Consider the following 144,179-nt stretch of genomic DNA (forward strand, 5'->3'; position numbering starts at 1 on the left):
GCACTGGCGACTTCACCGCATACTTTAACGTGGTGCAAACCAGCGCGATGCTTGAACCTATTAAACCACCTGTTTCTTGCGACGAATTTGGCTTGGGGTTCGCCGTACTTATCCTTAAAATCTTCATAAATACTTGTTGCTTTTGCTTAAATGGTCATTAGACTCAGGGGCACTCGCTTCGAATATGATGTTCCATCTGTTATTAACAGCTGTTCCATCTTCGATATGCCGACCGGGCTAGCCGGGTGGGTAAAGTACTTGCATAGCAACCCAAAGGTCGCGGGTTCGAATCCCGCCTCGGGCCAAAGTACTGCAAAAACCTTGGGAGGTGCATTATGGCCACAGAAGCCGATGCGCCAACAACTACCAAAGAAAAAAATCTTCAATATAGCACCTGAATGCTGTTTTGTGATCACTGTTGATCTTAAGTGCGTTGATCCTTTGACGTGTTCTTTTATACGCGCACTGTCCTTTAAAATAGCATTCACTGTTCAAGCAGCGGGACTTAATTCCCTTGCAATAGATGACAAACTTTGTCCTGCTTCGTACTTCTTAATCATTTTCATCTTAATTCCTAAATCGATTTTGTATCGTTTCTTGGCACTTCAAGCACTTGCACTTTCCGTTGCCCCTTTTCCTTCACCATTGTAATAAGTAAATAGGAATGAAGAGAAGTTTCTGAAAATTTGTGTTTTATATGATTGAAGGTTTCGGTGAAGGGGAACACATTTCATCATAACGCCGTAACGTAAAAACCCACAGAATTCCAGATATCGAGATTATCGCAAATGCAATAAGATCGAGTTTGCTACCAGTTTATAATATGTATGTATGTATTTAACTGTCGAAGGGTGGCACCCGGACATACATCCATCTCCACCAATTTATCATATAACATATCTCATAATGGCCTGTTAGTGTAAGTGTGTGTGCACGTGTCTGTAATGTGTTATAAGTCAAACAGGCTACTCTGCCACCAGGTGATAGTCCATTGGGCAATTACCACCTGGTGCCCATCCCTGGCACGAGGAGCTATGCCTGGATCTATTAGCTCTGGCTGCGCATATTGCACCTAAATCCCGCACCCACCAGTAAGGGTGCAAGACTGGTGGGTGCCAGCAGTCCCGCTCCTGGGGTGGCCACACCCAAGAGCCAGCAAAAAAAAAAAAAAAAACCAGTTTATAATAGATTGCTGCGCCCGTCACTATGTGACGATCCCCGTCACATAGTGACGGGCACGCAAATAGGCCGATCGCGGCACCCTCACCACCCGCCACGTAGTGGCTGGTGCGTTTAGATGTTGGGGGAATGCACACAACCCTTTTTGTGTTGTCACTATTGCTTTTGAAAGACAGCAAAACAGTTTCCAAAAGCATCTTTTTCAGAGTGAAATTCTCGCAACTTTTTATTTTTTTAAAAAGGGGACAATGCATCGTTTTCTGGAGACGTCACCTTCTATCTTTACCATTGTCTACATTGAAATTCCTTACCATACAAATGATATGTGGTGTTCATTTCGTATCATGTGTAGTTTATAAAGGGGAGGAGGATGTTTTGGGGTAGAAAGTTTCTAGCGAAAATTCTACTACACGTTCCCACAATGGTGATATCTTGGTTGAACGGGTCGACGTCGGAGCTTTCGATTAGGAGAGATCTGCACTTATTACAGCGGTCACGTAATACTCGTACATCGTCGAGTGTATAGGCAATGAGCTCTGCCTTTAAGTTGTATGATTGGTCTTTCTTCTCACCGTACCATGCTTGGAACTCTACATGGTCTTCCTTCAACATAAATTGAGGTTTGAAATGTTTTTCGTCGGGAATAGAGACAATAGCGTCGTCTTGTTTGGCTGAAATAGCTGTTACTATTGCACGTCCCAGGCATATTATCATTATTCCTAATTTTGACAACTCACTTCTTTTCTAAGAAGTTGTTTAGATGCACAATAGTTCTTTTTTTATATTTTGGGAATGACCTTTATTTGATTTGTTTATCAGTACGATATCGATTGTGAGTGAGTGTGTTATTAGAAAGCCACTTCGCGATTGATCTACGCTGAAAAATGCATCCATAATTCGATCTAATGTCAGTTCTGATATTTTCATAAATGGAAGATTAATCGGTGTTTTTAAGGAGTCGGCGGATACACATAAACGAACATGGCTAAATTCTCCTCTCTTGTTTACATGCCTGATAATTTGCTTAAACGTTTGAAAAATTGTTCCCCTGCAAACAAATGCAGGTCTCGGTATTTGCTCGTGTAAGCTTTATACTTAGTTTTATATTTAGAGAAAAGCTTCTCTGACCCCTAACTGATTTCGTAGAATCGTTCGTATGTTTCTTCACCCCCCACCAATTTGAATGTGAAACGAAATGAAAAAAAAAATACTTAACGTTTGGAATTCGGATTGTAATTCCATGTATGAAATTCTGAATAAGACTTACAGGCCCTTCGTTTCTCTTCTTAATTCTCTTCTTTTGGTCATGAATTGGATTTGAACATGAGTCAGTGCAACTCGCTAGTGATCACTTGTTATGCTTCAATTTGTTAAGTCTGAAAATTGCTCATATGGCTTTTCTTACCACTTCTAACCTGTTCTTTAAATAAACCTGAGAAAGGTTGCCACTGTTCTATCATTCTTGCTACCCACTTAACTAAAGACAGCCAATGAGTACACACACACACGTTTCAAAATCTTTTTTACTTCAATGGCATGCATCAGTTGAAGTTGTTTAAATCTACCTTTCCTTTTAGTACTGCTTTTAAATAGTAAATGTCCACAAAATATTCATCCACTTTCAGAGAAGGCATACAGACAATTTTCAGCACACAAATTAATAAGATGACAAGAACAACCAATTATCACCAAGAGCCAATAATATTATTGCTACTCCAGTTTTTAGGACTGCCATAGCAGGTGCACTAATAGCAATAAGTTCTAGGCAGTTTTTGGAGCAATCCCACAGGTTTTCAGGTTGTTCAGAAGATGTCTAATGGTGTAAACTGTATGGCCACCTTCCAGTGCAGGCATTGTGAGCAAGCTGTTTTCAAATTGAGAAATGGTCACCACAATGGAAAAAAATAATTGGAAATGGTCAATTTTTCAGAGCCATTATTACAACATATGGAAAAATGGGCCTTGTGTTTTGAAATTTTACATCCTGTTTTTTTTTTTTTTTTGACAAGGCTGAAAATACTGTTAATTAGCTTTGCACTTAAAACACAGAAAGTATCAAATCGAATAAAGAAGACGGACCCCCTGGAACAAATTCATAGTTGACAGCTATGCACATATATATATCAAAAAACACTGAGTTTTGGTTTCCTTCTTTTTTTTTTTTTTTGGCTGCTTGTGGCCTTGATTTTTGGCTGTAAGGTTAATTAGGATTTTTTTTTTGGATAACAAGGTTATCATTTCTAATGATGTTTTTAAAGTTTCTCGCTTTAAACTATTCCCCCCCTCCAAAAAAACTCATTGATGAAGTAAAGTCATCACACACTGCTGTTATGATTTTTTGCATGTTCATTAGAGTTAAATAAGCCCAGTATGCATCCATTTAACTTACTTTTAGCTATACATATTTTTTTTTTTACAACTGCTGAGTGGTATGCTTGAAATTAAGATTCACAGTGGCAAGGGAATGTTGCAGCCATTCCTTCATCACTTTTTAATCTCTTCATCGGCTTTGTAAGGATATGACACTTTTTTATATAAAATATCTGAGATACTTTGGTCTTGAGCATATCAGAAGAGTAACTGATGATCACAAAGGGTGACTTGCTCTTCCTGCAGTTTGTATTACTTCTTTCCAATCGTTTGGCAATTCTGAACAAGTTAGGGTGGCATCTAATGTTTACATAAATAATGGACTCTGGCTCTATTTGCTCTTCAGAGCATGAGCTATGACTGTTCTTGGGCAGCTCACTATTTCTTAGGCATTTTCATTCCTGACTGTTACCAGTGTTTCTATTTTATTAGCTGTCTGATACCTTTCTTGATGTGCAACTGGAGCTATTACTTTAATATTGGACTGTTATTGTTCTTTCTCTCTGTGATCTTCATTTGTGTTTCCGATAACTTTGTTTAATTTTTATATATGCGCTTTCTTAAAGTATCTCAATTGTCTCTGTACTGTTTTATAAAGTTAATGATTCAAAAATTTCTGTACCATTAGACAGAGAAAGAATAAAATGTTTAGAGAATTAACAGTCTTTTTTAGTTTTTAGTCTATTCACAAATGGAAGATAGGTCAATGCCTTGGCAAACGGACCAAACCATTTTGCAAAACGGTAAGGTAAAGAGGCACCTGACTGAGCAGTACATATTATGTGTACTAGTATGTACTCCCAGACACCTGCATAAGTGACAAAAATGTCTGTACGGCAGGGATGAAAAGCTCTTCACAGTGAAGGGAAAAATAATATAGTGAATAATATGCTTAAGTTTTTTGAAGATGAAGCAAGATGTTCTAGTTTAACTGTACCTAAAAGTCAACCTACAAGACGGGCTCAAACGGACCAAACCATTTTGCAAAACGGTAAGGTAAAGAGGCACCTGACTGAGCAGTACATATTATGTGTACTAGTATGTACTCCCAGACACCTGCATAAGTGACAAAAATGTCTGTACGGCAGGGATGAAAAGCTCTTCACAGTGAAGGGAAAAATAATATAGTGAATAATATGCTTAAGTTTTTTGAAGATGAAGCAAGATGTTCTAGTTTAACTGTACCTAAAAGTCAACCTACAAGACGGGCTGCTCTAGCTACAGGTTTATCAGAAATAACAATTAAAATGATTAGAAAAGAATGTTCTTTGCTGATGCACCCGGAAGATAAATTAAAATCTCCACATAAGAAAAAAAAGTAGGAAAACATTTGATCAGGTATATGATTTTGATAGATGCACTATTCAAGAATTTTATAATGTCAATAGAAAAGCATCCACTTTAAATAATTATTTGTTAACAAATAATTTAGGCAGAAATTTAATTTTCCATTCGAGAAAACAGCTCTACATGCAATTTTGAAATAAATGGGGTTTAAATGGAAGAAACAGAAGTCAAATGGAAAGGGACAACATTGTTCTATGGAAGCAAAATATTTACGAGCAATTGTACATTACTGAAATTCTGGGAAGACGCTAGGTTTTTAAGATGAAACCTGGGTGGACAGTAATTTAACTTTTCTGAAGTTGTTGTAGAATCGATGGATTATCTGAAGTCATGGATTGTGGTCATGCTAAGAAAAGAATCATAAGTACAGGAAATATAAATGGCTTTATTCCAAACTCTACACTTATATATAAAGCTGAAAACCCAACTGGTGATTACCATGGCCAAAAAATGAATCGACATAATTTTGAAACTTGGCCAAAGCAGCAACTACTGCCAAATATTCAGGCAGGTTCTGTTATAGTTTTTGATAATGCACTGTATCAAAGCATTCAACAAGACTTTGTCGCAGAAGTAAGATGTTATAGTGGTTGGTGAGACATAATGGATCATTTCAGCCTATTATGTATAAATGTGAATTATTAGAAATTATCCATTTAAACACTCCAAAAAACATACACAGTGGACAGAATACAGCAATTCTGTTATAACGAGCATTTTAACAAAATGAATTTCCTGCAATTCAATTGATGTATTAGGGAACAATGCTAGTATAACGCAATTTTCGCATTGGCTCATGCACGATTTCGCCTGCGAGTAATACCAAGTGAAAGTAGTGATCTGCGCAGTAATACATACAAGGTTACGAAGCTTAAAAAAATGTCAAACGTCAAATGTGTGACAGTTATATTTTCCATTTACTATAGCTGTATCGATCGGAGATACACAGTTGTCATTCACTGTATTCAGAAGATTACAGGTGATATTGTAGGCTGACTCATGTTTTCAGGAGCTCACATTTTTCTGTTCAAACAGAACAGAAAAGGCGGGACAGCGTAAGCAGAGGAGCACATTTTTGGAGGTCACTACCATAAAACAGTAAAAACAATTTGCAGTTCCCAGTTTGAGCTTTTCTGTTAGTTAAATCTAATTATAAATGGATAGTAAACTTGATATTACTGCATTTGTGATAATACTGATAGCTGGAAATCTGTGGGTTTTTACGTTACTTTGGTGAAACGGGTTCCCCTTCCATGAAATCTTCAATCATATAAAGAGCATAAATAAATTTTCAGAATCTTCTCTTCATTCCTATTTTTTAAGCTTCGTAAACTTGTTACTCCGTATCTCACTTGTGCAATTTGTGCTTGCCATGTTCGTCAATATTGATTGCTTATCTTTTTCATTGTTCTAAATTTTAGTCCAAAAAAAAAAAATCAAACAGAAATATTAATTAGTATGCATATATTACAATATTAATTAAGCTATGTACATAAGTGTACAGTCTCCGATCAATATACAAGGATATACAAGGTATCTTGTCAAGATAAAGTGCTATATTTACTGTAATATTTATTTATTAGAAATTTAAGTTTAAACCTGTGTTAGCAATTTTATTGGGTTTATAATCTTTTTTACTGTTTTACTTACCAAACTTCCAACGTTTTTTTTTTTTTTTTGAGTGCTCTGCCCCTACCCCAATTTTTTCCATAAGTCCTGTTGTTTTTAATACACGAAATACCATAACGCAGATATTTTTAGGAATACATGTACTGCGTTAAAGCAGAACTGACTGTATTCCATGGGCACCGACACACTGCCTTAAGATTACCACTATATCATTGCGATTTAAACCTTATTGAATTAATATAGACTGAACTAAAAAATTTTATTTGAAATAAAAACATTCAAGATCTGAATATGACACATCTGATGGAATACATGAAACAAGGAATAGCTAGCATAACTCATGAAAGATGGAAAAGTTGCTGTGATCATGTTTTCAAGATAGATCAGAAGTACTGGGAAAGCTATTGCATTATTGAAAAATTTACTAACTCTTTAGTGTTTAATACAAATGAAAGTGATAGTGAAACTGAAACAGCAACAGAAACGGATCAAGCAAATGATTAATGTAAGGTTTTAATTATGTTATTAATATTTATTAAATATTAATTATTTCTGAATATTATGATTGTATTTCGGTAATCCAGTATTACAATATAGCTATAAAAATAAATAATTAAACCAGGTGCATGCTCTCTTTACTTCTGATCCCTATTTGAGAGAATAGAAGTGCCTACATAGCTACACCCTCAAGTATCTTCCAGTCATGAACAGATAGTCCTTACTTTCTATGTTTAGGGATAAACAATTTAAAGCAGGAGTGTCATTATATTGACTGTTATTTCTTTTCACCACCAATACCTTCCTTTTTTAGGGAAGAATGATAGTGAAAAGTTTGAGAAGCACTGTACTAATGGATAATTATTTAAAAATTGCTGTTGTAAATATTACAAAATTAATTTAAGCTGTTTTTATTACTTTTAAATACCAGCTTAGTGCCTTAAATAAAGGTACACAGAAAATATAAAACAAATAATTTGCCTACAATTTATTACAAGTAACATATACTGTATCTATTATTGTTTCTTGTTCTTTATAAAGATGAATCCAAAAATATATATTAGTTATTTACATTAAAATTATAAATTATTATAAATTATATATAGGGCAATCAAGTTCGGAATTCAATTCAACATACACTGTTTTCAGTTGGGTAAAGTCATTAATAGCAGCCATCCCATTTTCTCTGCCAAATCCTGACATTTTGTATCCACCAAATGGTATTTCAGGTGGGAATACATTATAATTATTTATCCAAATGATTCCTGCTTGAAGTTTTGAAGCCACACGATGTGCTCGCTGAATATCTCTTAACATGTAAAGAAAAGAAACTTGTGTAATAGATAAAAAAAAAAAAAAAAAAACAAGAAAACTTTGCATAATACAACTAATCTGTAAGAATCAAAGTACTTGTAATACACTGTAATATACAGTATTTTACTTTAAATTATTAGATATAAGAAATATCGGGTTCTTAAGTTTTTAAAATTAAATCTTTTGTGAACAGAAAAATAAAGAAACTGAAACAAAAAAAATATGAAAATTGATTGCCCATAGACAGTTATATAATCTTTTGAAAAGCTTAGATCTCTAATGTGTCTCTTGCCAAGAACAGTGTTTTAAAAGTTAAATTGGTAGTTTCATACACTCAAGATGAAACTCGATATGAACAAGTTATTAGTAACATCACTTCTCAACAGAGAAATCAAATACACCATACTGTAGGCATATCACACTATGCATACGTGTGATATGCCTACATTTTGTATACAGTCTGACCATAGGCATCTGGACATCATTTATGGTATATGGGAAAGCTACATGGCCTAACTGATTATGGGTGGTGGGGGAAGAGAGTCCTTGCTCAGAAAAAAACTGATTGTTTAAGGATAGTGGAGTCGGGTCAGGGTGACATGTGCCAAAACATTAGATCAATATGTAATAAGCCCCTGATTTTATATAATGTGGTATTCTGACATTTTGAAACAAATACTATGACTAGCAGAAACTAGGTTAGAGCCATACCACCACCTGCTCTTCTGTCCCATCCCTGCAGAACTGCATGCACTCAACTGCACAAGACTGCAGAGGTGTTGTGGCAACGATCTGACTCTACTCTATTCTCTTTCTTACATTCTTCTTCATCCTCACACAATCAGCTGATGCTATCACTATGCCCTTGAAATATTTTTAGCACCACTCTGATTGATATTGCAGCTATCGACCTTCTGCCAATAACATCCATCAAATCAACAGATACACCATTAACTGGCTCATCAGTAATCTTCATCCTAACACAAAACCCACATGTCCATGATAATTTAAAACAAGTGAGCAATACGCCTGTAAAGAGGATAATACCTCCTTGATTCTTTCTTCATCACCCTCTAGCTATGTGTGTCATAATATTCCTAACAAAACAATGAAAAAGCTAATCAAAGCACTCCATCTAGAGAGAATATCAACTGTGAGGTGAAAGTCAGTCAGTGCTGCTATCCCCCAATGGAATTGGGAGTATGGCCCTTCAATTGCCCAGCTTACACACAAAGAAAGTTACAATTAAAAACTGATTTGGATTTTGGTGGACTCCACAGCTTAACTCAGTGGTTTTCAACCAGAGTGCCGCAAAAACATTCCAAGAGTGCCACGTAATTTGGGTTTAAGTTACTTAAACTTATTTTTTTTAAAAATTATATATTTATTCATTATAAAAAAGGCGTACAGTATCTTTTTAATTTTGTGTGATTGATGTTTATTTAATACCTCTATAAAGAATAAAATTATATATATATATATATAATTTGTATTATGAATTGTAATTTTGTTTATAGTTATATTATTGTAATAACTATCATATAACATATTTTTTTAATATTATATATATATATACATACACAGAGAGAGAGAGATCGGGTATAACAGGTAGAAAATTGAGTAGGGGTGCCGCAAAATAAAATAAATTACTTAGGGGTAGCGTTATTAAAAAAAAGGTTGAAAACCACTGGCTTAACCAATGCTTCAGATATTTCCTACAGGATTGCTTTCTCCCAAATTCAAGCAATCTATGATCAAAATGAGTCTGCTGCAATTAAACTATGCTTAGATGAGATGCCACATTGGCAGACCACTTCATAACACGAACAGAACTGTCCAGTGCCCAAACCTACATGAATGATACACACAACCAGTTTCTCTAATCATAAACCTAAAGTCATTAATGCTTGATTACTGCAATCAAGCTGATGTGTTGGCAACAATTTACACCACTAAAGACCAACTTACCTAGTTATTGAAAGGCAACTCTCAATCACAATTGGAAGAGCATTCTAATTTTGTTTTATCAGAGCTGCAGAATTGGTGTGATTTGTGCAGACTTCAAGTTTCAAAAACAAAGAGTAAAACCTTATTACCCATTTATCAGTGACAAGGAATCCAAAGGTCAGCCAGTCATCAATCATTTAAAACTCTATAATATTTGGGAGTAATAATTGACAGGCAGATGTGCTTTATAACCCATATCACATACATTGTGGAAAAATTCAAAAAAGCAATCATGCCCACACCACGAAAGTTTGTGGGCATGATTGCTCGAATTACAAGGAAAGAATGGGGCACCAGGGGTAAAGCATTGGCCTTATTTTATGACTGCATTTTCCTGCTAAATGTGGGATATGCATTATATATCTGCTGAGCTCCGCTTTGTAGAAATTCAATGTGCGAAAGATCTTTTCAATTCGGCGATTTATTCTATTGAAGATGTGTATGGCCTGTCAAACTGTCTGCTGATGCATTACAAGTTTTGACAGATCACCTACCACTGGATTTACACTTGGTGTTTCTATCAATGAGTTATTATCTAAGAAAGGAGCTGCTATATAACTGTTTGTCACTTGAAATAGATTGTGAAGTGAGTTACAGAAGAAAGGAAGCATCTATGGACAGAATTTGTAAAACGGTGGCAAGAACGACATTGGAGCAATTGTATGAAAGGAGCAGTAACAAAAACATTTTTTCCGATAGTAAATGATAAACAGTGGACAACTTGGTTTAATTGCAATCTCCAAACTTATCTTTTGACTGGACATGGTTCCTTTTTTGCAAAGTTAAGGGAATTTGGAATCACCGAGTGTACTCTATGTACTTATGGATTCCTGGAAGACTGGAATCATCTTTTCTATGAATGTGTTGAGTATTTTGACTTGAGGGAACAATTAATTGAATAAACCTCCTAATCTCCACTCCCTTACTCCTGCATGTGAACAACTGTTAGTTAGTACAAAAGAAGATTTTTATGCACTTCAAAATTTTTCACTCAAACAATTCAGAAGATCTTGCTGCAATTGGAGGAGCATGAGCCAGATACTGAATGACAGTTAAAAAGGGCTTGAATAAGTCATGACATGCTACATTAGAATGGAATATAACACTAGTGTGCAAAATTTAAGACCAGTTTTAACTGTAGCTTCTCATAGGAGTGGCCTGGATATGGGAAAAGCATATCAAAGGAACCTCGTGAGGTACAGAAATGATGAAGGAAACAACACTGACACAACAAAGGAAACAAAACAGTACAGAGGGACTTTATTCAAAAATGGCAACATAGCACTGGCTGCCATGATACAGATGCATCACTGCCAAAGATGGAACAAAGGGAAGAGGTGGTCCTCAGTAGGAGATATGGCCACCCCTAATGTCGATGCAGGCTTTGCACTGCCTGTCCATACTTAGAACAATGTTGTTGATAAGTTCTTGCAGTAGCATCATTGATTCCTCTGTCAGTGCCATCTTCAGCTGGTAAACATTTTCTGGTGGGTGTGGACGTGCCGCTAGGTGTCTCCCCAGAGCATTCCATAAGTGTTCGATGGGATTTAGATCGGTGGAACGGGCAAGCCAATCCATACGAACAATGCCCTCACTTTCCAAAAGCATATCAACAGCTGCAGCACGATGGGGTGTGGCGTTATCCATAAACACGAACTTGGGGCCAATGGCATCTCGGAACAGACGCATACGGGGGGGAAGGATTACCTCAGTACAGTTGCGTGCACTGGTTACAGTACTGTCTTCCAGTATCTGGAGTTGTGTACGTCCATCCAAGATAATGCCTCCCGCGACGAGAACACCTCGAATGCCATATTGATCCCTTTCAGAGATGTTTGTGGGGTGATACCATGTGCCAACCTCTCGCTAGATTAGCTGATGTCCAGAATCGCTGCTGAGACTGAATCTACTCTCATCAGCAAAGAGTACCTTAAGTAATGATTTTGTGGTTGTTACTTTAGAAATAGTGCTAGTCCTTAAGTTTTTCACGCCAGTGTATTATGATAGACAGGGTGGTTGTTGTTATTTTTGTTGTTATTTGGTTTTTAGGAGCATTAGCAACTAAGGCCATATTGCTCCGGGATATGCGGTGGTCATTCCCTGAATGACCTTTCCGCATCCTCCGTATTTGGTGGTGACGGGCTCGAACCCCGGTCTAATCAAGAAGCGTGTGCTACGCACTGCTGCTCCTTCCCACCTGGCTACGGAGGCGCCCATAGACAGGGTGGATGCAGGGATGAGTGGTACCATTCTGATTATAGGTGGGAGTCTATCCTCTGTACCCATATGCTCACTATGGGTACAGCTTCTAAGGAAGCTCATGATACATCTTCCAGATGCCTCTTTCACTAATAGGTGATTCAGAGCAGTTGTTGAGGAGATCGTTGACACTTTCAGCAGGCTTATATCAGAGAAATTGGAGCTCCAGGAGAGGGTTAGACCACTACAATAAGCCTGTTGGATGGCATTGTGGTTACTTCCTCGATGGATGACCTGTGATGCTTTTGTGATTCCAAGGACTGTATGTGGAGACTGTTTAAGGTATTCCCCTTTACTGTTAACTGCTGTGCTGTTGGGACTGTTCAGTTTTGAAGAAAAGTTGAATTCTTTATTGTGACCATAATTCCTGGTTTAGACATATGCTTCCTGGATTGGACTTCTCCTCATTTTGGATCTTCATAGTGGACCTACAAGCATCAATTGGATCCTCAGAGATCATCACAACCTCATGTTGGGACTCTATTAGTGTCAGATACCCTCATGGTATTGCACTGCATTGTGATATGAACATTACATTGAGATTGAATTGACTCTCTATGAGGGAATCGGAGATAATTGTACATCAACACTGTTAGTGGTACAATAATGTAAATAGATTGCAGGGTTGCTGGGACTGCATAGTCAAAAAAAAAAAAAAAAAAAAATTTTGGTGTCCACAGTTTCATTCAACTGGAAATAGGCCTTATCCCACCAAAAGATTCCACTCAGAGTCTGCTTCCATCTGTGATAAGCAGTTGAGAGAAAATGTCAGTTGAGAGTTTCAGCATCATCCGCTGCAATTCTTGCTTGGAGTGGAGTTTATGAATATGGCCACAACACCTCATATTTTCCATACTGTTGTAAATGAGATATCAAGCCATCTTGCTTCTGCACTGGTTCTACCTTCTGGTGCCAATACCAGTCTGCCACCATCCATGGATCTTTCCACAACTGCAGCAGCAATTACCTCAACATGTTCTTGGTTAATGGGTTTATGTTTTCTTCCAAGCTTCATTCTCACACTTCCTGTTTCCTTGAGAATCATGCAATAATTTTTCTGACACCAGATGACATCAATGGATCACTTCATTGGTGCTTGCAATGCCCGTAACCCCAAATTGCTGCTGCACTTCTATTCTGGTAGCAGAGTTTTGCAGTCAAAACATGCTCACTATGGGTAAGGCAAGGGGCCCTGTGCTCCTAAAACTATGGTATCCACATCTACAGTATTTTGCACCTTCCATTCTGGATTTATGTGCAAGTGGATGCACATAAAGTAGTTCACAACACAACTTTTTACCCTGGTGCCTGATCATTTTTGGAACTATTTTTTTTATTTTTTTTGTGGATAATTCTCTTCCATATCCTCTGAAGAATATAATATAATTAACAAATGCTTCATTTCCTTCATTGGAACATTCTCTAGACAGCTGTAAATAGGGATACTTCAATCATGGCCACCCGATATATATAAAATAAAAAAAAATAGAAAAAAAAAAAAAAAAACCACAAAAAATCAAGATAGAAATTGAATCTTAGCCTATATAATAAAAATAAGTAGTGTTACGATTTCTTTTGCTTGAAAGAGTTCCTCATGAATATATGGAAGCATGATAATACATCAGAATATGAACACTGATATATGACAGCAAAGATAAGTTATTTAGCTTCTCGAAAGGAAACAGTATAATAACACCACCTAGAATGATTTCAGTATATCATGTTTTATTATTTTCTATGCCATTCAATTCTTAATTACTACTCTAATACAGGTTTTATAGCTAATCTCAGCTGAAATGAAGGGCATTAGAAGTAGAGAGATACTTCCTTTAATTAATGCTTGATAATGTCAAGATATCATTATATACATTATTCTGATATTAAATAATACAAAAATAAATGCAACAAAATGGATGCTCTTAATTACACCATTATTGAAATTATTTCATGCTACAGTGCAATAATGTGTGCCTCAACCCATTTCTTTGTTAAGATTTGATAATGTTAACTGATGAAGTTGTTAAGAAAATAAAATACAGCGGATCACATTAATATGTATAGTTTAGCTTTCAAATGTAATTTCTGACATTTGAGAAGTGAGCCATTTTACCAGTTCTAAAATATTACTAGATTACTAGTAATCTGGTAATATTTATTAGGTTATTATTAATATTAGTTCTAAGCAGAATTTAATATCTTTAGAATCTTAAAATACTTAAAGTAAAAATAAAATAAAATAATTTAAGTATCTTAAGAATGCTAAAATAAGTGCTGTGATACTTATGTTTATTGCTGTTTCATAGTCTATGATTGTACAATAATTAAAAAATTCACTTTCTTAGAGTAATTTTTAAAAATCATTTTATACTTTGTATTAATTATATTTAATTATAATTGTTCAATCCAACTGAATGTTAATATGCAGAAGTGTGTAGAGGAAAACTATAAATCTGAAATTCAGAGAAAGGAAGGGTATATGTGTTTCGATGGGAACTCAAGGAGTACACTTTTAAAACAATCCATTAGATGGAATTATCATTAAAGTTCTCAGATATGTCACATTTTTAAATTCAGCTTATTAAATATGCTCATATTTACTAAATTAAGGCCAATAGAAATTCTTTTCAATAATTTTTTTTTTGTTTAACTAATATTAATTTACATTTCATGAAAGCAATAAATATAACTTGCTTTTCTAATTTTGATTACATAAAATCTGTATGTTAAGATAAATAATTCAAACCATCCTCCCAACTTTTGTTTTAAATAAACCAATAATTATTTTAAAAATTTTAAAAAATAATAACTGATATCAATCAAGTAGAAGTTTACTGTACTGAGCAATAAAGCAAAAACCAGTAATCGGTTTCATTTGTTATAAAAAAAAAAAAAAACAGTTTAGTCAAGTATTATTTAAAAAATATTTTTTTTTAGAAAAACAAGTGAAATGTTATTTAAAGAATATTAATAATTCACTGTATATATAAGGCATAAAAAAAAAAAAAAAATCATAAAACTTACTTGGTCATAATACCACCTGCAAGTCCATAAGGACTACTATTAGCTCTTATAATTGCTTCTTCTTCTTCATCAAAAGTTAATATTGACACCACAGGACCAAATATTTCTTCCTTCACAACAGTCATATCATCTGTACATTCTGCTAATATACAAGGAGAAATATAAAATCCTCCAGCGAGCGAAAGATCATTCATAACTATTCTTTCTCCGCCACATATTACTTCAGCACCCTAAATATATCAAATTATTTTGTAATCATATAATTTAATCATTTTTAAATTGTCAGTTATACATAACTTATCATAACTTAGTTAAGGATGTGATACAGGTCCATCATCAGGACAGGCATCACAGCACGGTTTTGTTAAGAGGTGATAATGTTTGATGAATTTAATTAGCTGCATGGTTGTCACTAAAAAATGAATGCAGAGAATAATTTTGATACACAGAGTCAGATGAACAAGTGTTATTTAAACTAGGCCACTGCTTTTCTTGGGCTAATGTTAACAGTGGGATCCAACAAGGTTAGATGCTGGACTCCTTACTGTAATATTTATTAATGATATTGACATAGGAATAAAAGTTCACTGTTTAAGTCTGCTGATGACAGTTAATGATTTGGTTTGGTTTAAAATTTTAGTGGCACATTAGCAGCAGTGGCTATTATGCACCAAGAAAAACAGTTACTGAGAAGTAGTTATTGATAATTTGGGTTGGTCCTTGAGACTGTCACAGACATTCTCTCAGATATGCCAGACAAGCTGTACTTGCTACCTGGGAGTCTAAAATGCTGATGGAACCGATATTCAAGTGACACTCAAGTCAAGTGGACCCAATTTCAGCAAAATCCGGACGGTCTGTGACAGCAAATCCTCTGCTTGCACATTCGCGATCGTGGGACTGTTAGTAATCCTGGGTATAACCCCCATTCACAATCACATTGTCGGTGACCACCCAGGTGTGAACCAAAGTAACCACACCACATGGAGAAATGCTGCCCCTCTGTGTTACCAGGCGATACTAAGTGGTAGATGACTCTCATCAACCGGTGCAATACCATCACTTTGCTTATTGGAGGCTTGAAGTGGTGGAACCCCATGTTCAGACTTCAGAGCTAATTTCCAGTCAACCTTTCCCCATCTCTTCCATCATGCAGTGACTGATGAATTTGGAGGCTATGATGGACATCATGGCAAGATCCAATCTTACTTACACCTTTAAAAACGGTGTGCACAGGCTGGCCACTAGTTAGTACACCAGACTGAACCTATTGGTAACTCTTTAGGAGGCTTATGGATCAGATGGTGTATAATCTTGCTACCTCTACTCTGCCAGATAGTGACTGGAGGGAGTCCGAGTAGTGTGTATACGGGGAGCATTGTCGAGGCCACGTTATGTCAAGGATCTGCGTATATTCTTACCCTGTGTACGCCATATCCAAAAATTTCATTACATCATACAGCAAGTCCCCCCCCTCCACACTTTTTCTTACTATTGAATACACCATGAATTGTAAAACTAATAGAGTAAGCTTATCTGCGAAAAGATCTAAACCTCCCAAACACTTCCTAGTTCATTTCACAAGGTCTCAATTCTAATCTCAATGATGTCCATTTCCACTTGCAGCCTGCCAAACCCCATATACTTTTTCTGAAAGAATCTCAGTTATCGGTTGATTCAACTACTGCTCACTTCAGTTGCCCAAATTATTCGCTGTATGATTCCTTTCACCTCAAAGGTGGTACTTGTGCATATGTTCAGTGCGATATTCCCTGTCAGAGATTTGGTAATTTGGAATCTCCTCTTTTCGATCTTCTCTGGCTTAAAATCTCTCTTACCTCATTCTGTCAAATTCATCTGTTGTCTCTACTGTTCTCCCAACTCCACTAATCACTTGGAGCTCTTCCACTTCCTCTCTTTGCAACTTGATTTCCTCCAGTCCAACTTTCCTAACAGTGAGGTAATTTTCCTTGGTGATTTTAATGTTCACAACTCCAGCTGGCTTCCGTTTTCTAGTCACACCGACCCAGCTGGTCAAGATGCTGAGGCTTTTGCAATTACTAATGACCTTGCACAGATTGTTTATTTACTTACAAGAATACCAGACAATCCTAACCATACAGCCAGCACACTTGATCTTTTTCTCACAAACAACCCTTCTAAGTACACGGTCGAAGTGAGAGGTCCTTTAGGCACCTCAGATCAACTTGGTGATTGTCTCTTCTCCAATGGAACCTTTATCTCATGGCATTTCCCAACCTCGTGTTGTTTGGCATTACAAGAATGCAAAATGGGATGACCTGTGAGATTTCTTTTCTTCTTTTCCTTGGTCGGACTACTGTTTCAAAACTTCTGATGTCAATGTCTGCTCAGATCGTGTCAGTGAAATTATTCTTTAGGAATGGAATCCTTTGTCCCACACTCCACTTTAAAATCTTGTCCTTTATCTAAACCTATATAAAGACTTATATAAATTATTTCATATAGGTCTTTATATAGACCTAAAAAGACCTATATAAATTATTTGGATGAGCTAACAAATGGCAGTTGAGGTATATTAATGAAAAATGCAATATCTTGCATCTGGGTGAGCAGTAACCTTAGAGTTTATCATTGTCACTGTTGGGAGTTTTATGGTGCAATGGCAGGTAAAGGCCATTATGCACCAAACAACGGTAGAAATAACAAGGGCCATTAAAAGTTAGATATGTGCATTATATAGAAATTAGCATCAAATTTGGTCATAGCATTGAATCTTTTTCAGGAAAGTGAAAATTGCATCAAATCAGATCTGTCATCTAAAATTTGTTTCAAAGTAGGAGTGTTTTGGGCTGAAAGAACATGGTTTTCATACTCGATAATTATGATATGTGTGAATGTGAGTTGAGCATGAAAGTTCAGACAGAAAGGTGGATCTGAGGCAGAAAGAAGATAAAAGTGAATAAGGTATGTGTGACATATCCATAGTCTTGCAAGCATGGCTTCTTCTTTACAGTCCGAACAGAAACTGGATGGCCAAGACTGGAGATTCAGTTTGATCTGAAAGGAGTTTTACTTAACTTCTTGATTTTGCTAGATGGTTTGACAGTGATTTATACTTCGACTTATTACAAGATTTTTGGGCCAATTAAAAGAATTTTGAAAGAGGTGTCAACTGGTTTCACAGTGAATTTCGCTGCATGGTCAGCACTCTCAGCCAGCTTTGCCAACATGGCTAGGGACTCAACTTTACTAATCTCACCTCCTTAGCTAGATCAGCCAGCAAGTTCTGAACACGATCAAGTAGGTAGTATTTTGTAGGTAGGATCGTGTAGTAGTACCTACTACACGATCAAGTAGGTAGGAAATATTGTGATATTTCCTTCTTGGCTATAAAGTGAGAATGGCACCAAGAGAGTCAGTGAATATGACACTATTAGTAAACTGATGCAATATTGTGGATTCCAAGGCCATTTGTATTGTATGCAGTCAGCAGTAAAGATACTACAACATTTTGGAGTCATCTGTGCATATGATTCACATTTTGCAATTAGTGATTTATGAAGCTGTTTTATATTCTCTTGAGAAAGAGTAGTTTTCCACCATTCTTGAAGGGGAAAAACCACTCTTTCTAAATCACATGCTGGGGGGGGGGAACAGAAAGCCCATGGAGGAGCAGCGGAAACAGTGATAGTTATTCAAGAAAGATCAAGCTGTTAATTATCAAGCAATGAGCAAAGATGTATGCCAGTTGATTCATTAATGGATAAACAGCATATAAGTTCTCCCAAATCTATATAGATACTTCTAAACTGGATGCAAAGGTTCACTTTTGATTTTGATGGCGTAATTTAGTAGTAAACTTTGTCAGTGTACAGAGAGTGAAGAGTTGTGAGCTTCAGCGTAAAGACTTTGGATAGGAGATGTGTGGTAGGTTACAAGAGCAATGCTTAGGCCACTGTGATGAATAGGGTCTAACTACATTGAGTTTCTTATGTAAGATCTGAAGGATATGGTTGTTGATGCAGGAGTTATTACTATAACAAATAAGCATATACAGCCAGGCCTCGCACAACGCGAGTTCGATTAATGTGTTTTTCAGTTACCGCTATTTGAAAAAATTATAGCATTTTTCACTGTACATGATACAAATTTCCAGTTAACACGATCTTTTTTTTTATGTGATAGTTGAAAAAGATTTGAATCTCGCATTAAACTTACTGCACGTCAGACGGGCAATAAACAAACGCTTGCCTGCTGCCCGCCTCAGTGTGTTCCATCCACATCGGAAGAAGATGTGTTACTTGTTTGTCTCCCACTAATAAAGTCAAATCAGACTTGAATTTAAAAATTCTAATTTTTAAATGAGTTAAATGAAAATGTTACCACGAAAGAGAGAATGGTAAAAGAACTAGATGAAATCTTTCGTATCACAGACAACCTCAAACCTTTTACCGCTGTGTTTCCCTCAAAAATTTAAAATATTCTGCGGCATATACTTTGGGAACTGCTGTTTTATGCAATAAACATTCAATTCCATAACTATTTTCATTATCTTTTACATGGTATACAGTTAAAAAGTTATTTTTAAAATTATTTATGGATTCCTGACGGTCAAGGACCAATTATAATTTTTCCTATTCATTTTTATATTCGATTAACGAGTTTCTTTAGGCAATGGGGTCACAGGATGAATTAATCGCTTTAATTGAGGTCAGCCTGTACTGTATGTTGAATAAACCAGTTGAGAACCACTGCCTTAACTGTATGTTAGGGCAGTGGTTCTCAACTGGTGTGCCACAGCACACTAGTGTACTGCAAAATTGTTCTAAGTGTGCCATGAGATAAATTAAAAAACTAAAAGGAAAATTTTTTAATTAAAAAAATAATAATAATAACAAAAATGTACTACTATGCACTATCACCTATTTGTTAGGAGTTAGTGCCAGCCATGTATAATAGAAAAATTATTATATGGAGACAGAATTCACCTTCTGTGCATGGTCCCAACATGACTCTGGGTAATTCCCTGCTAGAATGCCCCTTTGGTGGTACAGTTATGATTTGTTTATAACCTCTTTCAAGCTGTCACCTTGCTTTTCAATAATGCTTCAGCATTTCTAACCTCAAGAGACCAGCATTACAAGGAAATAGTGATTTTTTTCCATAGAGAGAGAGAGAGAGAGAGAGAGAGAGAGAGAGAGAGAGAGAGAGAGAGAGAGAGAGAGAGAGAGAGAGAGAGAGAGAGGTTCCCACGATAGGAACACCCATACTAAATCTATGCAGCCCAATGCTGCCTCCACATGATTATTACATTGAGCATACAATGTAGTACATTGTAATACCTTCTCTCTATGGTGCCAGCTGTCTGAGCACAAGTGCTATTTAGCAACTTATGCCCAATGGCCAGTTTACTTAAGATAAATAAAAAAATTCTCACAATTTTGCTCGGTGATTTGTAGATCTATAATCAATGTGTTACATTGTATAATTACATTATGGTGAGTACATTTGCATAATTACATAAAGCCTTTCAGCAGTCTATTTTTTATCATTTGATTTAATCGTTATTTTTCATGCTTAATTAGCCACCCTAAAAGTAAAAAGGAAAATTTCGCCTGAAGATGAAGGAGAATGCAGCAACAAGGATTATATTGGAAGACCCAGTAGTAAAAGCCAACCTGATTTGAGCAGGAACATGCAACTGAAGAGGTGCAAAGTTATCTGAAAGTATATGGACAGTTATTTAAATTTCAGATTTTCTTTGTGTGAAGAGGTCTGTCCTCTACCTGTGTGTTGTTTGTGGTGAAAAAGTTTACAACGATGCCATGGTTCCTAGCAAATTGAAGAGACATTTAATCACTAACTATGTGAATCTTGTGGATAAAGATTTGAGCTGGATATCATTATTCTTCTCTTTCTTTATGATTCCTTTGTACTTCTGACTCTCTCTCAGGGTAACTCAGGAATTTTTTTTGGCTGGTGCAGCATAAGTCTCAGGTTTCCTTGCACCATGTGGCTAATAACAATAATAACGGATAGGACAATCCCGCACAACAGACCGGACATAACCCTTGTGGACAAGAAGGAAAAGGCTACCTATCTGATTGACATAGCAGTACCCAACATTGGCAACCTGCAGAAAACCCATGGGGAAAAAATCAGGAAGTACACGAACTTAAGACAGGAGATCAAAGAGATGTGGCATATACAGCAAGTAACGACCATCCCGATCATTGTGTCAACCACAGATATGACCCTACAAAGACCTTACATAACAGCCTAGCAGCAATAGGTCTCCCAGCAAACACCTACAAGGAACTCCAGAGTGTCACAATCCTGAACACCTGTAGGATAGTCAGAGAGTTCCTCGACCAACAGTAACACCAGACATGACAACAACCACCCTGTGTACTTGGTAGCAATACCTGTCATGAGGTGGAACCCCCAATCAGGGAGAAATAATATAACAGCAATAATAATAATAATAATAATTACTTGTAGAACAAAAAAAAAAAAAAAAACGACAGACTATTCTGAGAAAAAGAATACAAATTTCTGAAAAAGTTCAGATTGCTTCTTACCAAGTAGAAAAAATCATTGCATTCCAAAAGAAATTGCACAGCACAGCTGAGTCCCTTATTTTGCCAAATTGCTAAAATACCCCTATTGGATGATACTATTCGAAGGAGAATAATTGAAATATCTTAGAACATCAAGGAATAAGTATCTACAAGGGGGAAAAAAATCAAATTTCATGTTACAAGTCTACTGACATCATATTTTAATTCTTATGCTGCAAAGAACTTAAGAGGTATTTTGATACTTTGACTGGCTACTTAGAAAAATTAGAACTTTCATGGAAGTCATGCGTGGGTGTCTGTACCAATGTTGCTCCATCAAGGTTTTATTTATAGATAGATAGAGATAGAGAGAGAGAGAGAGAGAGAGCCCAAATGAAATGTTTACTCATTGCTTTCTGCACAGAGATGCTCTTGTTGGAAGAACACCAGACAATGAGTTGAAATCAGTGTTAGATAAGGGTGTATTAATGGTCGATTACATTAAATAAAAACCACTAAAAACACATCTCTTTAATCAGCTTTGTAGTGCCATGGATGCCACGAGAAGTGGCAACTGAAGTTCAACATTAACAAATGCGAAGTACTGCATATGGGGTAGAAGTAACCCCAGAGAAATGTACCAATTGTGTGGTACTACACTTAGGGTAGTAGAAAATGAAAAAGACCTGGGAGTAATTGTGCAGACAGGTATGAAGTTTTCTGAGCATTTCAGACAAGCTGCCTGTCTGAAAGAGCAGTCAATGATATAGAGGAATTTTGCTAGTAGGGAAAAGGAGGTGAATATCCCTTTGTATATGGCAATGATCAGGCCATGCCTTGAGTACTGCGTACAGGTCTGGAGGTCTCTTTTAGGAAGGATTGTAGAATTGCTTGAGTGAGTACAGAGAAGGGCAACAAGATTGATGAGGGGAACAAAGGGTCCTTGCCAAGAAAGGCTTAAATTCTGCAAATTGCAGTGTCTGGAGACTAGGCACCTGCGAGGTGATCTGTCTGAGGTGTATAAAGTCTTGAATGGGTTGAGCAGGCTCGATTCTGATGGGATTCTTCCACTTGCTCTGATTATGAACCCGAGGGTGCATAAATTCAAATTATGCATAAATTCAGTTGCAGAATAGATGTGCGGAAATTTGCCTTTAGCCAGCAGATAGCTGATTGCTGGAACAAACTTCCATCTGTTGTTGTGAAAGTTGATAGCTTAAATAAATTCAAGGAGGAAGTGGAACAAACGTTTAGAGGGAATGGATGTGTGAAATTGTTTTTTTGTTTTTTTGACTGATGCTACATAAGCTCATATGCTTGCTTTCTTATATCACATGCCTCTACTACTATTATGAATATTTAATTTTGCATACAGAAGTAAGATGGCTGTCAAAGGGAAAGGTATTGTTTAGCATCTATGAACCAAAATACAAAATTAAAGTTTTCTTTCAATCCGAAGAAAATAATTTTTACAAATACCTAAACAATGAGCTGTAGTAAGGCTAGCTTATTTAGCAGAAATATTTATCCATTTAAACAGCTTGAATACCAGTATGCATGGATATAGTGATAGCATCCTTACTTCTACGGACAAGCTATTAGCATTTAAGGAAAAACTGTTAATTTGGCTGAACAGAGCAAGAAAGGGGAAATCTTGATATGGTTCCACTAATATCTGAAACCAATAAAAAGGATATTGCTGCTCTTGTAACTGACCACTTAGAAGTATAAGAAAACAACATTGAAAAATACTTTCCATTGGTAAATATAGTTTGACCGGATATGAAACCCTTTTATGTCTGTTTCATCTGGATTAGGGATTGGAGAAGAACAATTTGTACCAATCTCAGGTGATCAAAGTCTTAAAATGAAACATGAAGTCCCCCTTGATATGTTCTGGATTTCAAACAAAGATGAGTATCCTGAAATTTCAAATTGTGCCTTGAGAATTTTATTGCAGTTCTCCACTTCTTATTGCTGTGAGTTGGGATCCTTGCCATTAATAATCATTAAATCCAATAAAAGGGAAAAACTAATGTGCATTGAAGAAACATGAGAGTAAGTTTATTTGAAATATGCCCTAACGTACAGGAAATTGCTCAAAAGCATCAAGCTCAAGTGTCTCATTAAAATATTTAAATTAGATGATATTAGCCCTGATTATGATTAATTCTCAGGGGATCCATTTAAAGGTGGTATAAAGGATGCTTCTTGAGATTGTAAAATGTTTTCTGAGTATCCTATTTAGCCACCATAGGATCCAATACTTGATACCAAGGAAACTTGAGTCAAGTAGACAATGTACAAGACCAAATGACACACAAGTAGAGTGCAACCAGGGAGATGCATCTCATGACATAGTAAATTAAGTGGCTTGGATGATAAACACGGCTAAGTTCTTGTTTTAATCTCCAGAGAGCTGTAAGGGACTTTTTCTCAGTGTTTGAAAAGTGCTGTCAAGAAAGTGAGTTGTTTGTTCCAGGCGACTCTGGAATCTGTGTAATTCACAACTCTGCTAACAGGAAGGCCATCTAGTAGGACTGTGATGTTAATTTTTTTCCTTTTCTTTTTTCTTTTTTTTTTTTTTTTGTGAAAAAAATGATGTGGGTGGACTTGCCGGGATTTAACTCTAAGCCTGAGGTGAGTTCTGAGGTAAATTACAAGGTCTGACATCTGGAATTTTATAGCTAGTGAGATGTGCACAGCATCTTGATATTCTTGTAAGTTGAGGGCTGCTACAAAAAGGGATGCTGACAGAATGCCTCACTGTGGTATACTCTGCTTATGGTAAATATTAAGCAATTGTTATTATGCATTGCAAGGGATTTGTCTTCAAGTCAGTAGCTGTCTAAGAAGCTGGAGTATTGGGGCCTGTAATTCCAAAGTGGTTCTCAAGGATAATAATTAGGGAATTGATGGAGTGTCATATTCTGCTTGATATCCAGGAAAAGTATTTATATTTGTCCTTATGTTTAAGGAATGTTAGATTCTACAGAAGGTCTGAAGGAGGTTTGAGATTGTTAATCTGTTCTTTATAATAATGGAATATAGGTAGTAGCCAGGTCTATGACCAAAGCAATGCTCATTTATGTGTTTGAGGATAGTTCTCGCAAAGATTTTTTGAATATTGCAACCTATGAAGATTGGTTTGTATTCTTTATTGGATTTTTGTCCGTTGTTATTTGGCATGGGCTTTGCAATATACTGTTTCCAGATTGAAGGTATAATTGTAGATAAATTCACCTGTAATGCTACTAAATAACACTGACTCGAATGTGTAAAACGTCTTTATTATGGTAAAATAAAATAAAACACATGTGTACTGATTGTATAACTATATGTTAAAATATTAAAACAAAATAAAATAAATGTTATATAACAAGAATAAAATTCAATAAATAGCTTTATCGCTTTTAATTTTATATATTTTATGGAATTTTATTCTTGTTATACAACATTTATTTTATTTTGATTTAATATTTTAACACATAGTTATACAATTAGTAAGCATGTGTTTTATTTTATTTTATCATAATAAAGACGTTTTACAGATTCGAGTCAGTGTTATTTAGTATTACAGATGAATTATAGAGTTCCTGACTCCAGAGGCCTTTTCAATGAATTGTAGAGAAAGTTGAGAATCCTGTTGAAGAGGAGCTGGAGAGGATTGTTATGAATGAACTGCAGATTTTTAGCACGAATAAAAGAAATCTATCATGTATGACAATTCATTTGCTTTGCAAGTTGTTCATTGCATAGACAAGATCCACTTGGTCAAGCTAATGGAGGAAAGTGGAGTTTTATTAATTTCAGGGATAAAGTTGCCATCATAGTGGCAGCAGTGGATCACACTGTTCTTCAACAGTGTGATCTGCCCAATCAAGGAGCTTTCTCAGTACAGACAGAAGTTATGATCTGAGTTAGATAAAATTCTCTTTGAGATGCGAGCCTCCCCATAAACCTCCCCTTGTCTACTGGTATGCATGAAGACTGTTTTACATCAAATATTTTTATATTTGATGAAAAACATCAAATATAAAAAGCAAGCATGAAGACTTGCTTTTTATATTTGATGGAGTTATTCAGAGTCAGTGACTTCCATAAGATCCTGGAGGCCTGTTGCTTGGCTGTAAAAAAAAGATCTAAAGTTTTCTGTGAACCAAGGTTTTGTTGATATAGTATGAGAGGTTTTGATCTTGTTTGAAGATCAACCAACAAATTGTTCTGAGATGTTTTGAAAATGTTTGTCAATTCTTGTTTGTTCTTTTCTAAGCATCTGTCTGATTTATGACTCTCAAACTCCATCAATTGATGGGTGTTGTATATTGGCTGAACCATAGTGTTGTGGGAAGCACTTCATCAGATAGCTGTTTAAAAAAATTACAAACAAGCACTGATGATCGCCATGTTACTAAAGTGGCCTAGCCACTTGGCACTTATATGGAAAGATCTGGGTTTGAGTTCTGTCTTAGATTAGAGAAAATTTTTGACAGCCATTTTACTCTCCATTTCAGACCAACTTTGAGTTAGTTGGTCTCAAAGAGGGGTTTAGCTCACATCAAATCCCCCCCCCCACAAGCCCTGAACACACGTGGTTACATGCACACAGTTGTAAAAGGCAATGGGAAACCACAGTTTCTCGTAGTATGATTTGTATATCATATTAGTCTATATAATATATCTGTATATTGTATATCTTTATAACAATCACATTAATATACTATTGTCTGGTTTCTTTGAAAATGTTATCTTGCTTGTGAGTTACTGCATTCAGTTCATTTGGTGACTCCAACCTAATGCTCATGTCAACTTGAAACTTGTGAGATTTTTACAAGGACTTGTGGGAGCCCTAGAGTGCCTTACGTCAGTGTTTCTCAATCTTTTTACTCTCGGGGCACATTTTCCAAAGAAGAAAAATCTCGCGGCACACCCTTTGAGAAACACTGCCTTACGTGTTCCTTATCCCTTGCTTACACTGGCAAGGTGAAAATGTATGTGAATGTTCGGGAGAATTATGAATTGTCTTGTGTCCTATTACAGAGATTGCTTGATTTCTTACATTTTTCATACCATATAATTTCTGTTGGGTGACTCTGCTTATGGCTCATAATAGATTGTGAGGTATATTAACATCAGTAAAGACATGATACAAAAAAGCAAGCTTATACAGCATCAGCCAAAAAAAAAAAAAAAAAACCCCTTCTCATTTCACCCATCCACTCGCTCCAAATGTTTATCTAGAATTGCCTTGAATCTATTTAAGCTATCAACTTCTATGACAAATGGAAGTTTGTTCCAGCAATCAACCACCCACTGGCCAAAGGCAAACTTCCATACATCTATCCTACAACTGTCTTTCCCAAAATTTAAATTTATGCCCTCTCAGGCGATTATTCTGAGCAAGAGGAAGAATCCCATTAGCAATGAGCATGCTCAAACCATTCAAGGCCTTATACACCTCATTCAGATCACCTTGCAGGTGCCTAGTCTCCAGACACTGTAATTTGGAAAACTTAAGCCTTTCTTCGTAAGAGCAACCCTTTGTTCCATTCACTAATCTTGTTGCCCTTCTCTGTACTCGTTCCAGCAGCTTTACATCTTTCCGAAAAGGAGGCCTACAGACCTGTATACAGTACTCAAGGTGTGGCCTTATACAAGGAGATAATCACCTCCTTATCCCTGATAGAAAAATTCCTGTATATCATTGACAAGACACCATGAGCTACTCTTGCAGACCATCTACACTGCTAAGAAAACTCTTCACATCTGACTGCACGATTACCCCCAGGTCCTTTTCATTCTCTACCACTGTCAGTGTATACCACACAGTTGATACGTTACTCTGTAGTTACTGCTCCCCAGATGCAGCACTTTACATTTGTCAATGTTAAACTTCAATTCCACCTCTCAGCCCATCTGCTCAACTTTTATAGATCCTGTTGCAGCAGTACTGTCATTAGTGTCATTCAACCCTGATGACCTCCATATCGTCTGCAAATTTAGACATTAAGCCTGATATACCATCATCAATATCAATAAATACAGAAAACAACAATGACCCAACACTGAACCCTGGGGGGGGGTTTCCACTAATAACATTAGTTCACAAAGAGCAGTATCCATTGATTACCACTCGTGGTTTTCTCCCACTCAACCATTCCTTTATCCATAGCAGCAATATGCTTCCAATGACACACTGCTCCAATTTGTGCAGCAGTCTTCCATGTGCAACAGTATCAAAAGCATTTCTAAGATCCAAATATATGATATCAAAATTATTCTTTGCATCCAGTTCCTTTGTGACCACATCATAGTATCCGATCAAACTGGTCAGACAAGACTTGCCCATTAAAAAAAAACCCATGCTCTGTCCGAGCTATAACTGAAGTCTTGTCTAGATGATCCTGCAGTGCCTCCATTAATTTCCCTGGAACAGAATTTAAACTAACAGGTCTGTAATTACTTGTATAATTACAGACCTGTTAGTTTAAATTTGTGAATTGGGGTCACATTTGCATATCTCCAGTCCATGGATATCTCCCCTGAGTCCAAAGTAGCTCTCATAATTATGGCTAAGGGTTTGCTTACTTCTGTTGCTGACTTCTTTAATATAACTGGATAGATCCCATCCACCCCAGTGGCCTTTCTTATGTTTACTTCAAGAATTTCTCCTCCACTTTGCTCTCAGTTATTACAAAATCATCTAGCTCACTGCCAGAGTTTACTTCACCTCTGGCATTCCTTTCCCCAAATAACTCTGTGTGAATATATATGCAAAATATTCATTTAGTTTGTTAGCTACCTGAGCAGGATCATCAACAGTTGAACCATCGATATCAAGTGGACCAATCTGATTCATCCCCTTCCTTCTAGAGTTTACATAAGTAAAGAACTCTTTGCTGTTTTTCTTTGTATTATTTGCCTGCCTAACTTCCTTTGTGACTTGGTTACAGACCAGTTTATATCTATCATAGGCTTCTGTGTCACCTGTTAATTTATATATTTATCTCATGCATTTTTCTTCTCTGACACATTTCTCATTTGTTCATCTGACATCCATTTAGGCCTAAACCTTGAACAATATTTCTTAGTTGGTATGACAAGCATAGTAGCTTCCAAGATTAATTCTTTGAATGCTTACCATTATGAATTTGCTGTTGCACCCACCGTATGGAATTTAAATACTATTTCAAACACTGTAGTCACCTTTACAAAAGCAAAACCCCTTCCCTTTACCCCTGATGGTAGTTACCTCTTTGAGTAAATCCCACTTCAGCACATTTTAATCTGTACCACTTAGTGGTTCCTTTGTCTGCAGATTCTCAATGCATGAAGAATCACTACTGATAATCAGATCAAGGGTATTACTCCCTCTAGTTGCCTCCCGAACATGCTGCTGTAGAAAACAATCATCCAATAAATCCACAAAACTCTTGCTAGTGTGTGAGTGACCAACACACAAATTCCAGTCAATATCTGGGATATTAAAATGCCCTGTTATAAGACACTGATTTACTGGCCTACTCTATTTCTCTGTACAGTTGTTTATTTTATTCATCAGGCTTATAACACACTCCTACTCTCAATTTTGCTTTCCCAGTGCTTATGTCACACTAAACTGACTTGCCACTGCTCTGTCCACCCATGTCGACTGGCTGTACTTCCTTGGATTTTGTGTTTCTTAACTAATAGCATAATGCTTCCTGTCCTGTCTATCCTTCCTGTACACATTGTACTCCCCAAATTCCATTTCTGCATTCCTTATATCTGAGTGACACCATGTCTATGATATCCCAAAAATATCTGCCTTTGATGTCTTGACCAAACCCTCAAATTCATCAAATTTATTTATCAAACTCCTAGCATTGGTGTACAGGCAAGTACTAGCAGAGGCATATGATGTAAGAAAGCAAGCTTATGCAGCATCAGTCAAAAGAAAAAAAAAACAAAAAAACTTCCACTTCACCCCTCCGTTCGTTCGGAATACCTGTCAAGCTGAGCCTTAAATTTATTTAGGCTATCAACTTCTACAACAAGGGATGGAAGTCTGTTCCACCAACGAACTACCCGCTGGCTAAAGGCAAATTTCTACACACCTGTCTTTCCTCAATTTGAATTTATGCTCTCTCAGGTGATTATTCTGAGCAAGAGGAAGAATCCCATCAGCATTGAGCATGCTAAAACCATTCAAGGCTTTATACACCTCATTCAGATCACCTCGTCGGTGCCTAGTCTCCAGACACTGTAATTTGCAAAATTTAAGCCTTTATTCGTAAGAGCAACCCTTTGTTCCAATCACTTATCTTGTTGCCCTTATCTGTACTTGTTCCAGCAGCTCTACATCCTTCTTGAAATGAGGCCTCCAGACCTGTATACAGTACTCAAGGTGTGGCCTGACCATTTCCTTATAAAAGGGAATAATCACCTCCTTATCCTTGCTAGAAAAATTCCTGAATTATATCATTGACAAGACACCATGAGCTACTCTTGCAGACCGTCTGCACTGCTCAGAGAACTTCATATCTGCTTGCACAATTACCCCCAGGTCCTTTTCATTCTCTAACACTGTCAGTGTGAGCACCTCCGTAGCCAGGTGGGAAGGAGCAGCAGTGCGCAGCACACGCTTCTTGATTAGACCGGGGTTCAAGCCCGTCACCACCAAATACGGAGGATGAGGAAAGGTCAGGGAATGACCACCGCATATTCCCGGAGCAATATGGCCTTAGTTGCTAATGCTCCTTAAAAAAAAAAAAAAAAAAAAAAAAAAACTGTCAGTGTAGTACTACAGATTTGATATGTTGCTCTGGGGTTGCTGTTTCCCATATGCCATATGTAGTACTTTACATTTCTCAATATTAAACTTCATTTGCCACCTCTCAGCCCATCTGCTCAACCTTTCCAGATCCTGTTTCAGCAGCATAGCGTCAGTAGTGTCCTTAACAGCCCTGCCAACCTTTGTATTGTCTGTAAACTTGGACATTAAGCTTGATATACCATCATCAATATTATTTATAAATACAGAAAACAATAATGGACCCAACACTGAACCCTGAGGGACTCCGCTAATAACATTAGTCCACGATGAGCAGTGTTCATTGATTACCACTCTGTCTTCTCCTCAACCACCCCTTTATCCATAGCAGCAATTTGCCTCCAATGCCACACTGCTCCAATTTGTGCAGCAGTCTTCCATGTGCAACAGTATCAAAAACCTTTCTAAGATCCAAGTATATAATATCAAAGTAATTCCCTGCATCCAGTTCTTTTGTGACTGCATCATAGTATCCAATCAAATTGGTCAGACAAGACTTCCAATTAACAAAACCATGCTTTGTCCGAGCTATAACTGAAGTCTTGTCTAGATGATCCTGCAGTGCTTCTTTAACCAGTGCCTCCATTAATTTTCCTGGAACAGAAATTAAACTCAAGGGTCTATAATTACTTGTGTCAGCCTTTGATCCTCCTTTGTGAATTGGGATCACATTTGCACATCTCCAGTCTATGGGTTCCTCCCCTAAGTCTAAGGAAGCTCTCATAATTATGGCTAAGGGTTGCTTACTTCCTTTGCTGCCTCCTTTAAAAGAACTGGATAGATCCCATCCACCCCAGGTGCCTTTTTTATGTTTATCCTTAACAATTTCTCCTCCACTTTCCTCTCAGTTATTACAAAATCATCTAGCTCACTGCCAGAGTTTACTTCACCTCTGGCATTCCCCTTCCTGAATAACTCCTCATGCGTGAATATAGATGCAAAATACTCGTTTAGTTTGTTAGCTACCTGAGCAGGACAATCAACAGTTGAACCATCGATATCAAGTGGACCAATCTGATTCATCCCTTTCCTTCTAGAGTTTACATAAATAAAGAACTCTTTGCTGTTTTTCTTTGCATCCCTTGCCAAACATTTCTCGTAATCTGCCTTCGCCTGCCTAACCTCCTTTGTAACTTCATTACAGATCAACTTATATCTATTATAGGCTTCTGTGTCATGTGTTAATTTATATGTATCCCATGCATTTTACTTCTATGCCATATGTCTCATTAGTTCATCTGACATCCATTTAGGCCTAAACCTTGAACAATATTTCTTAGTTGGTATGTAAAGCCTAGTAGCTTCCAAGATAAGTTCTTTGAATGCTTCCCATTTTGAATTTGCTGTTGGTAACATTATCAGTTGATCCTACTGTATAGAATTTAAACACTGTCTCAGACAATCGTAGTCGCCTTTACGAAAGCAATAACCTTTCCCTTTACCTCTGATGGTAGTTACCTCTTTGAGTAAATCCCACTACAGCACACTGTGATCAATGCCACCTAGTGGTTCCTTTATCTGCAGATTCTTAATGCATGAAGAATCACTACTGATAATCAAATCAGTAGTGATTCTTCAGTAGGGAGTATTACTCCCTCTAGTTGCCTCCCGAACATGCTGATGTAGAAAACAATCATCCAATAAATCCACAAAAGCCTTGCTAATGTGTGAGTGACCAACCCACAAATTCCAGTCAATATCTGGGAAATTAAAATCTCCCATTATAAGACTCTCTGATTTACTGGCTCACTCTATTTCCCTGTACAGTTTCTTATTATACTCATCAGAGTCATTAGGCCTATAGCACACTCCTACTCTCAATTTTGATCTCCCAGTGCTTATGTCCCACCAAACTGACTCGACACTGCACTGTCCAGCGATGTCGACTGGCTTCACTTTCTTGGATTTTGTGTGTTTCTTAACTAATAGCATAACCCCTCCTTCCTTTCTATCCTTTCTGTAGACGTTGTACTCCCCAAATTCCAGTTCTGCGTTCCTTATATCTGTGTGACACCATGTCTCTGAAATCCTAACAATATCTGCCTTTGATGTTTTGAGCAATACCTCAAATTCATCAAATTTATTTACTAAACTCCTAGCATTGGTGTACACGCAAGTATACATGCACCTGTTCCTATTCTTAGGTACCCTAACACAACCCAAGTGTTTACTTGTACCGCAATGACTCCCACAGTCTCTGAAATATCCTGCATCTTGTTTTCTAGGCATCTGCTCATTCCAATAAAAGCAGTGCAAGACTCACTTTCACCTCTGCCAGTGGCTACTGTTAATCTATTAGTCCTTGTATCCCCCCCCCCAAGCTAGCAGTTTTCCAACCCACCTAACACTGCCTCGATAGCATCTGCAAATATTCTTGCACCCTTTCTATTTAAGTGTATCCCATCCTTGTAGAACCAGTCTCTCCTGTTAACAAGTACAGACCAGGATGAAAAAAATTCTACCCCTTGAGCCTTGCACAATCTTTCCAGGGCCGAATTTATCGACAAGGCTCTCATCATATACTCCCTCCTATCGTGTCTGGGCAGAATTGCAGACCTTTTCAAATTCAACCCTAATTTACGGCTTTTTTTCAACAGTGACCTGTACTTGTTAAGTAATTCTGTCTCCTACTCTTAATATCATTAGTGCCAACGTATACAACTATGTGCCTGTACCTATTCTTTTCTACACAACCATGTATTTACTTGTTCTGCAATGACTCCGTTTAGTCTCTGAAATCCTTGCACCTTTTTTTCCAGGCTGCTGCTCATTCCAATGGAAGCAGTATAAGAATCAATTTCACCTCTGCCAGCAGCTGCTCCTTAAAGTATTATTCCATGTATCTGCCAAACTAGCAGTTTTCCGATCCACCTAACACTGCCTTGATAGCATCAGCAAATATTCTTGCACCCTTTCCATTTAAGCGTATCCCATCCCTGTAGAAGCAGTCTCTCCTGTTAGCAAGCATAGACCACATTGAAAAAAATTCTACCCCATGATCCTTGCACAATCTTTCCAGGGCCAAATTGATCGCAAGCCCCTCATCATGTACTCTCTCCTATTGTGTCTGGGCAGAATTGCAGACACTTTCAAATTCAACCCTAACTCAGCTTTTTTTCAACATTGACCTGTACTTGTTAAGTAATTCCGCCAGTCTCTTACTCTTAATATCATTAGTGCCAACGTTTAAAACCATATCACCTTTTGTGTCCATAAAAGATGGTATCTGCTGTACTGCTTTTTTTGCTCTTTTTCAACATTGACCTGTACTTGTTAAGTAATTCCGCCAGTCTCTTACTCTTAATATCATTAGTGCCAACGTTTAAAACCATATCACCTTTTGTGTCCATAAAAGATGGTATCTGCTGTACTGCTTTTTTTGCTCTTTTTCAACATTGACCTGTACTTGTTAAGTAATTCCGCCAGTCTCCTACTCTTAATATCATTAGTGCCAACGTGTAAAACTATATCACCTTTTGTGCCCTTAAAAGATGATATCTGCTCTACAACATCATCATCAACCTTTGTCCCATGGCAGACATACCCTGGCTGTGTTCCACCTATCCTTTTTTGCACAATATATTCCCCGTTTCCATGACAATAGAGCCACTGACAACAACAACTAGTTCTGTGGGACCAGTGCATTCTGCCTTGGGGATTGCCGCTGTGTTGTGCTACGTTCAAGTGCAAACTCTGGCATTGATGTGGGCAGCTGAGAGCTTGATGGGCCCTTAATTTATCTAATGAAATTAGATATATCTAATCCTAATATACGTTAATATCTAATGAAATCTCTCCACTTTTTTTCATTCCACTTCTGCATTAAGCCAATTATCAATTACAAAAAAAGCTCTGCTATTAATGATTTATGGTATTTCCATATTACAGATGATACTGGCATACTTTGCTATTGTTTGTCTTTTTTTTTTTTTCCCTTAAATAGATGGCTAAAAAATTCTGGCAGTTGATCTTGTAAATAACATTACTCTTCCTGAGTTTTTTTAGTGGCAATCTACAGAATTATCTGCAATGACTGTTGATCCATACTTATTCTGTCCCTCTACTTCAATAACAGGAATACAACAAGTATCCTACAAATAAAATATATTCAAAATATCAACACTTATTTGGAGGGGGGGGGGTTAATTTAGTTTATTCTTTTTTCTATCTATCCTTAAAAAACAGCCCATGTATGGTGTGAGGATGGGTTCTGGCAAGTTTCTCAAAACGTTACCTTAACGAATAGGGATTTAGTTAGTAACTAAATTGGAAACCTTGTGTGTGTAACAGCCTCATCAAAACTTTTGGGTAAGCCAAGAAACACTTGAATGTTCTTGGTATTGCATGTTTTGCTGCTTATGCAAGTTTCTATACGACATATTTCAGTATGGAATTTATTAATTCCACATAAATAAATAACCATTTATTATAAGTGAAAAATACAAAGGGCACTTACAATTTTATATGCCTAGATGGCACAAAGGACAGAGAGGATAACAGTCAAGAATTATAACAACATATAATTTGGTATACATGGCTCAACCATACCTTTGAGTAAACAGTAGAGAATATAATATAATATAATATAATATAATATAATATAATATAAATAAATTACATTAAACAAAAAGAGACAAAGTTTTGCTAATACATAGAACATATACAAATGTAAAGCAGTTATATCATAAAGATAGTAAGTACTCTGAAAAAGTTCCAGTTACAATCATATAAAATTAAATAAACAATTTTCTTTCTATAAGCTGTAACCCATAGCAGTTGACAATTGATTAGAAACCATGTATAAATAAGTCATTGATGGCACCTCTTGCTGGAATGCACAGTATAAATTGAGACATTCGGCAAGCAGGAGACCGGCAACATGTAAGAAATTCTGGTTAACTTTAATTTAATCTATTTTGTTTTATTTACCCTTGTACTTATATTACTCAAACTGTATAGAACAGGTAAAACTAATAATATAATATGTATTAAACAAAGTATAAATTGTAATTATCAACTAGAAGTTTTGTATATGTTATATTAATATTAACATCATAGTAATTTGGTTTATTCTTTTTTCTTTCTATCCTTATAAAAACAGCCCATGTATGGTGTGAGGATGGGTTCTGGCAAGTTTCTCAAAATGTTACCTTAATGAATAGGGATTCAGTTAGTAACTAAATAATTAACATCCCAACTAAATAAAGTAACTATGTCCCATATGTATACATGAGGTTTCCAACTAAATTGGAAACCTCATGTATAAATAAGTCATTGATGGCACCTCTTGCTGGAATGCACAGTATGAATTGAGACATTCAGAATTCAGGAGACTGGCACAGGTAAGAAATTCTGGTTAACTTTAATTTACTTTAATTAAAATAGATTAATTTAATCTATTTTGTTTTATTTACCTTTGTACAGTAGGGCATCAGTTATCCGGAATAATTGATGACTTTAATAGTAAGGTAAGATTAAATAAATTTAACCTTACCTTACTATTAAATTAAATAAGATTAATTAAATAAAAGAAATATATAAACCATTCTTGGAAAACAGAAATATCCATCCAGGCATTGTAATGATTTTTATACAAAACAGGAAAATTAGAAAGATTTTTAAATGCCCTTGTTGAGGACAATCTGTGCATCCCAATCACATTTGCACACACAGCAATTGTAACTCACACTTTTCGTATCTTAAAACTTGGTGCAGGCATTTCTCTTTTAGTGGCAAGGGTTTTTCTCAGTAATGCTTTCCATAATAAGCCCATTTCATTAACATTATAAATGTTTTCTTTTTAATAATTTGCTATAACTGAAGCAAACTGATTTTTCAAAGGACACTGCTGCCGATTCATTTGCAGAAAGTTTCTCGCGTTGAATACGTAGTTCATGTATACCGTGTCTCAGTTTAAAGTTTTTCAGCCAACCTGTGCTTGCCTTAAAATCTTCATTACCTATTAATTTTCGATTAAAATCCAATGCTTTTTTTCACACAACATTGGGCCAGACACTGGTTCACCTAAATTTCGCTCTGAAGAAAACAAAAAAATAAAGTGAGTGCCCTCTCTAAAGCAGCATTTTCAAGCTTCGACATAGTCGAAGCATTAAAAATTGGAGAGATTTCCTAAATTTTCACCTTTTCTAATTCTATTAATAATTTCCATTTTTTGTTGCAATGTTAAAACTACGTGTTTTCTTTTCGTTCACACTTTACCATTAAAAATTGAGAAAAATAATAAATTACACAGTTTCGGGCTGATATTATTCTTACCGAATCTGGAGCTAAAATAATCTGAAATTCACTCAGTTTCCGAGAAAATGCAGCAGTCGTTGTGATATTTTTCTAAAGCACATTACTGAAAGTCACACAGAATTCTAGAGGTCACAATCATAAAACAATAAAAACAATTTGCAGTTTTTGGTATATTGGGATTTTTGTTTGTACAATCTCTTATAAACAAGTAGTAAACTCGATCTTTCACCTATTATAATCAAAATTCAATTTGCAAACGCGACTACAATAACTGGATCTTACTGTATGACTGTTAAAAAAAAAAATAAATAAATAATGATCAGCCTTTCAAATCAAAAAGAAAAAATTATTTTTCCTTTTTACTTTTCATGCTTTTAAAATGTTTTAATAGTAAGTTTTACAAGGTAAGTTTAGATATTTCAAATCAGTAATATTATGTAATAAAACTGCCTAAGGAATAATTAGTAATATCATTTAAACTGGTGCTTCCCTGCACAAACTTTAATATTAATGTGATTTTATTGGTAATAATTCTGGTAACTTTCGTTGTGCCCAAATTTGAATAAAGAAAGAACAAAATAATACAGTTAATAAAAGTAATAAAAAATAAGTTAATCACGTAGAGAAATTGGCAAAAAGTAGGCAACCACAATGGTAACATGTCCTTCATTTACCTGAGCTCAGAATTAACACTTTATGCTGGGTTAGTTTTATCATCCAAAAACTAGCAACCTCCAATCTTGTGGTTGCCAATTTTTGGACATTGCACTGTATATAAAAAATATTATAAAAAAAATTATAATTTTTATATCTTACCTCTTTTTTGGATGTTTCAATATACTGCAGTATTTTCTGTCCATGCTTTTCATTTATCAAAGCTCCTACAGTTGTTGTATCAGCCATAGGATCCCCAACAATCATCTTTTTTGTTGCTTCTCTTAACTTTTCTAAAAATAACGGCAGAATAGGCCTCTCCACAAACACACGGGTACAATTTGAACAGACCTAACAAAATACATGCCTGTTTAAATAAAGAATGGTTTGGAAAAGGACTTATTTCACTGTATAATTATTATTACTACTTAAATGTGATGCTTACATATCTTTTATATGTAATACATAATGAATGATAAACTAATGTTTGCACTAATTATATCACATGAAATATTTTCTAGTTATTTCACTGATATGGTATCATTTTGCCTTAGTATAGCATTGCTTTATCATATTGCAAGGCTATTTTACACATTACTTTGATGGTTCACCTCATATAAACATTATTTCCCACAATGAGAAATATAGGGTAGTCATAAAGTAACAAAAGGTAAAAATATGTAAACTGTCTGATCCAGCCATATTTATCTACGTATAGCTAAGTTTTATTACAGGGCTTTAAGGGAAAAAATAAAATAGGCAAATGAGGACCACAGTAATAACAGTTATGGAAATTAGCTAGTATGTAAATTAATAAAAGCACTTCAAAGATAAATACCATATGCTCTGATTTTCACATAAGCAATGTAAAGTTAAAGCAGTGGAATTCATAGTTGGCAAAGTAATGTGCACTTTGGAACAATGCATTTCTCCTGTCTATTGTTATTATTTTCTACAGGATTTGAGGGCTCCAAGCCCTCAAATCCTGCAGAAGAGAAAAAAGAATGAAAAAAGAAAAGGTCTGTGTTCAATTCAATCCTTGAATGCATTAATATTGAAGTTTGAACATACTGGATGTGTAAAATTGGACTCATAAAAAATGAAAAGTTCATTCCACAATTCAGATGGAAACCACTGATAAGATTAGCCAAACTGTAAATGAATTATCCCGACGTTATCCTTAGGAGAATCAGTGTGAGAAACGTTCCCAGACATTTATAAATACTCAAAACATCTGTGCTCAAACAAATAGTCAAGATCCAGAAACCACCACCTTTTTAAGTTAACAGTTCAAGAACAGTTGCCCTCCAACCCACAATTCTGCCTGAATTTCACACACATATTGCACAACTCGAATATGACTAAAAATAGCTAGATTGATGTTATGAAATTTGCTTTCTTCTTCATGTACGTGTTTATTTTATTCTGTTATTGAGTTTGATATTGTTATCCTGTCTCTTATTTTACTTATTAAATTCCAGATATAGCTCTTCAAATTGCCACTATCTTTGACTGCAAAAGTCTTTAAAACAAAAAAACATAAATCAAGAGATTCAACAATTTGTCTGCAGAGAAGAGTTTAACTGTTACATTCTACAGAGCTAACTTGGGCTGCTACGATCAATAAGATACACTATATGTTAAACTCGCAATGCTGTAACTAGGTTTGAAGTTTTTTAAACTTAGAGCTGATGGTAGCATAAGAAGAGAAAACTACTTTTATATTAGTTCGTTTGAGGATTTTTTTAATTCTGTGAGCCAAGGAGCTGAGAAAGGACAACAATGCCATGGTTTCCTAGAAGGTTAAACTTGTGTGGTGTGGAGGACAGATCGATGGCACACATGAAATTATGTTATTTATTACTGGGGGGGGGGTACTCCTATAGGTCAGCCTCATTTCTACTCTGCACAGTGGAGCAGAAAATGAGTCAAGAGATATTAGCATTATCATTAGTAGAGGCATTTGATGCAAGAAAGCAAGCTTATGCAGCATCAGCCAAAAAAAAAAAAAAAAAAAAAAACCCACTTCCACTTCACCCCTCTGTTTGTTCGAAATACCTGTCCAGCTGAGCCTTAACCTTATTTAGGCTATCAACTTCCACGACAAGGGATGGAAGTCTGTTCCACCAACCAACCAACCACCCGCTGGCTAAAGGCAAATTTCCGCACGTCTATCCTACATCTGTCTTTCCTCAATTTGAATTTATGCCCTCTCAGGTGATTATTCTGAGCGAGAGGAAGAATCCCATCAGCATTGAGCATGCTCAAACCATTCAAGGCTTTATACACCTCTATCAGATCACCTCGCTGGTGCCTAGTCTCCAGACACTGTATTTTGCAAAACTTAAGCCTTTCTTCATAAGAGCACCCCTTTGTTCCATTCACTAATCTTGTTGCCCTTCTCTGTACTCATTTCAGCAGCTCTACATCCTTCTTGAAATGAGGCCTCCAGACCTGTATACAGTACTCTAGGTGTGGCCTGACCATTCCCTTATACAAGGGAATAATCACCTCCTTATCTCTGCTAGAAAAATTCCTATATATCATTGACAATACACCATGAGCTACTCTTGCAGCCCATCTGCACTGCTCAGAGAACTTCATATCTGCCTGCACAACCACCCCCAGGTCCCTTTCATTCTCTACCACTGTCAGTGTAGTATCACAGAGTTGATACGTTGCTCTGGGGTTGCTGTTTCCCATGTGTAGTACTTTACATTTGTCAATGTTAAACTTCATTTGCCACCTCTCAGCCCATCTGCTCAACCTTTCCAGATCCTGTTGCAGCAGCATAGTGTCAGTAGTGTCCTTGACAACCCTGCCTACCTTTGTATCGTTTGCAAACTTCGACATTAAGCTTGATATACCATCATCAATATTATTTATAAATACAGAAAACAATAATGGACCCAACACTGAGCCCTGAGGGACTCCACTAATAACATTAGTCCACGACGAGCAGTGTCCATTGATTACCATTCTGTCTTCTCCCCCTCAGCCACCCCTTTATCCACAGCAGCAATTTGCCTCCAATGTCACACTGCTCCAATTTGTGCAGCAGTCTTCCATGTGCAACAGTATCAAAAGCCTTTCTAAGATCCAAGTATATAATATATAGCACTGCTCCATCATGCACGAAGATTATACTTCAAAGGCATTAGCACTCTTGTCAATGTGGTATAATCACTACTTCTAACAGGATTTTATATTTGTTTATTTTGAAAATCCTGATTTTATATATAGGATTTTATACATAGTTTTGTTCTGTTATGGTTGTGTTTCAATTCTGTCAAAAGCGGTTCTTTTGCAAAATAATGGCTGAGGGTAAATAAAGTGGTAAAACCATACTGCATAATGACCTTTAGGGAATAGAGAGGAGCTTCCTGAAATAGATGTGGGTGATATGAGAGCCAAGTTGACAATTATGAGTGTTCACTAAGCTATTCAACAAAAAATCTGCTTTGTCATTCCAAGCCATGTTTGTATACCAAGATGCCTCCATTTCCATTTTATTCAGTACCCACTGGGCAAAGGCCACACATTTAGGCTTATCTGCAAATAATATACGACGTACCTTTGTGATTTTATAGGAATATCAGTGCATGAAAACACAAAATAATTTCCCGAGTGCCACAAGGAACATACACAGTTCGAGAAACCACATGTGAGCTAGAAGGAAGGGCTGTGAGAACTGGAAGTAAGCATGTTCACTGATAAATTCTGCTATCTGTGTGATATCTGGTTGAGCTTGAGGACAGCTAGTTTGTGGTCTGTTATGGAGATTTCCTGTTTCTTCAGATCTTGTATTCATTTTAATGAGAGTTTGTCTTTAACATGGAGATTGTGTTACACACTTGAGAAATTTGAAAAATAACATTATGGTTATTTTCATAAAAAAGGCAAAATATTAAAGCTTTGTCTTGTAGCATTATCAGCTGGGCTTACCCTTTTTCACACAGTAAAAATAGTAATGTAAAAAGCAACATCTCCTTTTTTATATATATTAAGAGTGCTCAAAAAAAAAAAAAAAAAAACCTGTTAAATATGCCTGAATTTTAAAAAGTTTTTTTTTTCTCCCCTTCTATGATGCTTCATATTCCAGTTTTTATTTATTTTTATTTTTCAAAATAAAATTAATCTTTGAATGTGGTTTATTATTCTGAGATTACTGCTGCCCATATGTATTACTTTGTATTTACCAATGTTAAACATCAACTGCCATCTCTCAGCCCATCTGTCTAATTTTTCTGTAGTAGATCTGATTCCTGTCGTTAACTACATATGCGTGATATGCCTTCATTGGTATTAATAAATATTGTAAACAGTAATGGACTCAGAACTGAACCCTGAAGGGCTCCACTAATAACATTAGTCCAAGAAGAGCAATGCCCATATAACCAACATCTGCCACTCAACCATCCCTTTATTCATAGCAGTACCATGTCCCTAAATACCATGCTGCTGTAATTTGCACAGCAGTCTTTTCTGTGGAACAGTGTTAAAAGCTTTACTGAAATCAAATTACTGTTTGCATCAAATTCCTTTGTTACATAGTAGTTAATTAGATTGGTCAGAAAGGATCCTCCCTACCGTTCACAGACCCATGCTGTGATTTCCATATAATTACAGTCCTCTTAAGATGATCCTGCAAATACTTCTTACAGGTCTAATAATTGTTCATATTGCATTTTGATCTCCCCTTTGTGAATAAGAGACATTTGTACCTCTAATCTATAGGAACCTCCCCTAAATTCAAGGATGCTGTCATAATTATGGCCAAAAGTTTGCTTGCCTCTTTTAATATGAGTGGATGGATCCCATCAGTCCCTGGTACTGTATTTACTTTTAGCTTCAGCAATTTCTCTTCCACTTCCTTCTCAGTTACAAAAAAAAAAAATAATAATTTAGCTTGCAGTTGAAACTTAATGCACTTCTAGTGTTCCCATTCCTAAAATCTTCTTTGCAAGTGAATGTAGATGCAAAATATTTATTTAGATTGTGAGCAACCTGTTCAGGGTCATCAATAGTTAAGCAATTCATATATAGAGGGCCACTATTGTTCATCCATTTCCTTCTAACGTTAGCAGAATGACATTTCCCCTCTCAAGTTGAAATATCATTTCATAGTTGCCAAGCTTTCATATCTAATATTTTAAACATGGAAAGATTATACAGCTTCTACGTTAAAAATTACATTGCCTTGCACATGTGATTTTTCATTACAAATTTCAACCAGTTATTTAAAAAAAAGAGCTGGTTGAAATTTGTAATTGTGATTCAATATTTCTAAAAACAATTGTCAGTATTAGCCCCAATATGGCATCACAGCAACAGAAGAAATCATGGCATGGTGTTATCATTATGGCCTGAAAACGAAACATCAGTTGTATGAATTGAAGTCTAGTCTCCTGTATTGCTCAGAAAAAAAAAAAAAAATTCATATTAACAGGTCAAAAGATAGTGCTATGATTCAATTATTTTTGACCACAAAGGCATTTATTATGATTATACCAGGAGTTTATACCATCAATAAGACTATGTACTTATTAAATGTTAAGCACTTGAGAGATGCAATCTGAAGAAATAGACCTGATCTGTGGGGAAGGAAATTACTCCATGCCAATGCTCCAGATAACTGCAGGGTTGTCTTTTCCGTTAGGCATTTTAGGCACTGTGCCTAGCACATAACAGAAAACAGGGACCTGAAAAAACATAATTCAACAGAATTCAGTGGTTTTATTTCAACAATAAAATTCTACAAACTGATTATCAAACACAGATTTCTAAGATAAATTTTTTCTTCAGCTTTTTTTGTTGTCTTGTGTTGTGGAAATAATTTCAAAACCAAATTTATAGAAGTTCTTTAAAAAGAAAAAATTTCATTTAACACTAGAGAACTGTAATATGTTTAATATAATGTAGCGAGGACTCGGAGCAAAGAGTGCTTAGTGCCTATAAACTCCAAAAGACAGCCCTGGCTAACTGCACGACAAGAAAAAGAATTTCTGAAATTTTTTCTAATACTCTATAAATCTTGTATGACATTCAACTTATACAACTGGTATTGCACCACATGATCCCCCCCCCCCCCAAATTGAAAAATTTGTTAAAGGAGTGAAAATGTTATTTAAATAAATATAATATTTACTGATAATCACACACTGAATTTTTCAAAATAACAACTTAGCTATTTATACATTTTTTTTTTATAAGTGAAACAGAAGTCATGGCAGAAGTTCAATCTACTCAATGAAAGTTACAAAGATCCTCCAAATATTGATAGCAAAGGCTATCTGAATATTAAGCTGTAGCTTTCCAAATACTTATCTAAATACAGAAATAAATGGAAATGAGCATCATTGAGATTGGAACTGAGATCCTGTATATTTGTAAAATGAACGAGAAGTGTTTGGGAGGTTTAAACATTTTCACAGATAAGTTTTTCCTATTAGTTTGACAATATATGATGTATTCAGTAGCCTACTACTTTTTCTGTTGTCTTTTGCTGTGGAAATAATTTCAAAACCAAATTTATAGAAGTCTGTATGACTTCCTTGTCTCTCCTCATTTTCCCTTTCCCATCACTTATGTCACACCAAACAGAATCAATAATATCACAACAGTTCTCATGTACTGAACATGCTCTTCTTGAATCGATATGCGTCATAAGTAAATGTCATATCCGTCTTTCCTGTACACACCATACTCGTCACATTTATATCCTGCATAAAATATATCAGAATGACTGACACCATGTTTCTGATATTCCTATTATGTCAGCATTGTTCATTTATATTCATCAAATTTATAAATACTACTGGTATTAGTAGCATTACAGGAAATAATTTATATAACATGTGAAAGTTTGTCTTTTCATATTAAAGTTACATGACATTTCCAACCTTAACACTTCCCATGTTTGAGATATAGGGATGATTAGGTTCATGGAGAAGAACAGCACCTTGTCTTACCTATAATACTATTAATGTTACTAATTAATTTGCTATATTTCTTGGTTGTGTTTCTTAAAATTAATTTAATATAAAATGATATAACCAAATTTTCATTTTCCATAAATTTCCAAGTTTTCTGATAATCTGAAGGCTGGGTTGGATAAGATGATCTGAACCTGGCCTGGTTTTGTTAATTACCAGAACCAGACTATGTTGCTTCATTTATAAAAGAACCTTTTATAAATATGGTCTGAATGATTGGAGTGGGTGGTGGTGGGGTGGGAAGAGGCAACTAAGGTTTAATCTTTCTAAATGTAAGATTAAACCTTAGTATTTTTGCACCGAAGTCTTACACTTGGGTGCAAAAATAATACACCTGGGGAACAGAAACTCTGGAGTAACTTATAGAAGAGTTAAAGGCAGTGTTGATGGTTGTATAAAAATATTGTATGATATAATGAAATATGAAGTTAGTGCACAGTGTAAATATTTGGCCAGGAAGGCAAACGATATCCCATCAATGATTTATTGTATTGTTGAAAGTAGGCGGGCATGCACACGTGTGTGTGTGTGCGCGCGCACACACACGCTGTGGAGCTTCAATTGGTGCATAAGCTATTTTAGCTGTAATGTACCTGAGAAGTACGGAGGAAGATGTCATTATTCCTCTATATAAGACTATGATGGGGTTGCATTTGGAATACAGTATTCAGGTCTGGAAGCTGCACTTAAAGGAACAAATAGAACTTCTAGAGAGGGTTCAACAAAGGGCAACCAGATTGGTAAGGAATGCTAATCATTATTCTTTTGACGAACAGCTAAGAAGGTGCAGAAAAAGGATTTCCACAAATACAAAATCTTAAAAAGCAAAAAGGATTTAGGCTGATGACTGTTTTTTTTTAATTTTTTTTTTAATGTTCAGATATAGAAAAAGTCCACTTTTTTTGCATCATTTGGCCATTCTAATACTAAATGGCATGATGCATAAATAAAACCTTTAAACCTGAAAATAAAGCACTTAGACCTATGTGTAGGATCAACATTTATTACTTCTGGTTACAGAAAAGAAAAATTTATCATGCAGCTACAGATGTTTTGTGAATACAATTTTTATTCTACTTCATCAGTGTGCAGGGAATAGCTTGATGTGTTGACTACACTAGCACAACAAACTAGTTTTGGTACAGTCAACAGATCAACATGAAAATGTACCTGAGAAATATCTGTATAATAAATTTGTTTCTTTTCTGTAACCAAAAAAGTAATAAACACTGATCCTACACTGCACACAGGTCCAAGCACTTTCTTTTCAAGTTTATTCCATTTACTTACTAAAAGTAAAATTCAAGACTTAAAAAAAAGATACAAAAAAACTATGTTAAACATCTTTACATTAATATCAATATGTAGCTTTCAAATAAAACTTAATTATAATAATGCAAAAACATTCTCACCTCACCCTGTGTCAGAAAATTTCCTAGTAATGTTGCTTTTACAGCATTGGTCAAATCACAATCAGCAAATACTAACAAAGCCGATTTTCCTCCAAGTTCCATAGTTACTCGTTTCATTCCATCAGCACAAGCTTTCATTATCTTCTGTCCTGTAGGTACGCTGCCAGTAAAAGTAACTTTAGCTATTTTTGGATGATGACAAAGACTAGCTCCAGTTGTACCTTCACCCTGTAAGAAAAATACACAAGGATAGACTCTAACTTAAGTAATAAGTAACAAGAAAAAAAAAAAAAAAAAAAAAGAAAGAAAGAAAGAAAGGAAAAAGGATGAAATGAAATATGTTAATTGGAAACAAAACTGAATATTAATTAATTTCTTTCATCAGAGAAAATTTGTGTTTATACTTTTATAAATTTATATAATGGAATAATTCCAACAATGGGACTATTAAAACTAATCCTAGACCATTGGTGTCCAACCTTTCCCCATACAGGGGAAAGGTTGGACATCTTTCAAAGTTAGATTTATTTCATGGGCCGCACTGAGTGATTTTAAAAAAATTAGTGTTACATTTTCCATATCTTGTTACATATAAAAGAAAGTTTCTATTTTCATGTTACCGTTTTTTGTTTTCAGGTTTTAAATAAAAAATGCAAATTCCCAAAACTTTTATGTGCAACAAATCTATGTGTGATTTACTTCTTAGATTTTATTAAAATTATAAAAATATGACTTACTTTTGTTTTTCAAAAAAAAAAAATACCTTACTTTTGCTTTTAAATGCTCACTTTAGAAAATTTACAACCTGAAAAGGATTACTGCTTTTCAATATTATTGTGATTGCTCTTGTTTATACTCTGGCACAACCACCAGGTCAAAGGAGTTTACAATAAATTATCAATGCGAACATTAACCGTATTTAGCAGTCATGGGCTTGAACTCTGGTTCACTCAAAGAGTGCATGCTACTGCATTTTCACTCCTGACCACTTGGCTATGACACAATAACATTTATTGAGCCAAACTTAACATTTAATGAGATGACTGAGGCTGGATATTTTTAGATAGTTGTTCAAAACGTGGTTGAAAATTTGCGACACCAATTCTCAACACGTAACGAAGATGCTTATCTGTTATTCCGTTTTGTTTTTAAATATTTATTTGATTTCATGTGTGAAAAAATTTGCTCACAAACATATGTTGATTCAAACAAAGTAGCCATTTTCATGGCATTTTATTTTATTAGTGGAAAATCTTCAGATGGGAAAGCCTTGTAGAATTCAAGTAGTTTATTTTTGTAGGCCATATCAAATCAATAATTTCAAGTTGCAAGATGGAATTGTGGTCTTCAGCCATAAGAAGTAAATGGATTTTCAAACAAGCTTACGTCTTTTTCACGGGATGTTATATCAGAAAATTGACTTTATAACTCATCAAAAACTGATTGCAATAATGAGAATCAATGATTCTTTGTAAACGTGTTTCTCTTTTAGCTCGATACAACATACAAAGTGAACTAAATTGTCTCACTCAATTTGGAATTTAAATAATAACAAGTTATTCTGAAATGATTTAATGTCACCATACAAACCTCATCTTCATCACTATTCCAACCTAAGGTTGGGTCAGGGGAGTCAAAGTCTTCCATTTCTTTCCATCTTCTCAGATCTTGTCTTCTATCATTTTCTCTCACTCAATTCCCTGTTTCCATATCTTCTCTAGTCTGATCTCTCCACCTCTTCCTGGGTCTTACTCTCCAATTCTTGTTTTCCATATTCATCTCAAACATTCTTCTTGGTAATCTGTCCAAGTTCATTCTCTTCATGTGTCCAATCCATCACAACCGTGATGTAATCATCTTCTCGCTCAGGCTTTCTATTCCCAAATTCATTCTTATATCAGTATTTCTTATTTTATCTCCTAGTTTTAGCTAGCATAGTCCTTAGCACCTTCATTTTCATTGCTTGGACTCTGCTAGGATCCTTTTTATTCATGCTCCATGTCTCAGCAGCATAAGTCAATATAGCCATATTTTGCCATATTTATTAGCTTTTTACACTTCATTGGAACTTCCTTAGCCCATAACAGGCTATTAACATTACAGAACAAACTCTAGCTAGCTGCTATTCTCGTAGTTATTTCCATATCTAGCTTGCCATCCTTTGTTAATAAACACTCTAGGTACTTAAAATTATCCACCACTTTGAACATTTTCTTCTCTAATTTCATGCCTTGTACACTCACCTCTCCCCTCTCTATCCATCACCAATTCTTTGCTTTTCTGGACACTTATCTTTAAACCATACTCACTAACTACTCTTTCCCAATATGCTAGTTTCTCTTGAAGTTCTTCCTCCTTGTTTGCCCAAATGACAACTTCATCTGCAAACACCGCTGTTCCACCTATTTTATCATCCACCGCTGCAAGGACCGCTGCAAATCAAAGACCAATTTTCCTTCCCCTTGTAGATTTAAATTACTAGAAATGTCTGTAAGAATTGCAAGATCAAACAGCTATTCTATATTTGCTAGTTGCTTTATTGGTTTCCCTTTCTCTCATAGAGATATCAATTCTATGATGCAGTTTATAGAAACGATTTTTTTTTTTTTTTTTTGGCTGATGCTGCATAAGCTCATACACTTGCTTTCTTGCATCACATGCCACTACTACTATAACACTTTGCCACAGTATGCCATCTCACTGCACTATGTAAAATTACATCTTCATATTCAGCTTCAATTTCTAAAATAAACTGTTGAAACATATGGTAGGTGATTAAGGCCATGTGACATTATAAAATTTACAGTTGAAATAACTATATTCATAACGTGTTGGAGATCCAATACTTTCCCACAGAGAGCTTCTTGATGCACAATGCAGTGAATTCCAATCTGAGGTTCAGCTCTAATATCTATCATTTTCTTGGTTATTCTACCCATAAGTCCAATGTTTTTACCAATCATATTTTCTGCACAATCAGTTGTGACTCCTACCAGGTTTTTAATATTTAATCCAAACTTTTCAATAGATTGGAAAACATTTTCAAAAAGATTTTCACCTGTAGTTGTTCACTGCATACTCTGTGGATCAGGTAAATCTTCAACTGGTACAAAATTATCATTAATTCCACGTATGAAGATAACGAGTTGCCATGTCATTTACATAAATACTGTCATCCAGTGCGATATTAAAATATTTCATTTGTTTTATGTTTTCCAAAAGTTCTTCGAACAAATTCTTTCCAATATCGTCTACTCTTTGCGAAATTGTTTGTTGAGACAAACTAATGTCTTGTATCATTGTTCATTTCTCTGGACAAATTTCTTCCACAACTTTTAACAAACATTTAACAAATTCACCATCACTGAACGATTTACTTTTAAAAGCAATCAAATGTGCAACTTGATAACTGGCATTTACAGCAGATAAATTTCTTGACTGATACATTTTCAGTATGTTTTGTCGTTTTCTTAATTTGTTTTGTAAATTGAACACTTTTCTTTTTGCAACACTCCTTTATATTGATCATAAGATTTATGCTTGGAATCATTAGTGTCGTTTTAAATTACATTCCTTAAATACCAAACACACTACTTTTTTGTGTTACTCAATGAAGAAATTGTCTTCAGCCCATCTTTGATTACAAACACGACACTCCAAATTGACTTTCCTCTTTTGGAACATTTTTTAAGGATAATTTTTTAACTCAATAGAAATGAAATAATAATTAAATACAATGAAAGTTATATCAAAATAGTAAAATTTCACATATGAAAAGATTGATATGTACATAACTGTATTTAGCGTACATACGATTGCACTGGACTACATGTACACATTTGATATAGTCGAGTTCAACACTTGGATGCCTGTGGCGCAACTTTCTAAAATCCTGTTTTAGTTCACACGGGCTGTATAAAAATTATTCACGGGCCATAGGTTGGACACCGCTGTCCTATACCAATGATGGGTGAGGTAATCACTAAATGAAAATGTCATAGTGCTATTGCAACCGGGAAACGTTCGAGTGGATAACAACAGAAATTGATAAACATTCAGAATGCAGTTAGCAAGTTAGTACAGGGATAATACAAGGGAAACTGCACAGCACTGGATTTTACAGGACTTCAATGTACAAACCATGCATCACAGCATGAAATGGTCAGGGTCAACTCAACTGGTGCACAACCCATCATGATTGGCTCCTTTCAAAGTCAAAAAGCTGTGTTATGGAGTGACAAATTATGCTACATAGTTTTTCAATCTGATGACTATGTTTGGACTTGGTAGATGTCATATTTGCCATAGTGTATCATTTCAACTGTGAAATTTTGAGGAGGTGTTTACCACCTGGGTTGTTTCTCATGTTTCTTGCTTGGATCATTTGCTGTTGTTCCTGGAACAACAAATGCCATGTGGTATGTTCACATACTGGAAAATTCCTCCCTTCCAAAATTTGGCAGTAGTGTAGAAGAGTGGAATTTTCTTGTTTCGGCACAATAATGCATAATGTCATTTTGCACTTGTAGTAGTGATTTATTTTGAAGACATGGGTATGCAAAAGCTTTGTTGGCATGACTCTGACCTTAACCTCACTAAACACCTTTGGGATGAAATGGAACATAAGCTTTGCACCATGTGAAAACACTTACTGACACTGAAAGAGGAACAAACTATATAGAAACAGAAATTACCACCTTCCTGTTATCAAAATTTATTTCAAAGCCTACCAACGAGGATATGGTGTGCAACCAAGGCCAAAGGTGGGTTGACATGTTATTATATACTGTATCAATAAAAGGTTCTTTAAAACTTGCAGGTGCCTTTGCTACTTATGGCAATATGTAACTTGATTTAATGATTGATTGTAACTTTATAACTTGATTTATATATATATTATTTTAATTCTAAGTTGTATTGAAGAAACTAAGGGCAACAATATTGACTACTGAAGGGGGTTTACTTATGCATGGATAATGCACACACACACATCATTTCTACTACCAAGGTAGTTTTAATACATTGTTTTAATTATATCTCATATTGTGAATACCTTCACAATGAGTTGCCATGGTATTGCACTACCTCGAATATGTAACTCTTCACCCATGGAGAAGAATAATGTTACTTATTCTCGGCAGATACCACCACCCAGACGGCATCGTTTCAAAGCTTATTGGCTTCTCAATGGTGGGTGGGTAGGTACTGTTGTTGCAATAGTGACAACCCAGTTATGAAGTATAACTCCACAATATGAGAGATGCCTAATGGTGTACGTGGTTTAATCTAAAAGATATTTCTTGGCTAAATGCCTAAGAGTGTGAAGGGTTGTATTCCGTGAATAATTTATGCTTGGGTAATGCACACACATGATTTCTGCTACTAAGGTAGTTTTAATGCATCATTTTAATTATATCTCATATTGTGAATACCTTCACAAGCTGACATGGTATTGCACTACCTCGAATAAGTAATGCTTCACCTATGGAGAAGACTAATGTTTTATTGCCACCCAGTGGGTATTTTACCTGCAGATTCTTAATGAATCACTGCTAATAACCAGATCAAGAGTATTCTCTCCTTTTGTTGCCACTCTAATATGCTGTTGTAGAAAACAATCATCAAAGAAATCCACAAAAGTCTTGCTAGTGTGTGAGTGACCAACCTACAAATTCCAGTCAACGCATGGAAAGTTTAAATCCCCATTATGAGACATTGATTTGCTGACCCACTCTATTTCCTTGTATAGCTCTTTGGTATACTCATCAGGGTCATTAGGCCTATAACACACTCCTCTCAATCTTGCTCCCAGTGCTTATATCACACCAAACTGACTCAACATTGCACTTGTCACCCAAGTCAACTAGAGCACTGCCTTAGATTTAATATTCTTCTTAACTAAGGGCTCTCCACTTCTCTTGCCGTGTCTGTTCTTCCTGTATACCTTGTACTTCCCATATTCAAATTCAGCATCGCTTATGTCTGAGTGACACCACATCTCGTTTTTTTTTTTTTTTTGTTTTATTTGGTTTTTAGGAGCATTAGCAACTAAGGCCATATTGCTCTGGGAAATGTGGTGGTCATTCCTTGACCTTTCCGCATCCTCCGTATTTGGTGGTGACGGGCTCGAACCTCGGTCTAATCAAGAAGCGTGTGCTACGCACTGCTGCTCCTTCCCCCGTGGCTACGGAGGTGCCTACACCACATCTCTGCTATTCCTATGTCTGCACTACTTTAAAAATCAAAGTAAACTACATGAATTGTGTGTAGCATGCATAAAGGTAAGGTGAAAAAAAGGATAGATTAATATGAAACAATTTCTAAATAAAGATAAAATTCTTACCTGTATTACATTTACAACACCAGGTTGTATTCCTACATCTGTTAGTATCTCTGCCAACATGATGGACGTTAGTGGAGTAAACTGGGAAGGTTTGTACACAAATGTATTGCCACACGCAAGAGCAGGAGCCACTTTCCATGTCATAACTTGAAATGGATAATTCCAAGCACCGATTCCAGCTATTACACCAAGTGGTTCTCTCTGAACTGTAGCAAAGTTTCCCATTGATAAATTATGATGATATCCTTAGAGAAGAGAAAGAGCATTTATAAATAGCCCATTAATAAGTAAGAAAACACAAATAGAATGCATTGTAATCGATGTACTGCAGGTGTGATTACTTCACATATGACAATGATAGATGCCAGTCCTCTAATTTATTACTGTTGGAAGCTCTTGAAGATCCTCAAATATCTTTTAAATGATAACTGGAATTAGCTCTGATGGTCCTGTTCCCTCTTCTTATTCTTCATTTCTATTTTGTCCCTCACCTCCATTTGCTTCTCTCTTGGAAGATACAGCCAAAGTAACATACTAGGTAGCCTTTGTTAAAGCTCTACAGTCCAGTACTCTCTCAGGATGACATGACAGCTGAGTCATACATTGCAATTTCAAAATTCAAATTATTTTAATGGCACTAGAGACTGTTACTCACATTCCTATGTGTATACTAGTTGGGTGTATTGACGGGCCAGGAGGAACAACTTGCGGAGGAAAATCCTACTCCCTCTGCATGAGATTAGCTAACCACAGCCTCAACTTGAAGACAGGGCTTTAAAAATTCCTCCAGTTATTAATGGGAAATGAACCCAAAACACTCTAAATGAGAAAAAGATGGAAACATATGCCAACTTGTGGCTAACAGTGGCTGTGGCCATTGTTAGCCTTATGGCCTTCCAAAGAGGGGGAATAATGGTGGGTCCATTGTTCCCCATATCTTTGTTTATTTATTTTTATTTCACTAACAGTCATGTTATGATTGTTTTTTTCTCATTTATAGTGATATTTCACACAATTTGGACCTGGTGCCATCAAGGTGGCACTGCTAAACTTCTCTTAATTGGCAATTCTTCTAAATTATCTTTGGAATGTTTCTACAACACCCTTCCTACCTTAATTTATTTTCACTCACTGCTTTTGTTGCTATAGTTATATACTGGTTTATTTTATTCTGATTACAGTTGAACCGCTATATTCATCATTAATCTGTTCCTGAGGGACAGACGAATACTGAATCGGACGAATATAGAATCAATTTTTTCCATAGGAATCAACTAAAATTGGAATAATCCATTCCCAGCCCCGAATCTGATACATAAATAAATAAAAATTTAACCAGAACCTTACCTTTACTGAGGAGCGATGATGGCAGAAGCTGAGGAGGAGGAAAGAAATTATGTATTGTTTAGAAGGGGAGTTGCTTTCCATTAAAACATCAGGTACTGTAACTCCAATTCTGGTGATCGATGTCTTTTTTGTCCCTTTCCCGACGATTCACTAGCACTCAGTTCAGCAAAGAACTTGTCCAATGTTGTATGTTTCTGTCTGTTTTTTTTTAATTTTCCGAAAGTAGCCAATCAACTTATCATTGAATGAATTTATATTTCGATTAACTAAGGCAATGTTTGAGTGCCACTTCTCGACCATACTCTGCGTTTTGGCCCAATTGGACAGCATTTCCTTAACGTCAGCAGGTGGTTGGCCCTTCATAAAGAACAGGAAGCTGTTCTTTATGAAGGCCCAACAGTTTTGTGGTGAGCTCCCTTCTATGGTCCTCCACCAATTCCTTTACATCCTCACTATCAACCTCCAACCCCACGGTTCTGGTGATCTAGGTGAAGCCTAGAAACCTTTGAAACAGGGCTTTCCGTGTTATCGAGTTTTTGATTATCCGAGGTTCCCTTGGTCCACGTTACCTCAGATAATCGGGACTCTACTGTACTTATATATATCAAACAGGCTCTGACCCAAACCCTTCAAAGTCTCTTTCTGACACACTCTGGCCACAATTTCCTCCAGGCCGAGTTCATTGTCTTGGAAGACACTTCCCCCATGTCTTATCAATTATCCTCAAACAATGGAGGATATTGAAGTGATTTTTCCAAAATTCTCTCAATGTAAGTTCTGTCTCCAATGTCACTTCAAAACAGCTTTGAAACAGGGCTTTTGTATAAAGTTTTTAAAAACAGACAATGACCTGCTGATCCATGGGTTGGATTAGAGGAGTTGTGTTTGGTGGTAGATATTTAATGCGAATAAAGCTGTATTCCTCTGCCAAATTGTCTTCCAAGCCAGGGGGATGAGCAGGAGCATTGTCCAAAACCAAGAGGGCCTTTACAGGTAAATTATAACTTTCTAGATAAGCTTTCACACTTGGGGTAAACACTTTGTGAATCCACTCTAGGATTCCACTCGGGGTAAACACTTTGTGAATCCACTCTAGGATTCACAAAGTGTTAACCCCAAGCCTTACTGTTAGCACTCTACATCACATTTAGTTTACCTTTTATATTATTCTTCTTAAAAACTCTTGGTTTAATTTTGCAGCCCCCACTAGCGTTCATCATCATCATCATCATCATCAGCCATTTTCAATCCACTGCAGGATGAAGGCCTCTCCAGCAACTTTCCAGTTCCTTCTGGTTTGAGCACTGGCCATCCATTTACTACCCAAAAACTCACGAATTTCATCTATCCATCTCCGCCTTTGTCTTCCAGGTTTTCTTCTAGCTCCTCTTGGGTACCATTCTGTTATTTTATTAGTCCATCTGTCATCATGTCTTCGAGCTATGTGTCCTGCCCACGACCATTTTAGTTCTTTAGTTTTGATAAGAATGTCCTTTACTTGAGTTTGCTGCGTAATCCATGTGTTTCTCTTCTTATCTAACAGTCTGATTCCCAATATAATTCGTTCCATTCTTCGCTGTGTAGTTCTCAGCTTCTCTTCCATTATTTTGGTGAGTGCCCAAGTTTCACTTCCATAAGTCATGGTGGGGAGTATACATTGATTCATTATTTTACGTTTCAGACAAACTGGGATATTGCTCTTCAGTATGTGACTATATTTCCTGAATGCTATCCATCCAAAATTTATTCTTCTCTTGACTTCCAGCCATTTATCATTATTACAGCTAATAACTTGTCCCAGATAAGTATATGACTCCATATTTTCAATTACTGTTCCTTCAATCATTATTTCCCTTTCTGTGGCATACTTGTTCATAGCGTTACCACACAGCAAGAGTGTTAATCTGTCTTTTATTGGTTTGTGTCTGGGCAATGCTTTTCCTCTTTTGTGACGTAGGTTCTTCTCGGCATTTTTTTCCAGAATAAGACCATCTCATCACAATTAAAAACTTGTTGAGAGATAAATCCCTCAGTGTCTACATAGTTTTTGAAATCTTCAAACTTTTTAGCATCTTCTGCATTCGAGCTTGAAGCTTCTCCCTTCCTAACTACACTATGAATGCCCATTCACCTTTTAAATTTTTCAAACCAGCCCCTACTTGTCATGAAATTACCACTGATTCCTGGGTTCTTTTGCTGTAGGTCATCATATAACTGCCTTGCTTTTTCGCCGATGATAGATTCTGAAATACTATCACCAGCCATTTGCTTTTCAGTAATCCATAGGAATCCAAATTTTTAAGTTTTGTAATAAAACAGTAGTAAATAAAATTAAAACTCTTTTATTGTATAATTTAAGTCATTATGTTCAATAAGTAGGTCTAACCTGAAAATAGAGTGTACATCATCACGTTAATGTATTCAAATCCAGTTTGTTTAATAATAATTTACCAAACTTTCCGTGTTATCGAGTTTTTGATTATCCGAGGTTCCCTTGGTCCACATTACCTCAGATAATCAGGACTCTACTGTACTTATATATATCATATATTCAAAGCATAAACGAGGTGTGGCAATAAAGTTAATGGACTGGTATTACTGCAGTTATGTTTGATGAGTGAAAATAAATGGACGTACAGTAGAGCGTAGATAATCCGAACTAATTGGGATCAGACTTCCGATTTGTTCAAATTTTTTGAATTTATCAAAAATACTGTTCTGGAGACTTAAAAAAAAAAAAAAAAAAAAAAAGTTTAGTAAGTTTAGAAATTAAAAACACTGGATTTGAATACATTAATGTGATGATGTATCATTTAATTTTGTTAACTGGTGGGGGGGAAGGCATAAATTTGCACTTTATATCTTCATTTTTATAGCCTGTGGATAATATTCCTCTGATTTTCGCTTATTAGAATTGCCCTATAATAGAATCAAAATTCAATTTGTAAACATGATCACAATAACTGGCACTTACTGTAATACTGTAATTATTTTATTGCATCATCATAAAAAAAAAAAAAAAAAAGTTCGTTCAGCTTATTGACATTCAGATTTCCAATGCTCTACTTAGTCTGTAATTCAAACTTCCTCCAACAGATGGTGGTATAGAGCTTGTACAGCAAGCTGATGGGTTCCAAGTAACAACCAGTTTTCTTAGCAATGTTAATGTCCTGTGTCACAATTTTGCAATTCAAAAATTTATCCTTATAATGTAACCTGAATGACCGCAGAATTCCTTGATCAAGAACACACTAGTTAGGCGGCAAATACACAGTAACTATATTATATTTGACAAGGAGTTGTGCATCAGGGTGATCCACGCAGTTCTCTAAAAACAAAATTTTTCATCATTATGAACAAAATGGTTTGGTATGTAACGCTAGCTGGAATAAAGAAGACTACTAGTATTTGGAGTGTTTTGAATAGAGTGATTTCAGATAAAGGTCCCATATTGTAGATAAATTTTCTGGACATGCTGAGAAATAGCAAATGAGGAGTATTATTGGAAAATGCAAGGTAGGACTCGCACCTAAGTAGTAATAGCTATAGAGTAATGTACCAATGAGCAGTACCAAACTCAAATTTGGTACTGTCCACGTTGATAATGAAAAGGAGTCAAGATTAACTATACAATCTGAAACGAAGTTCACTGAACAATTTAGACATGCTGCTGTATCATCAGATGATATACAGGAATATTGTTGGCAGAAATAAAGAAGTAATTTATAAAACAGCAATGCCATAACCTTAATTATTGCATACTGGCTAGGAAACCACATTTAATGAAAAATGTAGGCCTACTGGAGGGAGCACAGCAAAGATAACAAGACTGGTTAAAGGTAATCTCATTAAGAGAAACTTGAATAAGTAAAAATGTCAGGAAACTAGCATCTGTGGGGTGACCAGATTGAGGTGTTTAAGCATTTAAAAGGGTTGAGTAGACTAAACAATGAGGGGAATTTTTACACTTGGTCATGCAACATACATAATTGGTCAAATTTAAACAGAAATGAGATAATTATAGGACAGATATTTGAAAATTTTCCTTTGACCGCTGGAATAAATTCTTTCAGGGGTTGGAAGCTTATCTAAATTTAAAGAGTAGTTACACAAATATTTGAAAAATAGGCAAAGGAAGCAAGAGGAGGGCGATTTTTTTTCCTGCCAATACTAATACTATCATTTTGCCAATACTAATACTAAATATGTCCAATTCAACTGCCATCCAGTTATCATTTTACACTTTCTAAAATAAATGAGAAATTCATTAACTTCCAACTCATACCATCTCAAAGTGTTCACACTGATTAACAATGGCAACACATATTTCATCAGTATCAATCACCAGAGGATCATTTGGTTCGCATCACTCATCTTTGGACAAAAAGGTTATGGAAAATTTGCAAGAAACTCAAACTGTTGCACTAGTTATTTCAAAAGTATCTGATTATTTCTAGCATAAAAATTTTTTATGCAACCTCTCATCAAATGTACCATCCTTTGCTTAGCATGTAATGGCAGATGCTTTCTACAGACAAACTTTTTAACCAGTACTGGAATACATCAACGTTCTGTTGTTTAACTATTCTTTTTCTTTTATATGATATTAATGACTTTTCTACCACTAAATAAAAATAGTACCCACAGTTTTGGTGAAGATAGTATACTGTATTCCAGTTTGACAAACCTTACTCAGCATAAATATTAAAAAAGTACTCTAATATCTACCACCAGTTACTGAAATACTAAGCCACAGCCAAAATCTACTGTTTATAATACACCTCCAAAAACATTTTTTTTTGTGTGTGTGTGTGTGGGGGGGGGGGAAGTCATCCAAAACACAGCTCTCACATTAATCAATAGTCACTCAGTAACTCAATCTATTCCCTGTCATTCACCAACATTCCATTCTGGGTTCCCGTTATGTCTTACAGTAGAACAGAAATTGGCATAGATAATGGCCATTCTTCTGAAACACACCTGTGATTACTCTTATCTTTGAAACCGATTCAAACATTTACGTCGACCAGTCACAATCCACTAGCTGTTTACTTTTTCTTTTATTTATTTCTTTTACTTCTGTTATATGAAGTTGAAGTACAGTTTCAAAAGTTTCTAGTGGCTTCCCAGCCTTTTACCCATTTTAACTTTGGACTCATCATCAAAATAGGGGGGGGGGGGGAACTTACTGTATTATTGTACTTGGTACATTAATGCAAAACAAAATAAAATCAAAATTTTTTTTAAGTCTATATTATATTTTTTATAAATAACAAATGTATGATAGTTATTTTGGTTTTTAGGAGTATTAGCAACTAAGGCCATATTGCTCCGGGAATATGCGGTGGTCATTCCCTGACCTTTCCGCATCCTCCGTATTTGGTGGTGACGGGCTCGAACCCTGGTCTAATCAAGAAGCGTGTGCTACGCACTGCTGCTCCTTCCCACCTGGCTACAGAGGCACCACAAACAAATGTATGATGGCTGATAAAATCTTGCAATCCTCTGAGAACTATTAAATAACTTTTTCCAAAGTGGAACACGACACAAAAAAAGGAGAAAAATCTGAGGGAAAAAAGACACCTAATTTTTACCTGCAATAGATGGTGCTATACCACCATAATACTCCAAAACATCAGCACATCCAGCAATATCCATTCTCGCTTCCCATATTGGCTTACCAGTGTCCATCACTTCTACTTCAGATATTTCATCTAATCTTTCCTAAAAAATAATGAAAATTAGATGATAAGTTTCATAAGAAATAAATACAGTGGAGTCTTGATAAATCAAAGCTGAATGAAGACAGAAATAAATTTTTGAGTTTGGTAAAATAATTTAACTGCAAAGCAGTTAATGCTGAAATAACATTGTGAGCTGTGCAATTATCAATATGAAAAATGATTTTTCTTTATCTACTGTGATGCAATCTCTCACTCTCTTTTCAGCAAACGTTTAGGGGAAAAAAAAAAATTGTTATCATCCACACCTTATAGTTTGTAACGTATTGCATAAGAAGGGTTTATACACTACAAAAACACTTCAAAGATTTTTCCAGTCACCACAGATGCAAATTTCTCTGTTCCACTCATACTGCTACCCAAAATGAGAGTTAGACAGTTTACTCTGCTTACTGCCATGATAAGAGTGATCCTTCAAAGTTGTTTTTTCCAAGAAAAATTCTTGTGAAACAAACCAGTCTGAACTGTGTTGACTAACTTTTACAATTTCAAATTAATTTTTTTCCATTCATTAGAAACCTCATCAATAACATTTGAACTTTCTCCACAAATGCTTCCTTCTTAAAATGATATCGTGTCTTTCTTTTTGGGAAATTTAGCAGCTGATCACTACTTTCCTTAAACCCTTCAAAATTACAAAAGATCTTTCCAAAAATGGATTATCTGGATATGAATTATCAGAAATATGGGTTATCTGGATATGAATTATCAGAAATATGGATTATCTGGATAATCCATATTTCTCATTCATTTCGTAATGCTAAGGGATTGGGTGAAAACATTCTTGTTTTCACTAAATAAGTTCAGAGCAAGTTAGGAGAATCCCAAATGTGGCAGAAATTATAGGCTGCTTCTTGCTGCAGTACCATATTGCTATTAGTACCATATTGTGCAGTGCTGAAACTTTCCATTAAAGTGTACATACACACATGCACTCCAAAAACAAATCTGTAACACAAACAGAAAACAGGCCAGCAAGCTCGAGGCACAATTTTTTCATGACAAAATCATATGACCTGCTGTGTGTTATATTCTAACTCTGATCTTTACACAACACTCAAAAACTGCCAACAAAGTACAGTCAGTCCTCGTATAGCACGATAGTTGTGTTCCTAGAAATCCTCGTGCAATGCAAAATCGTGTGATATAAATAACAGGCCCTATGGGAAAAATGGGGTTAGGTGCCGACCACCCAAGATTGAAACACCTTTGTAACCAAAACATTATCAAACACAATAAATAATCGTAATAAAATACTTAGGCATTTTATTACGACTATTACGTAATAAATTATTGCTAATGCTTTTACTTCTATCGTAAGCAAATTGTTTTTTGTTTGATTTTCTATCCAAACAGATGACAGGCGTTCCATCTCTTCCAATTCTTTGTGTCTTAATCTAATGGATTTTAATTACACTTTTGAGTTGTTCCTACCAAGAAAGTTGTTTTTATTTTCTCTGCATTCTTCTAATTCTCAGCGTTACCTCATTTAGGTCTGTAGCATGTGCAATATCACATGGTCTTTTCACAATTTTTGTTTCACAATTTCATATTTTTTCTCTATCGACAGAGGCGGACTGGCCATAAATAAGCCTTACCGGTGAAACCCCGGTGGGCCGGAGACCGGTGTGATTTTGGCCATAAACGCTAGTATGAGGCCACTATAAATTTTCCCAGGTAAGAATTTTTGACCCAGTTCACCTCTGTTTATTGATATTGTTTTTCTTTTTCTCTCTGAATCTGCAGTATCTTCACCAGGACACTTCCTTTTCACACCTTTTAAGTATTTTACTCATTTTTAGGGAACAAAGCACAATTACAAAATGAGGAGGCATGCTTGATACACATAAACAAAGCTGTGCACATGTAGCAACTGAATAAACAACACTGTAAAGGATGAGATAAACTATTCTAGGGGTTACTACCATAAAACAATAAAAACATTTTCCAGTTGCGTTTCTGATAGCGGAATCTGTTATAAACTGGTAGTAAACTCGATCCAATTGCATTTGCGATTATACCGACAGCTGGAATTGTGTTGGTTTTTACGTTATTATGGTGAAATGCGTTTCCCCTTCACTGATATAAAACACATAAATACATTTTCAGAATCTTCTCTTCATTCCTATCATGTTGTGTTCAGTTGGGGTAATTCCGCGTTCGACTGCCATTTCTTGTAAACACAAAGGCGAATCGTGCATAAGTGAATTCGGTTCGTGTTATAAAAGATATCGTTCCCCTATTTATGAATCGTGTATGATTGAATTCGTGTAGTGTAAACATGTGTTATATGAGGACTGACTGTATACTCTAAACAAGCAGAATTATTACAGCTGAAGCATATTTCACTTCTAACTGTCCACTTCCATTTAATTTAGATATAAAACATTTTATGTTATTTGTTTCTGTTCGATATAGCACAGATAAAAAGGTCTGAATGATATCAGCCTTGTTTGAATCTCAAGTGCTTCAGTGGCACTGTGAGTTATGGATCCGATCAAAAATTTTCTTTTTAACAATTTTGCAGCACACAAAATATATGAAAGCAAAAAAAAAAAAAAAAAAAAAAACAGAAAGAAACATTTCTTCCAATAAACACAATAAGCATCTTACAACCTATAGATCAAGATGTTACACAAAATTTTCAAATCTCATTCTTGAAAATTTATTTTGCTTCTAATCATTGCTTGTCTAGAGAGAAAAGCTGCACAATAACATTACTGGGTTCACAACAAAATATAGAAAAGGATAGAACAACATAGAGAACACCAGTAATACTGTACAGATTTAGAACAGGAGGAACTGATTCTATTAAACTGGCAAGAAAAACTTGTCTTATCGGAAAGGATTTATTAAAAAAAAAAAAAAAAAAAATATACTGATTTAAATCAATGTGATTTAGATGCTTATGTTAGGGTTGAGGACTACATAATCACATAAATTTACCAGAAAACATTTGCTGAAAAATTTATGATGCAAGTAAGCAAGCTTATGCAGCATCAGCCAAAAAAAAAAAAAAAAAAACCCCTCCATTTGTTCCAAATGCCTGTCGAGCTCAGCCTTAAATTTATTTAGGTTATCAACTTCGGCTTGTGGATAAGTGGAATTGATGAAGCAAAGAATCAAACCCCGAGAAAGATGAAGGAGAAGAAACTGACGATGTTGCAGACTCTGAGTTCTGACTATTAGTGAAGCACTCCAATCAGCTAAACTTTTGGATCGTTAAAAAAAAAAAAAAAAAGCAGAAGACAATTGTAACTCTTGCCCCAGGCAGACATACCCTGGATAAGTGAAATAGGACCAGGTATATCTGCCTGCAGCAAAAATTAATGACACTAATGAGAAGCCATTATATTTTAAGGGCACAAAATGATACCATTGCACACGTTGGCACTAATGATATTAAGATTAGGTGAGCTCAGGAATTACTAACATCGGGCAATAATGAGAAAAGGTCACAGGTTACGATTAAATTTGAGTGTTTAAAATGTCTTAAATTTGAAAGTTTGGCCTTGGAGAGATTATGCAAGGCTTGTTGGGTAGAATTTTTGTCAACATCGTCTGTGCTTGTTAACAGGAGAGACTGTTTTACAGGGATGGAATACACTTATACCTATTCAATTTGTCCACAACCTAAGCAACGGTCATCAACCGTTAACCTATAGACTTCAAGTGGCCCAATATGATTCAACCCATTCCATCTACTGTTAATATAAGCATAGAAGTCTGCTGTTTTTTTTTTTTGCATTCTTCGCAAGAGATTTCTCTTAATCTGCTTTAGCTTTCCTAACCTTCTTTGTGACTTGATTACAGACTAATCTATATCTAGCATAGGTTTCTGTATCACCTGATAATTCATATGCATCCCATGCACTTTTTCTTCTCTGCCACGTCTTAATAGTTCATCTGATATCCATTTAGGTCTAAGCCTCGAACAGTATTTCTTCGTGGTACAAAAAGTCTAGTAGCTTCACTGATTATTTCCCATTTAGAATTTGCTGTTGGTAACATTATCAGTTGATCCCACTGCACAGAATTTAAAAACTGTTTGAGATCTCTGTAGTCACACTTACAAAAGCAAAAGCCTTTACCCTTGACAGTAGTTTTGTCTAATTAAATTCCACATTAGTACACTGTGATCGCAGCAACCACCCAGTGGGTCATTTACCTGCAGATTCTTAATGCATGAAGAATCACTGCTGATAACCACATCAACGGTACTGCTTCCTCTTGTTGTCTCTCTCTAACATGCTGCTGTAAAACACAGGGTTTCCAGGAATATAATGGAATCAATGGTGAAAGAAGTAATGGAGAATCATCTGGACAGGCATGCAATTATGCTGCAATCAGAGAATACATTTTTTAAAGGAAAGTCATGTGTGACCAATCTGATAGGTTACTATGATGCAGTGAGCAAGGAACTGGATGCAAAATAATTTTGATATCATATACTTCAGGAAGGCTTTTGATACTGTTGCACATAAAAGACTGCTGTATAAACTGGAGGAATTAGCATTAGCAGAGGCATACGACGCAAGAAAGCAAGCTTATGCAGCATCAGCCAAAAAAAAAAAAAAACCTCCCATTTTGCCCCTCCATTTGTTCCAACAAATGACTGTCCAGCTCAGCCTTAAATTTATTTAGGCTATCAACTTCAGCTTGCTCAACTCGTTCAAGGCCTTATACACCTCAAACAGATCACCTCGCAGGTATCTAATCTCCAGGCGCTGCAATTTGCAGAACTTTCTTCGTAAGAGAACCCTTTTGTTCCCTTCACCAATCTTGCTGCCCTTTTTTGTACTTGTTCTAGCTACTCTACATCCTTCCTAAAATGAGGCCTCCAGACCTGTACACAGTACTCTAGGTGTGGCCTGACCATTCCCTTGTATAACGGGATAATCACATCCCTGTCCCTGCTAGCAAAATTCCTATATATCATTGACAAGACTCTGTGACCTGCCCTGGCAGCCCCTCTGCACTGCTCAGCGAACTTCATATTTGACTGCACAATTACCTACAGGTCCTTTTCACTTCTGTGAGTGTAGTACCACACAGCTGGTAGGTTTCTCTTTGGTTAATGCTAACCATATGCAGTACTTTGCATTTGTCAATGTTAAACTGCAGTTTCCACTTCTCAGCCCATTTGCTCAACTTATCTAGATCCAGTTGGAGTAGCATACTGTCTTTACTGTTGTTAAGAACCCTGCCAACCTTTATATCATCTGTAAACTTGGACATTAAACCTGATATACCTTCATCAATATCATTGATAAATATACAAAACAACAATGGGCCCAAAACTGAACCCTGGGGAACTTGACTAATAACATTTGTCCACGAAGAGCACTGTCCACTGATTACCACTCTCTGTCATTTCCCACTCAACCATCCCTTTATCCATTGTTGTCCACTGAATACCATTCTCTGTCATCTCCCACTCAACCATCCCTTTATCCATTGTAGCAATGTACCCTTAATGCCATACCTCTCCAAACTGTATAGCAGCCTTCCATGTGCAACAGTATCAAAAGCATTCCTGAAATCCAAGACCACGATATCAAAATTATTTTCGGCATTCAGTTCCTTTGTGACCACATCATATTATTCAATCAAAGTGGTCAGACAAGACCTCCCTTTAACAAACCCATGCTGTGTCTTAACTATTACTGCAGTCTTGTCTAGATGATCTTACAATGCTTCTTTAACCAGTGATTGCATTATTTTCCCTGGAACACAATTTAAACTAACAGGTCTATAGTTACTTTGTCACCTTTTGAATCCCCCCCCTTTGTGAATTGGTGATACATTTGCAAAACTCCAGTCCATGGCAATCTCCCCTGAGTCCAAGGAAGCTCTTATAATTATGGCTAGGTTTTGCTTACTTCCTTTGCTGCCTCCTTTAATATAACTGGATAGATCCCATCCACCCCAGGTGCCTTTTTTATGTTTAACTTCAGCAATTTCTCCTCCACTTTGCTCTCAGTTATTACAAAATCACTTAGCTCCCTGTTAGAGTTTGATAAAGTTCTAGAACTCCCCTCATTGAATAACTCCTCATGTGTGAATGTAGATGCAAAATACTCATTCAGTTTATCAGCTACCTGAGCATGTTCATCAATAGTCCACCCATCTATGTTAAGTGGTCCTATCTGATTCATCCCTTTCCTTCTAGAGTTTACATAAGAAAAGAACTCTTTCCTGTTTTTCTTTGCATCCTTTGCCAAGGATTTCTCGTGATCTGTCTTCACCTGCCTAACCTCCTTTGTGACTTGATTACAGACTAGTTTATATCTATCATAGGCTTCTGTGTCACCTGATACTTTATATGCATCCCATACATTTTTCTTCTCTGCCACAAGTCTCATTAGTTCATCTGACATCCATTTAGGCCTAAACTTTGAACAGTATTTCTTAGTTGGAATGAAAAGTCTAGTAGTCTCCAAAATTAAGTCCCTGAAGGCTTCACATTTAGAATTCAACATTGGTAACATCATCAGTTCATCCCACTGTACAGAATTTAAAAACTGTCTGAGATCCCTGTAGTCACCTTTATGAAAGCAATAGCCCTTCCATTTAGCCTTTATGGTAGTTATATCTTTAAGTAGTTCTCACATCAGTACATTGTGATCACTGTCACCCAGTGGTTCCTTTATATGCAAATTCTTAATGCAAGAATAATCACTGTTGATAATCAGATCAAGAGTATTACTTCCTCTGGTTGCCTCTCGAACATGTTGCTGTAGAAAACAGTCATCCAATAAATCCATAAAAGTATTGTTAGTGTGCGAGTGACCAACCTATAAGTTCCAGTAAATATCTGGAAAGTTAAAATCCCCCATTATAAGACATTCTGATTTACTGGCCCACTCTATTTCTCTGCACAATTGCTCATTATACTCATCAGATCCGTTAGGCCTATAACAGACACCTTCTTTCATTTTTCCTTTCCCAGTGCTTATGTCACACCAAACAGACTCAACATTGCATTGTCCACCAACATCAATTGGATGCACTTCCGTATTTTTATCTGTTTCTTAACTAATAGCATAATCCCTCCTCCCTTCTTGTCCTGTCTATCCTTACTGTACACATTGCATTGTCCACCAACATCAATTGGATGCACTTCCGTATTTTTATCTGTTTCTTAACTAATAGCATAATCCCTCCTCCCTTCCTGTCCTGTCTATCCTTACTGTACACATTGTACTCCCCAACTTCCAATTCTGCACTGCTTATGTCTGTGTGACACCACGTCTTTGATATCCCAAAAATATCTGCCTTTGATGTCTTGACTAGAACTTCAAGCTCATCAAATTTATTAACTATACTCTAAGCATTGGTGTACATGCAAGTATACATGCACCTGTTTCTACTCTTAGCTACCATAACACAACCCATGTATTTATTTGTTTCACTATGACTCCCAGCAGCCCTGGAAATCTCCATTGCCTTGCTTTCCAGGCTGTTGCTCATTCTAATTTGTTATTTGTTTTTTTTTTTAGGAGCATTAGCAACTAAGGCCATATTGCTCCGGGATATGCGGTGATCATTCCTTGACCTTTCCGCATCCTCCGTATTTGGTGGTGACAGGCTCGAACGCCAGTCTAATCAAGAAGCACGCACTGCTGCTCCTTCCCACCTGGCTAAGGAGGCGGGCTCATTCTAATAGAAGCAGTGCAAGAATCACTTTTACCTCTGCCTGTGGCCACTGTTAACCTTTTATTCTGTGTATCTCCCCCAAGCTAGCAGTTTTCCGACCAACCTAACACTGCCTCAATAGCATCAGAAAATATTCTTGCACCCTTTCTATTTAAGTGTATCCCGTCCCTGTAGAAGCAGTCTCTCCTGTCAACAAGCACAGACCAGGCTGGAAAAAAATTCTACCCTTTGAACCTTGCACAATCTCTTCAATGCCGAATTGATCAACAAGGCTCTCATCATATACTCCCTCCTATCGTGTCTGGGCAGAATTGCAGACACTTTCACATTCAACCCTAACTTTGCGACTTTTTTTCGACATTGATCTGTACTTGTTGAGTAAATCTGCAGAGCTCTTACTCTTAATGTCATTAGTTCCAATGTGTACAACAATATCACCTTCTGTGCCCTTAAAAGATGATATCTGCTCTACAACATCATCAACTTTAGCATCTGGCAGACATACCCTGGTCCTGTTCTACCCATCCTTCTTGCATAGTATATTCCCCTCTCCCTGACAATAGAGTCCTCAACAATAACTAGTTCCTTTGGGACCAGCGCATTTTGCCTTGGAGATTGCTTCTGTGTTTCCTGATGCACAGGAACGAGCTCTGCTCTTGAGCTGGGCAGCTGAGAGCTTGATGGGCTTCGAGGGAATTTACCCTATACCTCAATCTCTCATAGATGCCCACCAGAATGCTGAGTTGGCGCCTAATTTCATGACACTCTAGACACCTAGCACACACAAAGGCATCCTTCTTGGCTAGATCATGTCCTGTTTTAGAAAGGTCGGCAAACATTTCACATTTCGCACATTTTTTTGAGACTGTGATGCGTTGGAGAATTGCCCCTTCATTTCTCCCCCGATTCACAGCACTCTCGCTAGTCTGTGATCTTTGTTTTGCAGCTCTAGTCTGGGTTATGATTTCCATTTAAATAAAATTTAATTAACAATGAAATTTAATAAGATTAATAATATTTTTGATTAATTGATAATACTATAATAAGATAACAGATTCCTAATTGAGTGTTTTGTATTATGCTATCTAGTTTTACTTTATACCTTATGCTATCAGTTCGAGATATATATACGTTACGCAATTTCTTATTGACTACAATATGGTGGCTAGTTCAACAATATTGGTGCCAACACTGGGAGTCATAACTTTCAAAAATCGCTAGTTAAATTTAAAATAAGAAACTAACGAACGCTACTAAACCTATTTAATATCTCTGTAAAGCACAATGTAGTACATTAATTAACAAAGAATACGGTAACAATAAAAAAACTTATTCCTTTACAGCAGCCAAAAATCCAACGACTGTTCTCTTCTGTGACTAGAATGTTGCATTAAGGGCAAGTTACTGTTATGGATAAAGGGATGGTTAAGTGGAAGATGACAGAGAGTAGTTATTAATGAGCACTGCTTACTGTGGACTAATGTTATTAGTGGAGTTCCCCAGGCTTCAGTACCAGGCCCATTGTTGTTTTCAATATTTATTAATGATATTGATGAAGGTATAACAGGCTTAATGCCAAAGTTTGCAGATGATACAAAGGTTGGCAGGGTGGTTAATGACATTCATCAGGGTGAGCTACTGCAACAAGATCTAGGAAAACTGGGTTGATGGGCTGAGAAACGGCAATTGAAGTTTAATAGTGACAAATGCAAAGTACAGTCAGTCCTCGTATAACACGTGCTTACACTACACGAATTCGATCATACACGATTTATAAATAGGGGAACGATGTCGTATACAACACGAGCCGAATTCGCTTATGCACGATTCGCCTTTGTGTTGTCAAGAAATGGCAGTCGAACGCGGAATCACCCCAACCGAACGCAACACGATAGGAATGAAGAGAAGATTCTGAAAATGTATTTATGTTTTTTATATCAGTGAAGGGGAAACACATTTCACCATAATAAAATAAAAACCCACACAATTCCAGCTATCGGTATAATCGCAAATGCCATTAGATCGAGTTTACTACCAGTTTATAACAGATTCCACTAGCAGAAACGCAACCAGAAATTGTTTTTATTGTTTTATGGTAGTAACCCCAGAAATGTGCTTTAGTAAAATGTGAGGTGTTAATAGTGTATCTCTGCCTTTACGGTGTTGTTTATTCAGCTGCTACACGCACGCAGCTTTGTTTATGTGTATCAAGCGTGCCTCCTCATTTTGTAATTGTGCTTTATTCCCTAAAAATGAGTTAAATACTTAAAAGGTGTGAAAAGGAAGCATCCTGGTGAAGACACTACAGATTCAGAGAGAAAAAGAAAAGCAATATCGATAAACAGAGGCGGACTGGATCAAAAATTCTTACCTGGGAAAATTTGAAGTGGCCTCATACTATGGTTTATGGCCAAAAAAAAAAAAACACCGGCCTCTGGCCCACTGGGGTTTCTCCGGTAAGGCTTATGGCCAGTCCGCCACTGTTGATAGAGAAAAAATATGAAATTGTCAAATGCTTTGAGCGAAATGAAAGACCATGTGATATTGCAGGTGCTACAGGCCTAAATGAGGCAACGCCGAGAATTAGAAAGAATGCAGAGAAAATAAAAAAAAACTTTCATAGCAGGAACAACTCAAGTGTAATTAAAACCCATTAGATCAAGACACAAAGAGTTTTTTTTTTTTTTTTTTTTTTGGTAGTTGTTGGCGCATCGGCTTCTGTGGCCATAATGCACCTCCCAAGGTTTTTGCAGTACTTTGATCCAAGCCCGAGGCGGGATTCGAACCCGCGACCTTTGGGTTGCCAGGCAGGCACTTTACCCACCCGGCTAGCCCGGTCGGCCACAAAGAGTTGGAAGGGATGGAACGGCTGTCATCTGTTTGGATAGAAAATCAAACAAAAAACAAGTTTGCTTACGATAGAAGCAAAAGCATTAGCAATATTTTATTATGTAATAGTCGTAATAAAATACATAAGTATTTTATTACGATTATTTATTGTGTTTGGTAATGTTTTAGTTACAAATGTGTGTTCAACCTTGGGTGGTCGGCACCTAACCCTACTTTTCCCAAAGGACCTGTTGTTTATATTGCACGAGGGTTTCTAGGAACACATCTATCGTGTTATACGAGGACTGACTGTACTGCAAATGGGCAGCTGTAACCCCAGAGTAACTTATAAACTGTGTGGTACTACACTCAGGGTAGTGGAGAATGAAAAAGATCTAGGGATAATTGTGCAGTCAGACATGAAATTCTCTGGGCAGTACAGGTTTGTTGCCAGAACTTCTCATGGGGTTTTGTCAATGATATACAGAAACTTTGCTAGCAAGGATAAGGAGGTGATTATTACCTTTGTATAAGGCCATGGTTAGGCTGCATCTTGAGGGTGTAAATCTTCTGGAATAGGTGCAGAGAAGGGAACCAGACTGGTGAAGGAAACAATAGGGTACTCTTACGTAGAAAGATTTCAGTTCTGCAAACTGCAGCATCTCGAGAGTAAGCACCAGCAGGGAGATCTGATTGAGCCTTGAATGAATTGAGTAAGCTGAATGTTAATGGCATTCTTTCCTTTGACTACACACATATGCATGAGGATGCATAAATTCAAGTTCAGGAAGGATGGTTGCAGGATAGATGTGCAGAAGTTTATCTTCAGTCAGCAGTTGGTTAATTGTTGGAACAGGCTTCCATCCGTTGTTGTGGAAGTGGATGGGTTGAATAAATTCATGAAAGAACTAGACAAATTCTTGGAGGGTATAGATTGGTGAACTCTGTAGGTTTTTTTCCTCTTTTTTGGCTGATGCTATATAAGCTTGCTTTCTTGCATCATTTTTCCGTTACTACTTCTACTAGTATGTCAGGTTGTTGTTGAAGTGGGATTTATTGGCATAAGGGCTGCTATGGCCAAAATGCGCCTATAACTTAAGATTGTTGGTCAATATATGAAAGGAATTGTTCTAGAAGTGACTGTATGCATTTATCATTTTTAAATATTTAAACAGTTCTGATAGATTGGCATCATCTCCAAGTATATGAGCTAGTTGCAAGGGTTTTTGTGAGTTGATTAAAGATTTGAAACATTCAATTCTAGCTGAATCATAGTGTGCACATTCAATAATAATATGTTTCGCTGTAAGAATGGAACTACAATGCGAGCAGAGAGGAGGCTCTTCTCCTAGCAGTAAACAAAGGTGCGTATGACCAATTCGTGCTCTTGCAAGCACGACCTCTTCGTGCCTGGTTAATCGGGAACTAGATCTCCATAGCTGTGGGTTTTGTTTTATTTCAAGAAGTTTGTTTGATATCTGATTATGCCACTTTTCAGATCATATCTCTGTACATATCCTCCGTATGATTGGCTTGTAATCAGAAAAAGGAACTGGGATGGGATCGAAGCAAGCAGGGTGTTTTGCTGCTTCATCTGCACACTCATTTCCTGGAACTCCAACGTGGCTGGGTATCCAGCAGAATGTGACAGTCAGCTTATTTTTATTGAGGTGACATAACAATGCTCCATACATTTCTTCTAAGCACAGAAATAATTCTGGAAGTCATCTTCTGTAAGTCCTTTTAACACTTCAGTCATTTTTTTCCTGAATGTCTTCAACAGATTGAAAATGGGTTCCCTTAAATATGCTTTTCAGTTTAGGGAAGAGAAAAAAGTCACAAGGGAGTAAGTCTGGCAAGTAGTGTACACATTCTCACACAGGGATTTGTTTCTTGGCAAGAAACTGGTGAACAGAGAGTGCATTGTGTGCTGGAGCATTGTCTTTATGGAGCATCCAACATCCTTCCACAATTCCATTAATATAGAAGAAAACAAGAAGCACAGTTTTCATTTTTTTTGGTCTGGGGGACTCTTTTCTTCAATTGCATTGACTGTCTTTTAGTTTCTGGGTAGTAACGAAACAGTCAACTTTCATTGCAAGTAATTACAGTACACGGGTAGTATGGATCTTCAATTTTTTTACAAAACATCTTCACAAACTTGGAGCCTTCTCATTCTTTGATCTTCATTCAAAATTTTTGGCACCATCTTGACACACTTTTCTCATGCCTAAATTTTCAGTTAAAATTTGTCTAACTGTGTCTTTGACCATATTGAATTCTGATGCAACCATTCTAATGCTTAAACGATGACTACTTCTAATCAATGTCTTTACCCAGTCCACATTTTCATCAGTTTTCATGGATACCAGACAGCCTGGTCATTCATCATCTTCCATATTCTCTCTTCCTTGCCGACCGGGCTAGCCGAGTGGGTCAAGTACCTGCCCGGCAACCCAAAGGTCGCGGGTTCGATTCCCGCCTTGGGCTTGGATCAAAGTACTGCAAAAACCTTGGGAGGTGCAATATGGCCACAGAAGCCGATGCACCAACAACTACCAAATCAAAAAAAAAAAAAAAAAAAAATCAATCTCTCTTCCTTCTAAAATCTTTATGCCATTCAAACATGCAGGCTCTTGATATAGTATCCTCCCCATAAATTTAAACTTGACATAACAACTCAATTTTCTGCAGGTCTTTTCTTAAAATATCAATTGAAAGTCAGTGTTTAAAGAAAATCAACCTCAAATTTTGATTCATTGTTCAATTCTTTTGTCTCAATTTTCTGGAAACTTTTTGGAAACTGTTTCTTTTCAAAAACACCAGGTAATGAAACCTATCTTACTGCAAACATGATTTGGAACATGATTCGGCAGACAACTAGGGAAAGGCTCTGTGCCTTTGTTTCACAGGTCAAAATTGGGGTGTAGTGCTGTGCACACAGTCTTGTTATTCAATAGAACCTATATAATCTATCAAACCCTGATAGAACCTATATAATATACAATAATTTTGAAGAAGGAATATGTACTATGTGCACACACACACTTTTCAAAATATTCACAAATATTTTAAAATTTTTTATGATAATTTTGTGACAATAGTTGACATGCATGCTACTTTTCTCTAAGGTAAACGTTCATACACTTACTCTAACTTTTGAAGCTGCAGCAATTAATAAGCGGCCTCTTTCTTGATATCCTAGTTGAGACCAATCGCTAAATGCATTATATGCTGATTGCACAGCTCGGTAAACTTCTTGTGGTCCAGAGCTGGGAACTTTGCAAAGTAGTTTTCCTAAAATAATGAATAAGATATATTTTTAATATTCCAACTCTGAAAATCTGTGTTCAGATATTACAAACAACAAAAGAGGTAAAAAAATTTAGTAAAGTATACATATCCAGTGTAATTACTCAAGAAAATGCCAAAGATTAACAAATGAAACAGTTTATTGATATACCAAATATAAATTTGTAATTATATCATTTGTAAATAAATGGGTTTAAATCCAAGATTCTGAAGGAAAAATCTGAGCAGAACCTTGTTGAAATACCCAGATCGTGCCACTGAACATCATTTCACTTGGAATTTCACTACTTTCTTCAGAATGTTCTTTATACAATTCCGTACATGCTATAATACCTTCTTCACAAAAATTGTGGCTTAGCAAGGCCTTTGTATGAAACTCCCAGATAGACAAACCATCAATGAATAGGGATTGTGTCCTCTTTTCTTCTTTGCCAATTATCTGAGTTTCCTGAGAGCTCTGGGCATTAAACTCACTCATTTTGCTTAACCCTTTCAGAAGTACATATGTAGATTATTTGTGCATGTGTGGCGTGCGTGCATGCAGTGAGGAATACACACGTAGAGCTATTTTTTTGAAGTCACCTCAAACACATCTGTTGATGTATGAATTGTTTTTAAATTTTTCCAGTGCATGCTGCTATCTCTTATCTGTATTTCCACCTAATTGTAAACAGTTTATAGCAGCATGAAAAAAAAGCTTTGAAAATTCAAGGTCATACTTGTTAATTTTAATTATCCAATTTAGGTTTATGAATGCAGAAATGGAAAAGATTTTCTTGAATTCAGATCCACAAATTGATAAAATCAAATCAGGTGATAAATACACAAATAGGTGTACAGGATTTTGTACATTACTGCATAAAAAAAAAAAATTTAATTAAGAATTTTTATTTATGAATTGTTTTTAAATTCTGATTTGATTTTTGGCAATAATTTCAATTTCATTCAAATGTTAGACATTTGAATCAAAACAAGAATATATATCCTTGTTATATTTCATGAAAAATCTCACTACACAGAGCCTACCACTATTGGAAATAAATTAACCAGCACCCGCAGTTTTCCAGTTCAGGAAATTTCTATTTATATGTTGGAACAGGCGTGGACAGAAGAGTGTTACAATACAGGAAAAACATTACTGTATTTAGCAGTTAGACAGGCTTAAACCACAGTCAACTCAAATGCATGCACTCTTCTACTCCTACTTTTAACTGCTCAGCAACATCAGGCCTTTAACTCTGAAAGGGTAAAATTCTTCAAATTTTTATTGTGGTGCTGGTTACCTATAAATTTAACATTATATGCTCCTGTCACATTGACCTTGATCATATAGTATGTTCGAATTAATATCGATTGAGATCAGTGAACAGTACTGTACGGTACTGCGAAAATTGCTTAAATTTTAGCTGGGCGGTCAGTTAAATTCATCAGGCAGTATGCCCATTTGATAGGTCCTGGGGAGAACACTGCATGAATCAGATGACATTAAACCATGCTACAAAGCACACATATATTGAACCATCAGTAATAAAATCGATTAATTACTCTTAAGGAATCTGTAAATTGTACATAAGTGCTGTATTTCTGTATAATTTTCATTATTGCTTTGGGAAATGACATACAGTGAGTTCTCTATATATGTGAATTTGAACTTAGATGACCCAATATTTAGACATTTTCATTTTATTTGCACACCACACTTGAAATTACGCAACCCAGTATTTAGATATTTTTGTTTTATTTGTGTTTCTAATTCATAGTCATGCTGAGCGAGAGCAAACTGAGCAGATTACATCATCCACCACGTGATATCTCTGCGTAGATTACTGGAGTCTCCGCTTCCAGAATCTTCATGTTGTTAGTCATGCTGAATAGACATAAAATAAGCACTTTTTTCATTTATTGTGACTTTAGTTTGATATTGCAAGTTTAATAAATTAATAATGGTTTCTACGCATGCAGCAAGTGATAATACTACTGGCAGTGCAGAAAAACAAGCCAGAAATTCCATAACATTGGATAAAAACCTGGATGTAATAAAGCACTACGAAAGCACCTTATGCACCATTAGAGGTAACAAGAAAAAAAATCAAGGATAGCATTAAATTAGGCATATCATTATGTGCTGATAATTCCACACACACACATATGGTGTAACATAATGGAAAAGATGGAAAAGTTGCTGGCAACGTGACATCACCAGAACAGATAAAACATACTGATCAGCTTCAGGTTGGTGTTAGCAAGGCCAAAAGCCTCTATGAAAATTTAAGAACAGAAGATGGTGAAGTAAAAGAATTTACTGTGAGTTTTGGATGGTTTACCAAGTTCAGGGTTCGATATTGCTTTCAGGAGAGGTTGCATTTGCGGACAAAGAAGCTGCAGGCAAATGTTAAGAAAAACTAAAAGCAATAATTGAAGAAGGTGGTTACACAGTCAAACAAATCTTCAATCTGGGTGAAACCAGTCTCTTCTGGAGACAAATGCCAAAGCACATCTACACTGCATGAGAAGAAATGAGCATGTCAGGTTTCAAAGCCTTTAAAGATTATCTGACTGCTTTCGGGTGGCAACAAAAAGGATGATTGCAAATTGAAGTCTCTGATGATCTACCACAGCAAAAATTCATGGGAGCTCAAGGGCTATAACAAACGTTCCTTGCCAGTCAACTGGTATGCCAATAAAAAAAGGGTGGATGACAAGTGGCATCTTCAGCAATTACTCTAGTACTCTAGTCCTTGAGGTTGTCACAGACATTCTCTCAGATATGCCAGACAAGCTGTTCTTGATGATGGAACTGATATTCGGGTGACACTCAAGTCAAGTGGACCCAATTTCGGTGAAGTCCGGACGGTCTATGACAGCCAAATCCTCTGCTTGCACCTTCACGATGGTGGGACTGTTAGTAATCCTGGGTATAACCTCCATGCACAAGTACATGGTGGGTGACCACCCAGGTGTGAACCAACGTAAGCAGGGGTCGAGGTGTGGCGGTCACACCACATGGAGGAATGCCGCCCCTCTATGTCACCAGGCAGTACTAGGTGGTAGATGACTCTCATCAACCAGTGAAATACCACCACTTTGCTTATTGGAGGCTTGAAGTGGTGGAACCCATGTTTAGTCTCTCGAGCTAAGTTCCGGCCAACCCTTCCCTATCTCTTCCATCATGCAGTATGATTGATGATTTTTGAGGTTATGATGAATGTCGTGGCGAGATCCAATATTCCTTACATTTCAAGGGTACAGCTCTAAAACGGTGTTCGCAGGCCGGCCGCTAGTTAGTACACCGGACTGAATCTATTGGTAACTCTCGAGGAAGCTTCCGGATCAGCTAGTGTATAATCTTGCTACCTCTACTCTGCCAGGCAGTGACTGGAGGGAGTCCGAGTAGTGTGTATACGGGGAGCATTGTCGAGGCCACGTTATGTCAGGATCTGGGTATATTCTTACCACATGTACGCCATATCCAAAAATTTCATTACTTCATACAGCATGTCCCACCCACTTTTTCTTACTATTGAATACACCATGAATTGTCAAAATAATAGAGCAAGCTTATCTGCGAAAAGATCTAAACCTCCCAAAGACTTCCTAATTCATTTCACAAATATACGTGGTCTCAATTCTAATCTCAACGATGTCCATTTCCACTTGCAGTCTTCAAACTCCATGTACTTTTTCTGACTGAATCTCAGTTATCAGTTGATTCAACTACTGCTCATCTCAGATGTCCAAATTATTTGCTGTATGATTCCTTTCGCCTCAAAGGTGGTACTTGTGCATGTGTCCGTTCTGATATTCCCTGTCAGAGACTTGGCAATTTCGAATCTCCTCTCTTTGATCTTCTCTGGCTTAAAATCTCTCTATCTCATTGTGACAAATTCATCTGTTGTCTCTACCGTTCTCCCAACTCCACTAATCACTTGGAGCTCTTTGACTTCCTCTCTTTGCAACTTGACTTTCTCCAGTCCAACTTTCCTAACAGGGAGGTAATTTTCCTTGGTGATTTTAACGTTCACAACTCCAGCTGGCTTCCGTTTTCTAGTCACACCGACCCAGCAGGTCAAGATGCTGAGGCTTTTGCAATTACTAATGACCTAGCACAGATTGTTCATTTACCTACAAGAATACCGGACAATCCTAATCATACAGCCAATACACTTGATCTTTTTCTCACAAACAATCCTTCTAAGTACGCGGTTGAAGTGAGAGGTCCATTAGGCACTTCAGATCACAACTTGGTGATTGTCTCTTTTCCAATGGAACCTTTATCTCATGGGTATTCCCAACCTCGTATTGTTTGGCATTACAAGAATGCAAAATGGGATGACCTGCGAGACTTCTTTTCCTTGGTCTGATTACTGTTTCAAAACTTCTGATGTCAACGTTTGCTCAGATCGTGTCAGTGAAATTATTCTTGCAGGAATGGAATCCTTTATCCCACACTCCACTTTAAAATCTCGTCCCTTATCTAAACTTTGGTTTTCCAATAAATGTGCTAAGGCTGTACAAGAGAAGAATGTTGCATATCGTAATTGGCTTGTTTCTAATTCTTCAGTTTCATTTTGTGCCTACACCAAAGCTCGCAACAATTGTAAAGCAGTTATTAATCAGTCCAAACTAGAGTTTGAACAGGCTAAGAGTAGAAAACTTGCTTCTTGCCCTAATGGTAGCAGAGCATTCTGGTTTCTTGCCAAAGCTATTGGCTGCAACTTTTGCCCATCTCTGCTCCCACCTGTGTCCAAACCAGATGGTTCTGTTGTCACTTCAGCCAAGGATAAAGCTGACCTGCTAGCATCCCATTTTTCTTCCAGCTTTTGTATTAATGATCTTGGTAAAACAGCTCCCACCATTCCTAACATGCTCCATTCAATGGATCCTGTGGTCTTCCGTCAAAAGGATATCAGAAGGATTTTGATGAATCTTGATGCTAAGAAAGCTTCAGGTCCTGATGGTATTTCTCCACTTCTTCTCAAAACCTGTGCGCCCGAACTTACTCCTATTCTTTGCTGCCTTTTTTTCACTTTCTTATTCCAAAGGTGTTTTTCCTTCTGCTTGGAAATTTGCTCATATCCAGCCAGTTCCTAAAAAGGGTGACAAATCCCTCCCATCCAATTATCGTCCCATTGCAATTACTTCTACTCTTTCTAAAGTAATGCAGAAATCAATTAACCGCCAACTCTTAAACTACCTAGAAACCTTCCGTCTGATCAACGATTCCGTCAGTGTCGATCCACTGGTGATATTCTGGCTTATGTTACCCATTTATGGACTAATTCAGTGGAAAGGTTCGCTGAAACACAAGTAGTTGCTCTTGACATCTCAAAGGCTTTTGATCGTGTTTGGCATAAAGGTCTTCTAAACAAGCTTCCATCTTATGGTTTGCCAACTGTTTTTAGTAATTGGTTATCCAGTTTTCTCTCTGATCGTTCACTGAGGGTGATGGTAGATGGCTCTCTGTCTTCTAACGTCTCCACTAATGCCGGTGTCCCCCAAGGTTCAGTTCTTTCCCCCACTCTTTTCCTCTTGTATATCAATGACCTTCTTCCATTGACTGGAAATCCTATCCATAGTTTTGCCGATGATAGCACATTGCATTCAACTTTCCATTTTGAGAAACCTTGTCCTGCTCAATCAGCTTCAAGTTCTCGAAAATCTGCTGCCAATTCCTTAAATGCCGATCTTCAGGTAATTCTCCAGTGGGGCAAAGACAACTTAGTTGATTTCAACCCTTCTAAAACTCAGTCTTGTCTTATATCTCGCAAAAAGGATTCTTCTGCTCCTATGGTTATCTTTAGTGACACTCCGATTTCTAGGCAAAATGATATATCTCTCTTGGCACAAGCACATTACAAATATTGCTTCCTCTGCATCTAAAAAACTTGGTTTTCTCTTTCGCTCTCGGCATTACTTTTCTTCCAAACAGCTGCTCGCTCTGTATAAATCGCAAATCCGCCCTGCCATGGAATATTGTTCCCACATCTGGGGTGGTGCCCCCAAAACCTCTCTCAGGCTTCTTGATTCCATTCAGAAGAGGGCAGTTAGGTTAATTAATGATTCATCTCTAACAGAATCTCTCCACTCGCTTTCTCATAGACACACTGTTTCTGCTGCATGCCTCTTCTACAGATACTTCCATGGGCACTGTTCTTCTGAATTGGCTTCTATAATTCCCGCTCTCTCTTTCAAAACAGTCCGAACACGTGCCGCCACCAGCCAACATCCATTTACTGTCCAACTTCAAACCCACAGAACCAACTTTTCATCTTCCTCATTTATTCATTCAACTGCCGTTTTCTGGAACAACCTTCCTTCATACGTATTTCCTGAAAATTACAGTCTACAGAAGTTCAAGTCCAATGTCAACAAATATCTTCTTTCGTCTTCTCAACCTCAAACCCAAGCACGGTACTAAGTACTATAGGTTCTAATACCTCTCATGTTTGGGGTTCACATAAAAAAAAAAAAAAAAAAAAAAGTAAAGTGCTGAATCCAGAATTGAGGTCCCACTGCATGTAAGAAGAAATTTTCCTTCAAAATTCTCATCCTGGATAATGGTTCAAGTCATCTGCAGACCATCAATCTGAGTGACAACATCAAAGTTGTTTTTCTGCCATCTAATATGACTTCACTCCTGCAATTGATGGACCAAGGTGTAATTAAAACATTCAAGTTGTATTATGTGCACTTTACAATGGCTAAATTGTCAACCAGATGGACAATTTGAACATTTCTGTGAGAGAATTCTGGAGGTGTTCATCATAAAAGATGCCCTTCCATTAATCATTTCTGCATGGATCAAAATTTCACAGCAATGCAAGAACAGTGTGTAGAAGAAATTGTGCCCTCAATTCTTCCATAACTGTAAAAAGCTTTGATGATATCATTAGATAAAGAGAGCACCAGGATGGCCTCAAGAGTTGTGTTGGATGAAGTTTTTGAAAATGAAATTGAAAATTTGTTTGAGTCTCAGATGGTATCATGGTTACATTTGCACTCTCCTGGAAAACATTTGTGAGAGACCTCAATATGTAATAAGTTGAAAAAGATTCTGGAATCCCGTATTAAATATATTTAAACTTAGACAGCCACTCTCAAAGTGCTCTCTTTGAACAGTAATTCACTTTTCCCATTGTTGTTAGAGTTGTTGGTAACAAGTCAACCTGTTCTGGCCAGATAGCCCAAAAAGCACCTTGAATTGTATTAGCAGCTTGTTGTTTGCTTTAAAAACAATAGCCGTGTAAACATTCATTTTCAGGAAAGAAAAAAAAAAAAAAAAAACACACTTGGTAAGAGCTAATGGGAGTAAGGATGATACAAGAATATTATATTTAGCAATGCTTTTTTGCATGAGAAATGAGCCCTGTATATACTGTTAAACTTGAAACAGGAATGCAAGACTTTTATATCAGTTTATGAACTTTGCAGAGGTTACCCTCAAATTTACTTTACTGATGAAGAAACCATATTTTATAGTGAATTATTACAAAATCCTGGTGTTAGCAGTAATTTTTCTTGAAGGCAAGCCATCATGCAGAGTATCTTTTCAGATTTCAGGCCAACCACGATTAATTAAATTTCTGATGGATCCCCTATCCCACATCCAGTTAGCAGTTCCCTGATCTCTTAATTCCCTCTTTCACACTTCATAATAAGAGGTGCCTCCATAGCCAGGTGGGCAGAAGCAGCAGTGCGTAGCACACACTTCTTGATTAGACCGGGGTTCGAGCTTGTGAACACCAAATACAGAGGATGCGGAAAGGTCAGGGAATGATCACTGCATATCTCCAGAGCAATATAACCTTAGTTGCTAATGCTCCTAAAAACCAAATAACAAACAAACAAACACACTTCATAAAGACTCTTGCATCTTATTTGCTAAAATGGATACAGTACAGCATCAGTTATCTGGAATAATTGATGTCAGACCTCTTCCAGATAGCCAAAATTTCTGGATAATTGAATGTAAGATAAGATTAAATTTATTTAAATCTTACCTTATGATTAAATTAAATAAAAAAATGTTATAAACCAATCTCGGAAAACAGAAACATCCATCCAAACATTTTTATGATTTTTATACAAAACAGGAAAATCAGAAAGATTTTTAAATGCTCTCGGTTTTCCGACTTACCAATAATGAGCACGGACAATCTGTGCATCCCAGTAGTATTTGCACACATAGCAATTGTAACTCGCTCTTTTCTCATCTTAAAACATGGTGCAGGCATTTCTCTTTTAGTGGCTAGGGTTTTTCTCAGTAATGCTTCCCATGATAAGCCCATCTCATCAACATTATAAACGTTTTCTTTCTCTTACAAGGACACCGCTGCTGATTCATCTGTAGAAAGTTTCTTATCTTGAATATCTAAGTTCACGTATACCGTGTCTCAGTTTAAAGTTTTTCAGCCAACCTGTGCTTGTCTTAAAATGTTCATTACCTTTTAATTTTTGATTAAAATCCAATGCTTTTTCACACAACAATGAGCTTCTGAAGAAACCACAAATAAAGTGCACTCTCTAAAACAGCATTTTCAGGTTTCAACATAGTCTTTTTTTCTGTTAGATTCTTCTTCACTATTTCACAATCAACACAAATTCTGTTATAGCATTGGATTTATTCTTGATGTCGTAAATTGTTGTAGTTCTCACATTAAACTCTTTGGAGAGCTTTTCTAATTCTATTTATAATTTCCGTTTTTTGTTGCAATGTCAAAACCACACATTTTCATTTCGTTCACATTTTACTGTAAAAAATTTATAAAAATAATAAATTGCACAGTTTTGGGCTGATATTACTCTTACCGAATCTGGGGCTAAAGTAATCTGAAATTCACTCATGGTTTGCAAGAAAACCCAGTAGTCTCTGTGAAAATTTGCTAAAGAACATTTCTGAAGGTCACATAGAATTCTAGAGGTCACAATCATAAAACAATAAAAACAATTTGCAGTTTTCGGATTATTGGGCTTTTTGTTGTACAATCTGTTATTCATGGGTAGTAAACTTGATCTTTCGCTTATTAGAATTAAAATTCAATTTGCATACGTGATCACCTTTAAAAAAAAAAGAAGAAAGATCAGCTTTTCAAATTATTCTGGACTTTCCAGATAACTGACTTCAGGATAACCGAAGTTCTACTGTACCATTTTTATTGAATAAATTCTTTTTACAAATTATGGCACACAAACCAAGAAAATTTCCTCTATAACCCTTGCAGAACCAGATTCTGCAAAGCTTATGGAGGAAATCAACCACTTTTCTAAAATAATATAAGTTTGAAAGTTTAATACGTTATTAAAACTTTTATAATAAAGTGGCCGAAAATTAAAACCTTGAGTAATTTAGATATAAAAATTTATACACCAATCTGCACACTGAATGGCTGCCTGTTACTTAATAAATATTAAGTTCTATTTGACTTCCAAATGTACCGTAGTATATTTGGAAATTAAACTTGAATCTGTCCCAATTCCTAAGAACAAAATTTTTGACTTAGGATCATAAATATCATATTATTTAATCTGCAAACAGGCCAGCAGACAGCTTGGTTCAATCAAAAGGATTTGTTAGAATTTTAATCAAAATTTACAAATTGACACTGTTAACAAGACTCAAATTTAATTTGCCTCTTTGGAATCCTCAAAAACTTGGAAGAAAATTTCTAGAAGAACACATTCAGCACAATTTTTCAAGTAAGTTATCTTTATCATAAACGAAAATTAGATTTTCTCAAATCAAATATAAAGAAAGATGTCATATATTTGGTTTGATGAGTTTAGAATGTTGCAAAAAAATTTTTAGAACTCCATGTACTTTTTCAAATATTATAAATGCTTATTATGATGACAGAATATTATAACAATTTGTTAACTTTAACTGCCTTCAAAGAATACACAGTAAAAGTGAATTATTTAAACTCACCATATTAAATCAAACTATCTTCTTTATCAATTTATTAATAAAGTAATAAAATTAAGAAATCAGCTAAAATTGGAGTCATTTGGCAAATCAGATGTTTAACAGTTTAGTAAAAGTCTTTAAAAAGTGAAACTATTATTTAAAGTTTATTGTTTCTGTTAATGTTAATTGTTATGTAAATTTTCTCTTTGTAAAAGACTGTTTTAAATGTTTTGATTATATTACTGTTGTATTTCCTTCTTCCAAAATCGAAGTTTCAGTTAATAATAGCAATAATAAAAAAATGCTGTTAATCAGCAAAGCTCTCATCACACAATCCCTTATCCCTTATCTGCATAGAATCTCCAAACATTTCAACCTGACATTGCATGGCATTTTTGCAGTACAACCTTACACTTCTGGACCATAACTTCAGTTCATTTATACTTTAAATCATTACTATTCACATGTATAATTATACTTCCTTTTGTTACCTTAAGAACTGATAACTGGCTTGTAACATTCTCAATCTTTGCACCAGAAAGACATACTCTGGTTCTATTTCATCTGTTTTTTTATTACAGAAAATGTTAAGTTTCTCTTACAATTCAGCCTCCCAATAAAATTACTGTGTTTCCAGAGCATTCAGCACCTGATGATCAATTTTTATGCTCATGTCGGTTGGGATGCATGATTTGGTGCATTCCTAGACACTTCAGTATCTGCTAAGCACTTGGGTTTAATACTCTCTAAGGCAGGCATGTCAAAATCACTAGTGCATTCATTTTACACATGTTTGGGCTAGGCTGCATTTTTTTTCTGGAATTTTATAGTTTTATTAATGTACAACATATGTATAAATGTAAAAAAACTGTGAAAATGTAATATGTATAAATGTAAATGAATATATGTATGTATGTATGTAAAATATATATAAATTAGTAAAATAGATATAATTAAAGAAGTAATAAATTAATAATACATTAATATAACTCATCATCTATTTAGAAAAAAAAATCAATTCATATTCCAAATTAATAAAGTTATTGTATTCATTTTTAAAAGTACAGAATACAACAAAATAAAATTTTAATTACACGAATAAAATATATATATATATATAGTAAAAACTGCATTCTAAAAAACTTAATCACTCAAAAGATTTATTCCCAGAAACCTGGCACCTTTTGATGTTGCTTGAATGGCACAGTGTGTAGGTAACATAAAATTTGTCGAAAGAGGAACAAGGCACTTCAACCTATGCTAGAACATTTATTTCTAGTTGGAAATTACAGATAGATTGGAATCAGAACACTTCGTGGTATATTCTTTCATTAGTGACTGCTGCCATTGCTATTTCACCATTACACAGATCAGAAAGGCAACAGGTTTGACTCTTGAACTGAGTTCATAAGAAGAGATCAGATGTAATATTTTGTGTAGATACAACTTTCATTATCGATGACACATTCATGTCTGTCAATTATGACTCTCTGGTATCTTGTTTCCTTTCATGAGTGAAAAAAAAGCTATTTGCATATATGCTGTCAAACATTACACATACAGGGTGGTAAGGAAATTTGGAAATTTGGAATAACTGCAATGTAAATACATATAAGTTTTTTGATGTTTGTTTGTTATTTGGTTTTTAGGAGCATTAGCAACTAAGGCCATATTGCTCCGGGGATATGCGGTGGTTATTCCCTGACCTATCCGCATCCTCCGTATTTGGTGGTCATGGGCTCAAACCCCGGTCTAATCAAGAAGCGTGTGCTACGCACTGCCACTCCTGCCCACCTGGCTATGGAGGCGCCAAGTTTTTTGAAACACAGTTTATAATTTTTTTTATTGTTTCAGAATCATTTGAACATAGAAAAAGTACCATAAGCCTTACAAAGCAGGAGAGGGCTGAAATTGTATAAGTGGCATGCAAAGTAGAAAATTCTGCAGAAGTTGCACACCAGTTCAAGAAGTTTTTGGGCATAAACCACCCACAACAAAGACAATAAAGCAAATTGTGAAGAAGTTTTATGAAGTAGGAACAGTATACAATCTACCAAATCTGATAGACCACATATCTCAAAGGCATCTGACAATTGGGAACTCATAAGAGAGAATACTGAAAGAAGTCTAAAAAAACTTAAAGAAAGTGAAGTTTGGAAGTTAAAATACTTAAGACAAGCTTAAATAGAATCATAAAGAAAATGTATAAGGCTTATCATCCCATGTTGCTACAAATTTTGAATGAGGGTGATACAGATAGAAGATTAGAATTTAACAAGCAGTTTTTGGCCATGAGTATTACAAACACATATTGCTGACATTGTTTTGAGGAATGATGATGCCACATTTAAACTAAATGGAACTGTTAATCACCATAACTGTTTATTACTCTCTCTCGACAATCCCCATTTATTATTAAACAAGGATTTAAATATACATCGTAAACAGGATGAATTTGGAGAGGAAGTGTTCATGGACCTTTTTTCTTTAAGGGAACTGTGACAGGAGAAAGCTATATGAGACTGCTACAAGACAAAATCATTCTATTAATGCAATCCAAAATAAGTTTTCAGCATTGTTTTTTTACAGGATGGACTATCTACGCAAAAACTGTGTGAAAATTCTTAGAGACAAAAAATTCCCAGATCAATGGATTCGATGGCAGGGTTCCACTGTGATTACTTTTGTGGGGATTCTTAATAATTCGTAATAAGCAGAGGTCTCTGTTGAAGCTTCAGCAGTCAGTACTTGGAGAATTTAAGAACCATTCCTAGGAATTGTGCTTTGCTCTATTTTGCTCTGTGCATGAAAGACTAAAATTTTGAAATTCTATGACAAAGAATTTCAATATTTTTGAATTCCAGGCAAAGAACAATTTTCAGATTAATGTTAAAGGGTGGTTTTATGTGCATGTTTGTCATATGGCAAAACAATGTAATATGATAGAGGTTTAATTTTATATGGCAGGCAGGCCAACAAATTTTACGCTTTTACTGGGGGCAATACAATGTTTTTTGAATAAGAAATACTAGAAAAGCCCAGTCCACTATGCAGGGAATATGCTTATGCCTAAGTTAATTGTCTCCAGCTTTGGCAAATTGCTGTTTTCATGGTTGCTCACTGTTTGGCGAATCATGCACTTTGACATGGTTTGCCAATTAATTAAATACTTTGATGAATGATTTCTGCTTATACTCCTGGACAAATACATAGTCAGGAGTTCACAAGATAGAGAGAATACAAGAACATTTCATTATATTTAATAGTCTCATGGACTTGAGCCATGGTCACTCAAAGGATGTGCACTTTTGTACCCTCATGCTTGACCACTCAGCTATCCATGATTTATTGTAAACTCTTCTGGCCTGGTGGTCATTCTGGAGTATAAGCAAGAATTTTATTTGTTGAAGTTACTCTCAAGACTACTTGGAAATATCAAATCTTGCAAATATTTCTAAAAAAGAAATATCTGTATAGTTTGGAAGATATTTTGAGATGATTATACTATCTATAATAAAAATTCCATCCATTGCTCACTAATCACAGGATTAAATTTGGTTTTATAACTTCAATGAAGTTACACATCAAAACAATTATCTGATAGGCAGGTCATGTCAAAGTGGCCACGAGCAGATATTAACAGCTAATTTCTTTACCTCTGCTAAAACTGAGAAAATGAATATTATTTGAACAGATTCAGAACTAAAAGAAAAAATAAAATAAAAATAAGGAACATGTTCGGTAATAGTTGATTAAGTAAGGCTCTCAATTTAATATTTTGGAAACATCATATAATGTTGTTTCCAAAATGGTCAAAAATGGCCTACCTTCAAGTTGAACTTGAAGACATCGCGACCTCTATCCCTTCATCGATGTCGTTTATGAAAATTAAAAACAACAGTGGTCCTAATACTGATCCTTTGGGAACCCCACTTCTTACATCAACCCAATCTGAGGAATAGCCATTTATCACAACCCTCTGCCTCCTGCAATCCATCTAAGGATTTTCCTAGTGATTCCAACCTGTTCCAGCTTATAAAGCAACCGCTCATGTGGGACCGAGTCAAAAGCTTTGCTGAAATCTAAATAAACAATGTCCAAATTATTCCCTAAATCCAAATCATGAGCGACCCTTTCAAAACAGCAAACCAGATTTGTTAAACAAGATTTTCCCATTACAAAACCATGCTAAGTATCCTTGAGAATTTCAATTCTATCCAAATGATCCTGAATTCCACCCTTGATCACTGCCTCCATGATTTTCCCTACCACTGAAGTCAGACTGACAGGTCTATAATTTCCCACTTCACTTTTAGAACCACCCTTATGTATGGGAGATACATTGGCACTTTTTCAATCCAACGGAATCTCCCCAGTGATGCTCGCATAATTAGCCTCAATGGTTCAATGCACTCACCTGCCGCCTCCCTTAAGATTATAGGGTAAAAAAAAAAAAAAAAAAAAAAAAAATATATATATATATATATATATTCCATCAACTCGAGGAGCCTTACTGGCCTGTAGGCTCGAAAGTTTTTTCATTAAATAATCTTGTGAAATTTCAATATCATTAATTACATATTTTTCAACTTCGCTCCCACAATTTTCCATTGCCACAAAAGGTTTTTCATCTGTAAATATCGATGCAAAATAACTGTTGAGTTCATCTGTAATGGCAGCTGGTGTATTTAATACTATCCCTTTCCCTTATGTAAAGGTCTGATCTGGTTTGTACTGCTCTTCTTAGCATTTATATGTGTGAAGAATTCCTTATCCCCCTCTCTTTGCTCTGTTTGCTAGCGATTTCTCATAAACTACCTTTGCCTGTCGAACCTTTTCTGTGGCTCTATTACAGATCATCTTGTAGCTGTTATAGGCTTCAGTACTTTTTATTGCTCTGTAACTTTTCCATGCCACCTTTTTCTGCTCAAGTAATGTGGCAACTTCACTATTCATCCAACTTGGAACCCTCCTTGTGGAGTATTTTTTTAATGGTAAATATGCATTCAAGGAGTCTGTGATTAATGTTTTAAAAGCATACCACAGTTCAATTGTATTCATTTTCTGTGCGATATCTACCCAGTTAATAGAGGCCATGTAGCACCTTAAGGCATCGTAATTTCCTTTTCTGAATTATAACCCATTCCTTTGCCTTTTACTACTGCTACCTCTCTCTCTTCATCATCCACCGTAGAACTCTGTGATCACTTCCTGCTACTGGTTCCTCTACTGTCTGCCCTGTTATGTCATCTGATTCATGGGTGATGATGAAGTCTAGGATATTCTTTTCTCTAGTACTTTCTGTGACATGGTGATACAAATAACAGTCGTCTAGTTGATTTAAAAATTTTGTTCCCCACGTCAAGTTTCCTTCCCATTTACTCCAATCAATTAGAGGCAAATTGAAATCACCCATAATAAGACACTGACGCTTACTTGCCCATTCCATTTGCATGTAGAGGCTTTCGTCATAATCTCCACAATCATCTGGTCTGTAGATTACCCTACTCGCATTATACCTGTTTCCAATTATCTCACACCATACAGATTCTATACTAGCACGTGAAACATCTGAATCCCGGAAAGCAATCGTCGCACTCAGGCTGCTTCTGATAAGAAGCATTACCCCATCACCCCTTCTATCTACCCTATCCTTCCTAAATACCTTATACAAGCCGTACTGAAACTCATCATCCCCTATTTCTGGGTGGCATCACGTTTCCGTAAGCCCTATTATGTCTGCGTTACTTGTTTTAACCATCAGTTTGAATTCGCTCATTGTTTTGACGACAAGTCTAACATTACTATATAAACAATTAAGAATTACTGTTTGGGGTTCTCATAAAAAAAAACCAAAAAAAAAAAAAAAAAACAGGTGAGTATTTCTAGTTAATAAAATAAGATAAACAGCCAAAAATTAAAATTAATGCTTTCCACATACAGGATGCCTATATTAAAACTGGCATGGTATATTGCAAAATAAGTTGCATTATTTTGCATAATTCAAATAATGCAAATATACTGAACGATACTATTCTAACTAAATTTTAAAAAATTATCCACTATATTCATAATTATTTTGGGCCCTCTAATAATAATAATAATACCAGCTGCATATTCAAAACACTAACTCCTAAAGTGGCTGCTTTTATTATGAAAATAACCTGTTAAACATAAATTGATTTAACATTTACAATTGTCCATGTATCACATTTGTAGAATACCTTATATGTTATGCAAGAGCCTCTTATTATATAAAAAAAGTTATTTTTCAAATTGTTATTTTTAGATAGGCTTTACAAATGCCAATTAATGTACAATACCATCCAGATAAATGAGAAAATGATATTGTTTCTTTTATATGGATGGTATTTCTTTATATTAACTTACCTGTAGCTGGTTGAATAACTTCAATATAATGGGTAACATCAACTGCTTCAGATCTCTCACCATTGATAAAATTGAAAGGTCCATGTATTGCCATTGTAAAATATCTTTTAGCAATTTTAGGGTATACAGTCTGATTCCCTACAACATGCTTCAAAGTAGTAAGAATGGACATTTACCTAAAAACAGTTAGAGAAAGCAAATAGCAAAACTATGTGTAAAGTATAATAAGTAAATATACATAGCTAATTAGTTATAAGATTACAATTACAGTCATACTAGAATGGGCAGCTCAATTTTGTTGTGGCATAATACATTTAGTGACCAACAAGATAATGAGTGGTGGAAAAATTCCTACAAACATTGTGACCTATTGTTCCTACTCACTACTTAAAGTACTGTTTATACTTACATTTATTGTCTTGATGTGATCTGAAGTCCTTAAAAATAACAGGAAGGAATTAGCAACTACAAGAGTACATTGAACATTCAATTCAAACAATGAACTAGCGGACAGTGTAACTCACATACAGTGTGTATGTGTTAGTGTTAAAATGCTTTTAAGTTTAAAGCATATTTAAGTTACAGCTAGCTAACAACGAGGCCTAACTTCTTTTCGAAAATGACATTTGCAGTTTATGAAATTTTATGGTAATTGACTGACATCATGGGAAAATGTTAGCTGAAGTTTGGAATTCCCTTTTTATGAAAGTCATGATTTTTTTTCTATTATTAAACATTGCTTTGAATAATGCATTCAGTACTACAAACAATACTGAATGCAGTATTCAGTATTGTTTGGGTATTGGCTGCATTTAGATTCTTGTTCAGTTCTTTGTAACATCTTTAAAAAAGCTGCAGGGATCAAAAATTTGTACCAGCCCATTTGAACCACTTACAAAACTTAGTTGCTAGAATTAAAGTTGTTGTTGTTGTTTGGTTTTTAGGAGCATTAGCAACTAAGGCCATATTGCTCCGGGGATATGTGGTGGTCATTCCCTGACCTTTCCGCATCCTCCATATTTGGTGGTCACGGGCTCGAACCCCGATCTAATCAAGCAGCGTGTGCTACGCACTGCTGCTCCTGCCCACCTGGCTATGGAGGGGGCCTTAGAATTAAAGTAAAATACTGTAGGCATGCTATATATACACATGCATGCACAGTTGTAGCTCTTTATAGCAACCTCCCCCCCCAAAGAAATGAGAATAACAGTTGTTATATTGAAGGTATATTTTATTGACAGTTCATAAAATTGGCAAAGGAACAAAGAAAAGTTTGAAAATTTAATGTAATTTTACTAATCCAAATTGGAATAACCTAATTCAGAATATGTACAAAACATGAAAATGAAGACATTTTGCAATGATTGTACAGCACAGTAAGGTTAATTCATAAATTTCATATGTACAGTAATTACTGTATACAGTAGTACATATGTCTGTTTGGTCTGAAATAAGCACTGGGAAAGGAAAAATGAGAGTAGGTGTGTGTTATAGGCCTAATGAATCTGATGAGTATAATGAGCAATTGTGCAGAGAAATAGAGTGGGCCAGTAAATCAGAATGTCTTTTTATAATGGGGGATTTTAACTTTCCGGATATTGACTGAAACTTGTGGATTGGTCACTCGCACACTAGCAAGACTTTTTGTGGATTTATTGGATGACTGTTTTCTACAGCAATATGTTCGAGAGGCAACCAGAGGGAGTAATACTCTTGATCTGATTATCAGCAGTGATTATTCATGCATTAAGAATTTGCAGATAAAGAAACCTCTGGGTGACAGTGATCAGAATGTATCGATGTCCTGATCAAGATCACAATTTACTGATCAAGCTTAATGTCTAAGTTTGCAGATGATACAAAGGTTGGCAGGGTTGTTAAGGACACTAATGACAGTATGCTGCCGCAACAGGATCCAGAAAAGTTGAGCAGATGGGCTGAGAGGTGGCAAATGAACTTTAACATTGACAAATGTAAAGTACTACATATGGGAAGCAGTAACCCCAGAGTAACGTATAAACTCAGTGGTACTACACTGACAGTGATAGAGAGCAAAAAGGACCTTGGGGTAATTGTGCAAGTACATATGAAGATTTATGAGCAGTGCAGATGGTCTGCAAGAGTAGCTCATAGTGTCTTGTCAATGATATACAGGAATTTTTTTTAGAAGGGATAAGGAGGTGATTATCCCCTTGTAAAAGGCAACGGTCAGGCCACACTTTGAGTACTATATACAGGTCTGGAGGCCTCATTTTAAGAAGGATGTAGAGCTGTTGGAACGAGTACAGAGGGCAACAAGATTAGTGAATGGAACAAAGGGTTGCTCTTACGAAGAAAGGCTAAAATTTTGCCAATTACAGTGTCTGGAGACAAGGCACCTGCAAGGTGATCTGATTGAGGTGTATAAAGACTTGAATGGTTTGAGCATGCTCAATGTTGACAGGATTCTTCCTCTTTCTTGCTCAGAATAATCACCCGAGAGGGCATAAATTCAAATTGAGGAAAGACAGATGTAGGATAGATGTGCAGAAGTTTGCCTTTAGCCAGTGGGTAGTTGGTTGGTGGAACAGACCTCCATCCTTTGTTGTGGAAGCTGATAGCCTAAATAAATTTAAGACTGAGCTGGATAGGTATTTGGAACGAACGGAGGGAGTGAAATGGGAGCGGTTTTTTTTTTTTTTGGCTGATGCTGCATAAGCTTGCTTTCTTGCATCATATGCCTCTACTAATGCTAATGTGGGAATTACTTAAATCTGTAACTACCATCAAGGCTATAGGGAAGGACTTTTGCTTTCGTAAAGGTGACTACAGGGGTCTCAGACAGTTTTTAAATTCTGTACATTGGGATCAACTGATGATGTTACCAATGTTGAATTCTAAATGGGAAAAGTCTAGTAGCCTCCAAAATTAATGCCTTCAGGCACTTAATTTTGGAGGCTACTAGACTTTTCATTACAACTAAGAAATATTGTTCAAGGTTTAGGCCTAAATGAATATCAGATGAATTAATGAGACTCGTGGCAGAGAAGAAGAATGTATGAGATGCATATAAAGTATCAAGTGATACAAAAGTCTATGGCAGGTATAATCTGTAATCAAGTTACAAAGGAGGTTAGGCAGGTGAAGGCACGAGAAATCCTTGGCAAAGGATGCAAAGAAAAACAGGAAAGAGTTCTTTATTTATGTAAATTCTAGAAGGAAAGGGATGAATCAGATTGGACAACTTAACATAGATGGGTTGACTATTGATGATCATGCTCATGTAGCTGATAAACTGAATGAGTATTTTGCATCTACATTCACACATGAGGAGTTATCAAATGCTAACGGAGCTATATGATTTTGTAATAACAGAGCAAAGTGGAGAAGAAATTGATGAAGTTAAACATAAGGAAGGCACCAAGGGTGGACGGGATCTATCCAGTTATATTAAAGGAGGCAGCAAAGGAAGTAAGAAAACCCTAACCCATAATTATGAGAGCTTCCTTGGACTCAGGGGAGGTTCCCATGGACTGGAGGTATGCAAATGTATCACCAATTCACAAAGCGGGGTTCAAAAGGTGACACAAGTAACCACAGACCTGTTAGATTAATTTGTGTTCCAGGGAAAATAATGGAATCGTTGGCTAAAGAAGCATTGCAGGATCATCTAGACAGGACTGCAGTAATAGTTAAGACAGCATGGGTTTGTTAAAGGGAGGTCTTGTCTGGCCAATTTGATTGTATACTATGATGTAATCACAAAGGAACTGAATGCCAAAAATAATTTTGATATCATATACTTGGATTTCAGGAAAGCTTTTGATACTGTTGCACATGGAAGACTGCTGTACAAATTGGAGAGGTACAGCATTAAGGGTAAGTTGCTACAATGGAAAAGTGATGGTCGAGTGGGAGACGACAGAGTGGTTATCAATGGACACTGCTCTTCGTGGACAAATGTTATTAGTGGAGTTCCACAGGGGCCCATTGTAGTTTTGTATATCTATCAATGATATTGATGAAGGTATATCAGGGTTTAATGTCCAAGTTTGCAGATGATATAAAGATTGGCAGGGTTGTCAATGACAGTAATAATAGAATGCTACTCCAGCTGGATCTAGATAAGTTGGGAAAATTGGCTGCGAAGTGGCAAATGAAGTTTAACATTGACAAATGCAAAGTACTGAATATGGGTAGCAGTAACCAAAGAGAAACATACCAACTGTGTGGCACTACACTCAAGGAAGTGGAAAGTGAAAAAGACCTGGGGGTAATTGTGCAGTCAAATATGAAGTTCGCTGAGCAGTGCAGAGGGGCTGCCAGAGCAGGTCATGGAGTCTTGTCAATGATATATAGAAATTTTGCTAGCATGGACAGGGAGGTGATTATCCCGTTATACAAGGCAATGGTCAGGCCACACCTTAGGAAGGATATAGAGTTGCTATAACGAGTACAAAGAAGGGCAACAAGATTGGTGAGGGGAGCAAAGCAGTGCTCTTACCAAGAAAAGCTTAAGTTCTGCAAATTGCAATGCTTGGAGAGTAGGCACCTGCGAGATGATCTGATTGAGGTGTATAAGGCCTTGAATGGGTTGAGAATGCTGATGGGATTCCTCCTCTTGCTCAGACTAAGAACAGAGGGGGGCACAGTTTCAAATTGAGGAAAGATAGTTGTTGAATAGATGTGCAGAAATTTCCCTTTAGCCAGCGGGTAGTTGATTGGTGGAATCGCTTCCATCTTTTGTTGTGGAAGCTAATAGCCTAAAAAAAATTTAAGGCTGTGCTGGACAGGCATTTGGAATGAATGGAGGGGTGAAATGGGAGGGGTTTTTTTTTTTTTTTTTCTTTAGCTGATGCTGCATAAGCTTGTTTTCTTGCATCATATGCCTCTACTAATGCTAATGTAACGTGTATATGCATATGTGTATGTACATATATATATCAAGGACAGAGGAATTGGTTTCACAGTTTAAAATAATCTGTCAAAATAGTCTCTTTCAATGGCAGAATGTTTAAAAAAGAACAGCGAAGCCAACTGAGAGTGGTTAATTCACTCTCACGGTGAAGTTGTGCTTAAAAACAGAATGCACAAGTTCTAATACTTGATGAGCATCCTTCAACATGCTCAGCTAAAGTAGGATCTGCTTCTTCATCACTATAAATTACCATCATCATCTGAGTTCTAAATAAGTTCATCTTCATTTATGCATATCCTGAAATACATCTGGTGAGTATGGGCTTGGCACACCTAGAGTCCTGAGCTGGATATCATCATTTTCTTTCTTTGTGATTCCTCTCTCTCTCTCTATAATAATGTCTGCATTTGCCTCAGCATAGTTTTCACGGCATGTTTCCCTCTAAGTTTAAGTGATGGCACACATCCTCAAAAATTTCTTCCCTATTATCATGATTAATAAAGAAAAAGGATGAGAAGCTTCATTCATTGCATCATTCAAGGTGACAAATTGGACTTCATTTAAAGAAGGTGCAATGGTTTTGGCCATACCATAGAGGAAGCCTTCAGGATTCAGTGACCCTTTAATCACAAAGGTTAGAGGAGTCACTGCAAAGTTGCAGGTTAGTGGCATGAACTAGGAGGCAGGTGACTCTCTTCACACAGTGCAGTATCACCACTTTGATTACTGGACCCTTGATCTAAGCCATGTTTAGTCTCTAGAGCAAAGGTTCCCAACCTTTATACACCCACATACTGGTCAACCAGTCAACCACATTGGTATCTTATGACGTACCAGTGTGTTAATTAATGAGTACATAAGTCTGTTTTGAAAAGTCACATAAATAATTAGGTAAGAAAAACCAAGCGATTCTACTAAAAACAGAAAAACATTTATTTAATTAAGAAAATACAATTTATAAATGAAGTTTTTATATTTTCACATAACATGTGGTTTAAACATTTTCCTCTTTACTTGAATTTTTTTGTTTCTGTTTCGAATCTGTTTTGCTTTTACTAGCGAATGGATATCTGGACTGAGTGTCAATTTCATCGAAGTTATATATTTATTTTTCATTGCAGTCATTCCTGAAAATCCAGCCACATACAAGTAAGTTAAATTAAATGGCATTAAAACTTTCAATGCCTACTCAGAAAGTAGGGGATATTCTTGAAGCCAAAATTTTGTTAAGTTTGAACTCTTATGAACTTCAGCATTAAGCCCCCGTCAAACACTAAATCTACAAATGATTCCTTGTGCAATACATCTTCTCGGATCTCACTCAAGAATGTGAAATGGTTCCTAATCCAATTCTATGCAGTAGTCTTCCTGGAAATATTTTTCAGAACTTGTGTGTAAAGATTTTATATGTTTGTAGATTTCGTTGGTTACATTTTTGGTCATAGATATGTTATTTTCTTGGATAAAATTCGTGAAGTGAAGACAACATGCTCATATTGTTTTTTAATACCTGCTCTTCCATTAGTTTTAATTTTCTTTTAAAAGCATTAATTTTATCACTGGAATCAAAATATAATAATTAGGATAGCAGTATGTCGTAATTTCTAATGATCTAAATTTCAAATTACCTGTGAAATCACTACAACTGCAAACACTACTTTTAATGTTCACTAATCAACCTCTGAGGGAAGACTGACCGTATAAAATAAAAAGAAAAAAGAGGGGAAATAAAGAGATAAAGTTCTATCTCTTTATCTCTCTAAGAAAAAAGAGGGGAAATAAAGAGATAAAGTTCTATGAATTAAGAAGTACAAGAAAGAAAAGAGGTATATTTTCCAAGAAGAAAGACTGAAATACTTGTATAGATAAGAACTGTGAAAAATAAAAAGAAGTTTTGGCTTTAGTAAGATATTAACATTTAAAAAAGTTTACTCTTCCATGAGGGAAATTGCAGGTGGTTTCATTCACAGCCCACGTACCGGTATTGGTTCACGTACTGGTGGTTGGAAACCTCTGCTCTAGAGCAAAGATGATGTTGAAGATGTTCTGGTCATATGCAAACAAACTATTTTTTAAATAACTCTCCTTCCATTCCTTCCTTCCTAGCTTCAGTATTAACAGCTATACTTTTGATGCACATTTTTTTCAAATAAAAAAAAAAAAAACAGTCCATGATAAGTCTTAAATTTCTGCAACCACTCACTCACCAAAAGATTTGAAACCTTCAATATTCATCTGATGCACAAACGATTCAGTCTTAGGTTTTAAAAGTTTTTTGTCTGTGGAACCGTTCTTTTGCACACATTATAATTAGCCATTCTAAGGGTATCTTTTCAAGAGCTGCATACTTCATCTTTCATGCTCTGATTCTACCTAGTGCAGCAGATTTCTCTATGCTTCCAATCTGTTTTCAATCTTTCAGAATAGTGAACAGTGCACCCTTAGGAGTGCCAAACTGTTCAGTGATTTTGGCCTTAGAATCTTCACCATTATCTATGTGTACTTGTAAAAATCTTAATTTTATCTTATTAATCAAATTAATCCTGCTTTTAGGAGTCATAATGACTTTATAAAGTCTAAAACACAGTCTATACATACTGTATGTAGTCCATTTAACCAAACCTATTGATAACTCTCTACAAATCATCTGGATCAACCAGTATATAACCTTGCTACCTGTACTCTGTCAGTTAGTGACTGGAAGCAGTCCAAGTAGAGTGTATGCAGGAAGCACTGTTGAGGTTACATTATGTCAAGCAGTTGGGTATATTCTTGCAGTCTGTGTGCCATATCCAAAAATTTCATTAATTCACAAAAAAGACCTTTCAAAAAACTTCTTCATTCATTTCACAAATATACAGTCTCAGTTCCAACCTTAAAGATGTCCATTTTTCACCAGATCTGACCAACCCCACTTACATTTTCTAACAGAATCTTAATTATCGGTTACCTCCAAACACCACTCATTTCAGTTTCCATAATTATTATAATTATTCACTGTGATTTCTTCCACTTTAAAGGTAGTATTTGGCATATGTCTATTCTGATATTCCTTGTCAGAAACTTCCTAATCTGGAATCTCCTCTGGTTTAAAATCTCTTTACCCTAATCTGTCAAATTCATTTGTTGCCTTTCTCCCAGCTAAACAAATCACTCAGAACTTTAGCTTCCTTTCTCTAAAACTTAACTTTCTCCAATCTAACTTTCCTAACAGTGCAGTGATTCTCCTTGTTTATTTTAATGTTCAAACTCAAGCCAGGTTAAGCTTTCTAGTTACATGGACACAGCCTTTCAAGATTCTGAGGCAATTATTTTAATAACCTTATATAACTTGTGCATTTACCCACCAGAATACTAGACAATCCTAACTAAACACCTGACACTCCATCTTTTTTTTGCCAACAACCCTTCAAAGTAAACTATCAGTGCTAATAATTCTCTAGGTACCTCAAATCACAACATGATCGTGTCTTTCTCTAATGGTGCCTCTCTCTCTCTCATACCCATTCTCAGCCTTGATTCACTAAGAATTACAAGAATTCTCTTTACCTTGACTGAATTGCCATTTTAAAACCTGATTCTAATGTTTGGTCAGATCCCATCTTGTAGGAACAAATGCATTCAGTCTGCATTCCACCTTAAAATCTCATCTTTTATCTAAACCTTGGTTCCCCCAATAAATGTACTAAGGCTTTTCAAGATAAGACTATAGCATATTGCAATTGGCTTGTATCAAAATCTCCAGCTTCATTTTCTACCTACTATAAAGTTTGCAAAAAATTACAAATCAATCAAAATAAATTTTGAATAACTAGAAAACTTGCTTCTTATCTAAATGTTAGTCAAGCATTCTGTTCTTGCCAAATGCTACTAGCCACAAATTCTGTCCACCCATACATCCACCTCTATTACAACCTGATAGTTCTACTGCATTCTGAATTATAAAAAAAGGCTGACATAAGTACCACTATTCTTTTAACCCTTGTATTCATGACCTTGGCAAATGGACTTCTACCATACCAAACACACTCCAATGCCTCCAAAGATTTGCAATACAGAATGTTTAAGAGAAGCTGATGTTAAGAGAAGTTAATATTTGGCCAATTCCTAAAAGAACAAGATGTCCCTCCCTTCCACTTATCACCCCACTGAATTTTCCTTTCCTCTTTCTAGAGCAATGGAGAAATCCATCACTGCCAAATCTTACACTATCTCAAACCTTCCATCAGATCAACTATCACCAGGGCCTAACTTGAAGATATGTGGACCCAGGCAAAAGTATTTTTGGGGCACCAGTAAAAATGTTTATTATGGAATGACATTTAATGTTTTTGGATTAATAATAATAATGATAAATGGATTGGTTTTGATGCCGTCTTGTGAAGTCATGGAACAAATGGCACATTTAAAAGGCATTGCGATGAATGATGGGGTTGCATGTAATTGTCATGTATAATTTTGGGGTTGCGAGTAGGAAAAAGTTGGGCCCCTGGGCTAAAGTCTGATAACACCAGTGGTGTATACACGCATTCACACACATAAGTAGCAATAACTCGGTTCATGTGCTTATCTAGACTCCAGTAGACTCACCGATGGCTAAAGAAAAATTGCCAGAAATGAATAAAGGTAACTCTGAAAGTTTCCGGAAGAAGGCATTTTGTGTGGCTGTAATCGCCAAGGAAGAACAGTTGCTGCTTCTTATCGGTAGTTTTAAGGTTCTTGCAATGACAGATGGGGCACTATGGTAGAATTCTGTGTTTTTTGAATTGCAAATAAAAAATTTTATTTTATGATTCGAGGAGACCAGGCCCAAGACAATTGCCTTGTTTGCCTAGGGGTATGATAGGCCCTGACTATCACTAATATGGATTCCATGAGTATGAATCCACTGGTGACAGACTGGCTTATGTTTCGCATCTTTAGATAAATTCAATGAAAAGGTTTTGTGAAACTCAAGAAATTACTCTTGGCATTTCAAGAACTTTTGATCATGTTTGGCATAAAGGTCTTCTAAATCAGTGCTTCTCAAACTATCTTTGGTGAAGGACCAGTTTCTTTTATATTCAATCTGTCACGGGCCAGTAACGGACAAATCGTCGGGGACTGGTAACATCCAAGGCCAATTTCCAATTCGTTGCGGACTGGTAGCAAAAAAGTTCATGGGCCAGTACCAGTCTGTGGACCACACTTTGAGTAGCACCGTTCTAAATAACCTCCCACCTTATGGCTTGCCATAAGGTGGGAGGTTATTTAGAAGTTTTTTACAACTCGGTGGCCAGCTTTCTCTCTGAGTGCTTGCTGCAGGCAATGGTAGAGGGCTATCTGTGTTCTAACTTCTCAACTAATGCTGATGGCTGAGAAGCTTCTGTTCTTTTTCCTGCTCTTTTCCTCTTGTATATTAACAACCTTCTAACACTGACTGCAAACCAGTCCAAACTAGAGTTTGAACAGGCTAAGAGTAGAAAACTTGCTTCTTGCCCTAATGGTAGCCGAGCATTTTGGTCTCTTGCCAAAGCTATTTGGCCGCAACTTTTGCCCATCTCTGCTCCCACCTCTGTCCAAACCAGATGGTTCTGTTGTCACTTCAGCCAAGGATAAAGCTGACCTGCTAGCATCCCATTTTTCTTCCAACTCCTGTATTAATGATCTTGGTAAAACACCTCCCACCATTCCCAAGACGCTCCATTCAATGCCTCCTGTGGTCTTCTGTCAAAAGGATGTCACAAGGATTTTGAAGAATCTTGATGCTAAGAAAGCTCCAGGCCCCGATGGTATTTCTCCACTTGTTCTCAAAACCTGTGCTCCTGAATTTACTCCTATTCCTTGCCGCCTTTTTTCACTTTCTTATTCCAAAGGTGTTTTTCCTTCTGCTTGGAAATTTGCTCATATCCAGCCAGTTCCTAAAAAGGGTGACAAATCCCTCCCATCCAATTATCGTCCCATTGCAATTACTTCTACTCTTTCTAAAGTAATGGAGAAATCAATTAACCACCAACTCAAACTACCTAGAAACCTTCCGTTTGATCAATGATCGCCAGTATGGATTCCGTCAGTGTCGATCCACTGGTGATATTCTGGCTTATGTTATCCATTTATGGACTAATTCAATGGAAAGGTTCAGTGAAACACAAGCAGTTGCTCTTGACATCTCAAAGGCTTTCAATCGTGTTTGGCATAAAGGTCTTCTAAACAAGCTTCCATCTTATGGTTTGCCAAATGTTTTTAGTAATTGGTTATCCAGTTTTCTCTCTGATCGCTCAATGAGGATGATGGCTCTCTGTCTTCTAACTTCTCCAATAATGCCGGTGTCCCCCAAGGTTCAGTTCTTTCCCCCACTCTTTTCCTCTTGTATATTAATGACCTTCTTCCATTGACTGAAAATCCTATCCATAGTTTTGCCAATGATAGCACATTGCATTCCACTTTACATTTTGAGAAACGTTGTCCTGCTCAATCAGCTTCAACTTCTCGAAAATCTGCTATCAATTTTTTAAATGCCGATCTTCAGGTAATTCTCCAGTGGGGCAAAGACAACTTAGTTGATTTCAACCCTTCTAAAACTCAGTCTTGTCTTATATCTCGCAAAAAGGATTCTTCTGCTCCTATGCTTATCTTTAGTGACACTCTGATTTCTAGGCAAAATGATATATCTCTTTTGGGGATTACCCTGACTTCTAATCTCTCTTGGCACAAGCACATTACAAATATTGCTTCCTCTGCATCTAAAAAACTTGGTTTTCTCTTTCGCTCTCGGCGTTACTTATCTTCCAAACACCTGCTCACTCTGTATAAATCGCAAATCTGCCCTGCCATGGAATATTGTTCCCACATCTGTGGTGGTGCTCCCAAAACCTCTCTTAGGCTTCTTGATTCCATTCAGAAGAGGGCAGTTAGGTTAATAAATGATTCATCTCTAACAGAGTCTCTCCATTCGCTTTCTCATAGACGTACTGTTTCTGCTGCATGCCTCTTCTACAGATACTTCCATGGGCACTGTTCTTCTGAATTGGCTTCTATAATTCCCGCTCTCTCTTTCAAAACAGTCCGAACACGTGCCACCACCAGCCAACATCCATTTACTGTCCAACTTCAAACTCACAGAACCAACTTTTCATCTTCCTCGTTTAGTCATTCAATTGCCGTTTTCTGGAACAACCATCCTTCATATGTATTTCCTGCAAATTACAGTCTACAGAAGTTCAAGTCCAATGTCAACAAATATCTTTTGTCTTCTCAATCTCCAACCCAAGCACGGTACTAATTACTATAGGTTCTAATACCTCTCGTGTTTGGGGTTTACATAAAAAGAAAAAAAAAAAAATCATATTCATAGTTTCACTGATGAAAGCACATTACATTCCAACTTCTCACATCAATAGTACAAACTTTACCCTGTACTGCATATGGGTAGAAGTAACCCCAGAGAAACGTACCAACTTGGTACGTTTCTCTGGGGATACAAGGAGTACAGTTAATAAATATAAATTCAATGAGCTTGAAGTACTAGTCAAGACATCAAAGGCAGATATTGTTGGGATATCACAGACATGGTGTCACACAGACATAAGTAGTGCAGAACTGGAATTTGGAGAGTACAATGTGTACAGAAAGGATAGACAGACAGACAGACAGAAAGTGAGAAGGGGCTGTTAGTTAAGACACACACAAAATCTAAGGAAGTGCATCCAATTGATGTGGGTGAACAGTGCAATGTTGAGTCGGTTTGGTGTGACATAAGCACTGGGAAAGGAAAAATGAGAGTAGATTTGTGTTATAGGCCCAATGAATCTGATGAGTATAATGAGCAATTGTGCAGAGAAATAGAGTGGGCCAGTAAATTTGAGTGTCTTATAATGGGGGATTTTAATTTCTGCGATATTGACTGGAATTTGTGGGTTGGTCACTCACACTAGCAAGGCTTTTGTGGATTTATTGGATGATTGTTTTCTAAAGTAGCATGTTCGGGGGGCAAATAGAGGGACTAATACTGTTGACCTGATTATCAATAGTGATTCTTCGTGCATCAAGAATTTGCAGATAAAGGAACCAATAGATGGCAGTGATCACAGTGTGCTGAAGTGGTATTTACTCAAAGAGATAACTACCATCAAAGGTAAAGTAAAGGGTTTTTGCTTTTGTAAAGGTGACTACGGTGGTCTGAGACAGTATTTAAATTCTATAAGGTGGAACCAACTGATGATGTTACCAACAGCAAATTCAAAATGGGAAGCATTCAAAGAATTAATCTTGGAAGCTACTAGGCTTTTCATACAACAAAGAAATATTGTTCAAGATTTAGGCCTCAATGGATGTCAGATGAAATAAGTAGACATGTGGCAGAGAAGAAAAATGCATGGGATACATATAAATTAATAGGTGACATGGAAGCCTATGACAGATATAAGCTGGTCTGTAACCAAGTTACAAAGGAGGTTAGGCAGGCAAAGGCAGATTACTAGAAATCTTTGGCAAAGGATGCAAAGAAAAACAGCAGTTTCCTACTTATGTAAACCCTAGAAGGAAGGGGATGAATCAGATTGGTCCACTTGATATCAATGGTTCAACTGTTTATGATCCTGCTCAGGCAGCTAACAAACTAAATGAATATTTTGCATTGACATTCACACATGAGGAGTTATTCAGGGAGGAGAATGCCAGAGGTGTATTTAACTCTAGCAGTAAGCTAGATAATCTTGTAATATCTGAGAGTAAAGTGCAGGAGAAACTGTTGAAGATAAACACAAGAAAGGCACCTGGGGTGGATGGAATCTATAGAATTATATTAAAGGAGGCGGCAAATGAAGTAAGCAAACTCTTAGCCATAATTATGAGAGCTTTCCTGGACTCAGGGGAGGTACCCATGGATTGGAGATGCGCAAATGTGACCCCAATCCACAAAAGAGGATCAAAGGGGGAGACAGGTAATTACAGACCTGTTAGTTTAACTTCTGTTCTAGGGAAATTAATGGAGGAACTGGTTAAAGAAGCATTGCATGATCATCTAGACAAGACTTCAGTTATAGCTTGGACCCAGCATGGGTTTGTAAAGGGGAAGTCTTGCCTGACTAATTTGATTAGATACTATGATGTAGTCACAAAGGAACTAGATGCAAAGAATAACTTTGATATCATATATATTTGGATCTTAGAAAAGCCTTTGATACTATTGCACATGGAGGACTGCTACACAAATTGGAGCAGTGTGGTATTGGAGGCAAATTGCTGCTATGGATAAAGGGATAGTTGAGTGGAAGAAGACAGAGTGGTAATCAATGGACACTGCTCTTTGTGGATTAATGTTATTGGTGGAGTCCCTCAGTCCTTCAGTGTTGGGTCTATTGTTGTTTTCTGTATTTATAAATGATACTGATGATGGTATATCAGGCTTAATGTCCACGTTTGCAGACGATACGAAGGTTGGCAGGGCTGTTAATGACACTAATGACAGTATGCTACTCCAAATGTATCTAGATAAGTTGAGCAGATGGGCTGAAAGGTGGCAAATGAAGTTTAACATTGACAAATGTAAAGTACTACGTATGGGAAGCAGTAATCCCAGAGTAATGTATAAACTCTGTGGTACCACACTGAAAGTGGTAGAGAATGTAAAGGACCTGGGTGTAATTGTGCAGGCAAATATGAAGTTTTCTGAGCATATATTGAGGTCTACAAGAGTAGCTCATGGTGTCTTGTCAATGATATACAGGAATTTTTCTACCAAGGATAAGGAGGTGATTATCCCCTTGTATAAGGCAATAGTCAGGCCACACCTTGAGTACTATATACAGGCCTGGAGGGCTCATTTTAAGAAGGATATAGAGCTGATGGAACGAGTACAAAGAAGGGCAACACGATTAATGAATGAAACAAAGGGTTGCTCTTACAAAGAAAGGCTCAAGTTTTGCAAATTACAGTGTCTGGAGACTAGGCACCTGCAAGGTGATCTATCTGATTGAGGTGTATAAAGCCTTGAATGGTTTGAGCACGCTCAATGTGGATGGGATTCTTCCTCTTGCTCAGAATAATTGCCTGAGGGCATAAATTCAAATTGAGGAATGACAGTTGTAGGATAGATGTGCGGAAGTTTGCCTTTAGCCAGCGGGTGGTTGATTGGTGGAACAAACTTCCATCTGTCGTAGAAGTTGATAGCTTAAATAGATTCAAGGCAGAACTTGACAAACATTTGGAGTGAGTGAGTGGATGGGTGAAATAGGGTTATTTTTTTTTTTTTTTTGGCTGATGCTATATGAGCTTGCTTTCTTGCATCATGTGCCTTTGCTAATGCTAAAAACATGAACATTAAGTGTGATATACCTTCATCAATATCATTTATCATATCATTGATATGATACATGATACATGAATTAGCCTCTGGGTACAGAGGCTAATTGTAAAGATGGGATTCATTAAATATCTCATCATACATTACAAATTTAAACTGAGTGTGATTTATTATATAAGAGACCAAAAATATTTCTTTCATCAAAAACTTATTGGCTGTTTGAATATACTCCCACCTACTCTGGTGGAAGCTGACAGTGCATCTAAATTTAAAGGACTAGACAAATAATACTTGAAAGAAATAGGTTAATGAAGGGGAGCTGGCATTGTTTACTGTTTTCAATTAGAATGGCACAACCAATGATTGCTTCCTCATAACATTTTGCACCAATACAAATCTTTTACTATTATTAAATTTAATACAAGAAATATATTCCTGCATTGGGGATAAAGTCTGAAAAATGGGCTAATTATTAAAAATGTTTGGCTTATAAAGCACTTTCACGGCTGGACAATTTAGTGGCTCTAGAATTCTGAGAGGCTGGGCGTTAAAATTCAATGATGGAAAAAAATCATCAAGGCGGATTTCGGCTTGTCTGGATTGGATCCCCTCATTGTGGAGATTTGGGTCTGTTTTCAGATGGCATCTGGACGTTGCAACCAAGACTGACCCTACTAAGGATAATCCTGCCTGAATATGTACGTAAATTGCAATACAATACAGTATAAGAAATTTTGAGCCAGCTTACCACAATAGATGGGACATGGCCATGCAATAATTTCGATTAATCAGTTAATGATTAATGCCATCATTAATCAGATTAAGTTGAGATTAATGCCATATATAGCAAACTGAACATTACATCAGTCTGCAATATAGTAAAAGTATATAATATATAGGTACTGAATATGTATATAAACATGACAGTATACAGCGGGCCATTGGGCCAAAAGAACTTATAAAGACTAAGATAGCCTGTGTAGGTCTACACTGCCATACCCTGGAAATAAACATATAATTAGTATTAATATATAAAATATAGAATACAATCTATATTATATATAATTAAATATACAATATCTATAAATCAATAATTGGCTACATAATCATTATTGTATTCTATATTATATATTAATACTAATTATGTTTATTTTCAGGGTATGGCAATGTAGACCTAGACAGGCTATCTTAGTCTTTATAAGTTCTTTTGGCCCAATGGCCCGCTGTATACTGTCATGTTTATATACATATTCAGTACCTATATAGTATATTATACTTTTACTATAATAACTATATATATATATATATATATATATATATATATATAGAAAGGCACTTTATAACACATGGATTGGAAAAATAAAAATAGTCTTTTTATTAATACTTATACCAGCAAATTTAATTTTTTTTCCCGCTCTATCTACTGCCAAAACAATTTGTACCGGAATCAACTATCTCATTACGTTAACTCTCTCCGCGAGCTGTAGAATTTCTATTGTAACATTCCACGGAATATGGGATTCAGTAAACTTACGGTTCTTCAGATATCTTTCTACTAATTGCGAAAGATGGAAAACGCAAAAATAAAATTGTATCCCAAGGAACATCAAAGCCACGCGGTTTCATATATGATATAAGAAAATACCACGGACTATGGACACACAACTCTCACATGTATAAAGCAGGACTCTTGTTAGCAGTGTTGCCAACTCTTAATAATATTTCCGCATACTCAAATTACCGCATTTTGAGTATGCGGCTAGCCGCATACTCAAAATCCGCTATTTTTAGCACTTGACCCGCCAAATTTTTTAAATTTTCATTTGTTTGTACTTTGTAGTGAATAAAAACAAACAAACAAATAGTATATATAAATAGTTATTTATTTTTCTGTTTTTAATATAAAATCAATATCTAAAAATCTAAATTAATTTCGAAATTCAATACCTCCTCATCATATGCTTCTTGTGTACCTATTTTGCGAAGCAATTCTTCAGGTAAAACATAATTTTTACAACACTTTTCAACTCTTTTGAGCCCGTATCGTACTGATAAGATTAACCGTGCCAACACTCATTCTGTTGCGTGTTTTGTTTTTTACTAGATTTAAGTTGCTGAATATTCTTTCCACATCTGCATTGGATAATGGCAAAATTAAAATACCCAATGCAAATTCGCTAATTTCTTTAAATGGATTTTTACCGCTTGCATCTCGATATTTCGAAACTTCTGACCAAAACTTCATTGTATTGTTGATGTTTTCCCATTTAACGAGAGTAATGTTTATATACTGTTGCTCCATTTTTTCAATTTCTACTTCAGACAATTTTAAATTTTGTAATAAATTTATCAGTGGTTCTTTTTGTTGCTTTAATATATTGTTAACTGAGATTAATGACATTTTTTCTAATTCTTTTATGTTGTCCGGAAGGCGTTGTTTTAATTGTTGATACAAATCAATCAAGAAATTACGGCATCTCTCTCTTATTGCCATTTCATCTGTTGTTGTTGTGATAAGTTTATTCATTATTAATTCATTTATTTTTCTTTCAAATTGGTAACCTAAATATGGCTTAGGGTCTAAATAATTATTAATGTCCTCTTCTATCCTTTCAATATGTGTATTTGGTAAAAACATTTTATTGGCAACCATCGACAATAGCATGTTTAAATCATGTAGTAATAATGTAAGATCGGCAGTATTTGATTCAAAAGATTTGTTTACTCTTTGTACTTCAGATAAGATAGGTTTTAAAATAAAAGATATGCTAAATTACTTTCATCTTTGAACATTGAATAAAGAAGTTCTGCAGTATAACATTTGTCAGTCAAACGAGTTATTTCAGGAGTAGAATTTTTTTCAGCCTGGTCTGTACTTGTTAACAGGAGAGACTGCTTCTACAGGGATGGGATACACTTAAATAGAAAGGGTGCAAGAATGTTTGCTGATGCTATCGAGGCAATGTTAGGTGGGTCGGAAAACTGCTAGATTGGGGGGATACAAGGACTAATAGATTAACAGTAGCCACTGGCAGAGGTGAAAGTGATTCTTGCACTGCTTCTATTGGAATGAGCCGCAGCCTGGAAAATAAGATGCAGGATATTTCAGAGACTGCTGGGAATCATTGGGGTACAAGTAAACACATGGGTTGTGTTAGGGTAGCTAAGAAAAAGAACAGGTGCATGTATACTTGTGTGTACACCAATGCTAGGAGTTTAGTAAATAAATTTGATGAATTTGAGGTATTGCTCAAAACATCAAAGGCAGATATTGTGGGGATTTCAGAGACGTGGTGTCACACAGATATAAGAAATGCAGAACTGGAATTTGGGGAGTACAATGTCTACAGAAAGGATAGACAGGATAGGAAGGGAGGAGGGGTTATGCTATTAGTTAAAAAACACATAAAATCCAAGGAAGTGAAGCCAGTGGACATCGCTGGACAGTGCAGTGTCGAGTCAGTTTGGTGTGACATAAGCATTGGGAGATCAAAATTGAGAGTAGGAGTGTGCTATAGGCCTAATGACTCTGATGAGTATAATAAGAAACTGTTCGGAGAAATAGAGTGGGCCAGTAAATCAGAGAGTCTTATAATGGGGGATTTTAATTTCCCAGATTTTGACTGGAATTTGGGGGCTGGTCACTCACACAGTAGCAAGGCTTTTGTGGATTTATTGGATGATTGTTTTCTACATCAGCATGTTCGGGAGGCAACTAGAGGGAGTAATACTCTTGATTTGATTATCAGTAGTGATTCTTCATGCATTAAGAATCTGCAGATAAATGAACCACTTGGTGGCAGTGATCACAGTGTGCTGAAGTGGGAGTTACTCAAAGAGGTAACTACCATTAGGGGTAAAGGGAAGGGGTATTGCTTTCGTAAAGGCGACTACAATGGACTGAGACAGTATTTAAATTCTATACAGTGGGATCAACTGATGATATTGCCAACAGAAAATTCAAAATGGGAAGCATTCAAAGAACTTATCGTGGAAGCTACTAGGCTTTACATACCAACTAAGAAATATTGTTCAAGGTTTAGGCCTAAATGGTTGTCAGATGAACTAATGAGGCATATGGCAGAGAAGAAAAATGCATGGGATACATACAAATTAACACGTGACACGGACGCCTATGATAGATACAAGTTGATCTGTAACCAAGTTACAAAGGAGGTTAGGCAGGCGAAGGCAGATTACGAGAGATCCTTGGCAAGGGATGCGAAGAAAAACAGCAAAGAGTTCTTTACTTATGTAAACTCTAGAAGGAAGGGGATGAATCAGATTGGTCCACTTGAGATCGATGGGTCAACTGTTGATGACCCTGCTCGGGTAGCTAACAAACTAAATGAATATTTTGCATCGACATTCACACATGAGGAGTTATTCAGCAAGGGGAATGCCAGAGGTGTATTCAACTCTAGCAGTGAGCTAGAGAATCTTGTAATAACTGAGAGCAAAGTGGAGGAGAAATTGTTGAAGATAAACACAAGAAAGGCACCTGGGGTGGATGGGATCTATCCAGTTATATTAAAGGAGGCAGCAAAGGAGGTAAGCAAACCCTTAGCCATAATTATGAGAGCTTCCTTGCACTCAGGGGAGGTACCCATTGACTGGAGATGTGCAAATGTGACCCCAATTCACAAAGGGGGATCAAAGGCTGACACAAGTAATTATAGACCTGTGAGTTTAACTTCTGTTCCCGGAAAATTAATGGAGGCACTGGTGAAAGAAGCACTGCAGGATCATCTAGACAAGACTTCAGTTATAGCTAGGACACAGCATGGTTTTGTTAAGGGGAAGTCTTGCCTGACCAATTTGATTGGATACTATGATGCAGTCACAAAAGTACTGGATGCAGGGAATAACTTTGATATTATATACTTGGATCTTAGAAAGGCTTTTGATACTGTTGCACATGGAAGACTGCTGCACAAATTGGAGCAGTGTGGCATTGGAGGCAAGTTGCTGCTATGGATAAAGGGGTGGTTGAGGGGGAGAAGACAGAGAGTGGTAATCAATGGACACTGCTCATCGTGGACTAATGTTATTAGTGGAGTCCCTCAGGGTTCAGTATTGGGGCCTTTATTGTTTTCTGTATTTATAAATGATATTGATGATGGTATATCAGGCTTAATGTCCAAGTTTGCAGACGATACGAAGGTTGGCAGGGTTGTCAAGGACACTACTGACACTATGCTGCTGCAACAGGATTTGGAAAGGTTGAGCAGATGGGCTTCGAGGTGGCAAATGAAGTTTAACATTGACAAATGTAAAGTACTACATATGGGAAACAGCAACCCCAGAGCAACGTATCAACTCTGTGGTACAACACTGACAGTGGTAGAGAATGAAAGGGACCTGGGGGTGGTGGTGCAGGCAGATATGAAGTTCTCTGAGCAGTGCAGACGAGCTGCAAGAGTAGCTCATGGTGTATTGTCAATGATATATAGGAATTTTTCTAGCAGGGATAAGGAGGTGATTATTCCCTTGTATAAGGCAATGGTCAGGCCACACCTAGAGTACTGCATACAGGCCTGGAGGCCTCATTTCAGGAAGGATGTAGAGCTGCTGGAACGAGTACAGAGAAGGGCAACTAGATTGGTGAATGGGACAAAGGGGTTCTCTTACGAAGAAAGGCTTAAGTTTTGCAAATTACAGTGTCTGGAAACTAGGCACCAGCGGGGTGATCTGATAGAGGTGTACAAAGCCTTGAATGGTTTGAGCATGCTCAATGCTGATGGGATTCTTCCTCTAGCTCAGAAAAATCACCTGAGAGGGCATAAATTCAAATTGAGGAAAGACAGATGTAGGATAGATGTGCGGAAATTTGCCTTTAGCCAGCGGGTGGTTGGTGGGTGGAACAGACTTCCATCCCTTGTCGTGGAAGTTGATAGCCTAAATAAGTTTAAGGCTCAGCTGGACAGGTATTTCGAACGAACAGAGGGGTGAAGTGGAAGTGGTTATTTTTATTTATTTATGTTACTTTTTTTTTTTTTTTTTTTTTTTGGCTGATGCTGCATAAGCTTGCTTTCTTGCATCAAATGCCTCTACTAATGCTAAAATGCTAATGCTAAAATGGGCTTTTAATTCAATATACTGTTCTAAAATTCTTGTTATAGCAACTTCAATGGATAACCACCTTGTTTGACACGAATGAACTATCTTTTTCGGATCTGCACCATCGTTTATGGCACTGTATAAATATTTGAATTGATTTTGTCGGCTGGTGGATTTACTAAACGCACGATTTTGCATTGCACGAGGGTTTCTAGGAATACAACTATCGTGTTAGACGAGGACTGACTATACTAAGATATTATTACACTGTGGTTATTAGAAATAATTATTACTTATTACTCTTATTACTTATTGCTCTGTGGTTATTAGAAACGTTGAAAGAGATATCGGTAATTCGGATCGCATTTCTTGGAAGCCAAACAAATACGACGAAGAAAAATTATCCAATGCCATTCCTTCGCTGTTTCAAAAAAAGGCGTCATTAGAATTTTTTCCACATTTTTAGATTTGATTCAACAATTTAAAGCTATGACCCAATGATCAGGTCGTTTGACCGCGAGCGTAACTACGTAAAATTGTTGGGGTTCTCCTCAGGGAAATCCAGAATAATATAAAACCGATTCTTCGCTTTATAAAAAAAAAAAAACTATGAAATATGATATCCCTACTATTTCAATTATGAATTATTTTTATTGTTAATTAAATAATTAATTGAACAATTAATTTAATATTTCTTAATATAAATGTTACATTGCCAAAATACATAAAATGCTAAACATTTATACTCTTCCCGCTAAAAAATCCGCTATCCGCTATTTCATATTTTTATCCGCTAAACCTGAAGCAATTCCGCTAAATCTAGCGGGAAAACCGCTAAAATGGCAACACTGCTTGCTAGTGAAGGGCACAAACTATTAGCTCATCCCATTTTTTGAGAGACAGTCGAATTATAAAAGACAACCAAAAATACACGGCATGTGGCGCTGCAGTTTACATTGTTTACATACACAACGTATTCAAAATACAGCGTATTGAGGTTTCAGTCAGGGCGACATTTCCCATTAGGTACCCTAGACACGGCCAACTAAATTTTTAGAACCTACGAAGAAAGGGAAAAATTTCCAAAAAAAAAAAAAAAAAAACGCTTCACTCTTTTCACTGTGATTAACGAAAAACGAGCTGAGAAAACATGCACAATCGACTTTGGAAACTTCACAATACTCATACGCTATCTCAGACAGGACAGTTTTTAAATTCTGTACAGTGGAACCAACTGACGATGTTACCCACAAGAAATTCTAAGTGGGAAGCATTCAAGGAATTAATTGAGGAATCTACTAAGCGTTTTATACACATTAAGATATATTGTTCAAGGTTTGTTATTAGCAATATGGTATAAGGAAGCCTGAGGTTTAAGCCTAAATGGTTGTCAAATGAACTAATGAGACTCGTAGCAGAGAAGAAAAATGCATGGAATGCATATAAATTATCAGGCGATAAAGAAGCCTATGGCAGATATAAGCTAGTCTACAATCAAGTCACAAAGGAGGTTAGGCAGGCGAAGGCAGATTATGAGAAATCTTTGGCAAGGGATGCTAAGAAAAACAGCAAGGATTTCTTTACTTATATAAACTCTAAAAGGAAGGGGTTAATCAGATTGGTCCACTTGATATCGATGGTTCGACTGTTGATGACCCTGCTCAGATAGCAAACAAACTGAATGAGTATTTTGCAGCCATATTCACACATGAGGAGTTATTAAGGATTGAAAATGCCAGAAGGTTATCAAATTGTAGCCGGGTGCTCAATGATTTTGTAATAACTGAGAGCAAAGTGGAGGAGAAATTGTTGAAGTTTAACATAAGAAAGGCACCTGGCGTGGATGGGATCTATCCAGTTATATTAAAGGAGGCGGCAAAGGAACTAAGCAAACCCTTAGCCATAATTATGAGATTATGGTTAAGGGTCTCCTCAGGGGAGGTCCCCACGGACTGGAATCCCACAGGGTTCGGTATTAGTAGAGACCCAGAGGGTTCGGTGTTGGGTCCACTGTTGTTTTGCATATTTATCAATGATATTGATGAAGGTATATCAGGCTTAGTGTCGAAGTTTGCAGATGATACAAAGGTTGGCAGGGTTGTAATGACAGCAATGGCAGTGTAATACTGCAACGGGATCTAGAAAATTTGGGCAAATGGGATGAGAAGTGGCAATTGAAGGTGTTCGCTGTTCTTCTGGCCATTTAGCCGCCAGACCTCTGCTGAGGCAGGACGTTGCCCGCACTTCGCCCCCGTGGAGGCAGACCAGTTATCTAATAGTTTGTATTTACCTAATTTTCTGAGATTTCAGTGGCTAGGACCTTTAAAAGAAAAAAATAATAAATAAATAAAATAAAAAAAATAAATAAATAAAATAAAAATAAATAAATAAATAAAATGAAAAAAAAATATAAATAAATAAAAAATAGATAAATAAAAAAATAAATAAATAAAAAATAAATAAATCTATATATACATATAATGATTATTTAATGATTGATTGCTTGGAGACAGTACTTGAAGTCTGAGAGGCCAAAATGTGGGCAAAATGTAATTTGGACAAAGTCAGATTTTGATGTGTGGGAAGTACGCTATCGTGAAGATAGAGAGGGGAGGGAGATTGAAGACTGGGTCAATAGTGAAGACGACCCCAATCAGATGTCAGTGGGGCATGCCTATACCCCACTAGAGGGAAAAAGTGGGGTAGCAAGGAGGGATCAGGAAGACCGTTAACTCCCCCGCCTCCACCATGGAGGGTAAAGTGTGCCTGGCAAGGGAGCTAGCACAGATTGCCAATAAGGCTGGTGGCAATATGCTTGTTATTCGGTCAAATCTTTGGGTCGAGTCCATGGGTCAAGTCCGTGGTTATCACATCGAGGTGTTTGGTTTGGTCAGTTCTTTGAGTCGAGTACGTGGGTTTCTCTGTGGTTGTGACATCCATGGTCTGGTCCAGCCCAAACAGTGTTTGTTTTTCATGGGATATGGTCCCATCCCAAGTAGTTTGGTTCAATCGGCTGAATGTCCGCCCATGGACATTGTGTAGTGGTTTACATGGTCAGGTTTGGTAGATTCCGGTGATCTTTGATGATTTCATTGAGGGAGTTAGCCAGGGTACGTTGGTTGTGGTTGCTGGGATTGTGGCACAGGGAAGGTTCATCTTCTGTCGAAGAGGTCCTGTGCATATTTTGTTAGTGCCCTATAACTACCCTCCTCCTCCAGTATATGGTCCTCTTGGTTCTTTAATACATATTGGATTTCAGTGATAAGGCGGCATCGAAGGTCATCATATAAATGACAGTGGTGTATAAGATGCTCCCATATTTCTATCATTCCACAATAGCATTGGGGGGGGGGGTTACTGAATCCAAATTTGATAGTTTATGTCTGAATCGGTGATCGGTAAGCAGGTACATAACCAGCAGTTCTGGGGAGAACCAGGCGGATATTCCTGGTATACGGATGTATTATTGGCACGAATTTCCGTGTAATTTGTCCTTTTGATGAGTTCTCCCATCGTGTTTGCCAGATTTGTTGAAGATGTAAGGCGAGTCTCCTCTTCTCTATTTTGGGTTAACTCTAGTGTGAAATCTTGACAGGTAGCGACTTTACCTTTGGAAATGTTGTAGAGGAGGCCACAGCAAACTACCTCGAGGTCCAGGGGGAGGGTTTCCATTAAGAACTGGAGCGCATGGGTACTGACTGTGTTGCAAGCTCGGGAGATCGTGAGCAGGATGTACTTGAAACTCCGTACAGTTTCAAGCTTTCTTCGGTTTGTTGCAGTTTTCGCTTTTTATACCAGACTTACGACGCATACAGAATGACTGGCAGAAAGGCAGTCAAATTTTCCTCTTTTTCCGGTTGTATTCGGTCTCTGCTTCAGTATGACGTGAGTCTTTGTGTGGTTCATTCCTTCGAATTCTGTTAGGGCCTACTTCCACTCGTCCTCTATTCTGGATATCATGACCTCGTCTCTTTCCACTTCAACTGATGTGGGTTGTATTTCGTCTTGCTCTTCCTCCTCTGGTTCGGTGGTGGTATGTTCTTTCTCCTCTGGTTCCATATTCTTTATCCTTTGTAGTTGATCGCTCACTTCCTGCTCGATTTTTTCCAAGATTGAATGCACTATCTGGTTCTTCGTGACGATGGTCCTTCTTTGGTCCGCAATTCGCTGTTCAGTGACCTGAATATCCGGGAATCGTTCCAGCCACTTGGCATGTAATCTCGACCTGTAAGTTGTCATATCGGTCTCCAGCTTCGTTATTTCGTAGTATGCGTGCATGAGGTACGTATTCATTTTGATACTCCACTTTATGCGTTGGCGTCTTCTCCCTTCCTGGGTGGTCACTAGCGCAGCTGCGCAGGAAGTACTTCCAGTTGGTGGGGCTGGATAGTCTTGCCCTTCTCTTGTGGTAGCCATACAGGAGACAGCGCTACTCGCTCCATTGTCTTCCTCGGGAGACCGTCTCTGATTTTTCGAATCGACCCATCTGCTTAAGGACTGAACGCGAGTGACTTTATCCTGCGCCACACTCGATGCAGTATGATTAATATTTCTCTGCGACATCATCCATTATTGCAGGTGGGCCTGTTTAGCTTCGGCTTATGTCCAGTGTTAGTTCTCGCCAGTTATTATTATTATTAGCCATATGGTGTAAGGAAGCCTGAGGCTAATGCTACACCAGCCAAAAAAAAAAAAAAAAAAATCTGAATTACCCTGAGAGAGAGAGAGAGAGAGAGAGAGAGAGAGAGAGAGAGAGAGAGAGAGAGAGAGAGAGAGAGAGAGAGAGAGAGAGATCACCAAGAAATAGAAGAATGGTGATATCCAGCTCAGGACCCTGTGTGTGCCAAGCCCATTTTGGCACACCCAGGGTCATGTCTTAACAGGGAAATTACCAATACAGTATGAGATCCAGTATCGCTATTTAAATTATCACTTGGAAAAAAAACAGTTCCCATATCCTTAAATGATATTCAATTAAATTCGAGTACAACTATAACATCTGAAAGGAACAGACTTCACTTTGTCTTCTTGGCTAAGTGGCAAGCTGATGGGAATGATTCGGAACTGGGGAAAGTGACGAAGGAAATTTTGCCTACTGTTGTAGAATTCAAGAAAAAGGAATAGCTGTGGTTCTGCCCTGGATTATATGGCATATACTTGCTGTCTGGCCATGGTAGTATTAATTACAAGTCGCATAAATTAGGTTTGTCTCCTACGCCGCTTTGTCTTTATGGTTGTGTTGAGGACATCGTCCACATTCTCTTGGATTGTCACTATTATACTGATCATCGGCTTCAGCTCCAATTGATTGTGGGCTCTCTTAATGGAGACAACGAATTCCCTTTAACGCAGACTCAAACAGCTTTGAATGCTCTTAATAATTTTGCATCTAGTGTTTAAGAGAAGAGATGAAATAAGATTTGCTAATTTATTCTAAATATTCTTTAATGAGGTATTGCTTACCGCCACTGCACTGCAGTAGTGCAGTGGCGGTAAGTAATACCTTTACCTTGAATTGTATTGGTGAACTCAGGAACCCTGTTCAATTGGAAATACAGTGTTTGAGAACTGTACGGTTATATATAGTGTATTTAAGTATTTAAGTGCTTTATGTAAGATTCCTTGTTTAAAGTGCTTATATGGTGTTTTGTATAATGCTTCATATAAAAGTGCTATGTATTATAGTGCTTCATAGGATGACTCATATAGTGCTTATGCAGTGCTTCATACGGTGACTCATATAGTGCTTATGCAGTGCTTCATACGGTGACTCATATAGTGCTTATAGAGTGCGTATAGGTTTCATATAGTGCTTATAGATTGCTTATAGGTTTCATATAGTGCTTATAGATTGCTTATAGGTTTCATATAGTGCTTCACACGGTAATTCATATAGGGTTTCACATAGTGCTTCACACGGTGTTTCATATAGTGCTTCACATGGGGATTCATATAGTGCTTATACAATGCCTCATATAGTGTTTCACATAGTGCTTCGTATTGAAGTGCTTCATTCAGTGAGAATTTGTGCATAGCATTTATAGGGTATTAAAATGCTCCTTTTGGTTCTTTATGTAAAAAAGTGCTTCATACAGTGTTTCTTATAATGCTGCATATAGTGCTTCATTTAGTGCTTTAACAATGAGGCATAAAGTGCCTCATAGTGCTTAATATAGTGCAACTCATATAGTGCTTCAAATAAAAGTGTGTTTTAGTGTTTTATAGTGCTCCACGTTGTGATTTTCCGAGTTCCCTGGATTTTGATGGGATATTCTCTGGTTGCATGGTATATTTCCTGGAGATTTTGCTTCTCAACATGAGTTTGGAATATATATATATATATATATATTTTTTTTTTTTCAAGATGGATATAGAACTGCAAATAGTTTAGGCAAGATTTCTGGATCTTATTGCTACCTTCGATAGCAAAGGAAGGACTGTATATAGGAATCCTTGAAATCCTGGGACAAGCTAGTACTTAATGTTTCCTATTGGAAGGATAGCACTATCAGTGTGACGTGGTTGCACCTGTTGATCTTGTTTGGGTTACTGGTTTTATCATTGAGTTGATGGTAGCATTGGAAATGAATTTGTGCTGAGGAAATTTTATGGATTTAATTGGAACCTTCCGTTGTGCGGCTGGATCATAGAAGAACCTTAACTCTTGTCTTTGGTTTGTTCTCTTTGTGAAGATAAGGCTCTCAACGAGATGTCATTATATCTGCTTGTCTGTATCGGGTGCTGCTAAAGGTCATATCATCGAGCTGATGATAAGTTTGGAGAAGAATTTCAACATTTGCTGATCCTGAATTTCGTATTCAGGATACTTTGGGACTGACTAGTCACATCCTGGAAGATGAATTCTTCCACTTTTCTTTCCCACTTCAGCGAAGTTGTAGCCTAACCCTCACAGGTCACGTGAGATGAGGGGGGAAATGAATTCGCAAAGGGGGAAAACCTAGAAGCACGGGAGTATTTTTCCCGGGAGTTTTCGGGGCGCTGATTATGATGGTAACATTAGTTTTCTCTTCAGGTTGGTAGAGGCCAAAACATGACATGACATAACATTATCCACAGAAAAGCTCAAAAGCTAAGTAGTCACTTTGGGGCAGGTTAAATTTCCGTCGGACAACACAGTGGGGGCTTTCTTCCTGTCAAGGAGTGAGAAGTCAGTGAACAGCACTTAATGCTGTGTTGTTGTTCTCTCTAATGTTCGACAATGGCGCTAAGGTCAGCTGACCCATTGTCCGGAGCGCTAAATAAACATCACTAAATACCCTGATAAAACTTCAAAAATATCTCACCAAGATATTTCACCAAATATCTCACCAAGATAATCGTCAAGAAGACCTTTAAATGGGAACCAAGGTTAAGAATTTAACTGCATTATATCCATTATTAGAAGGCAACTTTTCGTGGTGTGTGTAAAGTGTACAGTGTAAATTATATTGAAGTCAAAGGGCACCGGGGGTTCTCCCCATCTCCGCGTAGCTTTCATTGTGGGTGCAACAGTTCACTGTGAAAGGCCAGAGATTTAAAAGTGTATGGATTTTGTAAGTGTAGTTGTTCTTCTCGTTGAACAATGTATTGTTGTTCTTCTCACCATTTAACCGCTGGACCCCTGCTGACGCTCAACGTTCGCTGCACTTAGTCCCGTGAAGGCAGACCAGGTACACCAGCAGTTTAAGTTAATTAATTTTATAGTGCAACTCATATAGTTCTTCAAATAAAAGTGGAGGAGCTGCCTGCCACCTAATTTTCTGAGATTTCAGTGGCTAGGACTTTTAAAAAAAAAACGTGGGGAATAGCGCTAGAATTGTAGGGCCGAAAATGGTGCGTGTGATTTGATTGTGATATGATTAAATTTAGAGCAATGTGTGGCGTTCGCTTGTGTACAGATAGAGTGGGGGAGGAGACCCTGAAGGCTGGGGGTAAGTCAGAGTATATGGTCAAAAGAGAAGGCGGCACCATAAATGTCAGTGGGACATGCCATGCTCCACCAGGAAGAAAGAGCGGGTGGGCAAGGAGGAGAGGAGACAGCAGAGCCATCTGCCCCCTTCCCAGGAGAAGGGAAGATAGACCATGCAAGGGAGCACGGGTTGATAATTGACATATGGCGTCAGCAGTATAGGTGCATGAAGTCACAATAGGTAAAAATGTCGAAGCCGATAATTTTCATTCTTGAGACAGTCCGGTCCCACCAGTTGGCATGCCCTGGCAGTATAGCTGCATGTAGTCCCAGTAGATGGAGTATCCAGGCTGTGAAATTTTTTCATTCTTGGGTCTGTCTAGTCCCGTCCAGTTTGTTAGCATATCCTTTTGCGTCAGTCGTATTTACTCATCTCTATTGTGTAGGTTGTGGAGTCTATGTGTTCGTCAGGTCTCAGTTCCCTCCTTGTTGAGGTTGCCTATGAACAGCAATTTGTGTTCCGAACAACTGCGCAAATTTTGTTAATGCCTTATGTTCCTCACATGAGTCTAGCAGGTATGATTCTAGATGTCTTGGGAAGTACATTATTTTTGCCATAAGTCTGCAGCGTAAGTCTTCATAATTGGTACATTTGTACATTATGTGTGTCAATGTTTCTGGCTCCTCACAGGAGCAGCGTGTGTCCTCTAAGATTCTGAAGGAGGCTAATTTAGCGTTCAATGCTGTGTGGCCTGTCAGCAAATAGGTCGTGAAGAGGCCTGGTTGGAACCAGTTTGGGACTTGGGGCACCCCTTGTCAATGGTAGGCAGGAATTTCTTAGTTATTTCACCTTTGGTTGAAGCTGTCAATCGGTCTTGCCATACGTGCTGTACGTGTCTCTGTAATCTGTTTTTTTTTTTCATCTTTGTGATTCGCTGCTACGTTAACTGTAAAGCCGAGGAAGTGGCAGCGTTGTCCTTTTGCAACGTTGTAAATGATACCAGCAGATTTACTCTAAGTCCAGGGGAAGGGCCCCTGTCAGTACTTGTAGAGTGGAAGTACGGTTGGTACAGCAGGCACGAGTAATAGTCAGCAATATTGTCCGTTGGGTGGCATCCAGGGTTTGGGAACCAGCCTGGAGAAGCATAGGTTATTGCGCGTAGGAAGGTTGTTTTATAATACAGTGAAAGGATCTTTTCCTGGTGTATGGTTACATCCAATATTCTGTCTATAGTAGGCTGGGACAAACCTAGGACAAAGTATCAAGATTATCTTTTGTTCTCACTGAGGCAAAAATTTCGCCAAGAGGAACCTTATTATTTACCAATTTGTAGATGAGCCCCCAGGGGTCACTATTTCCCTGAGTGCTCACAGCGTTTTCACCAAGCTGGTTTTTACCTTTTATATATCTACTGATAGTAGTTTCGACGAGCTTGCTTATACCGACTCTGCAGGATGACAATCTCCAAATTAGCACTCGATCTATCCATTTTGGCCTTTTAAATTCCCTTCTACACTGATGTACAAAACATAAGGACCAACAATATTTCTAAAGATTACGACCACAAAATCAAACGAAACTGTGGCCGTTCAGAAGAAAGCTGTTGCATATGCAAAAATTTGAATTGTGATGAGAGGGCTCACATAAACAGACAAAAGCAGCAGTTCAGCAGTTATGTGCAAATTACCGATCGGTGAGCACGATTGTTACAGACTTTCGATTGGTTTCATACAGTGCTACAGACAACGAAATGGCCAGTAGACAACATCTGGATGACTTTACTCGGGGACGGATAATTGGGAAGGTCGAAGTGCGAGGTGTGTGGCTGCAGAGTTCGGTATCGCCCATAACATCGTCTCACGTGCATGGTCGGCCTTCAGAACGACAGGTACATCTGTTCGAAGGACCAGTTTTGGTCGTCCACGAAAAACAACGCCCAATGATGACCGCTATAGGTCATCATTGGTCAAGAGGGACCGACACCAGACAGCGGGATCCATTGCAAACCAGCTGCACAGGACGCAGGATATTGCGGTTTACTGTGCCAAGCGACTCCACAAATGTGGACCATTTGCCCGACGGCCAGTATGTTGTGTCCCTTTAACACCTACCCATCGGAGACACCGTTTACTGTGGTGCATCGAACACAAGGACTGGACAGCAGCACAATGGGGTAAGGTACTCTTTACTGATGAGAGTAGATTCAGTCTCAGCAGCGATTCTGGACGTCAGCTAATCTGGCGAGAGGTTGGCACACGGTATCACTCCACAAACATCACTGAAAGGGATCAATATGGCGGTCGAGGTGTTCTCATCTGGGGGGGCGTTATCTTGGATGGACGTACATAACTCCAGATACTGGAAGCCAGTACTGTAACCAGTGCCCGGCACTGTACTGAGGTAATCCTTCCCCATGTGCGTCTGTTTCGAGGTGTCATTGGCCTCGAGTTCGTGTTTATGGATAACGCCACACCCCATCGTGCTGCAGCTGTTGATATGCTTTTGGAAAGTGAGGGCATTGTTCGTATGGATTGGCCTACCCGTTCCACCGATCTAAATCCCATCGAACACGTATGGAATGCTCTGGGGAGACACCTAGCGGCACGTCCACACCCACCGAAAAATGTTCACCAGCTGAAGATGGCGCTGGCAGAGGAATGGACGACGTTACCGCAAGAACTTATCAACAATATTGTTCTAAGTATGGACCGGCGGTGCAAAGCCTGCATCGACATTAGGGGTGACCATATCTCCTACTGAGGACCACTTCTTCTGTTTGTTCCATCTTTGGCAGTGATGCATCTGTATCATGGCAGCCAGTGCTATGTTGCCATTTTTGAATGAAGTCCCTCTGTACCGTTTTATTTCCGTTGTTATGTCGGTGTTGTTTCCTTCATCATTTCTGTACCTCACGAGGTTCCTTTGGTATGCTTTTCCCATACTAGGCCACTCCTATGAGAAGCTACTGGTGAAAATCTGACTGGTCCTTATGTTTTGCACACCAGTGCACACAGTGTAGTTTGTCTAGTTACTGATTTTAAATGAGAAAGTTCAGGAGACCACCACGACGCACGATACGGTTTAGTTTTCTTGTACCGCATAGACTTTTTACAAGCTGTGATGATTTTATCTTGAATAGTTTCCACCTGCTGGTCAACAGTGTGTGAAGTCGGATCATTAACGTTATCTTGTGTAAGTGATTTCTTTAAGACACTATCGAAAACAACGCATTCAGCATCCCTGACATGGAATTTAGGAAGATCAGTAGAGTCCAGCTTGGATCTCCTGACTTCAAAATTCAATTGAAACGTAATCACGTTGTGATCGTTTGTGGACAAGCTTGTATGTAATTTCCAGTTACTAAGACTAGGAGCGAAAAGAGAAGAAGCAAGGGTTACATCAATAAAAGATGAACCCATAGGCGTGACACATGTTGGAGGATGGCCCATGGTGTTTAAGATTGTTAATCGATGAGATAAAATTATATCTTCTAACGGTTCTCCCTTTTCATTCTGGCACTGTTCCAGACAGTGGAATTGGCATTTGCGTTTAACATTAAGATGATATTTTTACCTCGTAGAGAATGCAAAGTTGTCGTCGTGATACTCCACGAACGGCATAATGGAGTCTCTATACCGGGAACATTGACAATAAAGGGAGATAAACAAAACCTAACCGAATCATCACTCCAGACGAACGCAGGCTGCATGTGTAGAACACAAATTGGGAATTTTTATGATTGTTATGTTTGGATCTAAAACAACAACTGCTGTCCAGATTCCTCAGCGAGCATTTCCGCCTGTATCAATGGTGACCGAATTAGACTGTACGACTCTGTAGCGAATTGTAAGTCATTTTACCAGTCTTATGTAAGAATATGACTCTAGTAGAGCCGTAACCTGAATGTTATGTTCTTGTGAAATTTTAGTTAGATCATTTGAAACTGATATTGATCTCTGGCACCTTTAACTGTCCGGTCCGTTTAACTGTAGAAAACGGAGATCTGAATGCTGCATACATCTTGGATTATTACTGGAATAAGTAGTATTATCTACAGAATATTTTTGAACGAACAGCTTCTATGGCTTTCAAATATTTCTGGTACTTGGGGTCTTTGAGCGAGTGAGCACAGTTTCTTCTTCGCTTACAATTGGGACATTCAGGTGGCTTATCGTTGTTGGGGCAATCAGAATAATTGTGTCCTGTGAGACCACAATGACCACAGGTCTGCATTTCATGTGAGCAAATTCTCGCGGAATGTCTATATCCCATTCATTTAAAACAACTGGGAACGATGGTATAATCTTTGACTGTGTGAGATGTCCAGCCTAAATAAATCAGTCAGTAAGATCTTGCATATTTCACCGGTGATCTCTAGAATTCAATGTGCTTCTTAACAAACAAACAAAAAAAAAAAAAACAACAAATTATGATATTAGGGTCACCCGTAAATGATTACATCTCCCCATATATTTATTTTGTTTGTAAATTGCGTGTGTTCTGTCCATTTGCCTGTTTTGCTGGACGAAGAAACCTTGCCATCTACGCGTAAGACAGACTAACTGAGCCAAGGAATGAAAAAAACCCATTAACCCATTAAAGTTCCTCGCGTCAACGACAGAATTCGAACCCGGGCATTTTCTGTCCGGTGTGGGGAAATGGTGACGATACCACTGTGCTACCCATGCAGTGTGTTTCTTCACAAAACCAAACTATTATTTTTAGGCCACCCGAATAATTAGGTAATATTCCTCTGCCGTGCATTGTGTATTATGTCCGTAAATTGCGCGTGTTCTCTAGTCGATTTGCCTGTTTTGATGGACGAAAAACACGAGTTGTGGGGAAAAAACTTGCTATCACGCCTGGGACTGACTAACTCAGCCACGGAGCGACATGCTTTTTCACATGTGGACATGTGTATATGTAATGGACGCAATGTAAAAAGTTTGTTGAACTCCGCCTCGTTTCTCTGTGAAGAACAAAATCACTGTAAAAGGGCCAGAAATGTGTTGGTGTAGGTTGGTGAGTGTTCTGCTCTGGCCTCTTGGCTACCCAGAATCATCATTTATCTGGACAGATTATTCTGGGTACTCGTCCACATCACGGGAAGGTGGGCTAGAATCCTCTGGGGACCCATTCCATGGAAAGGAAAAAAAAAACTACCCATGGTGCAGGTTATGAAAAAAAAAAAGAAATAATAACAATAAATAAATAATAAAAAGCTAGTGGTACTGATAAAATAAAAAAAATAAATAATAAATAAAAATAAAAAAGTAATTAATAAAAATAAAAAAAATATTAAATTTCAATAAGGCCATATCTAAATGAAGATTAAGAAAAAAAATAATAATAAAAATAAAAATAAAAAAAAAATAAGTAAAAAAATTAATTTGGGCGTTTGAAAAAAAAAAAAACCAGCTCCAGGCAGAACGCGACAAAAAAATAATAAAGGGAAAAAATAATATTAATAAGTTAACAAGTAATAATAAAATAAAATTTTCACTGCGGACTTTCAGTTTACTGCATGAGTATTTCTAATGTACCTTGCTTCAGCGGGGGTTCACCTTCTACGCTAGAAGACCTGTGCGACATAAGTCTGCAGCACTGAGAAATTTTCTGGTCTTGGGAGTAGGAGGTCCGGTTGATGCTCAATGATGTTTGGTACTGCCTGTGTAAGAGTTCTTCTAATGTCTTCGTACAGTGGACATTCAAGAAGGAGATGCTTCCAGTTCTCCTTTTCTCCGCAGAAACAGCTATCTGTTGTAGACAGTCCTAGATGAAAAAGTTTCTCGTTGAGGGAGCCATGTGACCAAGAAGGAGGATTCCAAGGTCAGCGACAGCCAGGGCTTAACAGTTTTAGTTGCAGTAAACGAGACTGCTGGAAGGAATTTTTTAGTGAAGGCGCCTGTTTCAGAGGTATCCCATCTGGTCTACCAAATATTTATTAGTTCATTGTAGCACCTGAGTCTTTCGGCTTTGGGGTTGCTGTTTAGATGCAGTTCAATTTCAAGGATATTACTTGGAATTTTCTTCTTGATCCTGAAGTTTAGACCTCGATAGATGACGTCTTTTTTTTTTTTTTTTTATGAAAACCCCAAACACGAAAGGTATCAAAACCCATAGTACTTAGTACCGTGCATGGGTTGCAGGAGAAGTATGGGGGGGGGGGGATGTCGGAAACTTTGCTCTAGAGATTAAAGATGCGTTTCACCACTTCACGTTAAACTTGGGTGGTGGATGATTTTTATTGACTGCTGATAGATTTCAGACTCTTTTAGTGTTTCATTCAGAAAAGCTGCGAGCCAGGACTCTTGAGCCTTGTATATAGTGTAAATCTCAATTTAGAGAAGCAACCCAGTTGTTGCTTCTCTAAATTGAGATTTAACTTTTAATTGTACCTAATTTGGTTTTATTGTATACATGGCGAGTGCCCTTGAATCAGATGAGGCCTTAAGTGAAGAATTGTTGCTGCAACATCGGAGGTGACGGATGATGAAAGAGGGGAAATAATGGGAGAAATCTTGTCGCAAGTTCAAGAGTTAACAGACATGGAAGTGTTTTCTGGGTGGACCCTGACAAGGACTCCTCCTAGTCTTAGGTCCTCTTCTCTCTCTAGTCTTCAGCGTAATTCACAAGGTCCAAGTGATAAAAAGAAGAGAAAAACCAGAGCAGGCAATAGTGCTGAGAAGAAGGATCATGATAGCGCAAAGAAAACAGGTTCTTATACAGAGGCGGATTTAACGGCGGGCGCACCGGGCGTGCGCCCTGGGCCCCGACTTCTGAAGGGCCCACTCAAAACCCCAACAAATTAGTTGAACATATTAGTTCAACTGTCTGCGCGTGTAGCACACCGGTTGGAAAAGGCCTGGGTTCGAATCCCGTCGATGACGCGAAGAACTTTAATGGGCTTTTTTCATTCCGTGGCTGAGTTAGTTGGTCTCAGGCGTAGATAGCAAGGTTTTTTTCCCCAGTAACTGGGGCTTTTTTTCGTCCAGCAAAACAGACAAATCAACCATAGAACATACGCAATTTACAGACACAAATACGGGTTAATGTATTTAATTACGGGTAACCCTAAAATAATAATTTTTTTTTTGTGTGTGTGTGTGTGTGTGTGTGTGTGTGTGTGTGTGTGTGTGTGTGTGTGTGTGTGTGTGTGTGTGTGTGTGTGTGTGTGTGTCTGCATGGGTAGCACAGTGGTATCGTCACCGTTCTCCCCACACCGGGTGGAAAAGGCCCGGGTTCGAATGCCGTCGATGACGCGAGGAACTTTAGTGGGCTTTTTTCACTCCGTGGCTGAGTTAGTCGGTCTCAGGCGTAGATAGCAAGGTTTTTCCCTCAGAAACCGGGGTTTTTTCGTCCACCAAAACAGGCAAATCGACCAGAGAACACACGCAATTTACAGATTCGAATACGGGTTAATGTAATCATTTACGGGTAACCCTAATATAATAATAATAATAATAATAATAATAATAATAAGAATAAGAATATTAGTTCAACTAATATGATATGTTCAACTATTAGTTCAAAACTTTGTGATTATTATTATGCTATTATTAATTATATTATACATATATTATATTCAGATTTTATTGGAAATAAAACATTAATAGTACATGATATTTTTTATTTATTTAAAAAAATGGTTAACATGTATTTTTATTTTCTTTGTCTCTCTCTTTTTTTTAAGGGGCCCAATATTTTCTTCTGCGCCCGGGGCCTCAACCGACCTTAATCCGCTCCTGTTCTTATAAGAAAAGAAGAACTGATGCAAATAAAGAAAGAACAAATTATGAAGGGTTTGAGCACGTCAAAGAAATTAGAGGCAGGTTGACAGCTTATTTATATGATGTCCACAGTAAAGTTCCAACTGCTGCTATGAGAACAATTTTAGATCTATGGGGTATTCTTGAAACAAAAGCTATGGATGTCCACATGGAAAACTTGTTATTAAAAGAAAAAAAATTAGAAAGCAAGAAAAAGGAAAAGAAAAAGAAAAATTATGCTAGTGCAGTTCAAGAACCAGTGAAGAAAACCAAGAAGCCACCAAAAGTTGTGCTGATTAAAGCTGCTAGTGAGAGATTCAAGACAAGTGCGGACGTTAAACAAGAAGTCTTGAAAGAATTAAGACCTGCTATGAAAGAAATAAAAGTTAAGAATATAAAAACAATCAAGGACTGCGGAATTTTGCTGGAGGCGGAGGGGAGGGGGATGATATTAAGAAAATTAGAGGGTGTCCACGGATTTAGGAAATTGATTTGAAGTATGTGATTCCAAGGATTGTTCACTCTAGAATAGTATTGTTTGACATTGAGAAGGGTATGCAGGAGGAAGAGCTTTTAGAACACATTTGGATAAAGAATTGTAAAGATTGTGGAGTGTCCAGGAATGAGTTCTATGAAAATATTGAAGTTGTTTCGATAAATAATACTAAAAATGGAAATGTGTCTAATTGGATTTTGGAAGTCAGATCGAGGCTTTGGAATATAATAAGTCAGAAAGAGAGGATATATGCCAATTGGATGGCTTATAAATATAAAGAAATATTCTCTGTGGCTCAGTGCTACAAATGCCTAGGATTTGTTCATGTATCTAAATACTGTAGAAGAGGTGCAGTATGTGGCCATTGTGCCCAGATGGGGCATGCATATAAGGACTACAGTAAAAAGGCTGAGAGACCGATCTGCTGTAATTGTAAGAATAAAAGCAGGAAGTGTGATATTGTCCTGAGTACAAGAGAGCTTTGGAACTATATAAAAATAAAATAAGTTATTGCTGAGAATCTAAGTATATTACAACTGAATACACAAAGAGCAAAAGCTGTGGCTGCACAGGTACATTTGGAAATGGAAAAGAAAAGCATTGATGTAAGTCTATGGCAGGAACCATATGAAGTAAGGGGCAATGTATGTGGTTATCCAAGGAATTATAGAGTTCTGTCAGATGGTTATAGTACGAAAGTTGCGATAGTGATGAGGAGGCATGATTTGGCGATTACCAATATTTCTAGTCTATCCAATGAAAACATAATTTGTGCTGAAGTTATTGGCGCTAATGGTAGAATATATCTTGTTTCCCCTCTACTGTCGGCACTCTGACAGTATAATTCCATATATGAATTACTTGGAGAAAGTATGAGATGTACTTCAAGGTTGTCATATATTAATTGCGATGGACTCCAATTCCAATTCCGTTCTGTGGGGGCAGTGAGCAGTCTGTGATAGAGGCGAGATCCTTGAGGACTTCTTGTCTGTCTCAGGAATGGTCGTTGATAATATACCAGGCCATTGTCCAAAATATAGCTCAGTACATGGGCAGTCCTATATTGATGTTACAGTGTGTACAGTGTCTATGTTGTATAAGATACATGACTGGAAGGTTGTGAATCAACTAACTACAAGTGATCACAATGGTATTTTGTTTGGGCTGAGCTGCATTAAGAGAATAAGAGAAGTAAAAGAGGGAGATAGATTCTCTGTTGGGACTGCTAATAGGGAATGCTTTGATGTGACTTTCAATTCAATAGTGAATGAAATTAATTGGGATTCACTTAGTGTTGAAGATTATGTAAATAATTTCCAGGACGCTGTCTATAGGGCTTCGAATTCTAGCATGAGAAAGAAAAAGATGAGAACAAGACCTGTAATGTGGTGGAATGGAGACTTCCAGCGAATGAAAAAGATTTAAGGACATTAAGGTAGAGATTTCAGCGATATAGAAGGGTTGAAGATAATCAAATGATAGAATTGTATAAATCTATATATAAGAACTTGTGTCGAGATTACGTTAAGGCCATAAATGTTGCGAAGCAGACTTCTTGGAAGTCGTATTTATCAGAAAAAGGCTCAAGAGATCCCTGGAATTCTATTTTTAAGTCAATAACTGAAAAATATGTTTTTAATTCTATAAATTTTACTGTGAGAAATAGGAATTTTGAAACTTTAAGTTGGAGCGAGTCCATGGGCATAATCCTGGATGAATTATTCTCTGATATAGATAATCAGGAATTGAGTCAAGAACAAAATAATATGGTGCAGGGCAATGCTGCATGTTGTTCCAATATACGTGAGAAAACTTTTACTATGGAAGAAATATATGATGCTGTTGCACAAGCTGTGGATGGCCTGTCGCCTGGTCCTGATCTAATCGAGGTGAAGATAATGAAGCGAGTGTTCCAGATAAGGTCTGATTTGATAATGAAAATGTTTAACAAATATTTGGAGTCTGGTTCCTTCCCCGAAGCGTGGAGAGCGGCCGTTTTGAAATTAATAATGAAAAGTCCTGATAGACTTCCTAGTGAACCAGGCTCATATCATCCCATAGACTTACTATCTGTGATAGCTAAGACTTATGAACGGCTATGTATTAGTCGGTTTATGATTAAATATGATGAGAATCATATGTCCTCTTGTAACCAGTTTGGTTACAAAAAAGGAAAGTCAATAGAGGAGGCTATCTAACAGATGGTAACTTATGTGCATGGCTATGAGGGGCATTATGTCCTTGGAACATTTGTTAATTTTCACGGCGCATATGATATGCTTTGATGGGAGGGAATCCTCCATAGGATAAGAACTACTGGCTGTTCAGATAATTTTATTCAGTTTTTAGAGAGTATTTCTCTAAGCGAAAGATTATTGTGAGAACTGGATTTTCGGAAATAAGGCGAAATGTAACTCGAGGTTGTCCTTAGGGTTCGTTGATTGGCCCCCACGCCTGGGCGATTGTGATGGATGATTTTTTGAATAGAAATCACGTTGGTGTGAACATAGTGGCATATGCTGATGACTTGTTAATACCGCAAGATTCCAACTAGAGATGCGTGCATCTGAAGTTATGAAAGAATTGATAGAATGGTCCAATCTATATAAGTTACAGATCTCAAGAACAAAGACTGTACAAATGCTGTTTAAGGGACGATTAAGTATGAATAGACATCCAGTTGTGAGGTCGTTTGATATGTCTATACGGTATGTTACTATCGTTAAGTACCTTGGGGGTTGTGTGTGGGGGAGCGAATCAGCCTTGTTCAGCACATGAAGTATTTGAAAAACAAAATACGTATTCTTTATGCTAAGCTAAGAAGGATGATAAGAACTGATTGGGGGATAAAGGGAAGGGCTTTGAACCTTCTCTACGAATGCTTATTTTTTCCCATTATTACTTATTCCTCAGTGGCTTGGCTGCAATGAATAACGAATTCTGTAATAAAGAAATACTTGCTCCAAGTGCAGAGGTTCGCTCTCCTGTGCACAACTCGTGCTTGTAGAATTGTATCGACAGATGCCTTACAGGTTCTGGCCGGTCAATTACCGGCTGATTTTCAGACTGTTTTGTCAGAATTATTATACTGCACCAAGAATAATATTAGAAAATCAGTGTTGTACATAGAACACTGTATTGAACAATAATGATGAGACATCGGATTGGTTTTCTACTGTGGAAACGATTGTTAGAAGACTATTTCCTCAGGATCTTCCTCAAGATGATTCACCTGAACAAACGGAGATACGCCGGATGAACTCTAAGTTTACAGGAGCAGGTGACGCTGAAGCTGAACTCTTCAGTTTGGTGGAGTTGGGTGCAGCAGTAGCTAAATTGAACGTTAAGAAATGTCCAGGTCTGGACTTAATTGAAAATCAAGTAATCATTAAGTTTTATGATTACTTTCCTCAAATTATGTTAAATTTGTTTAATAAATGTTTCACTGAAGGTACTTTTCCAAGACCGTGGAAGATGGCACTGCTAAAGATATTGCATAAGTCTGGTAAGCCCAGGACTGATCCGAGAGCATACAGACCAATTTCTCTCTTGGCGAACATGGGTAAGGTTTATGAAAGATTACTTGCTCCCAGAATTTCTGCGATGTTTTAGAGGATAAGCATCTGTGTTCTGCTGATCAGCATGGATTTAAGAAGGGGCACTCTACAGAGGACGCCATAACATCTCTTTTAAAGTACATTAAGGATTCTTCAGAGAAATATGTTCTTATGGTCTTTATAGACTTTGAAGGAGCATTTAATTCGGTATGGTGGGAAAGTGCCCTTCGATCTCTAGTGCTTGCAGAGTGTAATAGTTACATATTTAACACAATAAGGTCATACTTTCAGGACAGATTTATTACTGTGCGTGCACGTCATCTGTCATATAGAGCCAGTGTCTCGAGAAGCTGTCCTCAAGGTTCGGTTTTGGGACCTCTCTTTTGGAATGCAGTTTTAGATCAGTGGTTTGTTAAAGAGAGTATAGAGTTTGCTAAGATAGCTTATGCTGATGACCTTGTGATTGGAGTTTCTGGGCGCTCCAAACTTATATTGGAAAGAAAAATACAGTCAGTTTTAGATGATTTAATGCAGTGGGCCAATTTGAACAAATTGAAGATCTTTGCAAGTAAGACCTGTTTTATGGTTTTTAATCAAGAAACAATTTGATTACGGCAGACCTCCAAGAGTTATTTTAGGTGGAGTTCAAATTCCTTATGTTGCTAAAACTAAGTATTTGGGATTAATCATAGATGACAAACTTTTTCCCACATGTTTCACACCTAAATGTAAAAGTAAGACACTTTACAGGCTCCATTGCTAGGATTTCTCGTAAGGAGTGGGGATTGAATAAGAGGGTGTTGTCATTGTATTATAAGACTATTTTTCTCCAGATAGTGGCATATGCGGCTGTTGTTTGGTTTTCTGTGGTAACTAAAACTAGGATTCGATCGAAACTTTTATCGCTTCAGCACTCTATGTTATTAACTTTATTGAAAGTACCTAGAACAGCGTCTACAAACGCTCTACAGGTAATTGCTGGTACCATGCCATTGGATTTATTTATTGTCTACAGAGGGTTTTTGTACAAATTGAAAAAGGGTACATTAATAACGTTTTTGGATATTACAATCGATTTGGAGAATAATATTAAAGAAAGAAAACAACGAATATGGAGCAAATTAATGGATTTATGGCAGACCAGATGGGAAAGTGGTGATGTTGGAGCTGTGACGAGGAAATATATTCCCCAGGTGAACTATGCATTGGCAAAAACCGTAGCATCTTGGTTTACGCCTTCTATGTACACTTCTTATTTGTTAACAGGACACGGCTCACTTAGGGTCAAATTATATGAGAGAGGGTTGGAGACAGATCCTTTCTGTACATGTGGCGAGCAGGAGACTTGGATGCATGTAATTTTTTTATGTCGGGAGTATGAAGACCAAAGGCGGATTTTGATGGCGCATATTCCTGGCATCATTTGATACAGTACATTTACTTATTACAAATCGTGACTGTTTTAATTTATTTCAGGAGTTTTCAGCTGCTGTTTTTGCAAGAAGAACTGTTCTCAGAGCCTTTCTTGAGAGGCAAACCTAGTATCTTAATTGTCTTCATGGAGTTTCATTATTTGTTTCTGCAGCTGGGGTGCTGGACCTGATTCATGGTGTTGGGTCAGGTGCTCTGGTTAGTTGTCTTTTGTGCTGCGATCATGAATACTCCATTCTGGATTCTGCCGTGCTGGATCTGATTCATTGCGTCGGGTCTGGTGGTCTAAAGGTTCTATTATCCATGGCGTATAGTTGGAGATTGCTGGATAGTACCGTTATTGGTTTTGGAGGTTCCAGTGCATGTGAAACAGCAACTGAGGAAATATTCAGTTGAACTGTGTTTTTTGAAGTTTATAGTTTTGCCATCCAGACTATTGAATATTATTGTTGTTTTATTATATATATTTTTTATTATTATTATTTTTTATTTTTTTCCCTGCTGGCTCCCTGGTATGGGCAACCCGGGGCGTGGGATTGCTGGCACTCACTGGTATTGCACTGCCTCCAGTGGGTGCGGGATTTCAAGTGCGAATTGCGCTACAGTAAAATCAGACTCAGGTAATTTAACATACTTTTTAAGGACTGCTTTGTAAAGACTATATATTCCCAAGTTCTCAAGGTAGATTTGGGCTTATGCCTGGGAGCTACCCTGAATAAGAACACATACACACACGAGAGTTTAATGTTTGTCAGAGAATATAATTATATGTAAATATATCTTGTATATAAATCATGTATATACTTTTATGTACATAATTTTGAGACTATATTGTGTGTAATTAATAAATGAAAAATGAAAATAGCTTCTTGTCTGCTTCACTGAAGACGCTATGAACAATCTCCTCAACACAGCAAACTCAACCACAGAAAAATATCTACTCGCTGTCTCCACTGACTTTGCTGGTGCCTTCGATTCCATCTGGTGGCCCAGCATTGTCAGAAGATTATGCCAACTCGATATTCCACTCAACCTCTACCGCTGTGTCCAGAACTACCTCTTCAACCGCTCAGTAACAGTTCAAACAAATTTTTAGAAAACTTTCCGACCAGTTGTTAGAGGGGTGTCCACAGGGCTCAGTTCTTGGGCCCTACTTCTGGTACTTAATACTAGATGATTTTCTTCTTATGGATCTAGGTGTGGACTGCATGGCCTATAGATGACCTCATCCTCCTTATCAAAGCTGAATCTAGAACTCGGCTTGAGCAAATTGCCTCCCCTGCCTTAACGATCCTCCAAAATTGGGCAAACAACCACAAGTTACTCATCTCTGGGGAAAAAACGAAGTCTATCCTCCTCAAAGGATCCTTGGACATAAGAAGACCGCCACAAATTAAAATCTCTGGGCAGACATTGCAACTCAAAACAGAACTAAAATATCTAGGAGTAACCTTTGACTCCTGATTAACATTCTTACCTCATCTTAATTACCTCTCCAACAAAATACGTCGTTATACTGCCATGATCGTAAGAATTAGCAGAGCAGACTGGGGTTTGAAGAGGAGGACTCTCATGCTACTTTACAAAACCAGCTTCTTACCAGCTATGTGCTATGGTGCAGCCATATGGTTCCCTCGTGCCATCATTGCACGTAATAAAGCAAAGCTACATACAATTCAACGCAATATCCTACTCACCGTGACTAGAGCTTGCTGCACAGTCAGTAATCCTGCCCTGCAGGTCTTAGCAGGTACTCTTCCTCTGGACCTGGAGGTTATTCGTAGCAGCCTTGCATACCGCATAAAGAGAGGAATTCCCACCACCATTCTGGATATAACACTCGATCTAACTAATGATGCAAAAAACGAAATGAAACAGATTTACTCTAAGCTCTTCCAGCATTGGCAAAGATCTTGGGAGCAAACAGCCAAAGGTGAAACAACTAAAAGATTTCTTCCATAAGTTATGATAACTGCACCAAAACCTCCTCCGTGGTACTCACCAGGCCTTCATGTCTCGTTCTTCCTCACTGGTCATGGATCGTTTCGGGCCAAGCTGCATGCCCTGGGTCTCACAGATTCTCCTCTCTGCACATGCGGTGACAATGAAGACTGAATTCACCTCATGTATAATTGCCCTCTTTATGATTTGCCCAGAGGTCTCCTAATTACCAGAACTGGAAATATACCCAGTGGGCAGGAACATCTCTACATAATTGACGAAACCAACTACAAGCCTTCACTACTTTTGCCCAGACTGTATTTGAAATGCATCAAATTCACCTGCAGCAAACTGTTCAGCGCACCCCCATCTTATAATGAACTCAAAACTCAATTCACAGAACATATCCTGAATGGAATCAAAGAAAACACCAACAGGATATTGATCTTTATTCTGACCTAACAGGAATCTCTCGATGTTCACAAAGGAAAATATCTTACAAACCCACCAACCCAAAAAGGACTTTTCTACAATATACACAAGAACTCCAAGCAATCCTTGTGCTTCATGAATCGATGTGCCTCCTCTCATCCCCTAAGAGAAGATTATCCAAGTCCTCTACCCAGTGTGGGACACTTCTCATTGCCTACAAATCACACTTGGCTGAAGAAGATTAAATTGCTGACACTGGGCCCTTGCCCAATGTGGGACACACTCACTTGCTGGCACCTCTTCTCTTCGAGGTGTAGGACAATATCTGATTTTCCTACTTGTGTTGGAACTCACATAAATACTCCTCTGGGAGTAGAACTAGCATTTGACCTTTCAAATGCAGGGTCATGCTTAGGCAACCTGATTTTGTGGGTCACTTGACCTCACAATCTTTTCTCTTCTTCCTGAGGTAGGGTGGGCTTCCCCCCAAAGGGGGGAGCCCATCCTACCTCGCCCTCTTTCTTCTGCCTACTTTCTTTCTTCTCCTTAAACTCTCACCCCTTCTCCTATTTGAAAAAAGAATTTTTTTTTGGCCTTTCCTGGGAAGCTCAGGCTAACCCAGGGTCGGCCAGCCAGAGTTCTCTTCCCACTTACCTGGTCCGGCTCCCAGTGCCAGTGACGGTAACTAGAAGTCTGTGGTGTTCCACAGACCCTAGGCTAAGCTGCCAGATGAACAACATAACTCGCATTAAGCAAACATGAACATAAACTAACATATGCTATCTGGCCTTGACAGTACTGTCTTACTTCACAAGAGATTGTGCGAAAGTATCGGTGCCGCTTGTCAAAAAACACTATGTCACTATGTCACTATAGTTTCTTGTCTAGACCCCGAAAGGATATATATGAGGTCTGATGTGAAGGATGAAAATATTAGCATAAAAGGGAAGCTAATTGCTGTATGGCAACAAAGATGGGATTCGAGTGAAAACGGCCGAGTTACCCACACGTATCTGCCACGAGTAGACATACTGAATGTACAAAAAATCCTTGGCAGCAGTTTGGACTCTGCGCTACATTTTTCTTGCTAATCCGGACACGGATTAGCAAGAAGGTTGCACGAGTTGGGGTTTGCAGTAAGTGATTTATGTTCCTGTGGACAGCAAGAAACCAGTGTACATATCATGTTGCACTGTAATTGTTATCTTGATCTCAGGAATGAGTTGGAGATCGACTCGGGCGGACTTGAGCAAAGAAATCTATGGATCATGTTCATGGATAGAAGCTTTTTTGGAAGTTTTAAGGAAAATTTTTTGGAAATTTGTGAGTTTGCTGTTTAAACGGAGAGTAAGATTACGGCTAGATAGTAGTACCCGCCTCCCCGTGGTTGGGGACGGTAACATAGTTCATTAAGATAAGTGGGACTGAGGTAGCCAATACTATATTCTTCTTAGCCATGGCTAAGAGTTATAGCGCTCTCTTTAAGTTGAATTGTGTTTTGTATTTTTAATAGTTAATGTTTATAAAAATAATAATGTTTAAATTACGGCAATAGAATAATACTGAAGTAGCATTATCCACATATAAGCTACGGCTTAGGAGGTGGGTGTGCTGAAAGTGTTTCTGAATATGCCAAAGGTATCAGGCATGCATGTTTTTTCCCTCGCTATCTTATAAAGAAGATCCCATAGATTGTAATTCCCCGAGCCGTTAACAAATGTAGTCCAGGTTGCTCTCTTCTCGGCGGCAATGGCTTTTGCGTATTCATTCTTTTTGACAATGTAGCTACTGTGTAATCTTGTCACCTCAGAGGGGGGACCAGTTGCGATTGCGCTGATAAAACCGTCGCGCTCGATGGGCCTCCTTACGCATCGTTGCTAGCTCATTACACCACCATAAGCAAACAATGGGACCGATGGACTTTTCCTTGTAGACTTATATAAGGACTTCATTAGTGCTTGCGTGCTTCTTCACAAACAATTAAAACTAAACTGTTATTTTAAGGCCACTCGAATAATTAAATTCATCTTCCGTGCATTATGTCTGTAAATTGCGTGTGTTGTCTAATCGAATTACCTGTTTTGCTGGACGAAAAACCCGAGTTGGCCGGGGAGAAAACCTTGCTATCTATGTCACAGTGCCGCTAAGTGCGATTATGTGGGAAACCACTGGCAACGCCTAACAAATACACTATGCTAGGCTTTATAGAGCCCATGGCTGGCCGTGTGGCGGTTCGGGCGGATACACCTACAAAAAAATCCTTGGCAGCAGTTTGGACTCTGTGCTACATTTTTAATCACAGGACACGGATTAGCAAGAAGGTTGCACGATTTGGACAGCAAGAAACCAGTGTACATATCATGTTGCACTGTAATTGTTATCTTGATCTAGGTAGGTGGTCATAATATTTTGACTGGACAGTGTAATATAAATAAATAAATTTTCTGTTTATACTCCAAGACGACCAAACAGTCAGAGGAGTTCACAAGATAGACAGAATACAAGAAACAGCACCTTATTCAGCAGTCACGGGCTTGAACCCCGGTCACTCAAGGCACGTGTACTTATGCACCCGCGCGCCTGACCACTAGGCTACGGCGGTCTTATATTACGGCAAATACGTGCCAGCGAGGTGCACAGGTTGGTTATTTTCAAAAATAGTCTTTATTTCATTTATGTTTGCCTAATATTATATAAGCTTGCTTTCTTGCATCACTTTGCAAATAAATACTGCTGCCAGTAACTAAATGGCCATGTGAACAACACACCAACACATAACGTACGGTACCCAACATATCTCACGCTCATATGGCTTTGCAGACTCTTGCATTTTCACTGTGCTACTAAATGCGATTTTGTGGGAAACCATTAAAATAGTATTTATTAGTTTTACAATTTACATTCCACATGCAAATAATTATACTAATACTAAATTACATTACAGAGTTTAAGAATTATGTCACGTATAATTTTAAGCGCCACCTAATACTGTATAATTCACTTACAGTTAACGCGAGCTCTGGTGTCTGCTGTGTTAAATTTTCCAGGATTTATTAAATGTGGTTGTGCATCAGAAACTGTAAGAATGACGAATGTAATTAGGACTCGTTATGGCGTGCCTGCTGTCCCTACACGACAATTTGCATTAGACAGCGGATTATGGAAAATGAATCACCCTATTCCTACCTACGGAGAACAATTATATTTCATTCCTGTCCAAGATGAATTGAAGGTAAAATAAATTAATTAATGAATATGAATGAATGAATAAAGGTTAAATAAGTTAGCTTCTGATATTCCAGTTATCGTTCTACTGAAAATAATTCAACAAACAAATTACTGTTCAAGTTGGAATAAAAAAAGAACAACTATAAATTGTATATACCCCAGAAATATGCAGATGATTTTATACTTATGGTAATTAAAATATTTTGTTGTTTATGCACAGAAATGTAACTGATTTTATGTATAAGTAACTTAGATTTTGTTATTTCTTTTTAATGGATTCTTTTTAATGTATTATAATCTTAGTTGCGTTGCAGTCTTGATCACGCTATTAGTCATTGCAATGACGATAAACATCCATCAATTGTACTTTCTTTGCATTTCCAGTCATGTGTAGCTTTTGTTTTCAATCTCTATATTAGTTTAAGAATTCATATTGCATATGCATACGTTTCGGTTTAGGTCATAGCAGGTGTACTCATAAGTTATGCCAGGGGCGCATTTAGGAATTTATCGGCACTGGACAGTACATCCATATATGGAACCCTACAAGGGGAACTAGTGGGAGGTAGGAAGTAAAATAATGCGCCCGTGACACTGACTTTCCTTTCGCAAGGCTTTCCTTGCCTTGTTCATGCAGCTCAAAACAATTGTCTCAATAAACAATTGAGACAATTGTTTGTTTTAGAAAATTAATAAAGTGGGTGTGTAACATACATACACTGTGTATGTGTGTAAAGTAGCACAGTAACTCCCTTTTAGTGAAAAATTTGAGCCCAAAGCCCGTTTTGCCGAGTCGCAGTTGAATCAGAGCTCCAAAGCTCAGTAGGGTAGGAACAGTCCAATTATTGGATTGTTCCTTCCCTACAATCCAATTATTGTTCGAAGCGTCTGAAAATATGAAAATAATTACAATCTACAGAAATTCAAGTCTGATGTTAACAAATATTGTCTGTCTTCTCAACTTACAACTCATGCACGGTACTAAATACTATGGGTTCTTATACCTATTTGTGGTTTTCCTCATACACATTTATAAATATACAGGGTGTTTCAAAAGTGATGGTCAATAATTTAAAGGTGAACTGTACAGACTACAATATGCAAAAAACGCCTTATAAACACGGGTCCTTAAGGGAATCATTTTCGAGATATTGCACATTTCTAGTTGGGATCCTCCACTGACATGTTTGTTTAGGTTAGGATATGCTCATTCTCTCCGTTTTCCCTCCCTCAATGCTCTGAGACGTAACAGGCATACTAGTACTTGTCAAAGGATAGTCAACATCGAAAGAGGTTACAGCAAGAAGAGTATGCAGACATGCAATTCATGTATGGTAAAGCCAATGTCAGTGCACTCGAGGCTGCATGTTTGTACCAAGATGCATTTCCCCGCCTAAGGCAGCCCAACAGGAGCACATTCATCAACGCCTTAGAGAACACGGGCGCTTCGCACATGGAGTACGAGCAGGTAGGCCCAGAAGCATAACACCTGATGTTGAGGAAAGGGTGCTAGAAAGAACATCCAGTAACATGTAACATCTGTAAAATCCTGTGCGGTTGAAACCAAAAATTAAAAATGTATTATCTTATGTTTAATAAAACCACCCTTAGCAAAGGATTCACAGCTTTTTGCTAAACTAGTGCTCCCATATTCAGTGGCGGATCTTAACAGAGAATGCATTATCTCAAAAACGGTTCATTTGCGGCCCGATGTTAACTGGGACTTTTTTTGCCTATTTTAGTTTGTACTTTTCACCTTTAAATTATTGACTATCATTTTTGAAACACCCTGTATATATGTCACCCGACTATCCAGACGGGCACAGACGATTGTCTAACTTGTTTAAGCATAAATTCGGTCATACTGATTGCTCCTGCTATTAGTTTCCCTAACACATTTTGAATAATTTGCAGATACAAACTCTGTGACAATGATGATGTTTAAATGTTGGTTTACCAAGAAGATATGCTATTTTCCTAGAAGCAAATTCTGAAAACAGTTTGAAACATTTAAATGTCATAAATACCATTATGTATAGTCCGTAGTTAGCTAATATGAGCACAAAATTAACTTAAAGATTTAAATTGTATAAATTATTTCTCTGTAAACACATTATGCTCCACCATGTATATCAAGATCATCTGACAGGGGTGAATCACTTACTCCACAGGTGTTGGTGCCTTTATTATTAGTACAGTTAACTGCATTCTGGAGTAATGTGCATATTCATTAATGTTCGTATTGCATAATTGAATTCTTATACTACCAGAAAAATATACTGCCCATTAACTATGACTCTGGCTTATCGGATACTATAAGGAGATGCAATGAATATGCCAATTCCTGAGGTTCTTGGGATAGGCAGACATCGTCTGCTGCTCCTCGTTTTGAGAGGTTTGGGTTCGATTTCTGCCGACGACTGGACGAATTTGTAAAGTCCTCTTCAAGATATCAGCTACCTACATTCCTTTTCTCGGACAGATGGCAATAGATTCCTCTCCCTCCCCCCAACATGAATTTATGCTGGGTTTTTCAACCCGCACAACATGCAAATATTACCACTAAAACACACACACATACACACTTCTACAGACAAAATACACCATACAAGTACTAGTAAATAACCGACTTTTATGAGGTGATTAGAATTGGAATTCGTTGATATGCAGGGAAGGTGTTTATTTCTTAATGTTTCTGATGCATTGCTTGAAGAATTATGAGTATTACTCTAAAGGATAGTGATCATACAGAACAGACTTTTAAGAAAATACAAAAATCAACTTGAGGGGAAAACTCTTTGTTAATTGCCTTCTCCAGAAGGGAGGAGTTAAAAAAAAAAAAAAAAAAAAGGGATGGAGGGCTAGCCATCAGTCGAAACTTGAGTCCGCCTGTGGAGGAGAAAAGATATAGGGAAAGAGATCCTTATAATAGTGAAAAGGAGAGGGGAATAGAGTGGGGTAGGGGAGGAAATAGAAGAAAAGAGGTGAATGTAGGCGGAAGCATCTACCTTAGGGATTTGAAAGGGGGGGATGCCGGTGGTCATCTAGCCCCCGGGGAGAGGAAAATAAAAGTCATGGGTAAAGCCCGAAGTGTAGGATCAGTGTTTATTACTTCTTCCTTTTGCGAAGTAATAAATTGATCATTCAGGTATACAGGGTGCATCAAGATACAGGGTGCCTTGCTTCAGCCTCCTCTTCCAACTCACTCCAAATATTCGATCAAAAAAAAAATGTATTAAATTTTACTTCCCCTCCCAACCAATGATTTACAATATATATATATATATATATATTTTTTTTTTTTTTTTTTTTTTTTTTTCAAACATTACTCAAGTCCGGAATATTGGATCAGTTTCTAAAATATCTGTCATGCTTTTAACAATATCAATTCTGATAACATTTTAAAAGTCTAACCTGTACTGCACTCATTAAAGTGATTTGTAACATTTTCGAGATGTTAGATAATTGTGTATATTAAATTGAGGGTCCTACATCATTTTATTTACTACATTAAATTATAAATTGCTGATTATTGTTTTGAATAAAGTTTTATTTTATTTCAATTTTATTTTAGTTTAATAATATACACTCTTCCACCGATATTTTTTTTTTTTTTTTTTTGGGTTGGAACGATCTGACCAGCTTAAATACTTTTGAAACAATTGACGCGAATGCGCAAAACTGGAAGCTGAAAATATATGCCACCGATGGCTGCCCGAGTTTTTTTTAGGAATTGTGGTCGCCCGTACATTATTTTATTTACTTTATTTTTTTTTTTTTTTCTTTAAAATGATTGTTGTTTGTTGTTGAATTCCACACTACTGAAGTCACGGGCGGACACAAATCGCAACTCTGACTGCAATTTTCAGAAAATTCCAACTTCTAGGGTGTGTAAAGCAGTGAGATAGCAGAGCATGAAGACGACACAAAATTTACATAAATAACATTTTTTATGAAGCTCATAAAAACTATTTATATATACACATACAGATTCTAAATTGGATTCACATATAGAACTATGATACGTTAATTCAACATTTCACACACATTTATATATATATCCACACACATTTATATATATATCCATACACATTTATATATATCAATTGTACTCATTTATATTTCCTCATATATGCATGTATATATATAACTTACAGTAGTTAACACACCCTTTCCTTTTTTACTAATTGATGGCCACACCCAATAACAAGGAATTCCACCTTTTACTTAGGTAGTGATTCGAACCTACCTTTACAGATTCACATACACCACGTTGCATCAGTAGATTCTTACTACAATTACTGTTTATCTATTATTACTGTTACTACAATTACTGTTTATCTATTAAATCAATTACTGCTTATCACTTTACATCAGTAAGCGTACTACAAATCACCTATTCTTATCAATCGCCTATCTATTAAATCACCTATTTCTATGAAATCACCTATCGAATCAATTACTGCTTATCGCTTTACATCAGTAGTATTTCTACAAATCACCTATCTATCCATTTGTACTTATCACCTCACATCAGCAGTGTTCACTAAAAAGTCACCTGCAAGCATTTTTGTTACATTTTCCCTTTCTGATACAGGGTAGGTTCCCCTTTTCTCTCCAGGTTTCTCAATAAAATAAATTTTTCTTCCGTTTACACATTAACACATTATCTAGAATCTTATCTGTTATTTTATCATCTGTTAACACATTGGCTAGAATAATAATATAGGTTACCACATTCTCATCCTACTACACCTATGATAATTAATTCCCTTATATTCTTTAGATCCTTATACTGTATATATTCTATTATTAATTCCCTTATATTTTTTTCTTTCTTCTTTACCCCTTCAGTACCCTTACATAATTTCATGATCATTAACTTATCTATAATCTAACCTAACATAATAACTTAATTGTACATTACAAAAGAGGATTTCCTTTGAAAGAAACCAAATTTCTCAGAGTTTAGTTATGAGTCTGAGTTCGGGGTTCAATAAAACTGAAACACACCTATGTTCAATAATGGGCCGCTACTTTCAATTCCATTGCATTTTGGTTTTCTTCTGTGGCAGACAGGCTCACATCCGTTTCAAATCTTTCTGGCAGTCTATCTCTCCTTCTGGGCACTTCTTCTCACGTAGAATTCTCGACTCACATAACTGCATACCTGGCTCACTCGGGACTGGACCACTTCTAGACGTAAGTGTAGCTTCCTACGTGAATATACTTCAGAAAAAGAGCATGCTATTTCGTTGCTAGACACGCCGATCTACCGACTACTGGACTCTCTCTCTCTCTCTCCACACATCTGCAGAGAGGGTTCATTCTCAGCGGGACCGTCGAGAATGAGCATAGATGCAAGTGTCATGATTATACTTCAGAAATACAGCATGCGATTCCGTTGCTAGACACGCCGATCACCCGATTTATGGCCAACTGTACCTTTACTTTATACTTCAGAATATGTTTCTCACTCATCCGCAATTCCCCCCCCCCCAAAAAAAAAACCTCTCCACGTTCTTTCCATAACTCTCTCTTTCTTTTTTCTTCTCCCATATCTCACTATTTCCAAACCCCGAACTTCAACTTTAAAACTGGAAATCTAGAAACTCTACATGCCCTCACCTCCTCTCCACCTCACTCCCCCCTTTTTTTTTTCTTTCATGTCACTCCCACAAATTCCGAATTCTCTCTCCAAACTGTAACTCCCACAACTGTAACAAACTGAACTCTCCTCTCTACTTCTTCCCGACTCACATCCTAACTGTTTTTCCTCAGCAGTTTGAACCGCCTCCCACAAGACTCTCAACCAATTCCAATACTCTACTAATTTCTCACTCTTTCCTATTTGTTAAAAAAAAAAAAAAAAAAAAAAAAAATCTTAACGCAACTCTCTCCCTCGTGAGCAAACCAACCACCTCTCTTGCAAATTCCTTGTTTTCTTAGCATTCCCGCATTAACTCTTTCTACAAAGGTGGCGATTTTCGTGTTTACACTTTCCATACTAAACATCGTCCACTTACCTAAAATCCGCTACACTAACGCCGTTTTCTGATACAAACGGGCGCCTCCGTAGCCAGGTGGGAAGGAGCAGCAGTGTGTAGCACATGCTTCTTGATTAGACCGGGGTTCGAGCCCGTCACCACCAAATACGGAGTATGCGGAAAGGTCAAGGAATGACCACCGCATATCCCGGAGCAATATGGCCTTAGTTGCTAATGCTCCTAAAAACCAAATAACAAACAAACTGATACAAACGCCTAACTGGCCTGTCAAGTTCCTGTTTTTGTCAAAAAAGCAGCTAAGATCAAAATGCTTCTTAATTACCTGGTCCTATTGTTTGCGCTCCTAGTAACCCTTTCTTGCCTGTACGCAAATGCCACTCCTTACCTAATACTGACCACTGTTTTTGTTTACTTTCAGTTCACCCTCTTTGTACTACTTCTTGCTGCCATTTAATAAACACATTTATAGCCTCCCTATTTCTAAATACTGTATTTTCCAAACGTTAACATTTACCATATTCAAACCTTAATATTTACCACTTTCTCTGCCCTACTTGAATTTATTTCACATAAATGAATATTTTCATTTAATTTGTAAGGGTACTCTACAGAATCACCCGGCAGTCATAGGTATAAAACCACCTATAAGCCATGCACTGCAGTTTTAAAAGAAGTCTGACAATTCCTTTTATGTGCAGTCAGTGCTGCATTGGAAGAGGCTCATGTTGAGCCTCTTGCTAAATTTTTAGGGATTATTCGAGTCTCTTGTTAAAAAATGGTTTAACATTTTTGCAGACTGGAGATGACTCGGCTGAAATTCTTCTTGAGCGAGCCCATGTTGATGAAT

General features: G+C 37.1%; 1 protein-coding gene across 1 annotated transcript; it reads right to left on the bottom strand.

Moving 5' to 3' along the window:
* Positions 1–7,611: 7,611 nt before the first annotated feature.
* Positions 7,612–106,177, bottom strand: LOC150091165 (4-trimethylaminobutyraldehyde dehydrogenase A-like). The gene is made up of 9 exons (XM_090382395.1): positions 106,035–106,177; positions 89,322–89,497; positions 72,867–73,012; positions 59,081–59,210; positions 52,140–52,384; positions 45,797–46,024; positions 37,552–37,740; positions 15,124–15,353; positions 7,612–7,831 (listed from the first exon to the last, which is right to left on the bottom strand). Exons 2-9 carry the CDS (start codon positions 89,491–89,493, stop codon positions 7,612–7,614), a joined length of 1,560 nt encoding a protein of 519 aa, XP_090238521.1. The 5' UTR covers positions 89,494–89,497; positions 106,035–106,177.
* Positions 106,178–144,179: the final 38,002 nt, after the last annotated feature.

This window comes from Mastigoproctus giganteus, chromosome 1 (genome assembly GCF_048544385.1).
Source record: "Mastigoproctus giganteus isolate SK-2022 chromosome 1, ASM4854438v1, whole genome shotgun sequence".
Lineage (NCBI taxonomy): Eukaryota > Metazoa > Arthropoda > Arachnida > Uropygi > Thelyphonidae > Mastigoproctus > Mastigoproctus giganteus.

Coding starts and splice junctions, on each gene's coding strand:
- LOC150091165 (XM_090382395.1), bottom strand. CDS start 89,493: ATGTCCATTCTTACTACTTTGAAGCATGTTGTAGGGAATCAGACTGTA. Junction 73,013..89,321: donor AGTTATTCAACCAGCTACAG/GTAAGTTAATAT, acceptor TCATTATTTTAG/GAAAACTACTTTGCAAAGTT. Junction 15,354..37,551: donor TTGAAACATCCAAAAAAGAG/GTAAGATATAAA, acceptor TGATATATTTAG/GGTGCTGAAGTAATATGTGG.